Source organism: Podarcis muralis, chromosome 5 (genome assembly GCF_964188315.1).
Source record: "Podarcis muralis chromosome 5, rPodMur119.hap1.1, whole genome shotgun sequence".
Classification (NCBI taxonomy): Eukaryota; Metazoa; Chordata; class Lepidosauria; order Squamata; family Lacertidae; genus Podarcis; species Podarcis muralis.
In genome coordinates, this window is record NC_135659.1 from 59,017,435 (window position 1) to 59,161,613 (window position 144,179).

General features: G+C 43.0%; 5 protein-coding genes across 5 annotated transcripts in view; 1 reads left to right on the plus strand and 4 right to left on the minus strand.

The window, feature by feature from the left end:
* The window catches only part of LOC114598359 (acidic mammalian chitinase), a 9,250-nt gene extending 3,390 nt beyond the window's left edge, over positions 1-5,860 (minus strand). The window contains exons 1-7 of the mRNA XM_028732036.2: positions 4,931-5,860; positions 4,335-4,364; positions 3,682-3,883; positions 2,522-2,578; positions 1,574-1,739; positions 688-812; positions 169-292 (exon numbers count right to left, since the gene is read on the minus strand). Coding sequence (XP_028587869.1) covers positions 169-292; positions 688-812; positions 1,574-1,739; positions 2,522-2,578; positions 3,682-3,883; positions 4,335-4,364; positions 4,931-4,955 — 729 coding nt within the window. The 5' untranslated portion in view covers positions 4,956-5,860. The remainder of the gene's footprint in view (positions 1-168; positions 293-687; positions 813-1,573; positions 1,740-2,521; positions 2,579-3,681; positions 3,884-4,334; positions 4,365-4,930) is intronic.
* A 7,214-nt stretch (positions 5,861-13,074) lies between these two features.
* LOC114598360 (acidic mammalian chitinase-like) lies at positions 13,075-20,912 on the minus strand. The gene is made up of 11 exons (XM_077928125.1): positions 20,888-20,912; positions 20,024-20,053; positions 19,051-19,261; positions 18,587-18,643; positions 18,319-18,484; positions 17,268-17,392; positions 16,400-16,523; positions 15,700-15,885; positions 14,952-15,071; positions 14,644-14,785; positions 13,075-13,395 (listed from the first exon to the last, which is right to left on the minus strand). The coding sequence occupies exons 1-11, from the start codon at positions 20,910-20,912 to the stop codon at positions 13,127-13,129; spliced, it is 1,455 nt and encodes a 484-aa protein (XP_077784251.1). The 3' UTR covers positions 13,075-13,126.
* Positions 20,913-26,487: 5,575 nt separating this feature from the next.
* LOC114599273 (putative chitinase 10) lies at positions 26,488-75,010 on the minus strand. Its single transcript, XM_077928126.1, has 22 exons — positions 74,903-75,010; positions 72,930-72,959; positions 71,559-71,760; positions 70,934-70,990; positions 68,289-68,454; positions 66,419-66,543; positions 66,115-66,205; positions 65,410-65,592; positions 62,876-62,992; positions 61,370-61,505; positions 59,603-59,881; positions 36,626-36,658; positions 35,200-35,229; positions 34,877-35,078; positions 34,173-34,229; positions 32,709-32,874; positions 31,474-31,598; positions 29,922-30,045; positions 29,603-29,788; positions 28,900-29,019; positions 27,482-27,623; positions 26,488-26,850 (listed from the first exon to the last, which is right to left on the minus strand). The coding sequence occupies exons 1-22, from the start codon at positions 74,925-74,927 to the stop codon at positions 26,582-26,584; spliced, it is 2,865 nt and encodes a 954-aa protein (XP_077784252.1). The 5' UTR covers positions 74,928-75,010; the 3' UTR covers positions 26,488-26,581.
* LOC114599272 (chitinase-3-like protein 1) lies at positions 41,023-55,248 on the minus strand. The gene is made up of 10 exons (XM_028734173.2): positions 55,082-55,248; positions 54,615-54,647; positions 52,660-52,858; positions 51,235-51,291; positions 49,230-49,380; positions 48,396-48,508; positions 46,907-47,030; positions 45,132-45,314; positions 43,260-43,376; positions 41,023-41,582 (listed from the first exon to the last, which is right to left on the minus strand). The coding sequence occupies exons 1-10, from the start codon at positions 55,104-55,106 to the stop codon at positions 41,424-41,426; spliced, it is 1,161 nt and encodes a 386-aa protein (XP_028590006.2). The 5' UTR covers positions 55,107-55,248; the 3' UTR covers positions 41,023-41,423.
* Positions 75,011-128,386: 53,376 nt separating the features above from the next.
* Positions 128,387-133,298, plus strand: BTG2 (BTG anti-proliferation factor 2). The gene is made up of 2 exons (XM_028734176.2): positions 128,387-128,778; positions 130,444-133,298. The coding sequence occupies exons 1-2, from the start codon at positions 128,604-128,606 to the stop codon at positions 130,779-130,781; spliced, it is 513 nt and encodes a 170-aa protein (XP_028590009.1). The 5' UTR covers positions 128,387-128,603; the 3' UTR covers positions 130,782-133,298.
* The last annotated feature ends 10,881 nt before the right edge of the window (positions 133,299-144,179 follow it).

Sequence of the window (144,179 nt, forward strand, 5' to 3'; positions counted from 1 at the left end):
CCAAAGACATAGTTGGAAATTTCCTTGAGTGAAGTTCCTTATTTAAAGCCGATCTCTTTGTTTCTGGTTCCCTTGCCCTCTAATCAGAACATTTTGGGTCAGCTTTATTTCCTTTGTTGAGGAAAGCTGATTTAGCTATTAGTGACAAAGCTTCTGAAATATACTTACAACATTGAAGTAGATGTTGCCACCAGTGTCTGCAGGACCTCTGTACAGAGGGCTGTTCTCTCCAGTGTATCCCTCCCAGGAGCCATGGAAGTCATAGGTCATCACATGGAAATAGTCCAGGTACCTGTTGGGGAGGTAGGTGCATAGGTATTCAGAGATGGGTTCATTTGTGGCCAATTTGCTATCTTACCAGGTTGACAATTAGAATTGTGATATTGATAATCTATAGCTGGTCTTCTAAATTCTATGTAGAAAAAGCCCAAAATCCGTAAGTAGGGCAATACATTTATTAGGTTAGCCAAAATGTCACAAAATAGTGAGCAAGCTTTTGAGTTCTCTAGAACTCTTCATCAAGCTGAGAGCAAAGCAAAGATCTGTGTTAAGGAAGAGAGAGCAGACCTACCCAGCTACCCTTTTGCTTTATTGAGGCAGAAAAGGGTGATATCTCTTTATCCATTGCTCACTCAATAGGCACCTCTAAGCAGTAGCCCAAGTACATCTGCAGTACAGTATACTTACTGGCCCAGCTGAGGAATTTCATAGCCTGACTCAATGTTGGAAAGTCCACCAGCCACAGCAGCAGTGACCATGAGCCTGGGCTTGTTGGATTGTTGGGCTTCCTGCTCAAAGGCTTCCCGCATTTCCTATGAAAAAGAAGAAGAGCTATAGCAATTACTTCTGCATCATGTTGTATATTACTCTCCCACTCTAAGCAGGAAACTCCTGTTTCATATGATAAGCACAGACATTGAGAGAGTCAATAGTAAAGTGGCAGCTGGAACATCTGAGGGGCTGCAGGTAGGTAGTCACTACAACGTGGTGGGGCAGTACTCTTATTTTTCCTGCAACATAAAATAGGAAGCTAGAGTGCAGCAGTCCTGCGTCCCATGCAGTCATATTCATAACATTCCATTTATTCAGAGATTCTCTGGAATCTTTTCTGCCCATCTTCCTTGGTATACATAGAACTGAAAAATCGCAGGTACATATATGAATTTGATGCTAGCCCTTAGATATGTAAAATTTCCAGGTGTCCAGCCTTCTTCCTAGGTGACTTAAATATCTCATGCTTGTGTATGGGAATTGCTTAATTGTCCACAGTATCTTTGCAAGGGTGGGGGATAGAGAGAAAACCAGACTACATTGATTCCGCCTATAGTGACCTCCTGGCTCTGCCTCCCATTAATAATAATAATAATAATAATAATAATAATAATAATAATAATAAAAAATTTTATTTATATCCCGCCCTCCCCAGCCGAAGCCGGGCTCAGGGCGGCTAACAACAATAAAACAGTACAAAAGTACAGCATAAACAACATTCTAAAATCATTCATTATAAAATTAATTAATTAATTTTATTAATTAATTAGCTGCCCTACCCACAGCACCATCTCTAGCTTACCTTAACCAGAACAGTAAAGAGGGCCTTATCCTGAGCAGTGCTGCCTCGAGAGCCAGGGTACTCCCAGTCAAAGTCCAGCCCATCAAATTCATACTGGCGCAGGAATTTGATGACTGAGTTGATGAAAGTCTGACGAGTTGCGGAAGTGGCAACCATTGCATTGAATCTAGGCAAGAACCAGAGAAGTGGAGAATTAGGAGAAATAACTACAACCAGCACTCACTCCACTCAGCAAGAAAAGACTTGATAAAAAGTTGCAATGGACTACCCAATACAATGCCAAATCTCAAGATACAGCAACCCACCCACCCCAAAGCAGCTGTCACAATTGTGAAAGGTAAAGGTAAAGGTACCCCTGCCCGTACGGGCCAGTCTTGACAGACTCTAGGGTTGTGCGCCCATCTCACTCAAGAGGCCGGGGGCCAGCGCTGTCCGAAGACACTTCCGGGTCACGTGGCCAGTGTGACATCGCTGCTCTGGCGAGCCAGAGCCACACACGGAAACGTCGTTTACCTTCCCGCTAGTAAGCGGTCCCTATTTATCTACTTGCATCCGGGGGTGCTTTTCAACTGCTAGGTTGGCAGGCGCTGGGACCAAGCAACGGGAGCGCACCCCGCCGCGGGGATTCGAACCGCCGACCTTTCGATCGACAAGCCCTAGGCGCTGAGGCTTTTACCCACAGCGCCACCCGCGTCCCACAATTGTGAAAATGGTGCACCAAATTTATACACCAGGGATTCCATAGTCAGGTACCAAAAATCAAATAATTGTAAATGGTTCAAATAAGTGAGCCAAATCTAATCTGCAGGGGAGATAAAAACCTCCTGTATCATCAGTTGACTTGTGAGCCAATTCCTTTCAGATCTCAAATTAAGGTAATTCAGACTTCGAGTCCTTGAGTCAAACCCCATCACTGAATTGTCCCAAGAAAAATGTTATGGTGCTTACGGAGCTGTTCCAAAGTTCCAGCCTCCAATAGCCAGGAGAGTCTTGAGTTGTCCATTCCTTGAAAAAAAAGGAGTAAGAGAGATTAAGTTCAGTTCTGTATTTTTTTTATTCAGCATCCCCTGATGATTACTTTTCCTTGGGCAGAAGGGACACTATTGAGCTATAAAATATTGACTGTGACACATCTCATATAAGGCTATTCAAATAACCATTTTTGTTTGTTTGTTTGTTTGTTTCACTCTTTCCTGGAGCAGTGAGAAATCATTCTGATTTCAAGGGTGCTGATTATTTAGACCCATTTCAGTCTAGTTTCCACTGAAATAGCATTGGCCACCCTGTCTGATCATATTAGGAGACAGACAAGGAGAATTGCAACCCTATTGATTCTATGCGGCATTTGATATCATTGACTCCTAGATCAGTTCTGTTAATGTGTTGTCTAGTTCACAGGGTTCTACTCTGTCTCCCATGCTTTTTAACATCTATATGGGATTTGGAGGACAGTGTTATCGGCATGTTAACATAAACATAACAAAGAGTTAATCCTGATAAGATAGAGGTATTGATGGTGGGTGGTTTCTGGGTCTGGGAATTGTGTAGATGGCCTGTTCTGAATGAAGTTCCACTTCCCAAAGGAACAGGTGCATAGCTTGGGGGTGCTCCTAGAGCCATCATTTTGACTAGAGGCTCAAGTGGCCTCAGTGGCTAGGAGGACGTATTCCCAGCTGTGGTTGGTCTGCCAGATACAGCATTTCCTAGACCAGGATAGCTACCTGACTACAATAGTACACGTTGTGCTAACCTCACTTTTAGAATACTGCAATGTACTCCATGCAGAACTGCTCTATGTGGGTCTTTCAGATAACAAAGTTGCATTTCAAAAAAGAAAAGAAAAGGTATACAACAACTTTCACTGGAATTTGTATATAAATGCATTTGTACCTGAAAGAGGTCTGCTGCTGCTTGATACATTCTAGATTTGTCGTATCCTACTGCAACAACTTCACAAGAGAAGCCTTGTGGTTTCCTGCCTTATACTGTATAATATCAGGCATTTGCTACCAATCATGCAGATGTTTTCAGAGAGGCACTCTGCAGAAAATGATCTGCAGGCAATTTAAGAAAATAAACTAGAACCAACTTGTCATCAGGCAACTTACTGGTTTTTCAGCCCGTTGAAAGATTGGTAAAGGGTCACATCATTCCACTCAATGGTGGCGATCTCGTTGTTCTTCATGCCAGCAAATGCATAGATCAGCTGGGTACACAGGCATGGGTCAATGTTGTCAGGTTTGAATTTTCCCAGGCCTGGTCTGTACTGGGCCCAGTTGGTAAAGTAGCATGTCAGCTGGTAGGCAGAGCCTATGGTTAAGAGAAAAGTTGTGATAGTAGTAGGATATGTTCCACAATGAACCCAGAGTGGCTGGGGAAATCCAGGGGAATAATAATAATAATAATAATAATAATAATAATAATAATAATAATTTACAGGCCAGGATTTGGGACAGAGTCTTCGGCCTCATTCAGAAGAATAAGCAAGAACTCCTCACCCAAAAAACCCCAACAGGGTGTTTTGAAATAAATGAAGGAATGCACATTACCATGTAAAGGGAGAGGGCATGAATTCAACTCAGAAATTATCTCGTTATCTTAATGCTATTCCTTAGGAACAGGCAGATCCATTTTTTAAACATTTTATTTATTTGGTGTATTTTTGTTTATCTCCCAAAATAAGCTCCTGAAAGTGGCACTAGTGGTATAGGAGATACTCAACACAGCTCAATTGCTTTCCCTCTACCTGTTTATTACTTACCCAGCTGAGCATTCAGCAAAAGCGCCAGACCTATGAAGGAAATAAAGAGTAAAGAAATAAGCCATTGAGGTAGGTGTGTGTGTGTGTAAGAGAGCCCAATCATATGGACTTAAAAATAAAAGGCATTCAAATAAATGATGAGCCCAAGAATGTTTTGCATTAAATAATAATGGCTCTGAGATTTCCCCCCCTAAGGAAAAACAAGCAATTTCCCCTAATATGCAGTTTTGGATGTTAGTTTCACTAATATATGTGGTTTTATGCATATTTCCCCTTAATATATGCATTTTTGTTTTCTTGGCAAACTGCATCATAAAATTTGGAGAAGAGTGCATTTCGAAGCATAGCCGTGTTTCAGTTTGTATATTGGTTTGAGAAATTAGACTAGGTAGTCAATAAACTGCAAACAAAATCGAATTTCCCCTCCATCCCTACTCAGAAGTAGGTCTCATTATGTACAATGCAGCTTTCTCCCAACTAACTGTTGATAGGATAGCAGCCTCAGTCACATTTCAGACTGGCCCATTCATTATAGTGTTTAAGAATAAAACGCAATAACACAATGTATAGACATAAAATGGTCATTATAGACTTACCGGTAAGGAGAATCAACTTGGCCATGGTTGATCTGTGTACCACTTTTCCATAGTTCTCAACTGCCTTTTATAGACGACATCCTTATTTAATCACATGGCTCCTTATCAGAAAAGATAACCAAATCAGCTTTTTGACAAAGCTAATTGGTAGTTAATGGATTAATAAATAGATATTTCCATCTCACCTCTGCAGTTTGCCGTTATTTTCCTACAGCGGATTATGTAAACCTGCTGCCATTATGGAAATGACAGAGCTACAATAATAGCCTCATGGACATAAAGCCTGTTTGGGAACGTGTTTGCTCTAATCTGTATGGAGTTGATAGTGGCTATTAATGCTTCTAATTGTTATAACAATGTTTGGATTGCTGTGTAAACAACGTTTCAAGGAATATGACTGTGGAATGTTAGTGGAGAGAATGACGATAGATAAAATTATTTCAAAGTGAACTGTAAGGCAGGGAGACCCAACAAGGTTTTGTGTATCTATCTGGTTTGCTGGCACTGCCAGCTTTTGTGGAGTCACAGTTGTGCTGTCCTTGCTCTATACAGCCACTGATTTTCTTGTGGTCAGTTGGCCTTTGCCTCTACAAAGACTCAGAGCTTGGTTCCTCTGCTCTTAAGGGACGCAAACCTCTACAATGACTCTGGTTGAACTCTTTAAGGGAAAAGTTAATAGTGAAATGGCATTTACAATTAGTGGATGCATTTCAAGCACTTATTTTTACTATAATCAGTCTGGGGCCCTGTTGTAATAAAACATTTGGATTTATGTTCACTCATACTGAAATCCTAAATTTGGGTGGGATCCAGAGGACGTCATCATACTTAAGTCCAATTTATCTCAGTTAGCAATTAACAGCAATCAGTTTAAAGATACAAACTGGTATGATGGTATTTGGAAAGTTAGAAAACCAGTCTAGGTCATCTGCATAGAAATCTTTACTTTTATTTCTTGCACATATGCTACTGGAAATTATTCCAAAGTTAATTTTGGTTTATGTGAATCTTTAAGTGTTATTTCCTTGTAATATCATTTGACACACATGCAGAAAGTGTTCAGTGATTTGCTGTCTTTTATTTAAGAATATTTATGAATGTGGAGTCCTGGAAAACAATAAAAATTCCTGAATTTTAGGGTCATCCAGTGAAATCAATCCAATGTCCTGTATTCATTTGGTGCAATGTCATGACATTGCTGCACAGTGTTCTGTGCTGCTACAACAAAGCCACTATCAAAATGTCAACAAGACATTTATTAATAACCTTTATTGGAGATATCCACCAGCATCATAGCTTACATTTGAAACCCTTTTATCAAATTTGCACTTGTGACACCCCTAAGAAGGTTATCAGAGGCTCCAGCTTTTGGAGGCCCAATGGCTTCCAAGTGCAGGTGCACAGCTGCTGTGGTGCTTGCAGTTCTGTGGGCCAGGACCTTATGAAATCACAGACAAACAAATATATGTGGTACTAGTCATAAGTGACCAGTGAAATACCATTGTTTACACAGTGCTTCAATTCAGCCAAATATTGGTTCCTAGTCCCTTTTCTCCTTGTCATGTTACTGGCCTTTAACCTCTGGGCAGCACCAGTATTTTTCCGTATTGCAATTCCTATTGTACTCATTTTAGTTCTTTTATTGTCCGCATAAACTACAATTATTTTTTGCTGACTTAATAAAAAAAGCCCAGATAACATAGTTCTTTTTAGGGAACGGTCATGTGAAAGCACTGTAGTGAATGTGAACAATGTCTCTTTATAGGTGACTTTCATTTTGCATTTTAAGTATTCTTTAGCATTTGGAATATTAAAGATTATTAAAGATTATTAAATAAGAATATTAAAGATTAAAGCTTTGCGTCTTTAATATGAAATCTCTTTGTTATACAGTTGATGCACAATTCACGTGAGGGTTATGTTCTGGGGATGGTGCTTCAAGCCAAAATTGTGCCTAGTTAAATCAACCCTGGAACTGCCCCCAGGCAAGAAACCCTATGTTTTCTAAGCCATTGTGCCAAGCAGTGGCGTAGCGTGGGGGGTGCAGGGGGTGCCGGCTGCACCGGGCGCACCATCTGGGGTTAGGGCAAATCCACGGGTTAGGGGGCGCAAATCCACAGGTTAGGGGGCGCAAATCCACGGGTTAGGGGGCGCAAATTACTTGCCTTGCCCCGGGTGCTGACAACCCACGCTACGCCGCTGGTGCCAAGCAAGCCTTGCCCCCCCCCCAAGGCAGAGGGCCTCCCAGAGTGTCTTAAGCAAAGCAAAGAGCTTAAAGCTCTTTCTGCATCAGGTTTGCCCACTGCGGAAAGAACTTTTAAGTTCTTTGCCTTGTGTGCGTTTAATTTGTGCCATGTCAACTGGCTGGCAACCAAACGCTTAAAACTCCGATGATGCAAGTTAAATGCATGTAAGTTGTGAGTCGACTGTACTCTATGACAGTCTTCCCCAACCTGGTTCTAGATACAGGTAAGTAGAGACCAACTAAGTTTGTTCAGGGTATAAGCTTCCATGGTCACTCCATAGTTTTCAGTTTAGTAATAAATTGTAATTCAGCAACTTCTCTTTCAAGTCTATTTCTGAAATTCTTTTGTAGTAAGACAGCTGCTTTGAGATCCTGTATTGAATGTCCTGGGAGATTGAAGTGTTCTCCTACTGGCTTCTCTGTCCTTTGGTGTAGGGTTTGGCCTGTTTGTCCAATATAGAGAGCTGAAGGGCACTGTTGGCATTTGATGGCATACACAATGTTAGAAGATGAGCAATTAAATAGGCCTGAGATGGCATGTTTGATGTTGTTGGGTCCAGTGATGGTGTTGTCTGGGTGTATGTGGCAGCAAAGTTGGCATCTGGGTTTATTGCCAACTTGAAAGAGAAGTTGCTGAATTACAACTTATTACTAAACTGAAAATCCAATAGAGATATTGGATTCTTGACTCATTACATATGCTAAAGCTATTTTTGGTCATCTGCATACTATCCCTTGCTTTTTCCTGTAAGACTAATTGCAGTTGTTAACAGTCATCAACAGGTTTACCATACCATTGAGTCAATCACCCATCTCCTACTACCCTTCTGAGGAAAACCCCACCCCACCCTCCCAGTGTATATAAGGGTCTGGTGACCTCTGTTTCAGTGTATCCGAAGAAGTGTGCATGCACACGAAAGCTTATACCCAGAACAAACTTAGTTGGTCTCTAAGGTGCTACTGGATAATTTTTTAATTTATTTCCCCAACCTGGTGCCCTTCAGATGTTTCAGACTACAACTCCCACCGGCATGGCCAATGGCTAAGGATGCTAAGAGCTGTTTTCTGCAACTGGGCTTGTGATTAATCTCATCGCTGACCATGAGCTGCAGTCAAGAACAAACCCTGGCAACAGCTCATGGTTAGGAAGAAGCCTAGTGTCAGGGACTGGACTGAAGAGGAGGGCTGGGAATCGCTCCCTCCTTCTCCTCTGCTTCCCTCGGAGGAGGAGGGGGAGTGGGGGGATCACCCCCCCTCTCCAGTAGTTTCAAGAGAAGAAGGAGACAGGATTGAATTACAGTAGAACTCAGAGCTGCCAAGTTATGAGGTGTTAGGAGAAGGAGGGGGAGACCTGCCAGCAGAGACGTCATTGGAAAGCATAGAAGAGCCACCATCCCTGCATACTCGCCGCTCAATTAGAATTGAAGAGCAAAGGGCTCAACGCCATTTGTCTCCTGAGGCCTGTAGCCAAGGACTGTTGCTGGGGAAAGAAGGGGAGGAGCTCAGAGTGAGCAATGTCACTATAGAGTTAAGGACTGGATTTTTTGTCTTGTACCACGATGACTGAACAAAACCATAAACGTTGTCAGGAGTCTTGATAACAAACGAGCATAGTTAATTAAAAGGAAGATTTATTGCAAAAAAACAGATTTCACTGGAGCGGCGATCACAGCCTTCCATTCATAAAGATGTCCCTTCTAAGGAGGGTGTTTCCAGCGAGACCAGGAACAGCCGGACTTCCTTTTGTGACGTATTCTGTCTTGAAGACCCCCCATACGCCTAGACCCTGGGCTAAGGGGGTCAGCTCCCACCCCTTACTCATTCTCTGAGAGTGTACTTCCATGGTCTTTCCCTCTCTCTGAGCTGCTTTCGTTTCTAGTCCCTGCCATTCGCCCTTCACTGGCACGCTGTGGCTGACTCCGCAACTCTGCTATCAGTTGGCATTCCTAAGGGTGGGGGAGTTGGTTCTCGGCTATAATCCTTGTGTCTTGCAGTTAACCCTCTCTCTTCCTGGCTCCTTCCTTCACTGGGAGCTGGCTGCAAACTTCCCTTGGAGACTGGCTCATGCATGACAGATATGAACTTTCTGGTTTCTTCCCTGATCCTTGATGCTTCTGGGGGAGGAGAGAATCCCCCACACCTGACACCTAGATTCCCAATGACTCAGTAAGCTAAATTTTGACTTAGCTCAGCACAGGTGTAAAAAAGAATCTGGTATAGCAAAGTGAATGTGAGCTCCTCTGTGAGAGCCCACATATAGAATTATAGAGTTGGAAGGGACCACAATGACCATTTAGTCTAACCCCCTGCAATGCAGGAATCTTTTGCCCAATGTGGGGCTCTGTATGGTTCTGGTAAAGCATAGTTTGGCTTCCTGTGTTGTTCAAACCATCTCCCTCTCTCTTGCTTTCAGGATCACCCTAAAACGAATTACTTCTGGTAGGCAGGCCCGAAGTCAACAATGCCTATGCCAAACCTCTTACACCTGTAATCAATAAAAGTTGTGGTCTTATTTGACCCAAAGTACTGTTTTTTGCCTGGTTACTGTAGTCTATAAGACTGGGTGGGTGGTGGTGTGGTGCCTGGGCACGCAACACTCAGCTTTCTCTTGCCTCTGTGTCATGAAACTCAAGAGGATATGATCAGAGGCATAGGAAGGTCAGGTGGTACCCGGTGCGGAAACTTTCTTGTCACCCCCCCATTGATTTTTTATTTTTATTTTGCCTGCAAAAATGGTTTTACATTATTTCATATTTTCTTACAAAGGAATGTGGATTCTGGGCCTCTGATAACAAGTAAGCGACTATGAACAGATACTTAAATCTACAGGATTGATTGTGTTATGGCTTATGTTATTTTATTTATATTTATATTTATATTTATTGTTTGTTTATTTATTTAATATTTTTTCTTTAAAAACCCCCTGCAAAGTGGTTTACCAAAACAAAAAACAAAAAAACACCACAGCAGTAAAATCAAGAAAAATTAACACTCCTACTATAAAACATACAAAAGCTAAAATATTAAGATTAAAATTACTTCAACTTCCTAAGCACCTAGGTATGCTTTCCTAAAGTAGAATGCTTTTAGCAGGTGCCTGAAAAGAGTCTAGCAAAGGCATGTGCTTTGTTGCAATAGGTAGGCAGTTCCAACGTGCAGGTGCTGTCACAGTAAACAATGCAGTACAGATATTATGTGGAACCTGTAGTAGTGCTTGAAACTACTGAAGGGGAGGTTTTATTTATTGTGATTTCACCATGCTCTGTATTATCTGAAAAGGAAAACATTTATTTAAAAAAACAGGACTGCACAGCAGCAATCTAATTTCATCATGATCAGTGGGACTTATTCCCGAGCCGATGGTGCATAAGATGGGCTGCAATCCTATGCACCCTTGCATCCAACTTGTACCTAAAACTCTGCACAAGCCTGCCCCAGAGAATTGTAGAGTTGGAAGGGACCCCTGAGGGTCATCTAGCCAAACCCCTGGGGCAATGCAGGAGACCATCCCTGACCGATGGCCATCCTTCTTCTGTTTTTCCCCTCAGCCAGGACACACAATGGATAAAGATACAACAATGGAGACTGGAGGTGGGGGCGGGAAGCCCAGCGGAGGGTGGGGCAGTAGGGCGGTGCATAAAAAACTTTTTTTAAAAAATGCCTGCTCCAAAGGTCTTATCTTACTAAACTAGGGATTATATAGCTATATCTGAAATTTCATGCATATCAGTTAATATCTTGACCTTGCTCCACTGAACTGAAAATTCAGCCTTCACAACATAGGGAAATGGCCAAGTAAACAGCTATTTTTGTGGAGGAGGGTCAAGATATTAACTGATACGCATGAAATTTCATATATAGCCATATAATCCCTGGTGTAGTAAGATAAGACCTTTGGAGCAGGCATTTTTTTTTAAAAAAAGTTTTTTATGAACCACCCTAGTAGGGCAGTAATTGCTCCTTGATAATTTGTCAACCCCTCCATGATGGCACCTGGGTCAGACCACCGCCCCACCTCCCCTTCCTACGCCCCTGGATATGTTTACCTCCTTCCAAGGTTCCCAGTACTTCCACTTTGTGAATCAGTTCCTTCCTGTTGGTGAGGACCAGATCCAAGACAGATGATCCTCTTGTTGCTTCTTCCATCTTATGTGAAATGAAATTGTCAGAGAGGTAATGGAGGAATTTGTTGGACCTTTCATTCATGATAGAGTTGAGTTCCAACAGATATTGGGTAGTTGAAGTTTCCTATAACTACTGTATCTCTCCTTTTTGAATGTTTGGCAATCTGCTCTAGGAAGGCATCATCCAAGTCTTCAGTCTGGCTTGGAGGTCTAAAGTCAATGTTGTTTCCCTTTCGTACAATTTTAACTATCTTGGGCCAACTGAGTATGCCAGTTTGTGTAACACAGTTAAATTTGAGGTGGGGAATCTACATAACTCAAAAGTTTGCATATCTACAAAGCTTTGTCCAATAAAATAAATTGTCTGGGATCAAGCATATCTTTCTAAGAGGGATCTGCTCTGTGCTTTAGGATTTCATGGTCAGTCAGTAGGGGCTTTTGGATAGACAGGCTTGCCTTGTAGTGAAAGGCTGGGCTATCTTTTCTAACTTTGACACCACATTTTCTACTTTTGCATTCATTATTTTCTCTGGTAGCAACACCTCTGAGATGGCTACCAAGTGTAATGTTAGATCTAGATGCTATAAAATATAACGTGGTCGTGAAGATTAATTCATATTGATTCACCTACCAGTATATTAGGAACTTTGTATTAATTTCCAAGTGGTCAATGAGAAAAAGTTTGGGAACCACTGATTTATGCTATAGTTTAACATTGCTTTATGACAGACTGCATGAGTGCCCCCTCCCCCTGTTTTCAGTGGTGCCTGGCACCTCATTGTCAGTTTTTGGGTGCCAGACTATGACATTTTGATTTACCCAGCACTTTGGCAACTAAGTTAGGTTCTGACCTTTTGGTGGGATGGGGTAGGACTGGTCTTGTTGTGTTGCTGGTCGAACATTTTAGAGATTTTGTATTCTGGACTGTTTGTTAGATTTTTTTTTTTTTACTGTTAGTTGATTTTATCTTTTTGTGTTTTATCTTCTTAAGTTGCGTCAATACTTTTTGTATAAAATGCAGATAATGATAGTTTATGTGAAAGGTAAATTTCTTTGAAGGTTTGTTGTTGTTTTGCATTGCGGGGTCACCTGTTTTTGGATCCCCCTCTGATGGCTAAAGGGCTCCCAACAGGTCAGGTACATGCAGCTTCTGCAGGCCACATGATACTGGCCTAGATGGCAGGCTGTGAGTGTCATGGAGGCCACATGGGTGCCACCACCCACATGGGGCAATCTTGCAAGTAACCAAAAGCAAAGGCCGGATAACATAGTTTTATGGGTACTGGTTCAGCAGTCAACCAGGAAGCCAGTATCACAGGAAGCTCCCCTTGGATTATGAGCTATATTTCCTATGTAACTTTAAAGGTAAAGGAACCCCTGACTGTTAGGTCCAGTTGCGGACGACTCTGGGGTTGCAGCGCTCATCTTGCTTTACTGGCCGAGGGAGCCGGCGTACAGCTTCCGGGTCATGTGGCCAGCATAAGCCGCTTCTGGCGAACCAGAGCAGTGCACGGAAACACTGTTTACCTTCCCGCCAGAGCGGTACCTATTTATCTACTTGCACTTGATGTGCTTTCGAACTGCTAGGTTGGCAGGAGAGGGACCGAGCAATGGGAGCTCACCCCGTCGTGGGGATTCGAACTGCTGACCTTCTGATCGGCAAGCCCTAGCAGGAGATGCAGGTGAAAAGAATAGCAAAGCCTGCATGTCATGCAAGTAAATTGACACAGAGGAAAGAGCCATAGGTTTTGCTGAATTTTATTTCACTTTTACAGCTACATGGAATGTCGGATTGGGAAGGCTATGGAGTTAAAAAACCTGATCACTTCATGCCCAGTTGCAGCAGGAGCAGCTGGCATCAAACACAAGACCCGTCTGGCAATGCTGCAGGTAAGTCCTGCCGTTCACACAGTGGTAAAAGCTGTTCTTGTCTGTTGGGTCTGGGTACAGGCCTCCGGCTCTGCTAGCACAGAATCCACTGCCTCCAGTGCTGGGGCTGCCACCGGAGCCACTGCTTGGGCTGCCACCAGAGCTTCCTCCACCACCGCTGGGGGCTGGTGGGATTGGCTCAATGGGCTTGGAAGGGGCTTTGCAACCTGGAAGAGAAGCAGAGGGTAAGCCATCTCAGCTGATTCGTCTCTCAAATAACCACTACTGGCTCAAAATGTGAATTCTACATTATTCTGAACTCGATTTAAGGGATTCTGCCTACATGACATGTGTTTGGCTTTTTCCATAAAGAAAACCTGCCTTGTACTTTCTCCCTAGTGTGTGATCCACATCAGTGTGAATAGAGAAGGTGATCTCCTGAACTCCCATCAGCCCCAGCCAGCCTGGCTAATGGTCAGGGATTATGGGAATTGTAATCCTAAACATCTAGAGGGCACCAGCCAATCATGAGCACAAGGAAAAGGCTTTTAAAAATCTTATTTAAAAGACCTCTGATTTCTCATTCTACTCTAGATCTGCACAACTTGTAATCCATTGAGCTGAATGCAGGTCACCAGCTATAAACTGTGGCCTGGCAGTTTTTTGAGAACTTGTCTTTTTCTGTTTCCAGGCAGGTAGCAAGAACTGAAGGTTAATTCAACCTCTGCTTGGCTGTCATACACAGATGGTGAGTCATGAGTTGTACAGTCCAGCTCAAATCCTTCCAGAACTTGAGGGTCCCTGCGGCTGTAAATCTAAAGTACTTGGGTATCTGTGGAGTAGGTCAGGAACTACAGCTCAGTGGTAGAGTACATGCTTTTTATGCAGGAGGTCCCTGCTTCAACCTTTGGCATTTTTAGTTTAAAGGGTCCAGAACCTGGTGATGGGAAAGACCCTTGAGATCTGTGGTCTAGATGACACTGAGCTAGATGGGCTGATAGTCTGTCCTAGCATAAGGCAGCTTCCAACGTTCTTAATTTATGAATACATAGGTTCTGCATTCAGTGCCAGTGATATGATCTCCAAAATATACCTTCTCTTTCACTCTGGACTGCATCAGCCCTTTCTCCCTGAGTCTTATCGGTCCCTGATTCTATAGGTGTGGTGAATTCTTCTTGGTTGTTTTCCCCCCATCCTTTAATAATGCATTGTATTTTTTTGCCCTTCGAAACCTTCCAAATCCAACTGTTCTCATTCTCTATTTTGTTTTGTTTTTTTAAGTGCTACCATTGATATCGAAACATATTGAGCATGTTCTAAACAGGCCTAAAAGTGACTTAACTGACCTTGGTACCTCAAATTGGAGGTTAGTTCTAAAATAAGCAACAGTGACTTGTTTTTCAACATTATGAACTTTTGCTGGAACTTTGGCTTTCACAATCGTTTTGAGAGCTTTTCCTGCTGCTGCTACTTACTAGCACTCTGCAGTCCGAGAGCGTTCTTCAGGGTGGTGATCAAGGGGTATTTGCCTTGGTTGCAGAAAGTACCAGTGAAGTCATCCAAGTCAAGAGACCAAACCATAGCACCTGCAAAGTTGTTCTTCTTCAACCACTCAGCCTGTCAGATGCCAAGAAAGATGCCCAAGTCAATCTAGAAAAGCTGTACTTAGTGGCATGACATCAGCCATAGTCCTCATACCTTGATTTTGAAACTCTTGATGAACCTACCAAGACATTCTAATGCACCAGAATGAATGTATGCTTTTGTGAGATTGGTACCATACCTTGATCTGGAAGCTCTTAATGTTGTCATACCCCAGCCACTCATTTCCCTTGTAGGCATAAGGCACATCTTGAGGAGCATCCCAAGCTTGAGTGGCTCCATTCTTCAGGAAGGTGCAGATCTAACAGAGGAAACAAAAAAGGCACGTTGCAAATCATTGCAGGACTGTCTTGGTTGCTGTCTCATAATGCTATGCGCATAGTGCAGAGAAGTGAACTGAAAGTATCAATGCATAAATCTGCATAGGCTTCATAAAGTATTTCCTCCATGGCTTAAAAAGGAGGCACAATGTGTATCAAGAGTTGAGAATATCTTGCTGGCTGCACAGTGAAAAAAGTTATTATCTTGTCCTCAGTTACCTGAAATTCCTGCCTACCCCAAAAACCAGTGTGCATTAGCCACATTACTTCATCTCAGTATAATTTTGAGCAGAAATGCTAAAACCCAGGTGCCCTAGCTAGTGATATTCATACAAAAAATGGTCCCTTGGTCTCTATGGAGGAATTTTTTTCTCGCTTTCTCTCTGGCACTGAGAAAAATCTCACTGGCTACTAAGCTTTGGAAACATTTTTTGCACCACTGGTTTTGTGCAAACAGCATATTTTCCAAGCTATTAGGCCAAAATTTAGTTGTAGCATCTTTGTAGGATTTCTTATTTGATTGGCCTATCTTTAGAATTATATTCTTCATCTGTATAGTGTGATGCAAATAAATGTTTTAATGGATTGTGGTGGGAAAAGTGAACAAACCTCATAGTAAGCCCAGAAGCCAGCTTGTCTTGTGTATGGTCCAGCAGGCCCAGCGCCAGTTGTGGGAGCACCAACAGCTGTGTTGGATGGATCGCTGAGGATGAAGGTGTGTCCATAAGTTGGGAATCCAACAATGAGCTTCTCAGCTGGGGCACCATTCTTCTTCCAGTAGTTCATGGCATAGTCCTACAAAGGCAAATCATGTGTTACTCTCTGCTTGCAAAGTGGAATGTTAATTTCTTCATTTTTTTTAGGTTTAGTTCCTGGCAGGCTTTGAAGCACCCTGTAAAAATAGGCTTCCAGCTTGGGATGAGTGAATCTGCCAGTTGCAGGTTTTCTCTCTCAGTTTCTTATTTTTTCACCCTTAAATTTGGTTCTCCACATTTCCGTATCAGCGTATGATTTTCATTAAAGCAAGCACTTTTGCCTTATACACATTTTTTTTTGCAAAGCAATTTTCCCTAATACAATGCCTTTTTGTATGTTATGTTCACTAGCGTATTATTTTTTAATGCACATCTAATTCTAGTATATGTACTTTTGACACATTATTTTCCTGAAGAATTGCATTGCAGTATTCGGAAAAGTATGAATTTCCAGGGATGGCTATGTGTCAGTTCACATGTTGTTTCAAAAAGAGCAAATTAGGCAGATTGACCTTTAAATGTCTCCCCCAGCCCTACTTTCAACTTATACTTACAACATTGAAGTAGATGTTTCCACCAGTGTCTGCAGGACCTCTGTACAGAGGGCTGTTCTCTCCAGTGTATCTCTCCCAGGAGCCATGGAAGTCATAGGTCATCACATGGAAATAGTCCAGATACCTGTGAGGAGATTAAATGTATCTGTGTCCAGTTCTTCTTCTTCTTTGCAACTACAGTATTAGTAATATGTTGAATAAACCCTATGCTTCTAAGGCTTTTGCAGTCTCACCTTCCATAAACATTACCTCTCTAGCCCATAGCCCATTTTCTGCTATGCAGTAGCACCACCATTCTTTTTTCTGACTATATATGATAGCATTTGATGCATAATTAGACCCATAAATGCAGTTCCATAGTGTAAGCCCATCACAGGCCCAGTTTGCTCTTCAAAACGGATCATTATTGTGACTTTGACTGATTATATTTGGAATATTTGATCATTGTTGTTTTTTTTAGCCAACCTTCTTAGGTTTGTCCTTCAGGATGAATATCAACAGCACTATCAATGTTTTGGTGCTTTATTAAAGTAATCAACAGAGGAAATAGTATCTGTGGCTGCCTTGTCTCCTGAAGTAACTCTGTGTACTAGGATTGGCTGTAAGGTACACTGTTCTCTTAAAACCAGCCAGTATGCTAATACTGCAGCTGCCTCTATGCCAATGATGCTGGCATAGTGATTTTACCAATGACACATACTGGCTTGGTTTCACTTTAATGCACAGTGTGCAACTGATAAACAATATGACACACATCAGATGATTCAAAATAACATTAATTGTAAGGGTATCTTCACTTATGCATATACAAAAGACATAAGTTAAATTTAAAGAGAGAGAGAGAGAGAACCTAAAATACTGTACTTACTGGCCAAGCTCAGGAATCTGGTAGCCTGACTCAATATTGGAAAGACCAGCAGCAACAGCAGCAGTGACCATGAGTCTTGGTCTGTTCACTTGTTTGGCTTCCTTCTCAAAGGCTTCCAACATTTCCTACAAAGCAAACAGTAAGGTAAATGTGAATTTTCTGACAGAGCCCCACAATCTTGTTAATGTTCGGGTTTTGAGCCGATCCTATGAATTTTAGTCAACAAAATCATTAAAGTGGCAATTTCAGACTATAAAAAATGCCTATGAATAAAAATTTATTGACGAAAGTAAGAGGTGAGGAACCTGTGGCCCTGCAGATGTTGTTGGTCTACCACCATCCCTGACCACTGGCCATGCTAGCTTATGCTGATTGGAGCTGTAGTGAAACAACAACTGGAGGACCACAAGTTGCCCCACTCCTGTTTTAGGTGTTGTCACAGGAAGCACCATTTTAGAAGAGGCGCCCACTTCTGTGTGAGATAGATGAAAGCCTGTCTCTTCTAAAATGATGCTCACCACTTTTGGTTTTTGTAGATAATGATATTAAAAATAACACATCAATCTGAGGCAATTTTTAATTAATAACAATGTTTTAAATTGATTGATAAAACCTATTAACTGAGTAGTGGGATGGTCATACACATGCTAACTTAGAAACAGGCTCCACCATCTTTTGTAGGGCTTACACCCAGGTGGTTGTGTGTAGGATAGCAGCATAAATGTTGTAGCCCTATGTAGCATTATTGTTATGCTTCTATGGCAATGGGGACTGCTGCTCATCTCTGCTGGTGAGAGTAACTTCTTTCCTTGACTTTAGGGCAGCAGTAGGCAATATGGTGCCCTCTATTGTGGACTACAACTCCCATCAGCTCAGCCAGCAATGGTCAACAGTCAGGAGCAGTGGGCGTTGTGGTCCACAGTATTTGGTTTTGGCCACTCTAGGTTAGGAGAATAAAGGCAGAGATAAATTGATGCTAAACTATCCAATCTGGCTTCTCCATTTCTGGGTGGTGGTGGGGAAATAAGAACAACAAAATCAGTGGTTTTACCTTAACCAATAAAGTAAAGAGGGACTTATCCTGAGGGGTGCTGCCTCTAGAGCCAGGGTACTCCCAGTCAAAGTCCAGCCCATCAAACTCGTACTGGCGCAAGAAAGTGATGACAGAGTTGATGAAGGTCTGGCGGGTCTCAGGAGTGGCAACCATTGCAGTGAATCTGTAATGTGGCCATAAGAGGGTAGAAGATAATTACCTACTTATTATGTGCATTCTTTTCTCTATTACTAGGATGAAGTATGCAAGCGTTGCTTCAACTTACGGTGCTGTTCCAAAGTTCCAGCCTCCAATTGCCAGAAGAGTCTTCAGGTCCCCATTCCTGTCATGGAAGAGATTGCAGAGATTAAGTCTACCCTATTTCTGGAACAAGGAGTCCCGAGTTGGTGCCATCTTGCTATCTATTTTGTGTTTGTTTTTATAATCTTGAACCCCATTTTCTTATGTCAGACGATCTGTCAAGTAGTCTAGAATGAGTCACTTTTTATTATTGGTTTGCATCCCAACATCAGCTGACAACCTTGTAGTATCGTAGCTCCACATGTACTCAAACTTTCTTGCTTCTTTGTTCTATGTAGCGCTAGGTTCAGCTAGGTTACAACACTGCCCATTGGATCCCTCTGGGCAGGAAGGCATATGATAGTGCCTTCTGTTCCAGTTGAGCCTCATATAAACAAGGCAGAAGCAGAATGTGGGAAGGGCGGGTGACCATTATTCATGGATACTCACTGGTTTTTCAAGCCATTGAAAGATTTATAAAGAGTGACGTCATTCCATTCAATGGTTGCAATCTCATTGTTGCGCATCCCAGCAAAGGCATAGATCAGGTGAGTACACAGACAAGGGTCAATGTTGTCGGGCTTGTATTTCCCAAGGCCTGGTCTGTATTGGCCCCAGTTGGTGAAGTAGCATGATAGCACATAGGCAGAACCTATCAAGACAAATAGGACAGGTTATAATAAAAGTTTAAATGGAATTGAGCAAGACTGAAGGGTGAGGAGAAGAAAGACAAGTGTGTATTTTCTTCAGCAATAATAAAACATGTATATCTGCCAGGTCTTAGTATATATTGCAGATTTGGCATGTCATTATAGTAGGTGCAGAAGAGCATTCATTGCTGTGATATTTAGGAGGGATTGCTGCAATATTCTTAGAGATAGACACATGCAGCTTAGTGTAATGTAAATGCACTAATTTTCTAAACATATTTTCTTTCAAAATATGCATTTCAAAATCCCCTTTAATGGTTTTGAAAGCTGGGAACTGTGTTGCAACGTTTAGAGAAATGCAAAATACCACAAAAGGCTATGGGCTCCACTGAAAAGACCACAGCCTGCCACTGTGGAGACTGTGGTGTTTTTATAATATTGGGTTTATTTACACATATATGCAACCTGCACCTATGATGGAGGGGTCCACAGCATTGTTTCTCCCAAAATTACAGCCTTGGATTCAAATGGAAATCAAACATTGCTCTCAAGAGGTGCTTTACCTCTAGGTCACATCACTGCAACTCAACTCTAAACTCAGGCTTTGTCCTTCTAACTATCTATGAGTTGAGGGAAGGGCCGACCCATTTGCTGCCTCACACAGAGACCCTTTCCTTTGTTTTCCTTAATGGCCCATCACCCAGGCTGTCACTCCAATACAGGAAGCGACTAGGTGACACTTAGACATTAATTTAAAGAGCTGCTTTCCATACCTATTTGTGCATTCAGCAGGAGCACCAGACCTATAAAGAAAAAGGGAATAATTTGTAAGTTAAATATGTATAAACTTTTATGAGTTGTTTAGAAATCATAGTGTATAACTATTTAAAATTGAGAAGAGTGGCAAACAATTTCTGTTTTGATGAAAGACTTTGTTGTAGGCCTTATATTGACCACTATATTATATAGTTATTCAAACACAATTTTAAATAGAAGCACTTTAACTGCTTGAATTTTCAAATGAATTGTAATGGAGGTATAATTTACACTGTGCATGCTACTTGGAGGAGGAATAATTGATTTTCTTCCATAATTTGTACCTCAAAGGTATCCATGGACTTCATTGCTAAGTATTATGCAGGAATTTTCAAAAACTGAAATTAATAGTGGGAAAAGAAGGGGTTGATACAACTGAATAAAAATCTGCAAGATTTTCAGTTGTCAGTATTACAGGGAACATACTTGGGTCTCCAGGAATTTTCCCCAACCTTATCTGGAGACACAAGGGACTGAACCAGGGACTCTTTGCATGCAAAGCATGTGCTTTTCCACTGAGCTATGGTCATTCTCCAATGGAGGGAATTCCTGATTTCCAAATATCCCGAACAAAGAAAGCTTTCTCTCCACACTATGGAATGGAGGGAAGCAACACTTCTAGGAAATATGGTAGTGAATGAAATCTTTGCTATAAAATAGCAAGAATAAAATAAACTTGCTCAGTTATTTTGAAATCCATTCAGTTAATTAAAAGCTGTTCTCTTTTAAATAATAGAATAAAGAATGAGAATTACAGAATGAGCTTCCTCCACCAGCAGAGAAAAGTTACACCATTTTATGAATTTCAGATTTGTACTTACCGGTAAGAAGCATCAACTTGGCCATCTTGGTCTCTGTACTGATCTAACATTGTTTCTCTCTTCCTTTTATACCATACACTTGCCCTTCTACCTGTTCAGTGCCTTGTGACCAAAGCATCAGGTGATTGGGACATTCATCTAAAATTATTGGCATGCAACAAATTCCACTACTAGAACAAAGGCACAATTAAAAAACCAAACTTAAGAAAACATGGTTATCACTATTTTTTTATTTTACCAGTGCCATTGGGATCCTGGTGGAATTAGATTACAGTGTTTAAGTCTCTTTAATTGAATGATAACATATAGAAGTCAGGATTCTATATTTGCTGTACCAGTTTGCTTTTGATTACACTTATAAATTGAGAACAAACAGTTATATAACCTGTTTACCGAGGACTTCCAGCTGTTTGTCCCAGTTACCTGATTGTTCCCTTGCAAAACTGAACTGTGTGCATGTATTTTGTCTCTTTGAGGGGGCCAAACTAGGGTGAAGGGGAGAGAAGTGACTAGAGGAGAAGGTTCCCCCGGCATTTGCTCAAGAATCTAGATGTGTCCAGAAGCCTAGAAAGGTTTGCAACCATGGATATAAATGGACAACTGGTGATTCCTTAATTAGTGAGAAATTACAAGGATCTCCCAACCAGGAATACTCTCTGCTTCCCTGGTCTAGATTTAACAAAACCATGGTTAGAAAACTGGTTCTCAAGTCTTGTTAGGCTTTCCTGTGTCACAGGAGTAGAACCTGTGACCCTCCAAATAATACTGGACTACAGCTCCTATAAGGGACGTGGGTGGCGCTGTGGGTTAAACCACAGAGCCTAGGACTTGCCGATCAGAAGGTCGGCAGTTCGAATCCCCGCGACGGAGTGAGCTCCCATTGCTTGGTCCCTGCTCCTGCCAACCTAGCAGTTCGAAAGCACGTCAAAGTGCAAGTAGATCAATAGGGAAGGTAAACGGCGGGAAGGTAAACGGTGTTTCCGTGCGCTGCTCTGGTTCGCCAGAAGTGGCTTAGTCATGCTGGCCACATGACCCGGAAGCTGTATGCTGGCTCCCTCGACCAATAAAGCGAGATGAGCGCCACAACCCCAGAGTTGGTCACGACTGGACCTAAAGGTCAGGGGTCCCTTTAACTTTACCTTTTTACAGCTCCTATCACCATTGAAGAAGAAGAAGAAGAGGAGTTTGGATTTGATTTCCCACTTTATCACTACCTGAAGGAGTTTCAAAGCGGCTAACATTCTCCTTTCCCTTCCTCCCCCGCAACAAACACTCTGTGAGGTGAGAGAGGCTGAGAGACTTCAGAGAAGTGTGACTAGCCCAAGGTCACCCAGCAGCTGCATGTGGAGGAGCGGAGACACGAACCCGCTTCACCAGATTATGAGTCTACCGCTCTTAACCACTACACCACACTGATCATGCTGGCTGGAGTGTATGGGAGCAGAAGAATCTGCTGGATCAGGGCAAAGGTCCTTCTAATCCAGTATCCTGTTCTCACAGTGGCCAGTCAGATGCCCATAAGCAGGATCCGAGTGCAACAACACTCCACTTGTGATTCCCAGCAACTGGTATTCAGAGACATGTTGCCTCCAACAGTAGAGGTGGAATGTAATCCGTGTGGCTTGTACCCTCCATGAATTTATCTTACCCTCTTTTAAAGCCATTCACATTGGTGGCCATCACTGCTTCTTGTTGGAGCAAATTCTATAGTTTAATTATGTAGTGTGTGAAGAGGTCCCTGTGGTTTTTTTGTCTGTCCTAAATCTTCCAACATTCACCTTCATTGAATGACCCCAAGTTCTAATGTTCTGAGAGAGGGAGAAAAACTCTATCCACTTTCTCTACATGCATAATTTTATACACCTATATCATGTCACCACTTACATGACTTTTCTCTAAATTAATTAACATGGTATTGACCTTTTTCATAGCTGCCACACACTAGGTAAACATCTTCATCAAGCTACCCACTATGATGCCAAGGTCTCCTTCCTCACCAGTCAACTCCAGTTCAGACCCCATGAGTATGTGTATGAAATTAAGATTTTTTTTTGTCACAGTGTGCATCATTTTACACTTATGTACTCTGGGGAGATCCTTTTGGAGCTCTTCACAATCTCTTTTTGTTTTAACCATGCTGAACAATTTGACATTAGCAATCTTGGCTTCCTTGCTGCTCACCTCTAACTCCAGATTATTTACGAACAAGTTAAGAAGCATAGATCCAAATACTGACCCTTGGAGGACTCCACTCTATTTATCCCTCTATTGTCCATTTATTCCTACTCTCTCCTTCCTGTTTCTTAACCAGTTACCAGTCCACAAGAAGACCTCTTCTTTCATAACTGCTAAGCTTACTCAGAAGTGTTTGATGAAGCCTTTTATCAAAAGCATTTTTTGGGTGAGTTGGTGTCCAAGAACTTCTGAAGAGCACAGATTTCCTACCCCTGTCCTAAGTGAACCACTAACCTCTTCTCCATTGTGATGATTGAGAAAAAGTCATTTTTTAAAAAGGAACATATGGTGTCAACAAGTGTTGCATTACAGGATCTGCTGAGGAAGTCAGGAGTTCCTCTATTCTAGGGACTACAGAACTCAGTAAGCGTCACTTTCAGGTGACCTTTTTATTGACTTGTTCGCACAAAGTTTGTGAGGAGGTCATATGACATTTGTTCCTTGAACATTCATTCAGCTTTGTTGTGGAGGTTATTATATGATATCACATTAATAAATAATTATAACCACACTTTCCAATAACTTTTCCTGCCACAAAAGTCCATTTTTTAAAAAGTAAGCTTGTTGTGCAAGAGCACCAAATGCACTTTAATTGCGCTGCTTGAATTTACCCAGTATGCAACTGAATCCCACCCACAAAATAGTGACAGTCCGTAAGTGTTGTATCTGATGGATTTTCTACTTGGAATGCTATATCCCACTGGCAAATTATTTCAGCTACTTGCGCAAAACAGCTGTGTTTCAGGATCCATAACAAGAACGCAAGAATTAACATAAAGGTGAGGTTATGCAATGATCTAGCCATGCTGTGTGCCTGGTTTCACAGTGAAACTAACAACCAAGCATACCAATGAATTGAATGCTGGCTTGAGCTAACAGTTTTGCCTGTTTCCTGTTTTCCTTGTCAACATTTTGCAATTTGTAAATTATATGGTATAACAAATAATATTTTTGAGTTTCAAATTCAGATTGTTACTGAATAATTGCCTCAACACTAGAAATTCAAATGTTTCAGAGTTGTCAGCATGTCTTTGTCTTGATTTTGGTAGAAATCAAATGTGAAGCCTCATAATAATCTGTCAATCTTCAAATACCATCTACCTTTACACAAAAAAATGTCTAATAGCGTCAAGTATCAGTTATCAAATACTATTCTGTTTATTTCATACAGCTGCTGTAGTACCAGCCACTGGGTCAAGAGAGGGTGAGCAGGGCAGGATAAGATAGTGGGAAGATCCTTAAGAAGCAGGAGGCAGGCAGTTGAGGAGCACCAGTTGCCCCACCATTAATGTCTCAGGTTGGCTGTGGTCATGAGCTTTCTTTGCTCAAAAGCCTTGGTAATGAATATGAAATGGCTGGCATTGGTAGCCCATTAGGGAAAACAGCATGAATGCATGTTCCCAACTGTGCTGGGCATAACACTGCCACACCCTTCTGGCTAATGTGTCCACATTTGTGTGATCAAGTCCGTTGACAACGATGATGGCATTTTAACAACCAAAACCACAATTTCTTTGAGGAAGAATGTATATAATTGTAGGCAGTGCTTTCCCCCCTAAAAAAATGTTTAGGGGTACTCTCATTTTCCTACTCATATTGAAATACTGCCCCTCCCTCCCTCCCTCCCTCCCTCCCTCTCTCTCTCTCTCTCTTTCCCCTCTTAGATTCACAAAATGTTTAGGGATATGCGTACCTCCAGAAAAAAGCACTGGTTGTAGAGATGGGGGTGAAATTCTATTGTGCTTGCATTTAAAAATGAACCTAATGAATTTGCAGTTTCCAAAAAAAGATGAAAACTGAAAAACTGCCATCCTGCAAAATTCACACTTAGCTGAATTTTGTGCTTCAGTTATTCAACCAATGTTTCCAAGAGTGCACATACTAGGGGAAGATGGGCATAAAAATGCATTTCTTAGTGAAAGTAACATACAAAAATGCATTATATTAAGAGAAAAGTCTTGCAAAAATGTGTGCATTAGTCAAGGTTTACATGTTTATTAGGAGAAAGTGGAACAAAAATGCTGAAGAATTTTCTTGAGGATTTTTTTAAAACCACAAATTTCTGCAGAAAAGTGGAGGACTAAATTGAAGTTTGGGGAAAATGGGAAATGGAGAGATCCTTCCATTCCTAATGCTTGAAATGTTTCCATGTTGGATTTGGAAAGTGTTTGTAGATCCCCCCCCTTGTTGTTTCCCTGTGTGTTGGTGATGGCAATTGCTCTGCACTCCACACATTGCACCAAAGGACGAAATACATTATCAACAAAAAGGACAGAAGATTACACAGATCTGCATAAAACTAGCAAATGTTGATTTGTATGTATAGGTACATCTCAGTATAGTGCAGAAGAACATGACTGGGTGACCTGGGTCCCTGCTCAGTCCACTGTCCAGGTGCTGACTTCAAGGCCCCTGCTCTCCCTTCTTACTGTTCTTTGTCTTTAGACCAGACTTGGGTTGGAAGACCCTTCAGATGGAGGATATCTTGAAACAGAGGCTTGTCCTCTCTCTGACAGCCCTTCAAATAAAAGTCTGTCCTCTGGAAAGCAGGACACATGGCCACATTAGGCCTGAATTCATTAAAGGTTGCTGCTAATTGAGGTCTTTATATGTTGTAGTGGCAGTCAAGAAAAGCATTGAGGGTTGGGGGAAGTTAGAGGGAATAAACGATTTAATTGCATTGGGCCACCCGATTGCTACAATCCCAGAAATAGCATTCAAAGGGGTAGCTGTGTACATACTATGCCTTTAAAGCACATTTGAATAACATTCTTTCCCGCAAAGAATTCTGTGCATTGTAGATTAAGCGTTGCTGGGAGTTGTAGCTTTCTGAGGAGTAAACTGTACTTCCCATAATTCTTTAAGGAAAAGAATGTGCTTTTAAGATGTGGTACTGTATATACACAGCCTTACTATGCCTGTTGTAACAAAATCAAGAAAGAATGCTGTAGCACCTTTTATAGTTTGTGGAGTGTGTGAATAGAGGATTTTTCCTCACTGTAGGAAAATGGTGATCTTCAGACTCCAACAAGACCACTATGCTGCTACATTTATTTCCCTATATCTAACTAAATATTTACATGAGAGCTCCGTACATTGTCTCAGAATTGTAATCTTTGTCATGCTTTTCTCTTGCAGCATGTTTTATATTCCTATGTTGACAGTTTCCTTGCATGTTTCATTGGACACTTTTAGGATGGTAAAAATGATCAATATGTTTTCAAAGCAAACGAATAAATCAAATAAATCACACATTTGATCAAGTATGGGGTTGTTTTTTACAGCACTGCAAGAAAATGCAATTGAAGTACTCGATTTAACGGGAAGAGATACTGAATTTGTGCAAAAGAAACCACAGACTATGATTTGAATGCAATGCATCTTTATTTATCATGCTGAATTCTTTCCTTGCTGTTTACTCCAGTGGAAGGAGTGTGTACTACTCTGAGGCTGTTCTCTTCATGCCCAGTTGCAGCAGGAGCAGCTGGCATCAAATACAAGGCCACTCTGGCAATATTGTTGGTAGGTCTTCCCATTCACACAATGGTAGAAGCTATTCTTGTCAGTGGGATCTGGGTAGAGGCCACTGGCTTTTCCGTTGCAGAAGTTGCCACCAGAGCTTCCACTTCCACTTCCACCAGAGCTTCCGCCACCAGATGGGGCTGCTGTTGTAGCCTGGGCAGGCTGATTAGCATTAGTGCCAAGGGTTGTTGCAGGCACCTTACAGTCTGAAAGGAAGATGAGAATGGCGTTAGAACTTTAGGAACACGGAAGGCTGCCTTAAACTGAGTCAGACCTTTGGGAATATCTTTCAATATTGCCTGCACTAGGAGCGAGGAACAAAAGTCTCATAAACACAAACCTCATTCAAGGAGAATTTAAAATTTAACGTGGCAAAAGAAGCCCTGGCCTGGCCAGGCTAGACATGACATTAACCGCATCTTTGCAAAAATATAACCAGCAGAGAATGTATGCAGGATAATGACTGGGGCTGCAGCCCATGTAGAGGGGGGAAATGTAACCTTTCCCTCCACTGTGAAAATTCAGCTAGTATTTGCATTGAGAGGAAGGCGTCCAAAGTAAGTATGGACTTCAGAGGAGGGATTTCCTAAGAACCATAGCAGAAGAGGAAAGTGTTAAATTCCGCCTCCCATCTGCTGAAATCCAGATAATTATCATCACACCCAGTGGCTTTTTCAGTACTGGACCAGCCATACTGCCTCAAAAGAAATGAGCCAAAGAGGACAGAGATGAACACACAATAAGAGTCAGTAGCACTATTTCACATACAGCCAAACAAGGGTTTCTGGGCATGCCAGGCACTTTGTTCTATCCTGCCAACAGGAGTATGCTACTCACTTGGTGTGGTGACTCCCAATCCTGATTTCAAGGCATTCATCAGGGGGTATTTGCCTTCCCCGCAGAATGTGCCAGTGAAGTCATCCAAGTCAATAGCCCAGACCATGGCTCCTCCGAAGTTGTTCTCCAACAGCCACTTAGCCTGTGAGTTAGACGGTTAAGCATTATGTAATAAATGAGAACCAGAGCTATCTTTCCCTTGAGTTGCTAAGATAGAGAGAGAGCATAAACGGCCTGACTCTATACTCCAGAGTTGTGGTCTGTAACTTTTAAAACTGCAGTTACAGGAAATAGGTTAAGGAATTACAGTACATAAATCCTAAACAGATAGTCTGAAATCCTAACCATATTTGGAGAAAAAAAGCCAGCTGAACTATATGGAGTTTACTTTTTTTAAAAAACAACAACAACAAAACAGACTTGGATTTGCACTGTTAGATGCACGAAACTCAGTTAATCGTTATTTATTTACAGTATTTTTTTGCTCTCTAAGACTCACTTTTTCCCTCCTAAAAAGTAAGAGGAAATGTGTGTGCGTCTTATGGAGTGAATGCAGGCTGCGCAGCTATTCCAGAAGCCAGAACATCAAGAGGGATTGCTGCTTTCACTGTGCAACGATCCCTCTTGCTGTTCTGGCTTCTGAGATTCAGATTCCCACCCCCACCCCCGTTTTCCTCCTCCAAAAACTAGGTGCGTCTTGTGGTCTGGTGTGTCTTATAGAGCGAAAAATACGGTATTTAGGGGGGAAATACTAAATAATTGTTCCACTATCCCCAGTTTTCCTGGGTGTGTGTACTTGGGTGCAGTTTTCTTCCTACAGTGGTACCTCAGGTTACATATGCTTCAGGTTACATACTCTTCAGGTTACAGACTCTGCTAACCCAGAAATATTACCTCGGGTTAAGACCTTTGCTTCAGGATGAGAACAGAAATCATGCTCCGGCGGCGCAGCAGAAGCAGGAGGCCCCATTAGCTAAAGTGGTCCTTCAGGTTAAGAACAGTTTCAGGTTAAGAACAGACCTCCAGAATGAACTAGGTTCTTAACCCGAGGTACCACTGTATATGGTCATGGGAGACTTAAGATGTTGTGCAATATTTTCATATTCTTTACAAATATACAGGCAGAGCATAAATATACAGGTGGAACATAATGGATACTACCCCCCCATTAGGCTTCTAAAAGGGAGGGTGGGGGGAGTTTGTTCCTCTTGAGCTCCCTAGAAATCCTTCTGCTCTGACCTTTCAGACTCAACACAGTCTAAACCTGTGGTTTTTTCAAAGACAGCTTGATGGCATCACGCTCCACAGGAATGGGGAAGGTGGGAGAAGAAAGACAAGAAGCCTTCCAGGAGGAGCCTCTGGCCATTTTAGAAGAGTGCTGAATAAGGGCAGAATATGGAGACAATAAACAGGCTTACCTTGATACCAAAACTCTTAGGGTTATCATAGCCAATCCACTGATTTCCTTTATAGGCATAAGGGACTTCCTGGGGAGCATTCCACACAACAGTGGCACCCTCCTTCAAGAAGGTACAGACCTGTGGAGACAAATATCTTGGATTAAGCCAATGAAAGTGTTTGATCTAGTTACCCAAGGCTAGCTAAACTATGTTGGGTTATTTACACCCATTTCCAGAAATCATATGAGTGTTTGTTAGCTGTGAGCGGGAGAGAAATGTGGAAATCTTAGTTGGCCTTAGAATTTTATTAGGGTAACAAGGCAGATGCACAAAATTTCATTCCTTCCAACCACGTCAGCTCCAACAGTGCAAAGAGTGGCTTGCATGTTGCCGTAGTTCAAAGCAGGCTGATGGGCGTTTTAGTCAAAAACATCTGGAGGGCACCAGGATAGCAGATGCTGGCTTAAAAACAGCACACTTTCTGAATGCGAGAATTGGCCATTATGCTCCTTGGCACAGAAAGCAACAAATAAACACCCATTCAAAAACATGAAACTATACAGAAATAAACTGGATAACTATATTGGCTCACAAGTGCAATATCCAGATGCAAAACTGCATCAGTAGTACATAAAAAGCTATAATTAAAAAAAATGAAAATGCAGGACATCATGATAACTAACAAATGTTCAGGAAAGCTGCAACTATGCCAGAGTTTTACCTCAAAATAGGCCAGCGTCCCAGCTGCTTGGGTGTAGGCCCCACCTCTCCCTGGCCCAGAGGTTGGTGCATCCAGGCCATGGTTAGAAGGGTTGCTGAGGGTGAAGGTGCGAGCATAGGCTCCAAATCCCACCATCAGCTTCTCAGCTGGTGCACCATTCTTCTTCCAGTAGTTCATAGCATAGTCCTGGTGGAAAGAACATTGAGGAGGTAATCAGAAGGCAAATCTTGGGACAATTCTGAACTACATATTCAGCAGCTAAATATGTAGGATATGATTGATGATAAAGGAAACCCTTAATTTCTGTTCAGTCACTCACCACATTGAAGTAAATATAGGAGCCTTGGTCTTCAGGGCCTGCATACAGAGGGCTGTTCTCACCAGTGAAACCTTCCCAGGATCCTCTGAGGTCATAAGTCATTACATTGATCAGATCCATGTACCTTGGAGGGACGTGAGGGAAGCAAATAGGCAAATATATCAGTCCAGAAATTTATTTCCCTCTAAGGAAAACTTTGGACCCTTTCCTCATATGTGTTTACTCGGTTAACTAAGCATTGCCACTTCTATCAGAGAAAAGGGGAGAATCATGGCTGTTGCACATTTCTATATATCAATTTCAGTGTATTCAACATTACAACTCATTTAAATTTAGGCAAATTTAAAACTGGCCATTTGGCATGCATTGATGCTGTCGTTGTCCCCCCCCCCCCGAAAATGTATCAGATTTCAGTTGGTTAGGATTCTAACCAGGAGGCATTATTATATGATATCCTCAGCCATCTCTGGTGATTACCAGGTCCCTATCTCATTTGGTATCATGATTCAAATAGTTGATTAGTAAGAAGGCAAAGTGTCTTGCTTCTGCAATAGTGTTTAATTGTTAATATTAATACAATATAGATACAGTGGTACCTCGGGTTACATACGCTTCAGGTTACAGACTCCGTTAACCCAGAAATAGTACCTCGGGTTAAGAACTTTGCTTCAGGATGAGAACAGAAATCGTGCTTTGGCGGTGCAGCGGCAGCAGGAGGCCGCATTAGCTAAAGTGGTGATTCAGGTTAAGAACAGTTTCAGGTTAAGAATGGACCTCCGGAATGAATTTAGTACTTAACCCGAGGTACCACTGTATTGCCAAGTTCCCAATCACTGAGCACGGGGCAGCCTCTCAAGATTTGTGAGATTTGCAGGGTTTAGATGCAATACACACAAGATCCACACAGAGACTTTCATTAATCACTTCAGCATTACTGCTAATGTTTGTTTTTGTCACTGGTGAACACAGTAATATGCTCCAATGCACACATTAATGCATCTGTTATGCATCTACTTCAGACCATGCTAAAGGATGTAAAGAATTCTGTGCTGAAAACATAATTTGGCCTGTGCATGTCCTCTGCCACATAAGTCACATTCTTTCCTCTTTCCTGAACTGACAAGTATAGGCAAGATCACAGGCAGATATAGTAGATGGAGATAGCAGGTACTCTCTGTTTAATCTCTGCTGCTCTTGTTATTTCACATTTCACTGAAGTGCTGAGTCATAGACATCACCACTGCTTGCCTGATATGTGACCAGGAAACCAGCCATCATATTCTGGATTTTTTTTGTTAGTAGGCACCCACTCCAAACCAAGAAGCTCTCAGCTTTTACCATAGTGGGTGATCACTGCAGCAGAAGTCCTAAGCTATGGTGCAATTGCCATAATGACCAGTCTACCCCAATGCCAGTGTCTTTCCACTGTGTACGCCCATCTCCTCTTAGGAACATAGGAAACTGCCTTATACCAAATGAAACCATTGGGCCAGCTACCTCCGTATTGTCTATGCTAGCTCACAATGAGCCAAGCTATCCACATGCAACTTACTTAGACATCTCTGGGATCTGGTAAGCAGTCTCAATGGTGCCCACACCAGCAGACACAGCTGCAGAGATCAACAGTCGGGGCTTGTTGGTTTGAGAAGCCTCCTGTTCAAAAGCTTCATACATTTCCTGTTATTGGAAGAAGTGAATTGTCACAAGCTACTCCAGGTTTGGATCGAGGGTAGGGGGCAAGAGGGGGCAAGTACCCCAGGAGGTAGGTTGGAATGGGGGAAAAAACTACAGACTTGCTGTGTCTGCTCCTGTGTGCTTATGGATGTGTGGAATGGTGGTCAAGGAGGAAATAATTATTTATCCTTTTCAACCTCCCCCTGCTGCTGGAGTAAGCACACTAGGAGGGATAAAGGGAGCAGCAGTGCAGACATTTGCTCCTAAGAGAAAATTTGTAGCTCCAGCACTAAGCTACTCTTTTAAGAACACACACACACCCTTATCTGAGTTTTTAAAGTCTTCATTGTCTGGTTGGTAGAGGATGAGACTCTTAATCTCAGGGTCATGGTTTTTTAAAAAATGTTTAAAATGCTTGGCTTTGCGGACATAATGAAGTGATGCTCCAGAATGTAAGGCACAGGGTAACTAAGAAAATTGGGTTGTATTCAACGTAGCACTAAGTAGCTCCTTGCATAAGCAGAATGACTTCCGCTGGCTTGATGGAACTTTCTCCGCTTTCTGCATGCCCCTCCCCCCCAGATCTGTTCTGGGTCCCCCGTCTAACTTTCCTGAGTAGAGATGGGGATGGTGTTGGGCATGCACAGGGGGTGGGGGGAGTGGGCAGAGGCAAAAGTCATTCCACTCATGCAGTTATTTAATAAAAAACTGTCATCACAGTCTCACTTCCCTTCTATATCCACTTCTGAAGCTCTCTACCCACCATTTGCCTCAAACTATGAGCATCACAAATGCTGTTAATATTTCTGAGATGAAGATTATTGGAACACGAACAGGGTACTCAGCTGCATTAGTAAAGAAAAAGTATTTTATATTTCCAATAATAAAGTTCACAACTCAATTTCCCGAAACACGTTTTTGATGTGTCTAGATCCAGCCCAGGAAAGAACGAGAAAAAGGGTATCCTACCCTAAAGACATGGAGGTGTTATTATATCTGTTTTAGTGATTGCGTTGCCTTGACAAATAGCACTGGGTAAAATTCCAGAACAAACCTCCTTTCACTGCTATATTAGTCACCTAGATACAGAGAGAGCACATTGTCGAAGCCAACCTTGAGTAAGACTGTGAACAGTTGTTGGGTGTCAGCGGGGCTGCCTCTGTTGCCAGGGTACTCCCAGTCAATATCCAACCCATCAAAGCCGTACTTGCGCAGGAAGGAGATGGCAGACTGAATGAAAGTCTGGCGGTTCTGAGCAGAGGAAACCATGTCAGAAAACCTGCAAAGAGGAAGGTCGGAATGATCAGTTCCACAAATCTGAAACCATAGAGCTTAATTAGATCTGCTGCTGATGGTCTGAGCTAGCTTTCACCAACCTAGTGCTCTCCAGATACTTTGGATATTGAAAACAGCATAGCCTTTTGAGATTGTTAAGCTTTGAATTCCACAGACTTCAGGAGGGACGGGGAACCTTCAGCCCTCCAGATGTTGCTGGTCTCCACCTCTGGTCACCCCTGACTATTGCCCAAGCTGACTGTTGTTGATGGGAGTTTTGGAGTCCAACAGCAGCTGCAGGGTCATAGGTTTCCCTTCCTGAACTAGAGGTTTTGATTTCCTGCTCCATAATGCTATCCCTGGTTTAGATAGGAAGGGGATATCTTCAGTCACTTAACCTTAAAATCCAAATATTTATTCTTTCCTGATAATATTCCTCACATCTCTTAAGGCATGTTAATTTCCCACATGCATACAAGGTGTTAAGTGTGATATTAACTGTTATCCCATTTTATCTCCTCAACAACCCTGCAAGATAGGTTAGGCTGGGTAACAGTGACTTGCCCAAGGCCACCCAGTGAATTCCATAGCTGAGCAAGGATTTGAACCCAAGTGTATCCAGTCCAAGTTCAATCGCATTGGCTGTGAATCGGAGTTCCCTCCCGTTTGAGGAACAGCTTACATTAATCTTCATTGTTTGGACTTGAAGATACTTTCCTGTTGTTTCTGGCAACATATCCAGCCCCCTTCTTGTGGTAAAAATGTGTATCTATGGATTTAATCCAGTTTAGAAATGTGTATGTATCTTGTCAGATGAAAGTTGCCCCCTGCCCCTGGAAGTTGCTTTTTCTGACTACTTGGAAGCAGAAACATGGAATCTACTTCCAGATGCACACAAGGAGCTGGAAACAAAAAGAGAGACACAGGGAGCATCCTCACAATACACAACTCTCACACACATCTTGTTACATGTGACAAGATTTGCACATGTAAAAGTGGTCCTTGGCTTCTTTAATCTAGAACCATACTGCATTAATTAAGGAGCTGGAAGAAGGGAAAACAGTTCTCAGGTGTGCTAATTTATGGTCCAGGGAAATAGAACAGCTAATGTAGAGCAAGGTTGGAGATGGTGCTAAACAATATGTCCAGGTGGAACAGAGGACAGGGCGCCTGCACCAGTTGTGTAGAAGAGGAAATTTCAGCAGTTGTGGAGGTTCTCTCTTCTGGTCAGGGGCTCTGTCCTCTTTTTCTCCTGATCTTCCTAGTGCTAAGTATGGGAGGGGATCTCCTAGAGGACCTTACTTTTGGGTACCGAAGTTCCAGCCTCCAACAGACAGCAAGGTTTTCAGGTCAGGATTGCTGTAAACAAATTATTTGGAAGGTCATTAAAGAGACTCTGAACCATATGCAAACAGTTACAAGTCGGCTATCTTTAAAAAGAAAGAATTGAAATATCCACACAAACTTTAAAAGCAGGGATAGATCCAAAGAGAATTCCTGTACCCTTTAAGAACTGCATAGAAAGGGCGATTGTTAATATAAAAATGCAACAGATGGTGAGATCTAATTGAACATTTGCTTCTCATTCCTCTCTATACCCCCTCAGAATCTGGGGAGTTGCGAGAGTTTTGGAGCAAATTTAGGGGGGAGCCTGTCCAGGGATTCAAGAAACCAGAAAGCAAAAGTAAAAGTGTGCTTCTATTGTGAAAGTGGGCAGAAAGTTGCCTGGAGAAAGGAGCAGACACACCCATTTATTACTTTCTTTCACCTTCTGTATTATATATGTCTGATTTTTGATAATATGAAAGACAGGTACCGGTATATTATTGAAACGGAATAGGAAATGCAAAAATTAGGCGTAAGCCATAGAAAAACATGGAGCTAAAGTTGCATGGAAGTTCATGGGATTTAAACTTAATCCTCAATCCCCATTTATTTCACTGGAAATTAATTCTCTTGATTCTGCCCCTTGTGTTGAATGTTGTATGTTGAATGCTGAATCTTACTAGGTTTTGAGTCCATTGATGCCACCGTAGAGAGCCACATCATTGTACTCGATGGTCTGGATCTGGTTGTTTGCCATGCCCGCGAAAGCATAGATGACATGAGTACATAGGCATGGGTCAAGATCTTCGGGCATATAGCGTGCAATACCAGGTCTATACTGGCACCAGTTGGTGAAGTAGCAGACAATATTGGTAGATGCACCTGCAGTTTGAAAGGTTAAAGTCAACCAATGCATTCAAATTGCTTACTAGAGGAGAAGCTTCTTTTAGCTATTGCTTTTTATGGAATAAAATAAAATAAAGAGAAATTTGCTACAACTTACCCAGCTGCACATGCAGCAGGAGAGCCAGACCTATGAAAGAAAAATTCCATTGTTAATCAAACACAAAAGCTAGTCATGTATATTTCTTAGTTCACCCCAACTACAAGTCAGTGAACAGATCTACACTACAAACTTGCATTGTCTGCATCAGTGTCATGGCTTCCCCCAACAGAATCATGGGAAGTGTAGTTTGTTAAGGGCGCTGATCAATTGAGAATACTTTGTTATAGATCCCTAGGCTTTCTCACCCATGGTTCCTTTGAGAGACAGCATTACTCCTAAGCCTGTTTAAGTCAATGGAGTTCTCATCAGGTGGTTTTGCTGTAGATCTCTGAAGCTTTTGAAGCAAGCCATGGGTTTGTCCTGATATATTGCAAGCAATGGTTACTGGCTTGATGAGATGGACAGTTCAGTTTGTTATATGTTGTGGTCCTGTCTTAGATGTATGATAAATAAATACTTGGATTCTGGGATCCTCTTCATAATGGCATAGCTATAATGGGTGGAAATTCACATTTATGAGGAAAACATGGGGTTCCCCAAATCCTGTTTCCTAAATAAGGCAGTGATGGGGAACAATTCCAGACGTTGCTGGACTGCAGCTCCCATCAGTCCCAGCCATCATTGTCAATGGTCAGGGATGATGGGAGTTGTAGCCCAGCAATCTGCCCCACCAGTCCACCTCTGTCTCCTTCAAGTGTCCTCCACATTGACGTTATCTCAACAAATGCAGGATTGGGAATATGTGGTTGCTGAGATACTGTGTAGCTTTATCCTGACTCATTTGTTGCTGTAAAAATATATTGTGGATCACCTACCCAAGTTCCACACATTAAAAAAATTATTGAAACTTAAGCAACATCCTGAGAGATTTCCCTCAGTCTCTTAAAACTCTAGAGCAAGGAATTCCAAAACTTATTCTAATCTATGCCTGTTCTTATTGTTGGAGGCATTTCTTGTCATCCAGCCTAAAAACATCTGTTATAATTTGTTTTTATTCTTATGTTTTTAGTAAGAGGCCTATTTTTTCCTAAACCATCACAGTTCCTAGTCAATTTATGAACATTTTCTAGAATGGCCATCAAATTACTATAGCTAGGTAGTCTATAGATGTACGTGGACAGAAAGACTACCTGAAAGCAGTGGCGTAGCGTGGGTTGTCAGCACCCGGGGCAAGGCAAGTAATTTGCGCCCCCCTAACCCATGGATTTGCGCCCCCTAACCTGTGGATTTGCCCTAACCCCAGATGTTGTGCCTGGTGCGGCCGGCCCCCCCTGCACCCCCACGCTACGCCACTGCCTGAAAGTAAGCTAGGTCAGACTAGAATAGTGTGTTGACGAAGGCAGAGAACAACAAAAAGAGATAGACTGACAGAGAGATCGAAACTTTTGCCAGCTCAATGGTAAGTTGAGCCTGTCCTACTCACCAGTCAGAAGGAGTAGTTTGCCCATTTTGATACCTGTGTACTAGGTTGTTTCATCTTCTGTTTCCTTTTTATAAGAAACATTCAGTTCCCACCTCCTTCTGAACACATGTGACTTCAGATGCCCTCACCCCTCAAAATTAAATAGAAAGTTAATATGTAATCATTGGTAGTCACAGCTAAAGTAAATTACTATACCGACCGTCCTTTTCACCTTGGAATATTATCTTTCATCCCAATCTTCTGAAGTTTGGGATTAAGCAGGCATGCATTGAAAGAGGAAGGTTATTTTTGCATCCCAGATCCTAAATCAATGTTAAACCCTTCCACTCAAAATTTACCAAAGATATTGGGTATTGGATAAGGAAGGCAAACATATCTATCAGTAAGATTTGCTTATGCAATTACAGTGTTGAAAATGGACCATTTAATTGCAGAGAAATGACATTGGAAACAAACCCATGAGCCCTTAGTGAGGCATGAGAGATAACAGCTATTTGGGAAGCAAATTAATTATTGGTTCAGGCCAGTTTCTAATCAACTGCCACCAAGAATTAAAGTACTATGGCTGTGCATAGGCATGCATGTACAAATTCCGATCACCCCAAAAGCATATCATCCTCAGTAACACATATTTCCCCCAATTTTAATTAGAATATAAATTTAAAATAAGCATTTATACATTTTCTCCATACTCAAAATCAACTCCAAGCCATAAGATTTCCAAGTGGAATATTTTGATTTAATAACACATTACAATTGGATAAAAAAAGATTCCAACTTTCAATATCATTTAACCTAATCCTGTTTCTTCTTTCCTCCCAAATCTAACTAAGGGAATAAATTTCAACACATGCAGAGTAGTTTCAATTATCTCAGTCTATTTTTAAATCAAGGTTGTAATTCTCTACTTCCTTACCTGGGAGTAAGTCCCATTTAACCAATATGGGGTCTTATATCTGAGCCAATGTGTCAAGGGTTGCACTGTTTAGAACCATTTGATGCTTTCCATTTATATGTTACTTCAGTTCTTGCCATTATTAAATTAGCAGCCAACACTCCTCGTGGTGCAGTGCCTGCCGCGAAGAACCACTCTGGCAATTGTCATTCTGTGAGAGAAACAGGGTCTCCTAAGAGGGTCTCGGCATATTTAACAAACTATACAGTTATTTTGGCCCCTGAGACAGGGTATCTCATAACTTCCTCTCCCTCTTCCTAGCTGTAGAAATACAAATAAACAATGCATTAGCTAACAGTCCACTGCCCTTTCACAACACCCCAAATCAGCTGCCTGAGCTAGTGTGTTATTCTGCTTAATGGTAGGGCTTAGTACTGCTGCATTCACATTGACAGCGATGGAGTGTTTACTAGTGTTGCATCTCATATTTTATTTGCTGGTCTCTAATTTGTAGCTAAGCTGATGCTGTGAAGGGTCATAGCTCAGAGGCAGAGCATCTGCTCTTCGTGCAGAAGGTCCCAAGTTCAATCCCAGTCAGGTTTGATCCTTGGCTGGAAGAGACTCCTATCTGAAATCCTGGAGGACCACTTCCAGTCAATACAGACAATATTGAGTCAAATGGGCCAATGGTGTGATTTAGTATAAGGCAACTTTCTATGTTCTATTGCAGCACTTGAATAAGGTCTTGCATCCCCTGCCGTCAGAGGTTGCTTAAATAATGGGAGTTGTCAGAGAGAGGGCTAAAAAGGCTCCCTGAACATGCTGCTCACAGCCATCTGCTGCCATTGTGTCATTCTCCTTCCCCACCCCAACTCACCCTTCTTCCTGCCGTTACTACACCCTTCTGCAAATTAATTGAAACAAACAATGAATGTAGTAGTTTGTTGTACAAAACTCACATATACATGTACAAAACTCATATATACGTACATTAGTAATGGATATGACCTCCGCTATTTTTAAGCAGCATTTGAACATGGTTTGGCATGGAGTCTACTAGTTTCGAACAGCCACTGTTGATTTTCAGATCCCTGTACCACACTTGAATCAGCGCCTGAATGAGATTCTCCATAGTCGGAAAGTCTGCAGCACAGAGGAGACTTTTGCATATAGCCCACAAATTCTCAATGGGATTTACGTCTGGGGAATTCCCTGGCCAATCAAGTACCTGTATTTGCTGCTCTATCATGAATTTCTTCACCACTTTCGATGTGTGGCAGAGGGCTAGGTCCTGCTGCAATACCCCAGTACTGTCATGGTTATCTTTTCCAGCTCTGGAATAACTCTCTTTCGTAGAACCTCACTATATTGTGGCGAGTGCATCATTCCTTCCATTGGCTGCAGGCTTCTGACACCATAATGATCAACTGACTTTTTGTGTTTGTTTTGAGTACAGGATTACGAGTAAGATAGAAAACATGCTTTGTTTCAATTAATTTGCAGAAAGGGTGTATGTAGCCAATCAGATTTTTCTACACAATTACATCGCTGAAATTGAATGAAGTCAGTTCAAAGTGAGTGCAATGCTTCCTGAATTACACTGCTTTCACTCCGAATGTACGAACGCTTGTACTGCTTTGAACCCCATAAAACTGCTAACATGGACCAATTTTGCAGAGTATGGGAGAGTAAATAAGAAGCTAAACTGCATGATTGCTGACTACATGCCTTACAAATTGGGTCCACGTTTCTGATTCAGGGCAAACCTAGTACATTTAAAATGCCTCAAAGCTGTATGCCATTGCTCATCGTGTGCTTGATTATCTTTGCTAGAAACAACATCTGCTGTAAACATTACTTCATAGGTGCTTCTTTCAGAATCTGACATTAAAAAAAAATGCTTTGAAGCTAACAACAGCAACAAAGGCCAAAGAAAGACAAACAAACAAACAGACAGACAGACAGACAGACAGACAGACAGACAAACAAAAAATCCCTTACACCTGGACTGCTGAAATAGCTAAATGAAATATCAAGGGACAGTTGCCAAAAACACCCAGCTGCAAAAAAATCTACCAGTCAGCTTTGAAAAATGCTTTCATTCTATACAACAGACTTAATGCATATTGAAACAAGTCAAATAGCTTTTCTGATGGTCCTCAAACCAGGCTGGGGAACCTGTGATCCTCCAGATGTTGTTGACTTCCAGTTCACATCAGCCCCAGTCAGCATGTCCAGTGATTAGGGATGATGGGAGCTGCAATCCAGCAACATCTGCAAGACTACAGGCTCCCCATCTCTGCCTTGAAAGAAAGGGGCAAATGGAATTGACCAGGGCCTTTGAAGGAATCACACCTTAGAAAGCAAATGTAACATTAAGCATTTGTCCTTGGAATTCTCCTATAAAAACATTTACTGGGGGAAAATTAAGATAAGATATAATGTTGCTTAGGACCTTGGCAAGTTTTGGTAATTGCCCTAGTGCTGAAATAACCCCAACTTGTACAAAGGACATAAATATGATCTCAATTTAATAAGAATGGGATTGGAAAAATTATAATGATAATTGCTTAAACCCTTAACAAACTTCTGGATACAGAACTGCACTGGACTACAGTTGATTACTGAAGATAGCAACACATTCTCTCATCCAGATTACACACTTGGGAGAGAGGTTGCATGCACATCTTAAAGCACATCTAAAGCAACCCTGTCCCCAAGAATCCTGGGAAATATAACTACATTTCCCAGGATTCTTTGGGGTAAAATGTGCCTGAAATGTATGGTGTTGTCCTCTTGTTATGGTGTTGTCCTTTAAAATGTGCCTGAAATGTATGGTGTTGTCCTTTTGTTATGGTGTTGTCCTTCTTGGTAACAAACATAGCACTGTGTGGCATGGTTGCAATGCTATGCACTTACCTAAATGCAAATGTGGCACATTTGCAATAGATTAAGGCTTGCAGGAGTTTTGTGCAAATGATTTTGCTTGATTGTGTGGAATGGACCTGAGAGACAATTTCAGCCTCCATGGGTGGCATTCAACTAGATTTTACTCAGAATAGATCCATTGAAATCAATAGATATGACTCAGGTTGCTTAATTTCAATGGATCTACTCTGAGTAAATACTAGTTGAATACCACCCTATGTGTGCAAAATGCTTGTTTGTGTTTTTTAAAAAAAGCAATTACATTTACACATTGAACATATTTTAAACCAGATTAATGGCACAACTTTGATAGCTCAGTTGGTTAGAGTGCCATGCTGATAAAGCCAAGGTTGCAGGTTCGATCCCCATAAGGAACAGCTGAATATTCCTGCATTGCAAGGGGTTGGACCACATCCTCAGGGTCCCTTCCTACTCTATGTTTTTATGAATCTGTATGCCACACCTCCTCACCCAACACATCATTACAAGATATACATGCACAAACACAATTTCCGAGATAACTATTTTGCAGGATAAGAAAAGAAAGCTTTCCCTGAAAAAAGACAGGAGAGTGTTTTATTGAATGCATTATTTATATATTTGGAAACCAATGCAAGCGCCACCATTACAACGGTGAGTTCATTTTTAAGACAGCTAAGAACAGACTTAACCAGTAATGTCATAATCCTTCGTCCAGGAAGTTGGAAATAGTGATGAAAGACTGCAGAAGCACAGAGTGGGATGTGGAGAAACGATGTCTTCACTTCACAGCCGTACAGCAAATTAGGAAGTAACATTAACCAAGAAATAATAGAAAACTTGCTATGGCCGTCTACATTATAGCACTTTAACATGCTTTTAACAACCAAATAAACTTCCTGACATTTCCCACATAGTAAATGGATCATCTGCATTCATGTCTAGAAGAAACAGATAAGCTCCAGCATGCCTTCACAGTTCTCTTGATATTCATGATTATCCTGTTGCAGAAACTGGAGCTTTTTTATCCAGTTCTTTCTTAATAGCACCAATTAGAGGGTATTTTCCCTGGTTGCAGAAGGAACCCGAAAAATCATCCTGCTCAAGTGTCCAAACCATAATACCTCCCAATTGATTATCCTTCATGTATTGAACCTAAAGAAGATTTAAAAAGAAAGAAAGGGGGGAAAGAATTAAAAAACAAAAACAAATTCTATATCAAATGTAAAATTTTATGGAACTTTTTTGCATACCACACATGGATTTTGTTCACACATCATGGCACGCCATACAACATGACTTACCTTGCATGAACCAAACACGGCTGCTTTTTCCCCATCTTGCTAGTTTGGGGAAATACAAATTACCCCCTTTCTTAACATTACATCCAAACCAGTCTGTAGTACTTTGTGTTCTCCATACACAAAGCAGAGAAGAACAGAGCAACCCACAGCAAACCATTAATTATGGCTTACCATGGTTTGCAACCTGGGCTGTGGAAGCGTCTTAGTTTACGCTGTGGTCCAGATATGTAAAACAGGCTACTGCTGTCATTTCCTCAATATAGACACATTTGTCTGTCAAGCAGCTGGAAGGCCACCATACTGCACATGCACACCTTTGACAAACATATCTTCCAGGATGGTACCAGCAACCTCTATAGGTCTTCTGTTAGGGCTGGATTTCCACATGGCAGTCAAATGCACATGCATTCACACTCACAGCACAGAGCATTAACACCATATTCATGCACATTGCGTAACAAATTCCCATATGATCCCAAAGTGCACACATGTATTCTGTGACAGCTCATACATGTAAAGCAGCAAAGTGATATTTTGCTGGGATTTTTTTTATGGGCCTCTGTATTCTCTGATGTTGGCAGTCTGATAAGAGAATAGAATTGTGAGCAGGCCTGCACATTGCTTAGCCGTATAGCAAGCCAAGCTACAATCTCATACTTAACAGCCACACAGCTTTGTACAATGGCTTGCCACCTAGTTTGAGTATCATTGCTCAGTGAAATAGAAAATTAGATTGAAACCAAGCCAATAGTCAAATCTTTGTAAAAACCTGTACAGGCAGCCCCCCCCCCCCTTAGGCAGGAGTTACATTCCAGAGCCCCGTGTGCATAAATGAAATCTCGTAAAGTGGAGAGTACCCTCTAAATACCCTTTAAACACCCTCTCTGCTGCTCTCTCTTCACCCATACCAAAAATACTGTATCCAGAAATGCCTACAACTAGAATTGAAACTCGGGGGCTGGCAGGAGGCTGGAAAAGCGCCTGCTGCTGCACTATCAGCTGCTAGGTGGGGAGGCCCAGCAGCCTAAACAAATCCCTGTTGTGGCTCCAGTCTGTTTGGGGCTTCCTCCCCCATCACTGATATCCTCTTTGGGCTCTGGAAAGGGTCTCCTTATGAACCACAAGTGCTCTCCAGCTCTCTCCTGCCATTTCTGGGTTTGAATTGAATTATTGAATTGTTACTGAATTGATTATACATAAGTGGGGGACACCTGTACTGCCAGTCACAGTTTTTCTTTTATTCTACTTCTTGGCACTTAATTTGCTAGTTCTTGCAGATATGGTCTGTGTAGGCAGCTGGGATCATCCAGCTCTTATCCTGATGTACACCTTTGATGGAAACAAGATTTGCCCTCTAAATAAAATTGAGTGGTGGCATCTCTCTGTATGACATTCAGGTGCTCAGCCACTATGGCTTATTTTAAGAATAAGAGGACCTATCCTCACACAATTTCATAACTTTCCTTACCAATACCTGTAGATCATGCAACTTAATGGACAAAGGGAATAGACATTTGCCAGTACTTACCTTGATCTGAACACTTGTCACATCTTCATATCCAACCCACTGGTTCCCTTTATAGGAGTAGGGGACTTTTTGTTCCTGAATCCATTCCTTCTTGGCACCGGAATTAAAGCCACAGATCTGACAGGAATAAATCGAAAGTCATAAACATGAACGTCGATGTCAGCTGATTGTCTATTACTGAAGGACAGGACTGGCCACCATTTTGTCCTGACATCTCTCTTTTGCCTGCCAATGATGGAGAGGGTTTTCCCCGACAATGGAAGGTGCTGGAGTCACCTCCACAGCTGGTGACATATTGCTTGGGGAGTCTGATCTCATAGAAGTGGGTCTCTCCTCTAATAGGCCACTAGACCCTTCCCTTGTGTCCAGATCTCCACCTGCCAACCTGCTAGGACCTTCCCCCAGGTTAGTTCTCCAAGGTCCTCCCATTTATCCTTTGACTACTTTCTCCACAATGTTTCCATGATGCTATAACAATATATGTCAGCTATATGCAGTTATAAAAAGAAGGTGAAAGTTTGACCACAACACATGTTTTTGAAGAGAAAATCTGATATAGATTTAAAGTCCTCCCCCATACCATTGCTTTGAGGTCCATAAAGGGATTCCACAGGTAGTGGTACAGTTTGGACACATCACTCCCCCACTTTCCCAATTCTTGCCAGTTAAATTTGATTTTAGGGCAAATGCTTCATTTCAGATTGAGGACTTTAGCTTTCCCATTGCTTTGGGACTGGGAGTGCATACCCTCCAACAGTGCTTTTTTGTGGGGGTACACAGGGGTACGCATACCCCTAAACATTTTGTGAATCTAAATTTGGCCTCATTGAGGGGCAGTATTTCAATATGAGTAGGAAAATGAGAGTATCCCTAAACATTTTTTAAAGGGAAAAACACTGCCCTCCAACATTCCTCATGAAAATAAGAACATTGCTCACCCCCCCACACACCAATTGTCCTTAACCCCTTTTTTTTGGTCCCTGCCCCCACAGAGCATTTCCTATCAGAAGAATGGCGAGTGCCACCACCACAATACCAACTGACACAGCTTACACGCTAACGCCCTGAGAAAACCCCTTATTCCTTTTTTTATTTTGCTTTGGTAGATTTAAAAAGAAAAACACACACCAATAAATAAATTTTAGAAAGGGGCAAGATTAAATGTGGGTGAATAAAGCTTTAAAAAAATCTAGACTCTTTGCTCTCTGCTCTGCTTCCCCTTTTTTCCTGCCCAGGGCGGCCCTGTGCTCTGCCTGCTCCTCAGAGCCAGCACATCATGTGGGCCTGGGCCTCGGCAGCAGCAGCTTCTTCTCCTCACCTGCCCTCCAGCAGCCGCAATGAGCTGCCCAAGGGAGGAGGTAGGCAGCGGCAGCCATGGAGAGGCCATGGAGAGGCAACAGGATGCCCCCTCGTTTCCACTGCTGCTCAGGACAAGTGCTAGCTCCTCCTCGAGCTCAGCAGTGGCAGCACTGGTGGGGAAAATAGGGACATTCTGGGATCAAATCAGAAGCTAGGATGGCTTTCATAATTCCCCTTCTGTCCTTGGAAAATCAGGACACTCAGAGGGTATGGGAGTGAAGAAATGCTTCGACTGTATGACATAGTGGTGTGTGCATTCTCTCTCTCTCTCTCTCTCTCTCTCTCTCTCTCTCTCCACCCCCCCCCCCATGCAATGTCTGGGTTGTCTATGAGCCACACATATCTAATTATGTACCATTTCTAAGACAGAGCATGAGATAACTTCATGTTAAATTTCTCCTGCCTTCTTCCCATCCTAATTCTGATTTGAATCCATCTCCTTGAGACTGATGAGACAGAAGGGAATTGGGGTTTCTATAGGCTAAATGGGAACGTAAATGAAATCCTCCCTACCTCATAATAGGCCAGTATCCCCGCTTCTTTTGAGAAAGGACCAAGTGTCCCAGCACCAGATACTGGGGCTTCAACTCCAGTCAGCTTGGTAGAAAGGGTATAAGACCGGCCATAAGTGGGGATTCCCATGATGATCTTCTCAGCTGGGGCACCTATGCTGCGTAAATACTTCACAGCATAGTCCTGAAGAAGGAAGAGTAGACTAGTTACTGCATACATTAGGTAGGACACTGAATGTTATTTCTAAACTTCTTTATTTATTATTTCAATTTCTATCCCAGCCTTCATTCATGGTCCCAACATGGTTAACAACATAACACACCATTAAAACAATTAACAACTCAGATAAAATATACAAAATGACAATACGTCCTGCTCATAGCCAGACCCATGAGGACAATTGATTTGAATGTTATTTATTTATCAGCAAAGCACTCGGTTATGTCAGCTCCTAAGTTGCAAGGGATATACACACCACTCCCCGCTAACTAGCTCTCTAGGCAATCTATCTCTGTAGACCTGTGTTCCATCTTGGACATTTGAGCAACAACATAGCCATGCCTCTTCCTGATTTCTTAAATGCCCTTGTCTGACATGGCCAACACAAGCACCCAATAGCTCCTCCTCAGTGACAGCTCCAGCTTCTCCTGTCACTTCAAGGCCCTCCTTGTGTATGGAGACAGTGGTGGGGAAGGATGGAGGCGATTCCAAAGGCACCACTCTCTCTGGACCCATTACAGGCTCTTCAGCTTCCAATACCTCCTCCAGCTCCCCACACATCACCGACCCCTTCCCCTAGATCTTCCTCCTCACCGCTTGCCTCCTCTGCCCACACATTCTCTCAGCCCTCATGCTCCTGCCCATCCCTGACCCAAACGTAATGCAGCACCATGATCAGTTTCTTTGTGACCCAGTAAAGTATTCCCAGCAAACGCTTGGCTGAAGAAGTGTGTTTTTAGCTGCTGCTGAAAAAGAAGCATTGATGGCACCAACCACAGGGAGAACCAAAGTGTTATCACAGAACAGGCCCTATCTTAAACTTCACCAATTGACAGGGTAAGAAGGACCTGACTGAACCACTCAAGATTCTAGCAACTGTGTTTCCCCTTAGCTGGAGCTTCCAAGCTATCTTCAGGGGTAACCGCATGAAGACCATATTACAGTAATCTACCAAGAGGTTACCAGAGCATAGATCACTGTGTCGGGGCTCTTATGATCCAGAAATGGCCATAGCTTACCAGACATAGCTGGAGAAGGACACTTTGAGCCACTGATGTCATTTAGACCTCCAAAGACAATGCTGGATCAAGGAGTACTCCTTAAGCTATGAAATGTTTCGTTCAAGTGAGGTTCTCCCCATGCTGAACAGGTCACCTTTCTAATTCCTAGACCTGCCTGTTCAGCACATGTTGCAGATCTGTTGCTATTACAGGTCTATGGGTTGCATGTGCCTTGGAAAAATGCAGGATCCTGAATACTAGGGTGTTTTAATACCAGACTGTTTTATTTGGGAAATCTGTCCCCTATCCATCTGCTTGAGTTAATCATCTGTTTAATGGGGGTAGAGGTGAATCTATCTTGTGCCAGTCATTAAATCAATGGGTAGAGGGGGCAAAGTAAACAGAGCTCTACCACTGATATTTGGTTCAGAACCTCGTCCACCAGGCTAGCTTTACTATTGCTACAGTAAAGAAAACATGTGGCATTTTTTTTTAAAAAAGCTTATGGAAAAGCCCTTTGAAATATTTAACGAAGTCCTTGGACTGACAACTTACAACATTATAGTAGGATGCAGATCCACTGTCAGCTGTGCTCTTCTGAAGGGGGCTTAAATGGCCTGTGAAACTTTCCCAGGCGCCGTGAAAATCAAAGGTCATGAAGTTAATGAAATCAACATATCTGGAGAAAGAAGAACAAATGGTCACCCAAGATCCTTGGGGAATAACTACAGTTATCTTCAGTTTCTGTTAGGTTTAATAAATGTCATCCACACTTCCAGCCTTCCAGAATGGAAATCTATTTGTAGTTACTTACCATTTTGGAGCAAAACTGTGAGCTGACATTTTTTGGTCTCACCTCTACCTTACAACTGAAAAAAGGCACTTTATGTTGAGGATTTTAAATTTCTGTTATTTAATGTGGGGGGGGGGGCAGGGGGCGCTGGGTGCATTGCATTGCACTTCTTGGCCACTCTCCAAAGCTGTTGCCATGGGCAGCGGACACCTGTTTTTTAAGATAAAATTTGGACTTAATTATCAGGCATGCTCTGAACTAGGGAAGATAAAGTACTCTGCTAACTGATTCAGCCACTGGGTGCCAAGGATTCGACCTGGAGAAGGACCTGGAGAAGGTGAGCCTCCATTACTTCCTTTTGATATATTTATATATATTTGCTGGTTTTTTTGGCAAATCTCCCCCGAAATACGGTTTGAAATGAGCAAGCAGGACTGAAAGAGTATCTTGCTATCATTTTTGTTATGGTTTAACTACAAAATTGACTGTGTGAAATTTGGACTATGATTCTGGCAAAGACCTTTAATTGAATGATAAAAAGAATTTATGATGGGAGCTACGGTGTTTTTTACGGAAACATCAACTCATTAGCAGCTGGAAAAAGATTACAGGAGGGAATTTTAGATATCTGCCCAGCGCTAATGGCGAAGAGGCAACATCTCCTCTGGTCTTGGGTGTGACACAGTAAGAAATGCAGAAAGTGAAAGTGGATGAGAATGTTGGATTGCAGGACAATATTTCACACATAATTACAAAGGACTAATCCGCTTGTTTAAATGAACTCAGCGGATGTTAAAAATAAACAAAGGATCAACATTTGGAAATGTTTATCGGGATTATCTGACTAATTAAGGAATGCAGTAACAACATTAGATCATCACTCCCTGAACTTCAGAGCATGGGAAATCACCCAGAGATTTATAATTTGGAATTATTATTTGGCTGTTTTGTTGTATTATAATTTGGAATGTTTTTATGTGGTTTTTACTGGATTGTTAAATTGGAAAACTTAATAAATATTATTTATGAAAGTAAATTACTGTTATTTATTAAATTTGTATACCACCCTTCTCAGGGTACACAAAGAAAGTTGTGCAAATAAGCCCTAAATCATCATTATAGCATCTGTTTGTTGGCCTGAACCATTTAAACTGGAACTAAAGAAATGTACTACTTGCTCACTGTAACTGCCCCACCCAGTATGCTGTTCATTCTGTTTAATGTAGATTCTTTTTTTAAAAAAGTACTTACTCTGAGATTGTCTGAATATCATATCCTTTGTCAATGGCTTCCCTTCCAGCGGGTATTGCAACACTCAGTAAGAGTCTTTTCTGACCCCGCCTCCGAAATGCTACAGACAGATCCTAATGGGTGATGCAGAGGATTAATGCAGCTACTGCTACTATGAATCTTACCCCTCCTTCACCATAACATCCCAGGGCAATTTTGTTATTGTAACTTGCCCTGGGATGTTATGGTCAAGGAGGGGTAAGAAATAGAGCAGTACAACTTAAAACAGAATAGCCAACCATTCACACCCCCACCCCAATCAGGTTAATTCCTAGTTTTCAAGTAGGTCACAAACATAAATTTTGCCTGTCAAAAGCAAAGAGGTGCCTTTTCAGCTGAATAATGATGCTGTTAGATTGACTTGTGTAGGGAGGGAGTTTTACAATTGGGGGCTACCACAGAGAAGTCTCTCTCCTGGCCTGCCACTCCTCAGACATCTGAGGACTTATCCACAGTTATCTTCTACCCCACATTTTCAAGGCACCAATCCACATTTTCCCATTCTGTATCCAAGTGCTTTTCCCCCTTTGCCCCACATCTTTCCCCAGAAAAACCTAATCTTTAAAGCTGAATTGAAGCAAATGGCTTTTCATTTTTTCTGTAGATTGCTGTTTGTGCCAATTCAGTGGTAAAGAGCGGGGTTTTGCAGAGAAAGCGGTGGAGCAAAAACAAAACAAAGACATAGTCAAAACAGAAATCATAAGTTATTATTTGTAATTCCTTCCCATCACTGTCTTTTGAATCAATTTCTTTGTTAAATGTATTTGCCTAAGGATGATTTGTATTTTGCTTTACCTTAACCAGGTTAGTCAAACGGCTTTTATCAGACAGTTCTGCTAAGGGCCAAGCAAGATCAAAGCCATCAAAGTTATTTGTCCGAAGCAACTGCAACACAGACATCACAAATTCTGAGCGTGTGGCAGGAGATGCAGTTATTCTTCTAAAGCTATTACAGACAGGAGACAAAAACGTAGAGGGATTCTTGATTACTTCGTATTTTTCATAGAAATAAAATGAAGCCATTATTATTATTTTTTACAGTAGATGACTGAAGTATTCCACAATAACTGGAAAAAAGTTTCCATGGGCAGAGAAGTATTCATATTGAAAGTATCACTCCCTCCAATAGAAAACTTAGTATACCATACCAACAGAAATGGACCACTGGAAAACAAAAGGGAGCCAACAGAAGGGTTGGAAAAACTTGTTGATGACCAGGGCCATCTTTACCCAGTGGTGCAAGGGGTGCGGGGCACCCGGGCGCTGAATTCTGGGGGAGGGGGCGCCAAGTGTATACCTACTGTATGCCAGTCCCTCTCGATCGGCGGCAGTGAAAAGCAATGGAGCTGTCAGGTGGCTGTTGCGGTTGCTCAAGAGTAACCAGGCAGGACTCCGACCTGTGTTTTACAGGCTTTATTTTGGTGCAAAGTATTTACAGTGAAGAGCCCCAAAGCTCATGTCTGGCTCAATCGCTAGCAGAATCCGGGAGTGGTCTTTTTTTGGACCTCCCCCAACATAAGAGTTTCATTACCCCCAACTGTCTCCGCCCCTCTCTGAGCCTCAGACTACTGCGCAGGATGGGCGATGGCAAGGGCGTGTTTCCCTCCTGTCTGGCTTGCCCAGGAGCAGTGTTAAGGCTCCCACCAGCATCCTCTGTTCCTTGCACCTCTTCCCCACTGGAGGTGGGGCTTTCCTCCTCCCCAGAAGACGAACTGCTTCACAAGATTTTCAGAGGCTCCCTGTAACACAACTGCCCTTCTATTTCTCGCCTCTGAGTCAATGGCAGTTCCCTGACAGGAGCGAAAGTGTCTCTCCCCCCCCCCCCCCCATTGCTCTGCTACTCCATAGCATCAAATATCACCAGTGAGTCAGGAAACAAAAGCAATTTATTTCGCTGCGTCATTGTTGCAGGTGAGCGATTTCCCCCCTTAAAAAAGGTCAGCAACTTTGGCTTCCCCCCCAAAAAAAGCTCAATAAAAATTAATTTGGGGGTGCTGGGAGGATCTTTGCATCCCGGCAGTGCATATGCTAAAGACAGCCCTGGTGATGACTATAGAAAAACAAGAAAGCAAATTGGGAAGGTGAATTGGCCTGTGTTGGTCCTTTTACAGCTCACAGTATATATTGGAGGGCTTGACTGGCTGGAGCACTGGAAAGCAGCACTCTTGTTAAAGGAAGAAGATACACATTTTGTTGCAGGTCCCACTTGCTGAGATGAATTGTAATCTAAAATCCAAGAGAAGAATGGTTCACTGTGCAACTTTATACACCAGGGTTTGCCCATGCTCACCCTCCCACTGGAGGTGTCAAGAAGCATTAGGCTGTCTCACAGTTAGACAGGGAGAAATGTGGAAATAGCCAGGCTCTGACCATCACCGCACATGTTCAGAGAGAGAGTTTACAGCAAGGTGTCAACGCCACTTCTGGGAAGTATACTTGCTATACTGAAAGGACAGGCCACTTTGGAAGAGAAACCTTTGGCTTTTTTTCACTTATGATTTTTACTGGCATAAGCAAAAATTAAGTTCAGTGGTACCTCAGAAGTTGAACGGAATTCATTCCGAAAGTCTGTTCAACTTCCAAAATGTTTGGAAACCAAGGCATGGCTTCCGATTGGCTGCAGGAAGCTCCTGCAGCCAATCGGAAGCCGCAGAAGTCGTGTCCAATGTTTGGGTTCCAAAGAACGTTTGCAAACCAGAACACTCACTTCTGGGTTTGCGGCAGTCGGGATCCAAAACGTTCAACTCGCAAGGCATTCAGGATCCAAGGTACGACTGTAAACAGATAGCTCTAGACTTACGGTTCAGGTCCCATGAGAGCTCCACCAACAGAGAGAAGGGTCTTCAAGTTGCGATTTCTAAAGAAGAAAAGAGTGAATAAAATAAAGAGTATTAGGATATTTTTTAAAAATGATTTCAGCAAAGCAGAAGTCAACTTTGGGTTTTTTATAGCACAGAACATCATCCAGAGTGTTACATGTGCACAGTTAATTAATTTTCTCTGGATTGTGCAGAAGGGGAGGGGAGACTGGCACTAGGCCAAGCATTCTGAGTAATAGGCTGTATGGAATAATCAGAGCATTTGATACACTTGGAAGTAGCATATTTTTCACCATCCCTCATTTAGTACTACCAAAGCAGTGATGAGTACTTTAAATAATTGTTTCAGCTGATGAACAGCTGGAGAGGTTAGAGTAAAGTTGTGTCCCTTGATACACTCCTCTTCTGCTCAGAAACAACCTGCCAGAGACTGCTTCAAGGCTTTTGCTTTAAAAAAGTTTGAGAAAGAATAATGCAACTCAACACAATGTGATATTTGAACCCCAAATATCCATCAACCTGTGAAGTTACTTAACTAAATGAGGCCTCTCCTTCCACAGTGGTTTAATTATCAGCATTACTGATTCCATTGCTGGTGGAAAGTGCAGTGGCTTGCACTGAGGAAACAGTCAAGGCACTTGGTGTCTTGCAAGAGATAGAGTCTGGGGGTCCACACTGCATGCTACATAATACAGTGGTACCTCGGGTTACATGCACTTCAGGTTACATATGCTTCAGGTTACAAACTCCGCTAACCCAGAAATATTACCTCGGGTTAAGAACTTTGCTTCAGGATGAGAACAGAAATTGTGCTCTGGCAGTGCGGAAGCAGCAGGAGGCCCCATTAGCTAAAGTGGTGCTTCAGGTTAAGAACAGTTTCAGGTTAAGAACAGACCTCCGGAACGAATTAAGTGGTTAACCTGAGGTACCACCGTACTTGGGTTTTTACCCTTCAGTGAACACTAGCTACTGCTGGGGAGGCAATTAGGATTGGAATCATGGTGGATATGGTATAACCTACCTGCCATGGTTATACCAAGAACTGTCCCAAAGCATTCATTTTTGAAGATGAAATTTTCCATTGGCTCCAATGAGAGCTCAATTTTAGATACAAAATCAGGGGCTAATTATCACTGGGACCATGGTGGAGGGGAAGGGTTAAACAAGCCATGCCCAGGCACACACCATGTTTCTGATCACCATCCCCTGTGACTATTTATTATTGTAAAACATACATATGAGGTTAAGTTACATCTTCATATGTAGTTTGACCCAAGGCCCACTCACTCCCTGCAAGAGAAGTCCCAGCTAGGCTCAGCATGGGCTGTGTCAACAATAGAGGATGCTGTGGAGGTAGGGTCCCCTTTGTGTTTCATGTTTTGTATGTGCCTTCTTATGTTACCCACCTTTTAAGCTGATTGAGAGTCCCATACGTAGTGGCATCATTCCATTCACCGGGCTCGAGCTGGTTGCCACTTATTTTGGCAAAAGCATAAATGATGTGGGTGCAGAGATTTGGATCAATCTGATCAGCGACAAAACGCCCTGAAGTTTCCCGGTACTGGGACCAGCTGGTGAAATAGCAAACCAGCTTAGAGGTAGAAACTGTTAAGATAATTAGGAGAGATAATTAGGTTAAGATAATTAGGAGAGATAATTTTTAAAAAAGGAGTTAGTTCCCTTCCAGATAGAGATGTAAGAAAGCATCGCTTTCCGCTGCCACCTGTGTCCATTGCATGCAGTGCTCCTTCCATCCCTCTCTTCTTGGGCTTCTTCTGACGAAACTTACATTATTTGTCTTGCTGTCCACTGTGGTGGAATTTCACATCATTAATTACATTGTCATTGTTTTGATCCATACCATTCAACTCAATGGAAAGGCAGTGCAATACAAACTGGGGCGGGGAGTGATCAATTATGTATTGTTTGCAGACTGAGGTAAAGGTAAAGGTAAAGGTACCCCTGCCCGTACGGGCCAGTCTTGCCAGACTCTGGGGTTGTGCGCCCATCTCACTCAAGAGGCCGGGGGCCAGCGCTGTCCGAAGACACTTTCCGGGTCACGTGGCCAGCGTGACAAGCTGCATCTGGCGAGCCAGCGCAGCACACGGAACGCCGTTTACCTTCCCGCTAGTAAGCGGTCCCTATTTATCTACTTGCACCCGAAGGTGCTTTCGAACTGCTAGGTTGGCAGGCGCTGGGACCGAACGATGGGAGCACACCCCACCGCGGGGATTCAAACCGGCGACCTTTCGATCGGCAAATCCTAGGCGCTGAGGCTTTAACCCACAGCGCCACCCGCGTCCCACCTGTTTGCAGACTGAAGACAACAGCAAATACTGATTCTTTTCACTAGATCAGTTCTGTTCTGGACATGGGATGAACAAGCAAACATCAGCAATTTCCACTGGCATTTCCACCAGAATTCTCCAGCAGTCGTACTTCAAGATGACCTTTTCATTCACCCTGCCAGTACTGGACATTAGGTTCTCAAATCTCAGCAGCACCCTGTGTGACGCTAAAATTCAGTGCTCCCTGCCTCTCACTCTCCATTCTACAGCATTGTTGTGGCACCTCCTGCTGTGCCACTGCCCTGGTCACACCAACCCAAACCCGCCACTGATTCTGATTTGTTTGCATAAAGTTTGTGGGGAGGTTAGAGGATGTCAGCTCTTCCCTGAGCACCCATACTGATTTGTTTGCAGGGATATTATATGATGTTGCATCAAGCAATTGTTATCTCACAGTCTTTGGGGAATTTCCCTTTCACGGAGAGTCCATTTTTGAGGTGAAGTCAGTGCACCAAACCAACTTTAATTGTGCAACTTGCATTTGTCTGTATGCGCTTGAATCCCACCCATAATTAATGACCGTCTGGACACACCCTTAGTCAAATAATATGTGGGAACCTGCCACAAAAGGGCAAAATGCAGGACCTCCAATTGCTTGGGCAGTTGGTACATATGTAGACTCACTTCACACAGCCTGTATCTGTATCAGGAGTAGTGCTTACAGATATGCTCCTTCCACCCTAACCTCTCCCTGCCCCACTGCATACACTCTGGGTTGAAGGCAAGGACAGGAATTCTATCTCCATTTAGTAATTTTGCGCACATCACAAATAAAACATTGATTCAGACCCTTCCCGGGGAGGGGGAAAGTGTTGGGGCACTTTCAGACATCCTGGGATACCTGTTCTGTGGCCAAAGCCCCATCATGGAGAGCTTCCCTCATTACCAACCCTTATAGAATGATTGAATTGAGGGAATGTGAGCATATTAGAACCCTAGTAGAGACTGACAGAAGGGATTTCCACCCCCAGAGTGATTTCTGAAAGCCAAGAAAAGAGGAAAGAATAACTTACCAGACTGCAGAAAGATCAGCGCAGTGATGCTTACTGCAAAAAGTCAAGAGGAGAAAGTCATGTTATGACAAGACTAGACCTGCTATAAATACCATATTATCACTACCTTTTTCAAATTCTTGAATGTTCAAAGTCATGCACTTTGATTAATAAAGCTACTCAAATCATGAGGATGATTACCTTAGGCAGAGAGGGATTTAAAACTTGCTTAGATGGTTAGCTACATGGGATTTCCCCACACAGCAATACGGGCTTTTCTGTATTGCCCATGAAATTTTAAAAGGTACATAACCACAAACGTTCAAAATAGCATTCAGTTACCCTCTCCATATCTTGTACCCAATTAGCAACATCAACAACATGCAATCGGTCACTGCTGTCCTGCCAAAGCAAATCCTTGGAACTCCAGCTGGAGAAAGCCCAGGATAGTCTCCAATCCTAACCTTCAATCACATTGCCAAACTCACCAGCCCACACGGAAGCCTGGCCCATCCTGGCTGCTGTACCACAATGACAACGCTGCTTTCTTTACAATCGTGCTTCCACACCGCTGATCCCAACCTTTTAAAAATAAAATTAGAAGAGGAAGTGAAAGCATGTAACAAGTGTGTGGCTTTCACACACTTGAGTGAAAATGTCCTCATTTCTGTTCCTGGAATGATTGTGAAATTGTCTAGCCAGGAAGTGTTGCAATCAGGACTGTGGAATTTTTATTTTTCACGACATGCTGGTTGAAGCTGACATAATGGGAAAACCAAACCAAACAAGTTTAATATCCTTTCCTATCTGTTCCAGATTGCTTGATTAGCACATTTTAAATCTTGACACAGGACCAGGTTTATCCAAAATACCTCGGCCCTGTTCACTTGTTACAGTTCACATCAACGCATGGGTGGAAAGTGGACTGTGCCAGCTAGTCCCACTGCTACCACTCGCCTGACCAACCATGCCCCTGACACCTGCATGTTGACATGGACATCAGCAAAGGGGACACGTGTGCTATACATTGTTTAGCTCCATGTATGAAGGTTTTCAGGTCATGGGTTCCAAATTGTGTGGAAGCCTTTGCATACTCAACTGTACACATGAAGCTTTCCCCTTTGCAAATGTCTGTGGCTAACATATTGTTAGATGCCACCCCATATCTCCGAGCGATGCGAGATTCCAGGGGTTCCAGGTACTTACCCAAGTTTTGTGTCTCCTTCAGAAATTAGGCACAACAAAGACTGTGATGTCTTTATGGTATATGGTTTGTTGTTGTTGTTTTTTACATATATACAACCTGCACCTAGATGAAGGGATTGCAGAGCATCCTGGCTTCCCTCCTAAGGGCAGCATTGGATTCAAAGAACAGCAAAAAGCCACTCTCTGTGTCTCTTAGTACTAGCCTGTCAGCCCCAGCTCACATGGAGTTTTGCCCCTCCTTCTACTTCTTGCTGCTAACTGACTCCAAGGACCTCCTCACAGCCTGCTTCATTCAAAGCTGAAACCCTAAACCTGGCCTTTGCCTCTGCCCACTAGCACCCAGCATAGGAGGAGTCCCACTACTATTTGCCTGGCTGTCTTGCCCTCTGGTGGTTTCCTTGATGGGGCATCACCAGCTTTTGTCCCCTGCTAGGGGACCATCCAGCTAACTCTCCTGAGCTGGCTTGGCTTGTTAGCATAACTAAATCCAGGGGATTCTCTGTTTGGCAATGTTTAATCAAACCATTATTCAATCAAACTTTTACTAAATCCAGGCACAAACCCATAACATCATGGAGTTCAAGAAGGACAAAGCTGGGGGGGGGGGGAGTGCAGTGGCATGGGTGTCTCTAGGTGTAAGAAGAACCCACACTTGCATGGATTGAACATTTGAGCACTAATAAGTGAACTGGGGCTATAGTTACACATTGATTTATAGAGCATTCAGATATCGGTTTCCGGTGCTGATCAGCTTAACATCCCAAAAGCACTGATCAGGTACACTTGGATCTCATCACAAGAAAAAGAGCACACCAAATAGTTTTGAAGACTATCCTCCATTTTTGTTTGCTGTGATGTGTGAGCTAGGCATGTACTGTATATATGACCAACCTGTGCTGTTGTCATTCCTGGTATTCATAGCAGAACTGTACAGTAGTCTGGCAATATGGTACAACAATTATTTCCTAAAATGTATTTGCAGGTGCATGATGAGATCAAAGTATTAATTAGGGGCCCTTTTTATGACAGGATAAATAAGTTATTTGTTATAGGAATGATATTATATTGTTTTGATTGAATTGTTTTGATTGATTGAATTTGATTGAATTGTTTTGATTGAATATTGTTTTGATTGAATTGTTTTGATTGACCTTAATAGCAGGCCTTAGGATTGATTAATAGATAGATGATAGAGTATTGCCAGATATATCTTTGAAGAACCCAGCAATCTAATAAACTGATGGGAAATGGAGCCCAACAACAGCTGGAAGGGTTTAAAAACCTTCCTTCTCATAGATCTAATCCAGCCACCAAGAGATGTAAGGGAAGCGAATCAAATGTTGTGAAAGGAAGGAAATTTGTGTACTGAACTGTGTTTTCTCTCATTTTACTCTTTTCCCTTTAAGTGACTTGCAAGTACTGTAGAGATTTTCAGAGAGAAGCTGCTGTACTGGGTAATTAATCACTTTCCTACTTCTGCAAATTCAAGTACCAGAGTGATGAATAGTTGGTATGAGAGTCTACATTTCATTGTTTTTTGACGCAGAATCTAGCCTAGTGCGAAAGCTCTTTGCAGAAGCGAAAGTGATATAGCAAATGTTGTTCCTAATTCATACACAGCTTTCTAAGACTCTGTAACTAATTCAGCGAATATTAGCAGCAATTGAGGAATATTTTTTTTAGGTCAGAACATTTAAGATGGACTCAGCTTAAAAAGTGAGTCAGTATTGGTCCTATATACATATTTAGGGATCATTTTGAATGAAACTGATTTGACCTAAGATGTAGTTGCAGATGAAGTAATTGTAGTTTCAACATCAGACAAGGGGAATACAGGGCCTAATACTCACTCAATGCTGGATAAATACAACCAGAAAACCAGTGATGTTAGTTATGAATAAACAAATAATCCATCAAATAAAAATAATAGCAGAATAACTTGGTTAAATGACCAGGACAATAATTAGTCCATAGCGGCTTCTTTTAGTTAAGGAAATAAAGGAGCAAGAGGTCTTGAAGTCTATATCAATAGTCTTAGTAGAGTCACACAGTAAACTCAGTTGTAAAAGAATTTGAATCAAGTTAAACTGTATGTGTATATGCTTCACTGCTTCTTACTGATGATGGATGCTGAGCGCTTGCAACAGCTCTGATATTTGAGAAATTTTCTCTAAATCACTTACATGAAATCAGAATCAACTGCTTAGAATCCCAAAATTATAGCTGCAATCTTAAACATCCAAGGGAGCTAGCACCATTGAACTGAATGGTCTTATATCTAAGAGAGCCAGTGTGGTGTAGTGGTAAAGAGCGGTAGTCTCGTAATCTGGGGAACCGGGTTCGCGTCTCCGCTCCTCCACATGCAGCTGCTGGGTGACCTTGGGCCAGTCACACTTCTTTGAAGTCTCTCAGCCCCACTCACCTCACAGAGTGTTTGTTGTGGGGGAGGAAGGGAAAGGAGAATGTTAGCCGCTTTGAGACTCCTTAAAGGGAGTGAAAGGCGGGATATCAAATCCAAACTCTTCTTCTTCTTCTTCTTCTTCTAAGTAAACATCGCAAAGGATCGTTCATTGTCAAGAAAGATGAATCCTTGGAGATGATGAAGGTGGCTGGAACTGTAGCTTTGGCAAGAAAGGACAGCCAGCCTTCTGATCATGACTCCTTTCTAACCTGCCCTCTGTTCATGAGTCCATGAAGACCTCAGTGACTCAAACAGAATCTATTGTTTTCTAACCTTTCATCTCAGTTATACAGACTTAAGATGGATAGCTTTTTTTCTTCCTATGCTCCTAACTGTGATTAATTTATAGGCATTTAAAAACTGAAATGCCATCTCAAGAAAACCTGTATTTTCTCCCCTGCAGCTATGAAAGCAGACTCAAGGCTGTATTTCGGTTCAGAAATGAAATCAAACCATCTTTGGGAGGCTAATCACAGTTCTTCTGTGCCACATGTATATTTCAGCCCTAGTGGAAACAATAAATACAAAATAGCTGTAAGCTTAAATTCAAGAACATGGTTGAGCTACTCAGATAAAAGGAACAACCATTTGATAAAATATAGAACATTATTTGTTAGAGAAGTGTAGAGTGCCATCTATTGGCAGAAATGCTGGGCACAGCTACCAGAAATAAGTTTCCAATTTCTAGATTCAGGTAGGTAGTCGTGTTGGTCTGACGCAGTCAAAATAAAAATAAACAAAATAAAAAATTGCCCAGTAGCACCTTATAGACCACCTAAGTTTGTTCTTGTATAAGCTTTTGTGTGCATGCACATGTCATACATAGAGCCAAGAATTGCAAAGTTATTAGATACTAAAGCAAAAGCAGAAATGTCACTCTTTTGGATCCTAAATTTGTTCCTTGTGGGTTTTTTTTTTTTAAATGGACCAAACAGAGATAATGTTTTGAAATACATGTTTTAGTACCAGTTATTATTAAAATGAATTCACAGAGCTGGTTGCCTGCTAGGTATGCAACAAAACAAGCCTCTAACTACTTTTAGTTGAAATGAGTTTATTTTCTTTTGCTAAAATTATCAGAATTAGGGAGCAAGTGGCTACATATTGTATAAGCAAACTATTATGAAGTGCTCATATCTTGCTGGCTGGTGCGTTGTTCTTTAGTGCAAAGCAGAAGCAGATACTATAACCCTATTTGTTAAAGACTTGGAGAAATATGCAGATGAATATATTGGAAGTATAGGCAGTTTTACAGGGAAAGCAAAGCACTTAGCTCTGAAGCACTTAGCTCTGAAGACAACGGAATGTCATCTTTGGGGTTTGCCTATATTAGAAGCCCTTTATTGAGGATGATTGCAACATTTGCACTGGTTGTCAAAAGTTAGTCCTGTTGGGCAAGGCATGCTGAAAGTCTTTTTGTGGGCGCACATATAATACTTTGTGGCATCTTGCAAATCAGCATGGATCCCATCCTCCTTGTCAAGGCAAAAGGTGTCTGCTGTAGGTGCATCAGGTTGTGGTACATCAGGTTGTGGCACATCAGGTTGTGGCGCATCAGGTTGTGGCGCATCAGGTCTTGGAGGTTCAGCAGGAACTGGAGGTTTGGGGTTTGGTGCCAGGCCTGCCAGAAGAAGAATATAGATAGTTTAGCCTCATATATATATATATATATATATATATATATATATATATATATATAATACTTGCTTTCGTAGATTTTCACGGGTACAGGAATGCAGGTTTTGGTGTCCTCGGGTATCTTCCCGTGTAAAAGTTGGGGTGTCTAGGCGACGTTTCGACGAGGTCTCACTCGTCATCTTCAGGCTGGTGCTTTCGGCTTCTTGTTACTGGAACAGAGCAGGATCTCAGTGTTTGAGTTCCTATAAATTCCTCTCTGCCCAGAACATAGGAGGCCACACCTCCTCAACAGTATTTATAGGAACTCAAACACTGAGATCCTGCTCTGTTCCAGTAACAAGAAGCCGAAAGCACCAGCCTGAAGATGACGAGTGAGACCTCGTCGAAACGTCGCCTAGACACCCCAACTTTTACACGGGAAGATACCCGAGGACACCAAAACCTGCATATATAATACTGTATATATCTGGAGCTGGCGCTCATGAAAGGCTCCAACAATGCAGCTGCCTCTTCTGCCTCTTCCTCTGACTTCTTGTTTCTGGTACCACATGCAAGGCTTCTGTGCACATTGACTTTTAGGATGCTGTGGCAAATTTAAGCTTGTAGTGTGAGGTACGCCTTTGATTGCTCAATCAAGGAAAGGTGGTCTTCAGATGTTCCAGATTAATGAAAGAAATTAAATGGTGCTGAAATCTAACTTGAAATTTAATGGGGATGGGGTGAAATTAGTCACACACAAAGAGAACCTTTCAATATCAGTAGAAAAGGAACCAGGGAAAGTGCTGTTTGGTGCAGAGAAGTGGTGTGTGGGAAATGTTCATAAAACAGAAGGCATGGTGAAGAGTGGGAGATTCAGAAACGGTTAACTGGTTAAATGATGAGATTTCTTGCTTCCACAAGAAATGGCGCTGACCATATTAGATGGATTTCAAGGTAGGGATTAGATGAAATTATGGAAGCTAAGGCTGCTAGTCATGGGGAGAATATGCTGTCTCCAAGGTCAGAAGCAGCATCCCACAGTTTCTGGGGGTGGGGGATAGTAGGAGAGACCTAGTGCTTCACGTCCTGCTTGTGCGCTTCTCAGAAGCATGTGGTTGGCCACTGTGGGAAAGAGGATAGTGGAATAGGTAGGCTTTTGGGCTGACCCAACTGGGCTCTTACATGCTTACACAGCCTTCATCGTTCATTCCCTGGTGTGTTGCATGAAGAGGAGGAGAAATGTACAGCCTAAGAGAGCTGTTTTAGGTTAAACGAGTTTATTTAAGCACAGCCAGAGGCCTAAAGGGAGACAAGAAACTCCCCTTTTCACAGAGACCTTTCTTCTTCTTCTTCTTATATCATGGGTGCAACTACCTATTGCTATATAACAGGAAGCCAGAATGAAGTAAGAGTGTTGGGTAAATATTTAGTTCCCTACAGGCCTTGTGTCTGAGGATTTCAAGAAAAACAAATATAATAACAAAGGATTAACCTGTGGAGCCAAGTTCTCTCTTCAGAGTCTGGAGGAGTGGGTATGCTCCTTGGCCACAGAAAGAACCACTGAAGTCATCCAGATCCATGGCCCATACCATGGCACCTCCCAGCTTCTTTTGCTTCAGATAGTTGACCTGAGAGAAACAGAAAAGAGGAATTCAAAGGCTTATGGGAGTAATAATAATGGTGGGAACCATTCTAGGGCAATGAATATGGCTCCTGATTAAGAAGGAAGGTAGAATATTCAGAGGTCTGTAAGTATGCTGCCTTTAACAGTAAAGTCCAAGACAAAAGTAAATCATCATGACAACTGACAATTTCAATATGAGCAGTTGCTGGAGTGGTGGGACAGAGCTGACCTCCAGACACTAGCATCACTGCAGCTTATGGCCAGAGCCAATCCAGCACTTCTATCAGGACATCCATGCAGCCCAGTGCCTTGCCCCACCCTACCCATGTAAGCGGCAGTGATGTCAGTATTGGGAGAGCAGCTCTGCAACACCACCCCATCACTGGCTGCTATTGTTCAACATTAAGCATTTTGTCCTTGGAAAAGCATGGTGAACCATAGCTACCCACTGCATGTGTTTTGATTGATTGATTAGATTTATATCCCACCTTTCTTCCAAGAAACTCAAAGTGGTGTACATGGTTCTACTCTCCCACATTTTATTCTCACAACAGCACTGTGAGGAAGGTTGGGTTGAGAGATGGTGACTGGCCCAGGGTCACCCAGTGAGGCTTATCACTGAGTGGGAATTAGAACCATGGTCTCCCAGGTCCAACACCCTAATCACTATAGGCAGTGAAAACCTCAGCTTATGTCAGACTTCGGGGAATCAGATCTCTCCCCTGGTGGCAGTAATAAACAGATCAAATGAAAGGAGAGTTCTTACCAGTTAGTTTCTTTAATAATCACAGTGAAAGACAAAGTAATGCATATCTCTCTAGAAATGGTGATGCTCCCAGTAAAGGTTCAGCCCCTCTGTCCCCATTAATCTACGTCACTCCTATGTTGGGTAATCTGAGTTTGTTGCCGCTGTGCTTTCTGTTTTACCACTCTCAAAGCCCTTCTAGTCTTAGGCGAAGGGGGGGACAAGTGGGTCAGGAATGCTGTCCAATGACACTGAATCTGCCAGCTGTCTCTCTCTTGGTGTTTCCTCTTCTAGTTGTTCCTCACCCAGTATTTCCCAGCTTTCCCCCTCTGGACTATGCCCCTCTGCAAACCACTGTTCTAAATCAACACTGTCCTCCTGCCCTCAGGAAAAGTGTGTGAGGGGGAACTCCCACCATTCCTCCTCAGTCCAGCCCCTGACACCTTAATTCCTATTGGAAATTGCATTCTACATAGCAAAGTAGTCCTTAAACAACCTAGTATCTTTATTATCTAGTAATTATGTAGCTTGCTAGCATGTTTACCAGGTGATGATTTTGAAGCATAACATTGACTGAGCTCCACTAAATATTTTGTACGGATAAAAGCAAATATATGTATAATTGTTACCTTAGTTTTAATGCTGTCCACATTGTCATATCCTACCCACTGATTTCCCTTGAAGGAATAGGGAGCATTCCCCCCTGGAATCACTGCTGTGGTGGCACCTTTATTAAAGTTGCAGATCTGAAACAAAATAGATTGGAGCATGGCTGTGTTAACACATGGTTGAATTGAGACACTTGAGGTCAGACAACTTCCCCATTACGGAGGTGTAGAAATCAGAGCCTGTTGCAATTGCAAGAAGGGCAGTTAAAATGACCTAGGAGATAGAGCAAGCTTCCTCTTACGAGGAATGGTTTCAGCATTTGGGGGCATCTAGTTCAGAGAAAAGATGACATGATAGAAGTTTATAAAATTATGCATGGCACGGAGAAAGTGGATACAGAAAAGTTCCTCTCCCTTTCTCATGCAGTAGAATTCATGGAGATTCAATGAAGCTGAATGGTGAAAGATTTAGGACAGATTAAAGAAAGCACTTCTTTGCAAAGCACATAGTAAAACTATGGAACGTGATCCCTCACCAACCAGTGATGGCCACCAAATTGGATGGCTTTCAGAGAGACAAATTCATGGAGGACAAGTCTACCAATGGCTACTAGCCACAATAGCTATCTTGCACCTCCACTGTCAGAGGCATTGTGCCTCTGAATAATAGGTAGGTGCTGGAAATTGCAGGTGGCCAGAGTGCTGTTGTGCCATGCTCAGCTTGTAGGTCTCAAAGAGGCATCTTGGTGGCCACTATGAGAACAAGATGCTGGACTAGATGAGCCGTTGGCCTGATGCAGCAGGCTTCTCTTATGTTCTTAAAGCTGTCTGTATCAGGTGCCTTACCCTTAAAATAAGTAAAGCAAAATAGGGGTTTTAACGCTACTCCAGGAAGTTTTGGAAATATATTATACGACCGAGAATGGTTGCTGACCTGAGGAGAGACCATAGCTCAGTGGTAGGCCACCTGCACATGACAGGTGTTGGGAAAGACTTCTACTGGGGACCTTGAAGAGTCTCCACCAGCCACAGTACAGTGTTAGCACTGCCAAGTGTTGTTAGGAGACCCCTATTCCCCTCACAGAGCTAAAATTCCCAGAGCCCCTGGGAAAAGAAAATAACTGTTAAACCACTATGAGAATTGTGGCTCTGTGAGGGGAATAATAGTTTTCTAACAACTCTCAGCCCCCTTAATAACTACATTTCCCATCATTCTTTGGCAGGGAGGAAGCCATGATTGTTTAAAGAGGCATGATGCTTTAAATGTATAGTGCATATTATTATTATTGTTGTTGTTGTTGTTGTTGTTGTTGTTAATTATTGAATTTATACAGTGGTACGTTGGTTTACAACCATAATCTGTTCCAGAGGTCCAATTGTAAACCAAAACAGGTTGTAACCCAAGGCGCACTTTCACCAATGGGGCCTCCCCCCCCCATTGGTTTAAATCCAAAAAAGGGACACGCATTTCCAGGTTTGACGTGGTTGTAATCCAAAATGGTTGTAATCCAAAGCGGTTGCAAACCAAGGTACCACTGTATACCGTCCTATAACCGGGGGTCTCAGTGCGGTTCCCAGAATGAAATCAAGATATAAAACCACAAAATACCTAATAAAAACAGAAACAACAACCCAATAACCCCACTTTGAACCTTCTTGGATTGTATGTTCTCAGCCCTGTCCTGAAATTTGCCCACAACTTTCTCAACAAATCTGAGGATGTGTGTGGCATGAAAAGCAGAACAGAAAAGGGAAGTATGTGTCCATAAGCTTGAGGAAATTAGTTAATTGGGGTTGGGGAAAGTAAAGGCAGAGGGTTTGCCATGATCAAAACACAGTAGCAGATGCTCTTAATTCTAGATAAGAAAATGAATTTTTATTAAGACCTGCTCAGGAGGGGAGGCAGCTGGAAGTCTGGAGCCACACTGGAGCCAGAGGGGACCATGTGGTGGGAACGGAAGGGCTTCCATCTGTTCCAGCCTCACCCCCTCTATTTCTCCTCACTTTCCTCTGGATTCTGCCATCCCAGTGCCCAGCCCAACAGTGCAGAGGGAGACATGGCAATTAACTGATTTCACCCACAAGAAAGTAACTGGAAATAAAGTAACTGCAAATTGCGCTGCAAAAATATTAGGAATGGGATTTTTCAGTACAGCACTAGATGTGTCCCCATGACAACAAAATGTTGGACAGCTAGGTTTTTTTTTTAATATAGGACCACACTGGGGAAGGGGCATGTGTCACGAGGATGACATAACATAAGTCTGCAAGAAGAAAAGGTTGCCATTTTTGGAGAGTGAAATAGAGGTGAGTTTTGGGGGCTCTGGAAGTTAGCGGTATCAGGGGTGCCCTGTCTCTGGAGATCTGATGTGGCAGCTTTCTTCTGCAGTATTTAAGTGCCTCCACCTATACACAACCTGTATTTGTAAAACTAAAAACAAACCTCCCAGTATTGCAAAACACAAACTTTCGTAAGCACTCTACTCCTGGAACATCTCACCACTTAGAGAAGTGGGGCAAGCCTAACAAGATATATGTTTAAGCATCTTTCCTACCTCATAATAAGACAAGAATCCAGCCTCTTTGGTGAAAGTGCCAGCTGTTCCTGGTCCTGAGGCTGGAGCATTAACTCCATTTTGTGTGGAAGAAAGGGTAAAGGTTCGTCCATAGAGAGGAACTCCCAGGACAAGCTTTTCAGCTGGTGCTCCTTTGCCCATCCAGTACTTCACAGCATTGTCCTTGATGAGGCAATGAGATAGAAAACATGATAACAATGCACGTTGCCCAGTTTTTTTTGTTCAGATCTTTAGTTGCTCCACAGACCTGTAGTTTCCCAGCAGCCACGACTCAATGGACTATGGATGGAGACATGAGTCTTTTCCTAGTCTGTATCAAATTCTCATATATCCATTCATTAGTTTAGTCTACCCCATTTCCACATTATTCAATGATGAATATTTTTAAAATGATACGAAACCATAACAATGGCATTTAAGCATGCATTATATCACAATATATGTTGTATCTCAATGTATTTCATATACTGTATCTCAATACGTATTTGATCTGTTTTTGTACATTTTTTCAGCCAAGAACTTTATCCCAGTTCCATATTGGAAACCTTTCACAGGATGTAGAGCTTGGCAAAGACTGACCTAGAGGACCAAGAAATAGTGGGTTTGCTTTGTACCTTTGGACATTTTCTTTACTTTCAATTAAAATGAGAGGCTACAATTTGCTAGGAAATATTTAACACTTACGGTGTCAGGGTACAGAGGGCTGACATGTCCTGTAATGCGTTCCCAAGATCCATGAAAGTCATATGTCATCAGGTTGATGAAGTCCAGAGACCTGCAAGGGGAATTCAAATATGTTTATTCCATCTCTAGCATAAGAATCCTGAGTGGATGCATTGTGGGCAATTATGTGCCCACTGGCATGATTTGTCAACCATGATTTGAAATTATTGGACTAAACTGGTTCTCAAGTAGCAAATGCAAGCTGCCTGTGAGTTGCTACCATTAAATTTCCCTTCATGGTTCATAAGTGCCTCATCATACTCACTGGGAAATCTTGTCCACTTCATAACCATTGTCAATGGTTTCCTTCCCAGCTGCCACAGCAGCAGACAGCAGCAGCCTTTCCTTTCCTGTCCGTTGTGCTTCTGCCTGGAATTCTTTTGCCATTTCCTAAGGCAAATAGTTGAGTAGAACAATAATTAAATTTGCTTTTACCTTCTCTTAAAACTCAAGGACGTGGAAGAGATGGAAACATCCCCATTTCCACTCTCTAGCTTCTTGGCCCACCCCCACATCTCCTGCTTCACCCATGCTGGCCGATGACCTCTGCTTCATGCCTTGCATGGACACCAAGACAGATACACAGCTCTGAGTCATTGGATGCAAGTTCATCCAGGCCTCCAGGATCCTGCTGAGGCTCTCTCAGCATGTTAATCATGGCCTCTCCCTCCTGCCTGATGGACTCAACCAGCCACCCCCCTCATTCCCCTCAGCAGCCTCCTCCTTCCCTGCCACCAGGTTGGCCAAGATGCAGCTGAAGAAGCTGGAGCAGGGACAGGCTCCTCTCAGATTTCCTTATTACTGAGAGCAATGTGGGTGAGTTCCTCATCAACGGCACCTGGGCAGGCTACCTGGAGTCAATATCTACCTTACCACTGGCAGTAGGCCTGAGAGCCCCACTGTCTCCTCCATCATCCACTGCATGAGGACCCTAGCTAGTACAGCATCTGGTTGAGCTGATGTATATTATGTGTACTGTTTTAATGAACCAAATAGAGTGAAAGATTGTGAGTTATGAGAGTGGGCATGAACTTAACAGTGCTTAGCTTTTTCCCCCAGCTGCTATTTTGTTAAGTTGTTAATATTGTTTTATAGATTATAAATGCCGTATTGATTTGTTAATCATACAATATAACTTTTGTTGCAATTGTGATGTTCGGTTTATTTTTCAGCTGCTGTTTTATAGATTGTAATTGTTTCATTGATGATTTGTTAATTATTTTATACGATTTATACTATATTTGTGATGTTCTATTATGGTTTATCATGTTGTAATTTATTGTTTGTAAGCCGCTTTGGGATTCATTTGAATGAAAAGCGTCATAGAAATACAATAAATCAAATTAAAATCAATCAATAAAAAGGGAAATCTAAATTGAATCAAAGCAGAAGAGGTTTCCCAGTAAAGAGCGGAAGTGTAGGTAGAGACCTACTGATTCAATCACTTTCCCTCAGAACTAATTGAAAATTCCATATGCTTTGATTACATTTACATCCCATACCTTTCTTCTGTTCTGGAACCCAAGGAAAAGTACATGTAGTTGCCAGGTGGCTACCCATTCAGGCAGATGACCAGATCCAAACCTGTTTAGTTGCAGCAAGGTGGTGGCCTCGTGTACCTTCAGACCATACTGTAGGGCTAGCTTATGGAATATTTATACGTTATCTTACCTATATGTTATAGGTTCAACCTATTAGCTCACTACTTGAGGCACAAGAACCTATCTTTAAGCCCCTTGTTCCATATTGTCTCAAAAACCACTCCAGATGTGTCTGGTGATTTACACAAGCTTTCACATTTCACATAATTTAGTTTTGCTGGTCTAGGGCTCTATTTGTATACACAGTTCTGATATCTTGACTGGTGGTCAACTTCCCTTTCATAACCGACACAAAGGCAAATCTAGGGGTTGGTCTCTGGACAACACCTTGGCCCAGCCTGGGATTTGACACAAGTCTGAATCTTGTAACTTGATTCATCCGTTCACTGAGAAAACAATAATTCATATTGTCTCTTTGCAGCGCTCCCTGATATTCCTATTAAATTCATTGCCTGTTGTGCACAGAAGTTGCCCCTGGAATCTGCAGCCAGACAGTAGAATTGGTTGATGGTGATTTGCTGAGTTTTACTGTACCTGAACCAAGGAAGTGAAACGCATTTTATCAGCTGCAGGACTGCCTCTGGCTCCAGGATATTCCCAATCTAGGTCCAGGCCATTGAAACCATAATTTCGCACGAATTGTATCACAGAATCAATAAATGTCTTACGTGTGTCAGGAGTAGCTACCATAGCAGAGAACCTAGAAGGGAAGCAATTCAAGTCAAAAAGATACACATCATGGCTGTTTTGTTTGGCACCCAAGACAGTGATGGTGCTAAAAATACAAAATATCTTCCCTTTGGTTATCCACTGGACCCTTGTCTTTTAGTTTTCAGATGGTTGCTGAAGAAGACTTTGTCCATCCACAAGCTTTTACTGTTTGATTTTAGTTTTCCAACATGCTGCTGTTTGCTTCACTGCAAGGTCACCATGTCCTGGTGTCCTGGTTCAGTCCTGCTCAGACCTCAAACCTGGAGTCTCCTTAGAAGCAAATTAGGAAGAGCAGGGCCCACAGCAGATCTCTGTACTCCTAGTGACCCTGAGGAGCCATCAGATCTGGACATCCCCCCTCCATGACTGGAAGTTACATCACCCATCACCTGGGCTCATGGCTGGCTCTTGTAGGACCTCTCATCACTCCCAAAGCCACAAAGATGCTTGTGTGGGGTTAAATGATCAGCAGTACATGCTGGAGGTCTCGATTCCACCCCTAACAGCCCCCTGCCAATGCAAAAAACATATATGTCTAATTTTACAGCACCCATGATAGGTAGACAATCAAGTCATTAAAACCAAATTGTAGTCTTTGCCTATTTATTTCTTACAGTTCATGGCTGCGATAGTCCAATGCCATGGAAGATGTGGTCCAAAACATTCAGAAGGCACCAGAATGGTGAAGGCTACCATGCTGGCTGCATAAGCAAAAACACTCTGGTGTATTGCTAGTTGTTAATTTTGGGAAAGCATAACTGGTGCTTACAGTATTTCTGCTGCCAACCAACAATGCCATCTTATGAAGAACAGGTCTACAACTGGAGCGTTGGGGCAAATCAGGCAGTGTCCCTATAGAATACGTAACACAGGAACAGGCTTTCCTTTTATTCCATCAAGCCATGGGAGAAACTTCATTGCTCAATCTGTTTTTTCTTTGCTTCCATAAAGCATGCCCCTGACCTGATTTATCTCCAAAAAATGGATTTGGGAGTAGGGGGAAATGAGGTAAACCACAGTGTGTGATTATTCTGAGAACATATGCTTCTCAGAGTTGATGTTCCAACTGTAATGCCTTTGTTAGATGAATCTGAAGGACTGGCTTCAGTGGGCATTTTCAGCACTGTGGTTAACATGAGATAGAAGATTGGCACTAATAAGCATAGTTCTCAGTATTTCAATTTCATGGTCATGTGACCTTTAAATTATTCTGAAGCTATTTGCCTCAGTACAGGGGGGGGGGATGAGGAATGTTTACTTTCTTCCAGGTTTTTTTCAAAAGCATCTTAACATTGCCATCCAATTAAAAAAAAATTACCTTCATGAAAATTGGCAACTTAACTTTAAATAGCAGCTTAGGCTGGTGTGCCAACTATGAGCCTACATGGATGGAGTAGAATTTTTGGTTTCTGTTATTCAGGCCTTATTCAAATTACTGTGATTCAGAGGTAGCCAATGTGCTTCTTCCAGATGTTGCTGGAGTACAACTCCCATCATCTTTGATAACTGGCTGGGACTAATGGAAGTTGTAGTTCAATAATAGTTGGAGGGCACCGTGTTGGCTACTGTATCTGTGTAATGCATTGGAAATGGGGCTGTTTTTAAATACAGTCTAGAAACCAAGAGCAGGATGCAAAATTGCTGCAAATACTGGCTGGGACTCTGCCTCTAAGCGTATTATGGTAATACATCATCTTCCAGCCCAAATCACAAAGTGTTGATTTTGACCTTTAAAACCCCATCACAGTTTGATGCTACAGTATTGGTATGACTACCATTCCCTGTATGTACCTGCAAATGCTCAGAGATTTATGAAGACACTTCTCCAGAATATGATGGGTGGCTACTAAAGAAACGACCTTCTTATAAATGTTCGCCTAATGAACTTCACACCTTATGCTTCCTTTTGAATCTGATACTTTAACCTTCATTTGTTTTATGAAAACAAATGAAACTGAAAACATGCATCATTGCTACCAACTTTGATTCTTTTTTTAGCTTCCTTTTAGTGTTGTTATCATTTGCATTTTAGTTATCTGCCATTTTTATTTCTTTTGGAATTCCTTACACACTAGCCAGAACACACACATTATTGGGCATCTAGTAAATGCAATGCAATGCAAAAATGAATGAATGAAATAGAAAGATGGGATTCTAGGATTCCAACAGGAAACTTTCATGATGCATATTATTATTGAGAAGGGGGAGGGAATGGGATATGCTACAGAGCGGCACAGAACACAATATTTGGTCTGGACCTTGATTTGGGAATTTGGAAATGCCTGGTGCAATTTGAATCACTTCATAGGAACCTCACTTCACTGTGTACTTCTCCCAAATCTCTCTGAAGCAGCTACAGTATTTCAGTTCTGCATTCAGGATTTGACTAAAGCAAACACCCATCTTTATTACATATTGCCTACTCATGATGAAGTTCCTCTTTTAGAAACCCCATGCCCAAGTCTTACTTTTGACTTCCAAATGTCCATCCACCAATAGCTAAAAGTGTCTTCAGTCTTGGATTCCTAGATAGGAGGGGAAGAGAGGAACAGAGTTCAGGGTTTTTTTTCTTGCACAGCTGAGCTTACAAATATCTCTGATCATTCCCAGTGAAGTTCATTTGTGCTGCTCATGGAAGCTAGCTTTTCTGCATATATTTCCCAGCTGCATGGAAAACAGTGTACACAAACAGATCATGCATACTGTATGTAGTTTTCTTTTGAAGTCCCAACTTGGGTTTGAGGGTATGGAGCATAGGAAATTGCTTTTAAACCTTACTAGCAAGCATAGGGGTAGTTAGTACATGAAGGGGTTAAGATCACAGAGTTAGATTCTTAGACTCAACTAGGTGTCACCCCCTTTTACCTCCATGGGGAAGTAAAGCTTCTTCCTAAGAAACAGTGAATGACACAGCATTATATAAAGGTGTTGGCTTGACCAATTTTCCACCTTCAAATCTCATTAACCAAACTCTATACAATTCTTAAGCCCAGAATTCCCTATTATCAGAAAATGGGAGCACTCATACAAGTTTAGATCCTAGTTCTAGGAAATTCAAAAAAAGTCATCCTTCCTCCCCAGCCCTCTCCATACTTTTGTTTGAGATTCTGGAAATCCCTGTAGAGTGTTTCATCGTTCCATTCCAGTGTTTTGATCTTGTTCTCTGACATTCCCGCAAATGCATAAATGAGGTGAGTGCACAGGTTAGGATCAATGTTCTGAGGGAGGAATTTCCCTTCACCTTGTCTGTACTGAGCCCAGTTGGTGAAATAGCAAACCAGTTTGAAAGCAGAGCCTGCAAAGATGAAAGTGCATGTAAAAATTATCTGGAATTGTTGACAAAATAACTTACCCGGAGGTAATATTCTGTTAACTCTGCATTCCTACAGCTCCTGGGAGATTGTACTGATGCATACTATCTCCCCCACCTCAATCTCTCTCTCTCTCTCTCTCTCTCTCTCTCTCTCTCTCTCTCTCTCTCATTTGAGAATGAACCCCACTCTTGGTGAGGGAGTTCCAAGGTCAGATCTGCCCTCCCTGCTTCCACAGAAACATCCACCCATCCTGGCCTTACTGATGATACAGGTCCAATGTGGGGACATGACACCTTAAAGTTACAGCCTTGCTCTTCTCATATGGCTGGATTTGTTCCATTACTATATTTGCCCACCCATATTTGTAGAGAAGTGGAGAGGAAATAGATAAACAAGTTGTTAATGGTTTTAGAATTTCGATATGCCTTTCATATATGGGAGAGACAAAGTTTGAAACTGATCCTATTATTAAATAAATACATAAATTTCTTTACTGCCAAGGATCAGAAGGCAGTTTACAATATAAAAACACAAAAATCCACACCATAGCAGCAAACAATACCCCCCCTTTAAAAAGCCAGAGATTGTTTAATTAGCCCAAGGCCTGGGAGAAGAGGAATGTTTTTGCCTGGTGCCTAAAGATATGTGACAAAGACACCAGGTGAGCCACTGCAGAGGGAGCCACTACAGAAAAGGCCCATTCCAGGGGGGAGCCACTTCGGAAAAGGCTCATTCTGATGTTGCCACCCTCCAGTCTTCTGACGGAAGGGACACACAAAGAAGGGTCTCAGATGATAATTGTGGGGAGAAGGAGTCTTTAAGGCATTGTGTCCCTGAGCTGTTTAAGGCTTTATAGGTCAAAACCAGCACTTTGAATTGGGCCTGGAAACTATTTGGTAGCCAATGCTGTTGGGCCAGGATTGGCATGATATGTATGTTCAAACTATCATGCCCAGGTGAGCAATGCCAGGTGTTTGTGCTAGGTGCTGATACCTGGCGCTGTCTAACTGGCTCCATCATGCACAGCATGCGGTAGATTATTCTAAAGCAGGAAATGTCTTAACAAAGCCCAACAAACCTAAGCTTTACTCTGCCTGATTTTCACTTGGCTTGTTCTAAGCGAGTAACAACTCTGGGAAGGCTTACTTACTGCAGTGAAAAACCAGCAAGATGGCAAAACCTAGAGAAAAATGAAAATGGAAGATATTAGACAGGTAGCTGGATTCTTTGGAACCTCCCAGTAAGTTGATTCTGTTATGATAATTGTTAATAGCATTATTATTAGCACTAATAGCATTTTCCGTACATGAATTCAATATGGTTTATAGACTAAAACACCAAGTTGAATTGTCCTAATGATTAAAACACCAATATCAAATAACCACATGCCTGAACATCATAATGTGTTCCTCTACAATAGGTCCAGCCATGTATTATAAAATACTGTACCAATGGTATTTAATCCCTCAATAGAATATACAAAATGAAAGACAAATGATATCATTTTGGCTACATGTCCTGTAACCCATAAATCTCAAGCTTGCCCCTCTTCAATAACATTTAATTTCCTGTGCTATTGAAAGAGTTTCTCATCCATCCCGCTAACCCAATAACCAACAGCTAAAATGATTGTGAATGTTATGAAGGTTTTTGAGGTCATTCAGATAAAGGTTAGAATGTGATGGATGGTATATTTTCCCAAACAGAAAATGAAGTGTTAGGGTGTCTTTGCCTTTTCTCATACGACTAGAAGCAAAAGAAGGCACTGCTTCTGGTCTCAAGCTTTAATAGTTGGGATGAAGGAGAAATTTCAACCAGTGTGTGTTTCAACCTTTTGCACCATTAGCCGAAGTCCCCTTTTTGACACAATCTACTGGTGGTTTATTCTTAAAGTACCGTATTTTTCGCCCTATAGGACGCACTTTCCCCCCTCCAAAAATGAAGGGGAAATGTGTGTGCATCCTATGGGGTGAATGCAGGCTTTCGCTGAAGCCTGGAGAGCGAGAGGGGTCGGTGCGCACCGACTCCTCTCGCTCTCTAGGCTTCAGGAAGCTATCCGCAAGCCTTGGGAGCCCGCGGGAGTTCCCGCCGGGCTCCCAAGGCTTGCGGATAGCAGCCTGTTCTGGGGGCTGGGGTCGGGGGAAGCTCGGGCTTCCCCCGCCCCAGCCCCGTGCCTGGGGGGGGAAAATATTTTTTTTTCTTTATTCCCCCCCAAAAACTAGGTGCGCCCTATGGGCCGGTGGCCCTATAGGGCGAAAAATACGGTAATTCAGATTCTCTCTCTCTCTCTCATTCCCCCATCTGCTTTTCTTTCAGAATTCACTTAATACAAACTTTCTGCCACACCATGAGAAAGTTGTCTACAGCTGTGGAATAGTACCTTAGAATATAATTCAAATAATGGGGTCGAAACTTGAAGCCCAAATCAGTCAACACAAGCAAACTTAGGACCTGTAATTGAATCTTTTTAGATTCACTCAAAATCAGTTTGTGATTTTAAGTCCTTATGAAAACTCAACAGCATTTTAGCACAAATTTCTCCAACAACAACAACAACAACAACAACAACAATAATTTTTATTTATACCCCGCCCTCCCCAGCCAAGGCCGGGCTCAGAGCGGCTATACACATTCTTGCAAAGCAATTTCCCCAAGGATAATGCATATTTCCCCCCCCCACAAATATATGCATTTATGTGCACACTTTACCCAAAAATTTGCATGCTTTATACAACCTACTTTACTGGAGAACTGCATTGCAAAATTCAGATAGGTGCACATTTTGAAGGATGCTTGTGTTTTAGTACACCTATTGCAGGCATAGGCAAACTCGGCCCTCCAGATGTTTTGGGACTACAACTCCCATCATCGCTGACCACTGGTCCTGTTAGCTAGGGATGATGGGAGTTGTAGTCCCAAAACATCTGGAGGGCCGAGTTTGCCTATGCTTGGCCTATTGTTTTGAGAAGTGCAAATTACATATGCTTACTTTTTCAGTATGAACTGGATCAAAGTTCTCCTCCATTCCTAATAAGAGCACATTGCACAGTAGCATATCTTAATGAGTGAAATCTAGCAAAGCAACAACATCCAACATACACATGCTATTGAAGCCAAACTTACACGCCAAAATGAATGCTCGGCCCATGATGAGTACAGATTCAGCACAGCCCTCCTGTTCTTAAGAAAGCTGGTGGTTGCTCCTCAGAATTTGTCTCAGCTCACTTTGCCTGTGGCATTTATAGCTACTCGCACCCAAAAAGAGTGATTGTGAAATCAAAAGAGCATTTCCCCTATGTGTGTGTGGTCAAGGCGTGCTACAATCAGGTGGTGATGAGCACAAGGGCTGTGCCAACAACTATTCTGTCTCAGAAATTCTCTTCCTCTTGGAAATAGGCTTCTATTTTTCTTCCTCATTCTGAGGTCACATCAGAATTCCTTCAAAAGTTGAAATTTCCTTATTGATGGGAACAGAAAACTGAGGGTGGTATGTGGTTTTCTCTCTCTTTCCACTGTAGCATTTCTGCAGTGCTGTCTCTGCAGCCTCCCCAACTTGTCCACATTTACTGAACAGAAAAAGCCCCAGGGGAGAAGTTTTTTCTTTATTTTATTTAAAACATATATAGTTCCATTATCATTCAGTATCACAAGGCGGTTCACCACAAAACACACACATTAAAATATGACTAAAACATGTTTAGCTGCATAACAAGACAGGGGAAACATAACATTAATCATAACCACCTCAATCTGACATCAAAAGCCTCAGAGAGCAGATATCATGAACTGGCAGAACAATGGGGAAGAGGAAGAAATCCCCAGTGAGGGGTGTGGCTGGGACTGGGACACACTGGGGCCAAGCTGGGGATGGGGAAGGAGAGGTTGATGTAGGAAGTACTCATGGGGTGACGGAGGATGATGAGGGGATGGGGGTCAAGTGCACAGGAACCAAAGCAGCAGGACCCATCACCAGAGCCATAATGACCCTCACACGGTGGGCTCTGAGGCATAGGGAGCAACGGGTGGGGAGCTCCAGGAGGCTGAGGCAGGCAAGGGTCCACAGCCGAGCTCTCTAGCTCTGGCCAGGTGAGACATGCTAGCTCTGGGAGGAGGGGTGTGATTCCTCAGCTGGAGTAGGATTGGAACAGGTGAGGGTCACATGCCTCATCAAGCCCAGATGCTGCAGTCAACATGCAAAGTACAAAAGGGCAGCAGAGTTAAGATGCTGTGTCTCCTCAACTGCCCATGTTGATGGACCTCAGCTTGGATGCTCCAGGATCTCTGCCAGATGGTGCTTCAGTTTGGACTTTGGACACGTGGCTTGACCTTGGACTAAGGACTCTATGAGTGGCTTGTGATGCCTTATGAGGAATGGCTAAGGGAGCTGGGCATGTTTAGCCTGGAGAAGAGGAGGTTAAGGGGTGATATGATAGCCATGTTCAAATATATAAAAGGATGTCACAAAGAGGAGGGAGAAAGGCTGTTTTCTGCTGCTCCAGAGAAGCGGACACGGAGCAATGGATCCAAACTACAAGAAAGAAGATTCCACCTAAACATTAGGAAGAACTTCCTGACAGTAAGAGCTGTTCGACAGTGGAATTTGCTGCCAAGGAGTGTGGTGGAGTCTCCTTCTTTGGAGGTCTTTAAGCAGAGGCTTGACAACCATATGTCAGGAGTGCTCTGATGGTGTTTCCTGCTTGGCAGGGGGTTGGACTCGATGGCCCTTGTGGTCTCTTCCAACTCTATGATTCTATGATTCTATGATTCTAGGACTTGACATACTGACTTGCCGCCAGGTAGGTCTGGGGTTCAGGACAGCAGATGGGCCACTAAGAGAAATAAAGAAAATCTGAAATCCAGAACTTGCCACAATGCAAGAAAGTAGAGGTAAAAATGTATCACTAAAATGTAACCCTAACCCAAAGACTTCACTCCTGTGTTAATTAATAGCAAAAGTCAGATATAAGGATTGCAACTGGTAATGAGCCTACTCATGAGCACCAGAATTTGCATTGCCCAATTGTGGGGAAACAAGGAAACCCCCACAGTGAGGCTCCTTTGTCATGCCAAAATCATTCAAATATGTTGATTCATGGTGATTTCACTTCAGTGCATTGAATAACAGCCACAAGTTGTCGCTTCCTTCCAGTTTTGAGATTGTGGGCTTAAGTGTCAATGATTGGTTCATGAGATATATTGGAGGCAGATAGGTTTGAAGACTATCTTTGCTATTATTAGACTGGTGACACAGAAAAAGGGGACATTTATCCTCATGTGAATGTCCCAAGACTATATGTACTTGTGTACCAGCAAAAACAAAGAGATGCATTGTCAGAGAGTGTGAAAACAAAATGCCAGTTGAAGCCAGGGGAAGAAGCATCTATTTCCAGGAATGCTGTAAATGGTTTTTAAAGAAGCATGTGGAGCTTCAGTTAGAAGGTTGCTCTTGTTGCTTTCAGGCACCTGTCCCGAGACCACTCCATGCCAAGCAGAGCTATTTTTCTAGAAAAAGAGGTGCTGGAACTCACCATGAACGCTTCCCTTGTTCTCTTAGATGCCAATGGCGCCCACCTGAGAGGTGCCAGAACTGAGTTCTAGTGATTGCGGCTGAAAAACCCTGGTGCCAAGGATATGTGCGGGATACAAAATGTGACAATAGCTTCACTCATAGAAAAGAGCGGAGCTTGCGCGTTACAATTTCTGCTACTCAGTGTAATATCCTGGATTTGTTGCCAAAGACAACTTTTTGTTTGGTGATTAATGAATGGATGTTCTTGTCTTCAGGAAGTTTAAATACTACTTACGCAAAAACAGCCACCTTAATCTAAGGAGAAATTAAGACAATGAGCCAATACTGTTACCTTTAACATTGAATAATAAAGAAATTGTCTCAATGACAGCTTTTGAGGGATTAGCACCAATTTTAAACTTTGTATCACCCTATACTGAAGCCAAACAAAATGTTACTTTAGTTGCAAATTAGAAACCATTTCTGGGTTGTTGTTGTTTTTTTAAAAAAATGTATCACCACCAGATACCAGGGTCCTGGTTTTCACTGAGATTACAACACATCAGGAAGGGGAGGTTTGCTTCTTTGCTCCCTAGCTGCAATCTGGACAACCACCACCTCCAAAATGGCAGCCAGTGATATGGAGGGAAAGCTCCCACTGGCACCATTGGGCTTATAGTCCTTGGCATTTGGTATTCAATTAAGTTTACAAACATTAAGAATGTGTGTATGTAGTGTGTGAGAGAAATATGCACGTGTGCCTGTGGTCTGTATGTGTCTGGGGAGTGCATGTGTGTGCTGCATGTGCAAGAGCTGCTGTGTTACACCAGACAATAATTCGTTGATTTTAGGATTATAGTAAGAAATAAAGTAGATAATGTAACCCTGCTCCTTGGATAGGCAATGGGTGGATCCATAACATGACTCCATGGAAGATGCTTCCAATGTTCTTAAGCTGTGTTCACACCCCATTTACTCTGCACTCACTGCATATACAGTGCTGGGTTTTTAATCTGTGTTCACACGACCTTCTCCAAGATGAATATGCATCCTGTACATCCCTACCCCCATTAATTCCCCCTGGTATGTACACAAACCTCAAGCAGGGCCAGGACCTTTTCAGCACTGGCTCCGGCCTGCTGGAACGCTCTGTCTCATGAGACCAGGGCCCTGCGGGATCTGATTTCTTTCTGCAGGGCCTGTAAGACAGAATTGTTCTGTCTGGCCTTTGGCTTGGAATCAGCCTGATCCCCTCCCCCTCTTTCATTTTCCTTCTGTGATGGAACCCCTATTTGGGGACTTCCCTGGCTCTTTTCTGGCCCACGTAGGACCAGTCTGGATAGTTGGCCTTGGTGAAGATTTGACGTTTTCTCCCCCCAAACAGTTTTTTGATCTGGGCTTCCACTGAAATGAGGCTGAATTTTAAGTTGTAGTTTAATCATGTTTTTAAGTTGTATTTTAATCAATTGTTTTTATACTTGATGTTACCCGCCCTGAGCCCGGTCTTGGCCGGGGAGGGCAGGGTATAAATAATAAATAAATAAATAAATAATAAACAGAAACCAATTGAAACTATGTGGGTGGCTAGGGGTGAAAGAGCTGTGAAATGCACAGGGAGGAGAGGAAACAACTTCACTTTGCTCTAAGGTGGTAATGTAAACACACACACACACACACACACACACAGTTGTGTGACTTAGCATTCTGGAATAAGTGTGACGCAAATCCCATGAAACTATGCCACAGCAGATGAAGACAAAGAGAACGACCAGTGTAGATGAGTCCCAGATCTGTAGTTAAGGTAAAATGGCCAAGAAAAGAAAATGATTGAAGGGAAAAAGAAAAACAGATAATAATCTTTTCTTGCTTGCTTTCTTGCTTGCTTTCTTTCTCATAATGCAATGGTGCTATCTATTGGTCTCAACAACAGAAGAAGTACTGTGCTTTTAAAAAATACGTTTGATTTTTGAAAATACAGCTGTAAAAAGTCCATAGGATATACAGAACAATAAGAGATTTTTTTTTTTTTTTAAAGACCACCTGTAACTGTGACAGAGTGAAGTACCGAGGTTGTTTACAAGATGGTCAATATTAAGAAGTAAATATGGAGCGATGTGAGGGAGGTGCCATCTAGAGGCTGGGAGAGTGTGCAGCAGCTAAGGCTTTCCATGGGGTTTCTTTGAGGTTTTGCATGTTTTGAGATGGGGCTCTTCCAGATGACGTATTGAGCATTCATCCTGGTCACAGGTCTCTCTTCTGGCTGGTGTTTATTTGTGGGTGAGTTCTGTAACAAGTCACTGATGCAATAATAGTGTATTAGTGGTGAGTTTACATAACATTTGTGGACCTAGAAGAAAACCATGATAGTGAATACTGCTCGCACTTGCTTGTGTGATCTCTATTCCTGACCTCTGTAGAACATGCAAGTTGCAGCAATTTCCACTCCTGTTTCAAGTTTTGATGAATTCTCCAACATCTCTACTCACACCACTCATCTATGCAGATGCAACAGTGGCACAGAAGTGTGTGTTTTTTTAAAGGTTTTTTTTTTTTATTTTTATCTACCACAACTGGTATAGAGTAGGTTCTAAAAATGAACTCTAGCTTCTGCTTGGTTGGATCCACCATGTTTTTCTCCACCGTTGCTCAAGATGCTGTGTTTCTGCCATTCATAGGTGTCGACACCCTGGGTGCCCAAGCACCCACAAAATTCCCCATGAAGGGGCTTGGCACCCACAAATTTCAGTGTCGGGACCATATATGCTGCATGGCACCCACAGCCCCAGGCACTCACGGTCATGGGTCCAAATTGGCACTCCTGCTGCCATTTCACAACCCTTGGGTCTGTAGAAAACCAAGTTGTTGATTGGGCTGCTACTGGCATTGGAGAGTTCTTGGAGTAATTGTGTCAATGACACACTTCCCTGTTTTTAAGAGATCGTTCAGTGCTTTGACAGAACTTCCAGTCATGGCCATGGGGAACCTCCCAGTGAGTCAGCAGCACCCTCCAGTCTTTTTCTAGGACAATATCAAAGGAAGGATACAAACCTTCTCTCTCCACTATGTCATGTACAGTTTTCAAGCTTCAAAAGCATGGACAGCACACGGAGCCCTTTGCTAGAAAGATGTGTGTGTCATCGTCCCCCCCCCTTAACATGCATTGCAGGGAGTTGGACTAGATAGCCCTTGGGGGTCCCTTCCAACTCTACAATTCTATGGTTCTAACGGCAAAGGTATAAATCACTCCTGTAGCACCACCAGTGTCCACATATGAAGATAAAGAACTATTTCATTTAGTTCGGCAATGAGAAAGCCTGAACATACTTTGTTCTTTTCTTTGAAAGAAGAAGAAGAGTTTGGATCTGATATCCTGCTTTATCACTACCCGAAGGAGTCTCAAAGTGGCTAACATTCTCCTTTCCCTTCCTCCCCCACAACAAACACTCTGTGAGGTGAGTGGGGCTGAGAGACTTCAGAGAAGTGTGACTGGCCCAAGGTCACCCAGCAGCTGCAGATTAGGAGTCTACCGCTCTTAACCACTACACCACACTGGCTCTCAGTGTTGTGATGGCTTGTGGTATTACAGATCCCACCCCACCCCCCCAATAAACTGGTTTTGTAATTCTCTAAAACCCTACAAAACTATTTGACCAGAAGTGACACTGGGATAGAAGAAAAAAAGCATGTATATACCCAAAGCCTGTAAGCCTCTTGTCATACCCTTTCCAACTGCCTTTAAAATTATTATCTTTCTCCAGCAAAGACAGGAGGGTCACAGAAGGTTAACAATAGTACACCATGGATGGCTTAGTTGCTTTCATTATTTTGAGCAGAAACTTCAGTTTTCACAAGTAGAGGGTGTGTTTGCTATTGAAACAAATGAAGGGGTGCTTGAGAACACTTGAGCTTAGTGCATCATGGGAACTGAACTCTTCAACACTCTTGTTCTGGACATGGACCAAACAAATGCAGAACAAGATGCCATGAATGCATATTCCATCACCATGAATTGTCAAGTTATTCATTTTAAATCTGCCTGAGAGATGGCCATGAGTGGGTGTGTTGTTACTGGGGGTGGGGCACCAAGATCCACATATGTGAAAGAGACAGTCTCTGTGCTTTAGTTAATTTCAAATATAACAGATCTCAGGTGAAAAGTTAACCAGGAATGGAGCAGCCCTTTCCGCCGCTGTTCATCCATTTGAACGATGTTGCTATAGTTACTCACTGCAAACATAAACTTATTTGTTCAACCTCCACTGTGAGAGTAAGTGACCTTGGAACTGCTAGGAGCAGGGCGTTGGTGCTTCAAAGACACCCATTTGAGGGAGATAAAAGGAGCAGCTATATCAGGAGGCTTGCCATTTTGGAATGCAGAGGTGCTTCTCTTCCCCTTCTTCCACTTTGTTAAAGGAGCTTTTAGGTAGAGCTTTTTGCCAGAGAATGTATTGAACCTGTGTACCTGTGACGCACCCAAGAACTGACCTGATCCCTGTGCTCAGAACTGTGATTCAAAGGGAATGACAGGAGCTCATTGTCCTCAGTCTATATAGCAGCTTTCCTCTTCTTGCCATCCACAGACCTGTGAATTGAATCTGTCAATTTATTTGCTCTTGGGCAGTAAAACATAATGCACAGAGCTAGCAACATATTGCAGCCACAGTGATCAGTAGTCCAGTCACCTGCCCTCTTTTTGCAGGTGCAGTGCAGCAAAACTAGAATCTGGCTCCCCATATGTTGTTGGACTGTAGCTCCCATCAGCCCTGACTGGTATGGTCCAATGATCAGGGATGGGCCATAGCTCAGTGGCACATGACATCTGACTTGCATGTAGATGGACTGAGGTTTGATCCCTGGCATCTCCAGGTAGGGCTGGGAAACCCTGAAACCCTGGAGAATTGTTGCCAATCAGTGTAGACAGCATTGAACTAGATGGACCATTGGTCTGACTCCATATCAACAGTTCCCTTTATTCCCTACGATGATGGAAACTGTAGTCCGACAAAATCTGGGGACCCAAGCTTGAGAAAGGCTGAACTAGACTATGTGTTTGGTGTGGGCTGAGATAAGGAGGCTCCCTCCCGCTGCTGGTTACTCTCCTCGCTTGCTTGCAAGGGACAGAAAGGTGGCAAACCCATTTGCATTTTTCAGGCATTCCTTTCAAGCAAGCACTTTGAAGGAATGCTGACAAATCCTATCTGGGCTTGTGAGTTGTGTGTGATGGTGTTCAGCCATCCCTAATTTGTTGAGGAAATCTCTGGATGGTCTCTGGTTCCATTCTGCTCCAAGCAAGGCAACAAGAATGATTCCCGGCATTTTATGAAAGCAATCTCAACCCCACTTGACCTTCAAACTAAGTGCTTTACTCTAGTGCTCAAGAGACCAAAGGCGTGCCCCTGGTGCCTACTCTTAGAAGTGATTACACTTCAATGATTACTAATATGTGCGTAGAGTACCTTTCTGCAATCTGGTGTCCTCCAGATATTGTGGACTACAACTCCTATCATCCCTGACCATGCTGGCTGGGACTTTTGGGAGATGTAGCCCACAGCATATTGGAGGTACCAGGCTTGTGAAGATTGGCACAGAGGTGCAGTCTCAGTTGTTGCATGGTGTTCATCTCAGCTAAACTGGATTTCCCCCCTTGAAATATTCAACTTTGGATGCTTTGGTGTGGGGTGGGTCAATGGAAGAGGCAGGTGACAACAAGCAGCCAGTGAGCAGCACGGAGCTGCCCTCCCAACAGCTTTGTTGCTGCCATGGCAAAGTCAAGGCTTTGCAAACTCAATGGCAGAACCTGTCTAGTGCCCCCACTCAGTGGCGTAGCGTGGGGGGTGCAGGGGGGGCCGGCCGCACCGGCCGCAACATCTGGGGTTAGGGCAAATCCACAGGTTAGGGGGCGCAAATCCATGGGTTAGGGGGCGCAAATCCACGGGTTAGGGGGCGCAAATTACTTGCCTTGCCCCGGGTGCTGACAACCCACGCTATGCCACTGCCCCCACTAATGTGTCTATGCAGTCCTGACCTCCGTGTCACCTTGTCCTACTTCACTGACCTCAACGCCACCAGTTGCTCCAATGACAGAAAAGGACATTGCTTCCCACCAAGGTTATCTTCTTTCTTCTCTCCACATTTTGTCCCAGCTGCTGCCTGGACTTAATAAAAGGAGAAACTGGAAGTTCTCCCTTGCAGGGTTCATGCCTGGATGTTTTGGCCCTCTCTACCCTGGAGCAGAAAGAGGGCTTTGCTGTACTTGCAGGTGGATCAGCAGATGAGGCAGCCAGTAGAGCAAAACACCAAATCCTGCCAAGATCATATCCCGTCTCCTCTCCAGAATAACAGCAATTTCTGACACTGTAATAGTATACACTGCGTGGGATGGTGACAGCTGAAACTCCCATCCAGCTGCCCAACAACTGCATGACAGAGGCACTAGTTCAGTTCTCTTCTGAGTCTCATATTTACTCTTAAAACAGGATCACCATAGTGAACAATGCACAAACTTGAGAATGTGTGCATCACCAGCACCTACTATGGCACTTGCAGATTAATGAGCTCTGAAGAGAGCTATTAACTCAGTGAAGGTGCAAAGGAGACAGGGGAACTGGGGGAGATTAGCAGCCAAACTTAACAAATGCATATTCTTGCCTGTTAGCACGAGAAGGAACTAAGTCCACAGAGCTATGTTGCTGCTAGGCAGATACTCAGATCATAGATATACAATTGGGAGAGAGGGCTCTGTGTGATGTCATTTCCCCTCCTCGCCTGGAGAGGAAGGAGAACATAATACTTCCTGTTCCCCTCCCTCTTCCTTTGATTAGCAATGGCAAGCCTCCGCTTGCTTCAGCTTTAGGTACATGCTTGAAGCTGGTTATACTGTAAATATAAGTATTTTGCCTACTTAGCTTTTACTGCTGCCGTTGCTGTGAACCAGTGCAAGATTATAAGTAATTAAATGATATTTTATAACTTCTCAAGCTGTTGCCTGATTCTGAAAAGGAGAACCAGCTTGGTTTGCAGCTGGATTTGCTCAAAACAATGATTTACAGTCTAATTCCTATGCTTTTGTTGCCAAGGATGGAATTTAGAAACTCTGTTATTTATTATTATTTATTAAATCTGTATAGCACCATTCATCCATAGATCTCAAGTAGTTCATCCCACACATGTGGGTACCCAGAGTGATAAATTGCAAATAATATAGCCTCTCCTACTCATTAAAACCCATCTCACAGGAACTTGTATCATCACTACCTTGACCTGATGCTCTGCTGAGCCAGGAGATCCTTTCCCCAAGTAGACCTTTTCCCTGAGTATATTCTTGCCAAACAGGTGCTCTTCTTGTGACTTTGGGCTTCCATTCTGGTCTGCCACCACCTTTGCTCTTGAGTCTTGGAGAGTGATGGGGAAGAACTGGGGATCAATATGGGGTTGAGGATGGGGTGACTGGGATAATAAGGCAAGATGTCTCTAAAATGGGGCACTTCAGGCTACCTTTTGACAGGTTTATCCATGCCTTCAGTGGGAGCAGAATGCTTCCTGGGGCCCCAACCTCTTTCTCCTATGAGATCTCTCCACCACTTGGCTTGGTTTTGGAGAGTGTGCTTGTTTGGGTAGGTGAAGGCAACATTTTTTAGTCTAGCCATCCTTTTGCCAGTATCGTTTTGGTGTACACGGTTTCTTTTTAGCAAGGCATTTGGTTTTTGAGGAATCTAATCTTTAGGCTTGGAATAGGAGTGGTAGAATTCAAGGAAGAGGCAAAGAAGAGTAAGGGAGAGGGAAGCATCAGTAGTAGAAGTGGGGCCTACAACAAAATGTTGCCGTGTCGAGTGCGTCCTAGGATACCAACCATTCATATTGCATTTGAATCCGTTTTCTATTCCCTCCCAATCAGTCAGTATTATGTGGCTACTAAGTACACCCAGTTCTCTTGGGACTATTTTGGAGCCACCCCATTCTTTTAAATAAATAAACAAATTTCTTCAAACCTCAGGGTTCCTTGAAATCTGCTAATATCTCCCTCATGTGCCTGGGTAGTGTGTTGGTGTTCGGTATATAAGCAACAGCACTCACAGCCTGAACATACGAAGTAGAAGGAATGATTAGGAGGCTGCCTGGCATTTTGATAAATAGAAGCTCTGCAGAAAGCTTTCACTGGTTCCTGGGCCTTCAATGGATACATTTTCGAGAGTTTGCCTGCGATTGTGTGCAGGGCAGAAACCTGCTTTTTGAATTAGAAAAGGTGGTGGCTCAGGAACAGGAAGCCAAATTCCTCAACAAATTCCAGATGTTGTGCAGCAAAATTCATGGAATAGTCTGGCAAAGCCATTTGTTTTCTTTCATAATGCTTAATAGCACACAGTGGCAGGGAATTGCTTGGAGCAGGCAGTAGGGGGATGTGACCTTCCAAATGTTGTTGGATTCAACTCCCACCAGTTCTAGTTAGCCAGCCTAGGAGGAGTTGTGCAAGGGAAGGGAAGGAAAAGGAGGGCCACAGATTCCCCATCCCTGACTTAAGAGGGATTCTGCAGTTAAAGTTCATTTCCGCAACACCAATCTGCAGGGACAAGAGAGAGCTCATTTCTCTTCTTGGAATCTGGTATTTTATAACAGACTAGAGCTAACTAACAATGTTTCCACCAGATATTTCCATCACATGCCCCCATGGAAACCTTGCCTTAAACCCTCCCCCCTCACCTTCTCATAAATGTGCCATGTAATTCCTTTCAGTTTCTTCTGCTTGGGTGCCTTCAGAAGGTACAAATGTGGTGGGCTTTATGAGGTGACACACGGGAAAGCTTCCCATGTGCAGAACCACATGCACTGTAACAAACTCAGTGGGGAAGGTAACTTGTTGCAAAGCTCAATGAGGTATATAATCACATCCTTATTTCTATGCTCGGTGGGGCGTTGATCTTCTCCCCTCCCTAGAGTGAGCAGCTATAATTAGGGCCTGGTAAATGCAGACGGCAGTTTCCTCCCCCTATTGCAAAACGCTCTGGCCTCTTTTGCCAGGGTACAATTCTCCATATAAATCTGGCTCCTCTGTGACAGGCAACGCAATGGGCATTCCTAGGAGATCACAACTGCCATGTGGTCTCTGCTGTGCCTGTGACCACAGTGACCCCAATGTCATGGGTTTTTGTGAACTCTGTACCCTCTCCTCTTGTCTGCCTCTGACATTTTCTCTCTTTGCAGGACTTAAAGCCATGATTTCATTGCCTGGGTTCCTCCTTATTCTCCCCCCCCCTCTTTAGGTTGTGTATCCATTAGCAGCTGGAACACTATAGAAGACAGAGTAGGGAGCAGGAAGAGGCAGTGGCCATTGTAGAAGCAGCAGCTTCCCATTAGGAAAACTTAACTGCTGCCATCTCCACTAACTTAATACAAATCAGTAACCTGATGGACCCTGCTAGAGGCCAAGCAGCATCTGGTCTCACCCCTGCCACCTAACATTACTTGAGTAATGCAACTCTACTACTTCTTTTTAAACACATCCAAACACCAAAACATAGGTATCTATGATGTGTTTGTTCATTACTTGTATACGGTATCTCACCTGTCTTCCAAAGAGCTCAAGGTGACAAGCATAGTTCTCCTGCCTCCATTTTACCCTTACAGCAACCCTGTGAGGTGGGTTAGGCTGAAAGACCATGAATGGCCCATGGTTACCTAGTGAACCTCATGGCCAAGTGGGACTAGAATCTTGGTCTCCCAAGTCCTAGTCTGACACTGCACCACATTGGCTCTCTAGGAGTGAGTTTGGACCATTATGAATTACTCTATATGATACCACTCTAAATAGACATGGCTTCCCCAAATGATTTTGGGGCTGTAGTTTGTGAAGGATAACGAGAGCTTTTAGGAGACCTCACCCCACCCCCCAAGCTAAAGTCTCCAGAGTTCCCTGAGAAGAGGGGTCGATTGCTGAAGTACTTTGATACCTGTAGCTCATTGAAGGGAATAGTGGGTTTCCTCAGCACCGTTAACAACTACACTTCCCATGGTCCTTTGGGGGAAGCCACTACTTTTTAAAGTAGTATCATAGCGCTTTAAATGTATGGTGTGAATGTGGTTTTAATGGAGATTTGTATAATGGGCATTGAGACAGCTGTGTTATATTCTCTCCACTCCACCCACTCAAGTCTCTGAATAACGAAAAATCAATTCAAATCTCCCCCCTCCCTCCCCCCCCTCTCTCTCTCTGTGTGTGTGTGTGTGTGTGAGAGAGAGAGAGAGAGAGAGAGAGAGAGAATACTTTTTCTCCAGGACTGTACTCCCTCAAAAAGTACATGGCAAATTGTTTTGATAGTGCCCGTGAGTTAATTCCTTCTGTGGATGGAAAACTGACATGTTAGGGAGAAGTATTGGGGGGTGGGGTGGGGATTCGTCGTGTAAACTTTAACCCTGGGCTTAGATTCTGCTGCTAAGAAATCCAGTCACCCACACAACCTGTAAAACTCTGGGCCTCTGAAAGAGCAGCTCTGTCAACTTTGCCCCTTGTGCTGAATTCTAAGCACGTCAGCAAGAGGGAATGAGGAGAGAGGGTGATAAACAACAGACTTATATGTTGTGTTTGGACCTCATAAGCCAAAGGAAGAGGGATGTGGAGAAATTTTTGGCTTGGGGAAAGATTCCAGTTCTGAATAAAGTATCCAGAGATAGAACTTTTCCAAATCTTCTTATTAGTCACTAGTGGCCCTCCCTTTCTGAACTGAAATAACACTCTTCTGATCCTTCCATTATCGCACCATATCTAATTACTTACTTATTAAGCTCTTATCCCACATGGCACCACGGTGCAGCCGGCCAACATCTGCCAGCTTCTAATTAATTCTTGCAGACAAGCTTGGAAACCTTAACCGCCTCTTGAGATAACACATAACAGCTGCCTCCCATCAAACATTTATGACCCGTAAAAAAGAAATGGGTTGCAGCCACAGTGGCTGAAGACACCAGGCTGACCGGGCAGAGTCAGAAAACGCCTCTCTGGCCAAGTATAACTCAAGGGGGTGGATTTACCCAGGGATCAGTTAAAGGTATTCATAGCAGGAAATTTGCCCAGCACTGGAGCATACAATATTAGAAATTATTTTATTTTCTATCACAAATGAGTGTGTGTGTTTGTGTATATACATACAGTAGTTAAAGGAAAGTATCTTTAGAAAGTTGTCAAAGATCAGGTGTCACTTAATGTAGTGAGGGCAATTCTTGCGTGGGCTGTGGTAAAAAATTCATTTTTTGCAGTCTTGTCTCTCAGTATTCCTGACTGTGGCAAAGCCTCTGGAGTCCCTAAAAAGAAACAGCTGTCCATTTTAGCAGTCTATTATTTCTGGATGCAACACCCCCCCCCTCGCAAAGAACTCTCAGAGAATCAAGAAATACAACATGACACATGACACAGATCACATACTTTGAAATCCCCCTCTTATTATAACATGATGTGCTTGTTTTAACGTCTCTGGCATCTGGCATGGCCTCTCTATGATCACCATGACATGCAACCGGCAGCCCCATTTTGTGTCATGAAGGGAAACTCCAGATTCCACAGTCATATTATATGTCAGCCTTGAGGTGGAAAGGGAGGGACAGATTGCTTCTAGTAAGTATCACTTTACACTGACAAATAAATGAGATCTTATTTCTTCAGCCGTAAGGGCTAAATACATTTATGAGTAACTAAAAGAGTGACAACTGGGGAAGAAGTGGAACTCCAAGGGAGCTGAGATTCTCCTTCTGTGTGAGACACTGATCTGGACAGCATTTAGTTTATTGATTACATCTGTATTATACACCTCTTCAAGGTGCAGAAAGTGTCATATGGGAGATTATCCTCAAGTTGAGTCAAGAGTGATTGATCTTTATTGTTGAACGGGGATTTGAACAAAGATCCTCCCAGTCCAAGAGCAGGGATGGGCAAATCTGTCAATTTCAGACCTCTCATTTCTCTTTTTAAATCTTAAATTCAGTTCTCCACATTTCTGCAGCAATTTGCATTTAAAAAAAATATAAAATCCTTATGAAAATTTGTCGGCATCATAGTGTGAATTTCTGTTGATAAACATTTTGTGCGTGCAGTTTTGACAATATAATGCAAGCAGCTTCCCCGATATAATGCATGCTTATATATCATTTTCACTAATATGTGTTTTATGCATGTTTCCCCTAATATACACAATTTGTACATATTGTTTGGTTGGGGAACTGCATTGCAAAATTCAGAATTTTGAAGGATAGCAGTGTTTTGGTTCCCACATTGGTTTGAGAAGTACGAATTGGTTTCTCATTAAAATGTAAACCAAATGGAATTTCTCCTCCCCTTCCAGTAGGCTACTGTCATTCATATTATCATATTATAGATATGGGGGGGGGCGGGCGGAAGAGACCTGAGGGAGACAATGGGTTACTTAAAGCAGGGGTAGGCAAGGCAACCTAAGACCCAATTGCCTTCTCAATCCGGCCCATGGACGGTCCGGGAATCAGCGTGTTTTTACATGAGTAGATTGTGTCCTTTTATTTAAAATGCATCTCTGGGTTGTTTGTGGGGCATAGGAATTTGTTCATTTCTTTTTTCAAAATATAGTCCGGCCCACCACATGGTCTGAGGGACAGTGAACCGTCCCACGGCTGAAAAAGGTTGCTGACCTCTGGCCTTAAAGCTACCTACAAGAGCTTGTGCCTGTAGTGAGGTTTGTACCATGGACTTAATTTTTAGCTCCCTGCTCACTCTCTTAACCATTATGTTGCACTAGTTTAGTGAACTGCAACCTGTTTTCCTATAGCAGGGATGGGAATCTGTAGCCCTCTAGAAGTTTGTAGACTACAATTCCTATCATCCCTTATTGGCCATGTTGATGGGGATTGGAGATCAGCATCTGGAGGGCCAATTGGAATGTCTGGGTATCTTACGTAACCAAACAATGAGTTGTGGAATCTGCTTCCTAGAGAAGTTTAGGGTCAGCAACCATGCAGGAAAACAATAATTTTGCTTTGAGGCCGGTTGCCCAAAAGCCAAGCTTGTTTCTCCACTCCCATGTCCACATTTTTAAAGCAGTGTCTATCAGGGGTGGGGAACCTGAGGCCTGTGGACTGAATGCAACCCACCCATCTCCTCTGGATAACCCCTTGGCCACACTCACTGGTGGAGGAAGGGGGTGTGGTGGGTGGGGTTCACCCCGGGTGTCATCGCTGAGGGGGGTGACATCGCCGCCCTGCCCCCATGGACGCTCGCCCAGCCCCCGCAGGCACCGCTCCGGGTGTCGGAGCAGCTAGCTCGGCCTCTGGCCACACTCCCTCCCCAGCAACCCCCCTCACTGGCCCTGCATCACATCCTTGAGTGTTGAAGGTATCCCTGACCAATGGCCATGCTAGCTGGGACTGATAGAATTTGTAGTCCAACAGCATCTGGGTGGGTGCGGGGTACAACTCTTGTCAAGAGTTACCTACTTTTATTTTAGGGCAACAGCTTTTGTGCTGCTCTCAATTTCTGAAGCTCTCTAAATTTGCTGAGCTCTTTCCCCAGGCCTTTTGGAAGCAGGAAGCTGCGTCATACCAAGTGAGACCATTGGGCAACCTAGCCCAGTATTCTCTTCACAGACTGGCAGCAGATCTTCAGGGGAATGCCAGGGATTGAAACAGATACCTTCTGCATGCAAAGCAGATGCTTTACTACTGAGCTACAGCTCTCCCCAAAACCACTGAGCTCCACACTCTTGGCTCCACACACCCCCAACACCAACACCCCCTACTTCCAATAGCAGAATGTGTTATTTCAAGAGATGATTTAGAAACCAGAAAAAAAGCTTTTGCAGGCAAGCTCTGTCTTTATTTTGCTTAAAGAGGATTCTTACGACTTTGATTCTTAAATAGGCTTTAACTTTGATTGATGTTCTGGGTGGTTTTATAAAATGGTTGGTTTCCACATTTTCAATTGGTATGTTCCATGGTATTTATCTCTTATTTTAATATGGCTTTATCCTGCTTCTCCTCCAAGTAGCTGGAGCTAATGTAGATGATGTCTCCCCCCCCCCCTTTTTTATCCTAAAAGCACCTCGTGAAGTAGGTTACACTGAGAACTGGAGACTGGACCACCGTCTGCCAGTGAGCTTCAGGACCAAGTCCAAGCCAACACACTAACCACTTCACCACAGTGGCTGTTCATGGCTTGAATTAAAAGTCTCTGCTGTAAGGAGGCTACACTTCTTTTCTTTTTAAGCAGCAACTCAGCAGACATACAGCAGCGGTGAAACCAAGGCTTCTCCTGTTGATAGAATAGATAACAGGCTTCAGGTTGCTTCACTGATCAGCCACAAGGAGCCGCTGGTGACTAACACTCAGGCACTTCAGTCTAGTTTAAGAACTATTGTTCAGTCTATAATCCCTGTTTACAGAACAGAAATTTGTGAGCTTTTGATTACTAATATACCCTATAGTGAAGAAACTACCACCACAATTTGTGCTGAGTTGTTGTGAATGGTTAAAAATCTATTCTGAACAATACTATCCTGAGGTAGAAGGACAGAATGGCCTTTTCTTTGTAGTAAGAACTATTGGATTAAAACAACACGTGGATACAATACATTCAATGTCTGTAGGAATTATTAGGGATCTTGCATATTGCTCATATGTTTTAAGCTGAAGTGTGTGTTCTTTATGATTCTTCTGCCCCGGAAAGATTGTTTTAATGAAGTCATGTTGTCAGAATATCCTAGAGTTCTGTTTTCCTTTCAAGAGGGAAGTAATATTCCACTTGGTGAAGACGGGAACCCTAGAAAATAGGATCCTACGCAGTTAACGTTGTCATGAACACCCCATCCCAATTTGGATCCAGAGAGCCCTTTTTAAAACAATAAACATAAAGCAATACATATTTTGCACAATAGGAAACTTGCTATTTCCGATGAGGGATTTCAAAATATAGAAGAGCAGTACACATTATCTAGAAGGCATTCAAAAGTTCTTAGACAAGCTCATCTTTCCAGAAAGACAAAAGGAACATGGAGGTCAGATGTCAGACCCTTCTGTGTTTACGTAAGCTATAAATGGAAACTGCAATCCAGTGAAGTACTGTGTCATTCCTCTAATATATTATTACGTCTGAATTCTTCAGCTAAGGTGGTGTTCCAGATTCTTGTCTGTCAGCCCTGCAGTGAAAACCCCAATGAAGTATTCCAGCCCTCAACAAGCGCTATCCTGGCTGCCACCAATATAAACATTACCAGGTCTTTGTTTGGAATGTTTGTTTGTAGCTGTGAATATGGATAGTAATGCTGTTAAAGCACCTTCAAGTTATTTTGCTGCGTTACTTCAGAGATCTTCCAGAATCATATCCCAGAAGTTTGCTAGATAGCGGTATGACCACATATGCATTAGTGTGTCCCTACTCACATCCCCTCCAACACTTAGGTGGGAAGGTATTGTTCACACAGTGTAATTTCACAAGGGTAAGGTGCAAGCAATGTATCAGTCTGAGGTTGAGATGGTTTTAAGTGACATCATCAGACAACCAGTGAGAATCAAGTGCATTTATGCAGGACTAGCTCTACAATTTGGTGGAGTTAGTTAGTATCCTGGCTCGGATGCAGTTCTTGATTTGCAGAAACCCCAAAACTTTATTCAAGAAATCAGTACATGGCCTTGGAGTTGGATCAAAGTATGGGATACAGGATACATACATATACAACAGAACTTTAGGGTTCACAACAAGGTGATAGCTAAAATGTTGTCACAACACTTGACACATCCCTCCCATTCTACTTTTAAAGAACAGGCTGGGTCCAGTCATTTTCATGGTTCTCATCCCAAGTGAGAAGACTGAGCTTGCAAGTGTGTGCTCCTGTGGATGGGCTGTGGATGCCAAGCATCCTTGGCAACAGGACCTCGGTCAGTCCCTCCAAGTCCCCTTCTGCCTCTGGTTCAGCCAATTGGCCACCTACCTCTTTGGCTACAGTGGAAGCCTCACTCTCCAAAGGCAGGGCAAAAACTGGCCCGCATGGTTCTCCATCCCCTTCTATGATATCTGGCAATAATGTCTGACCCACCCACCTGTCAAAGTTGGTCCACAAGGTGGGGCTGGATAAAGCTATGGCCCCTGGATGAATGCTCAAGGTAGCATAACCCCCCTCATCAACAAGACAAGACAGAAGGAATGCTCTATAAAGACAGGACACTGATTAACTTCTGAAAGTATTGTACAGGTAACTCAGGATGTGAAAGTATTGTACAGGTAACTCAGGATGAGGGTCAGTAAGAAGGTCATCTGGAGGAGCTCATGACGTTGTTTTTGAAGAAATATCCTAAAATTTGAGTGTGTTTCTTATGTTCTACAGAACCTCTGTCCATTCTGGAAAAATAACAAAATGATCAAGAGAAACTGAAGCCCCTGCCCATGTGATTCTGCAAATTAAATTTTTATTGATTTTCAGTACACATACATACATTCATAAATTACATATATATAGGTTACATATTTAACTTAGGCTCTATCATGCCTCTGACTTCCCTCCATTTCTTTGGTAAGTATCAAATAAAGTTCTAATATCATGTACTCTATATATCTTATTATCAACTACACGCTGTAAGAGTTATTCCAACCCTACCAGTGTCTTCAAAGATTTACAATTGTTTCTTATATACATCAAATATTTACTCCAATTTTCTTGAAACTTCTGCTCGTCCTGATCTCTTAATTTTCCTGATAGTCTGGCCAGTTCTGCGTAGTCCATCATTTTAACCTGCCAGTCCATTATATTCGGTATCATGTCTGTTTTCCAATTCTGAGCTAACATATTTCTGGCTGCCTGCCCATGTGATTCTAGACCAAAGATTTCTCCAAATGAAAATACAGTCAACACAACAGAGGTTGTCAGTGTCACACACCCCATTTAAGATGCGAACTGGCAGCATTGGAATGACACAACTTGTTTACCTGCTTGCTCTTACCATACAAAGAGCCTCATTTTTATCGCCTTTTCAAAACAAAATATTCTAGCAGTTTAGAAGACTGACATAGGAATGAAAGGTGTCGTGTGTGGGCAGGGACGGATTAACCGTTCTTTGGGCCCTGCTCCCAAAGAACGCTGGCCTTCCCATGCCTCCAGACAAAAATGGCTTTTACTTTTAAATATCTATAAATATCACAAGACTGCTTTCGTTCCACTGCAATTAAGAGGAACATTTTTTACTAGCCCATATTTCCCAAATGCTATTAAATTGAATTACTGAAGGAGGGGTGTGTTTGGCATCAACGGGAGATCCTGGGATGGGACTTTGGGGTGTGTGTATGTGTGTATACACCTGAAGCCAATAGAAAAGCAAATCAAACCTGGGATATGATAAGACAAACTCTCTGGAATTAGCCAGTGCACAAACTGCTGATGTGCTGGGAAAATAGCTATGAACTGATTCACTTGTGAAGCAGATTTAATTTTAGCACATCTGATAACTTCACTTATACTCAGTAGTACATTTCTCAGTAGAACAGGAGATGGCTAAATTCCCTGCGGGCAGTTCACAGTGGCAAACACTGCAAGAGGGAAATGCAAATTATGGAGTACAGCATCATTCTTAAAAAGAAAAGATTAAGATGATGGCATAAAACAACACAGGCCTGTTCAATGGTTCTTGAGTTTGGCAGTTATAAATGCTGGCAAACTGCAGCAGGTCCACTTTCAGGCACCAGCACTGGTGCCACCTTCTCCCTTTCCCAGGTCCAGTATTTAACACTGACCATCCTTGGGCAGGTGGCAGGGCTTCAGTTCACTCTGACACCTGCCCTATCCCCCTTAAAAATGATCTCCACCAGCTCAGTTTTCCAGGCAACACTAGGAAGATGGATCTAGGCACCATATTCATTCACCACTATGCCTCCAATACAACATCACTCTGGGGCCAGGGATGTCACCATCCAAGCTCATGTTCAATGAAGCCATCATCTGTGCATGTGCAGCAGCCATGTCAAATGCACACACCTCAACTCAACTACGAAGTGAGTTTTCAAATCTGATGGAAGCTAGTTTAAGGGAAAATGCACCAAAGAGCAGTATTTCTCAAGAAACTGCAGGATAGATAAAGATTGTGGCTAACATCCTGAGTACACAGCTTCAAACACCAGTGAGGGCCGCACACTGGGGACAGAGTAAACAGTAATGTGTACACAGCCTAAGAGTGTTTATGACAGGCAGGGCAGAGCAGGACATCTCCCCATCACTGGCCAATTTCAAAATATTGTTTTCGCTGCTATAGTGCAAAAGCAAATGGTCCAGAGACTCCCAACAAATATAGCCTGAAGGCAAAACAAAAAAAAATCCTTCCAGTAGCACCTTAAAGACCAACTAAGTTAGTTCTTGGTATGAGCTTTCGTGTGCATGCACACTTCTTCAGATACCGCACACGACTATGGCAGACCAACACGGCTACCTATCTGTAACTGTACATAGCCTGAAGGGATGCACATAAACCATTTGCAACAAGGCCATCACAAGGAATTGTGGGTGTTGAATGCATGTGACTTCCTAAAACCTATTAATTGGATTAACTTTTTTTACCTCTCCCTTTGTTGCCCAACCCAGGGTTATTCTGCTTGCTTTTCCCATAATGAACTCCTTAGCCTTAGAGAAAAAACACCCACATAAGCGCCAGAGCCAATAATGTGCAGATTTACAATATTACATTGTTAAACTACTTCCTTGCTGCTTCCTTTTAGCTGCTTGGAAGTGGAATGGTACCGTATTTTTTGCTCTATAAGACTCACTTTTTCCCTCCTAAAAAGTAAGGGGAAATGTCAGTGCCTCTTATGGAGCGAATGCAGGCTGTGTAGCTATCACAGAAGCCAGAACAGCAAGAGGGATTGCTGCTTTCACTGCGCAGCGATCCCTCTTGCTGTTCTGGCTTCTGAGATTCAGAATATTTTTTTCTTGTTTTCCTCCTCCAAAAACTAGGTGCGTCTTGTGGTCTGGTGCATCTTATAGAGCGAAAAATACGGTATATTGAAAGTAGAGCTGTGCTGAAAATTTCAAGCATTTCAGTTCTGATCATCTGTGGGGTGGGTTTGGGGCAAAATGAAACACCCCTTCTCGAATATTGGGGGGGGGGGGCATTTTCCCAAGCATTTTCAGGAGGGTGTTGCCACTTTTCTTACATATCTTTATCAGGTGACCAAGGGTTTTCCATTTTTTCTTGTTTTCAAACTTTCCCCCCCAAAGCTCCACACTGCTCATAGTAACAAAATGCCCTCTCCAAAGCAACCCACCAACACCCTTCCCAGCATGCCCTGGGAATGATGTCAGTTCATATCACATTGTATTTCTCCCAAGGCATTTTGGGAAGAGTGGCTGGAGAGAAGTGGCGTGAGGCTTTCTCTACCGTTCCTACCTGGCTGTACTCCTTGTTGAGACCCATTAAGGGTGAGGAACCTGTGACCCTCTAGACATTGATGGACTCCCAATTCCTATCAGACACAACCAATGGAGAAATTTTGAATAAATTTCTCCCCCTCAATAAAACAGCAGAAAAGAGCCCTCATTTTCACACAGAGAGAATATTTTTTGGGAAAGGAGCAGGGATGGATTTCAGTAGCCTTAATAGAAAGTCTCTATCGATAGCAGTGCGTGTGGTTGAGCATGCTGATCAGGTTCTGTACTATATATATATATATATATATATATATATATATATATATATGAGAAGTATTTCCTAATCGAACGTGTGCTGTCTTCCACATTAGCTTATTCATATTTTTTTTCCTTTCAGTCCTGGGAAAAGATTCTACCTGCTACTGATAAGGAGTGGGAGGCTGCTGCTGTGCTGGTGCTGTTTTGTTTACATGATTAAAGGTTACAGCACTTTACTATTCATTCATTCGTCTCCTCCCAGTTAAATTGTGGGTGTGCATGCCTGAGAGTGTACTTGCAAGCGAAGAGGCAGGCCTTAATGTGATCCAGGTTTCATCTTGGGTTCAGGTGAATAAAAAAGAATTGAGGGTTTTTCTGAGCTTATGTAGAGTTGTTCTCTCCCCCTGCCCCCAAATCAATGAGGAATTGGATCCCTGTGGAATAAGTTTGGAACTAGGTTGGCAAAAGAGAAAAAGAGGGTTCCTTCACCTTCAGTAGCTGAAGAGGGAATATCCGCAGGTATAGTTTGCATGACAAGTTGCCCTTGCTGAAATCCAATCTTCTACCCAATTATTAATAGTGCAAGAACCCCCTGTCCTCTTTTGCACCTGACCACTCTGAGAATAAATTTGAGGTCTACGTCAATCCCTGCTCCTGTGCCTTGAGCAGCAGCATGATTTACAGACATAGGTAAGAAGAAATGCTTATTTCTGTCCTCTGAAGGCATCACCTGATGATTTCTGCAAATCCAACTGCTGTTAAAGTCAGAGAAGCAGGCCAGGCTGTTTACTCCTTGTAAGTTGGCAACTATCATGAATGCAGGCTTGAGAACTGCAACTCCGATTTTAGCAATTAAACATCAAGGAGGTGGGATGACCAGTGGATAAACCACCTCCTCCTTGTTGTGGAATTTAACCACTGTACAGTATGTTATTGTTCACATAGTTATCTTGCGAATAAATCAAGGAATGTAACAAGTGGCCTTGGGTGTTCTTTCTCTCTTTTTAACCCCTTCATCAGGGATGCATAGAGATTATTTGGAGCAAGTGGTTTCCAGGATTCAACCCCAAAACTTGTTTTCAAATTACAGGCTCAGCCTTTCCACACATGAAGTCGTGACAAAGAAGATACCACAGTCTTAGGAACATGTGCAGAATGGCAGTTCTGTCTCAGAGATGTTATAAGCACAGCTTTCCGCTTAGGGTAGCAAGCCCTGGTATCTTTCAATATGAAAGTTAAAAGCGGTTATGAGACTTAAAACAGGAGCCAGGCTGGAATAAGTATGTTCTGTGGTTTTATAGTTTTAAAACTGATTTTTATTTTCATTGTATTGAGTTGCTTGTATGCTGCTGAGAGATGTTTGTAATTAAGCAACATACAAAGTTTCATAATAAAGAAATACTACTGAACATGTAGATCACCACACTACAAAGACAAGAGCAGCTGGAAAACAAAGCAAAAACTTTGGAGGAAAAAGCCATGGTTTCTTTGACTGTGGGACAACTTAATTTGTTGTTTATTAAACCAAACAAGGCATAGTGTTATATCACAGTTCAACTATAGCGCATCTCTTGAGACAGCGCTATACATTCACATTCAGGTCTGAATCTAATGTCATTAGGTATATGAGGGGGGGGGGGGGCTTAGATATTTTGGCATCTGAGAACCGCAAAAGTTCCCACCAGGGGCTTAATTAATTTGAGTATGCACAAACCATCATCCAACACTTCTTCAGCCTGCTCAGCAGACTAGAAGCTTATTATGAGTAATAATAGCATTGTCCCTCAGTCCCCAGGTGTGTCTGTGACTCAGGGAACTTCCAGACTACCGGTTTATTCAGCATTTATCCAGATTTGTTTGCTGGGAGGTAAGACAACACTGCACCAATTAAATGTCATCACACACTTTCCTGGGCATTTTCCCAGCACTTTCCTTATCACAGAAAGTCCAGGGTTTGGGGTTTTTTGGGGGGGAGGGGGCGTAAACAGGTTTGTTGCACAACAGATCCAAATCAACTCCAACTGCAAAACCTGAATCTGTTGGTATGTGGCATTGGAAAAGAACAATTGTCCAAAAGTGTCCTCGGTTAAGAACATGACCGTAAGAAGAGCCAGTTGGATCAGGCCAATGGCCCATCTGGTCTAACTTCCTGCTCTCATAGTGAACTACCAGATACCTGTGGGAAACCAGCAAGCACAGGATCCAAGCCAGGGCCAGATTTAGGTTTGATGAGGCCCTACGCTGCTGAAGATAATGGGGCCCTTTATATGTCCAGCTGTCCTTTGTCAACAAATTGTCACTGTTTTTTGTGTTGAATATACTGTATATACTCGAGTATAAGCCGAGTTTTTCAGCATATTTTTTATGCTGAAAAAGCCCCCCATGGCTTATACTTGAGTGAGGTGGTCGGCGGAGGGACGAGTGGCGATTAAGGAGCCCTTTCTCGCTGATCGTCCCACCGCCGCCCGCCTCTCACAAGGGCAGGCACAGGAGCCACGGTTGGGAGAGGCGCTGCGCTGCGCCTCTCCCAACTGGGCTCCTATGCCTGCTCTTGCGAGCGACAGAGGCAGCAGTGGAGGGACGAGCAGCAAGAAAGGAGCCCTTTTGGGCTGCTTGTTCTTCCTCTTCCACTGCCGCCACCACCAGGTTTGTGGTGTGGTGAACTGGCTTATACTCAAGTCAATAAGTTTTCCCAGTTTTTTGTCCTAAGATTAGGTGCCTCAGTTTATATTCTGGTCGGCTTATATTCGAGTATATACGGTATGCTATATGGTAATTTATGGACCTAATAGGTCCGTACACAACACAAAACACTGTTGCTGTATGTAGGTTTTATTTTATTTGTCTTTTATAATATATTTTGGAAATGTACATTCAGTTTTTCCCTTTAAATTTTTTGGGGGGCCCCAAGAGAGTGGGGCCCTAAGCTATAGCTTGTTAGCTTATACAGTATGTAGATCTGGCACTGATCTGAGCACAGCCCTTTCTCCTGCAATTTCCATCCAATGGTTGAGTTCCATATGTCTCATATATCCTAAATCATGGACAGGCAAACTAAGGCCCGGGGGCCAGATCCGGCCCAATCACCTTCTAAATCCGGCCCGCGGACAGTCTGGGAATCAGCGTGTTTTTACATGAGTAGAATGTGTCCTTTTATTTAAAATGCATCTCTGGGTTATTTGTGGGGCTTAGGAATTCATTCATATATGTTTTTTTCAAAATATAGTCCGGCCCCCCACAAGGTCTGAGGGACAGTGGACCGGCCCCTTGCTGAAAAAGTTTGCTGACCCCTGCCCTAAATTCTTCACTCTATACTTGATCTAACATTTTTAATTTTTTTATGCCCAAGAAAATCTCTATTTCTAAAGGTTTTAGAGGCGAGCTCCCCTCTCCCTCAAAGGATTCCCCTCCCACACCCACATCTGATGTGCCCTGAAGGGAAGTCGCTGTCCCTTGATCAGTTCCACCCCCCCATCCAGCTGTTTCCCACGGACCGAAAGGGTTAAGCAGCCGAGAGCCTTGCTGTTTGCGTCCTACGTCACATGTTTTTCAGAAGCGCTTACCAACCACCTACAGCGAAGCTGCTGTTGCTGACGCTCGAGAGTCCACCACGTCAGAAGCCGCCTAAGCAGGAAGGGAAACGCATTCCTTATTTGGGCGCAGAGAGCGGCGGAGCGGATTGGCTGGGAGGGCGGGGAGGGGCAAGCGAGGGGAACAGCTGCTTACTGTCAGTTACTGAATGCTAATCCCCGAGACAATGGGCTGCGTAAACATTTCCCAGGACTGGAAAAATCCCTTTGCCTGAGCTCAGCACAATTTGAGCCTTTGGCGATCGCTGCCGATAAACCATTTGATCTCGGAGCGCTTCCCGGCGTCCTTAATATATATATACACATATAAATCTCTCTCTCTCTGATTATTTGCCTCCCTCTTCCCCCACGCAACGTGTTCACAAGTGGTCAACTGAGAAAAGAACTGAAAAAACCTCACTGAAAGTACTAAAAGTGCTGAGGCACAAGAAAGAAACGTAGCAGCTATTGTTTCCTTACAGATCTGTATAAGTTCAGATCTGATTCCCACTCCAGCGTTGCTCTATCCATCTAAATATATATGTATATCCCATACTATGACTCAACATTAAGGGATAATTAGTATTTTTTAAAATAATATACAGTCTCTCACATTCCCTTTTGCCTTGGCAAATTAAGAGCTTAAGTCGAACCAATGCCTTTTTTCGGGGGGGGGGGCGTATTCAGGGCATGCAGCACCGGCACATCTATTTTTTTTCTTTGGGGCACTTTCTGGAACAACTTCATGGTGGGTACTGGCACCTATTTGTCTAGAAAAAAAGCACTGAGTAAAACCCTGCTGGGACAGAGCAAAGGCCCATCATGTCCTGCCTGCACTGGATTTAGGTGGTCCCAGCACAGGGCTGAGGAGGCGCAAAATAAGAACCAGCAGCCACCTATATACGGGTACCTACCCGCGATGGGGTGAGCTCCCGTTGCTCGGTCCCTGCTCCTGCCAACCTAGCTGTTCGAAAACACGTCAAAGTGCAAGTAGATAAATAGGTACCGCTCCGGCGGGAAGGTAAACGGCGTTCTGGTTTGCCAGAAGTGGCTTAGTCATGCTGGCCACATGACCCAGAAGCTGTCTGTGGACAAACACTGGCTCCCTTGGCCAGTAAAGCGAGATGAGCGCCGGAATGGACCTAATGGTCAGGGGTACCTTTACCTTTACAGAGAAGATTCATAAAAAGCAACTGTACCAAAAGGTATTAAAGGAGGGACAAAATTTGTCCTCGGAGAGCCATGTTTCCAAAGTCAGTCCTAATCCTGTTCTCACAATGGACAACCCAATGCCCGTGGGAAGTCCACCAACAGGACCTGAATGCAATACCAGTTTCCCCATTTGTGATTTCCCAAAAAGTGTTATTCGGAAGCCTTAGGAAGTGGAGGTGGAACACAGCCATCTTGGCTAGTAGCCATTCATGGCTTGATCCTCTCTTCATTTGTTTAATCTCCTTTTAAAGCCTTCCAAGTTGGTAGCTCTTACTCGCTACATTTTTTGCTAGAGGATTGCCTTGCAGTAGTGAATTGTTTCTGTTCATAAATACCAGGCTTCTCTATTTTAGTATTTCAACTTTTAAAAGCAGTACAAATATAGAACATTTCTTAAGGAGCTAAGAGACAAATGCTCCTCGCAGTTTGGGGATACACATTGTTTTTCAAATGTGATTGAATGATGGGAGAAGACCTTGGAGTTTTTTTTGTGTTGTTTTTTTTAAAGACACTTGAAACACATTATTGCATGATTCACGCAAAATTTAGATTTTTTTGCTTCGTTCCCCAAACCTATTTTAAAGCTGGACATGCATCTAGAAGCATAAGTAATTGAATTGGTTAATGTACCTTATTTTTTATACTGTTGAATGTTTACCTGCTGTACGTACGGGTAAAGTAAAGGGACCCCTGACCATTAGGTCCAGTTGTGACCGACTCTGGGGTTGCGGCGCTCATCTCACTTTATTGGCCGAGGGAGCCGGCGTACAGCTTCCAGGTCATTTGGCCAGCATGACTAAGCCACTTCTGGTGAACCAGAGCAGCACACGGAAATGCTGTTTACCTTCCTGCCGGAGCGGTACCTATTTATCTACTTGCACTTTGACGTGCTTTCAAATTGCTAGGTTGGCAGGAGCTGGGACCGAGCAACGGGCGCTCACCCCATCGTGGGGATTCGAACCATGGACCTTCTGATCAGCAAGTCCTAGGCTCCACCCGCGCCACCCGCGTCCCGCTGTATGTATGGTAAGTGGTAAAAAGCAGGTTTCCAGAAGGTCCACTTTTGCATTTCTGAAACTATAGTAGACCAACTGTGGAGGCGGAGTATGGTTAGTCCTGCCTGTATAACAGGGATTAGGAATCTTATTCAGCCAAAAGGCTGCATTGCCTCTAGGCAACCTTTTGAGGGCTACATGCCAGTGGTGAACGGGGCCAGAGGCACATGTGGGCAATGATTGTAAATTTCCTCTTTGCCCAGTAGGCTAGTTCCTGCACATGCTTTCTCACATCCCTCCCTATCTTCCATCCTGGCAAACAGGAGGCTCATTCCAGCCAGATAAAAACTTTCAATGAGGGTGTGGCATGTGGAGTCTCTTGAGGGCCAGACAGAAAGACTTGGAAGGACAAACTAGAAGTGACTTGTGAGACCCATGAACAAGTTCCTGCATATATTTAAAAGTGTTGACTGTGGCTTTGAGGGGGCGGGAATTTACCTCGGCACTGGAGAAGGGATGTTTAATCATTTCCTCCGTTTCGTTTTCTTAATTAAAATTTTCCCTCCTTGAAGCTGTTATTTGCTCCATGGGGTGGGGGAATGCTGCTACCGTACAGGGAGATGACGTTTTCAGCTTTAATCTCCAATCTCATGCTCAGGTACTTGGGAGCATGAACACAGTAGGCCTTACTTATGAGTAAACATCATAGTATCAGGCTGTATACCATAGAACCCTTATGTGGCCTTCTTGCAGAAACTCAGTTTCTTTAGTGTACCAAATTTCACTGTGCTTTTCTGATTTAAATTGGTGGAATGAAAAAGAAGTATTTTTCAAGCTTGGAAGAATCACTGTGATGATGATGGGAATCAACTACATATCTACTAGTAAAAGCAACATAAAAATAAAATTGAGTGTCCAAATATTGTAATGACATAACACAATGTTTAAAAGTTGTCTTAATCTTTTACAACCTTTGAGAACTCAGCAACTGGTTTCCTATTGATGTGCTCTGCACTATCTATCTATAAGGTCTTTAATCATTCCCTAAAGCAATAATTTGCTGCCACTGTCTCTACAGCAATTCTGGCTCAGTAATGTTTTTCATCTTTGTGGTTGTTTTCTTGCTGATCTCTGTAGATGCATAAATGTGAAAACTTTTGTTTTTCTCAGGTTAGCCATATTGATTGTTCATGGATTATTCATAAACTATGGTGGATCCCTGAATGGTTCCATTTCACAGAACTATCTTGAAGAAATCTGTGTGGGTAAACTAATTCTTTCTGATGAAATAGTTTCAAATAGCTAAATAGAAGGAAACGACTCCATGTTCCTCATCTACAATATGTTATACCAGAATTAATCTAGTATCAAGATACTTCCATCTTCAGTAACTGGCATTATAAAACTGCACATATTGTCTATAGAATGAATCCTGGAGAAAGCAATTGTTTTCCCTGAACAATAATATTTACAGCATAAGCATATAATAGCTTTAGTAACATCAAAGGTTTCAATCTTCTTTAGACACAAGGGGGAAAGGCTGTATCTTATTTTGGTTATTGTTTTATGAACCATATAAGTTTAGCTACACATGTGGATTGAAATGAGATTTATTCATTTGGACTGCAGGAGGAATGCATATTTTCTAAAAATTAATCCCCACCAAACACATCTGATTCATGTAGGCCCAATGTTGTGATAAAGCCCTGATTTTGTGAGATGTATAAGGAAATGTAAGAGTTTTCAATAAACAAAATAGATCAAAATGCAAATTTCTGTACACAGGTTACAAGGAATGCAATCTTGCACTGAGATTATGAATGGGGAAATCCTATTTTCTACAAGGGTGCTTATGCAGGTATAGCTAGGCACAGAACTGCAATATAGAAAATTAATTAAACGCAAACGACTCCAAGGGGATCAAGGAGACACATGCAGGATGGATGAATACAAATGGAAAGACGTGTCTGAGAATTTAAAAATGAGTCTTTGCAAAATCAAACGCCCTTTTTGTTTTACCTCCAGGTTTCTGAGTGGGCACCCTTAATGTGGATTATTAACAGGGTTAAACTAATTTGGTATAAATGAATTTAAATCCAAATTAAATTACTGCATTCCATAGGAGGACTTTAGGTGTGTGCATGAAGTAGCAATTGCACATAGATAAAGCTCTGTTGCAACTGTTCCAAGAGACAGCCAGGCTGGTGTAGCACTGGGATTTCTTACTGGCTGAACAGGAAGTATATCCATGCCCGTCTCCTTCTTCTCCGCCATTACAACCTTGAGGCTAGTCTGTAATTTTATCTGACTTCTTTGTAATGAATATTATGTCATCATCACACCCAGGATTCGAATCTCATGGGAGCTACCAGTCGCAACCTGTGGCAAAGGCCAATGAGGCTATTGCAGAGGATGCTCATTGGTGGAAAAAAATTCAGCCATGAATTAAGCTTTTATGCTCTATGCGCTATTTCTCATCAGTTGTCATTATGAAGCTCTGCATAATTACAGAGAGTAGCCATTATGATGTGTAACCCTGGCCAAATCAGTACATTTCTAAATGCTGTTATAAATCCTCAGGAAGATGATTGAATGACCACAAACGCTTCAGAGGTGTGTGGTTTAAATAGAGAGTTAACTATTTTCATTATACTAGTACCAACTTGTGCATTGAGGATTAAGTATAAACTGTATAGTTCCTGACTATATGTTGCTGTGTGTTCTCTCTCCTAAAAGGAATGATCCTGCTTAGAGTTTCAGCCAGCCATTCTCTCCATACGGGGTATTCTACCTCTGCCTCCTTTCTCCCATTCTGTTTCTCTACTCTACACTCTGTGGCTGCAGAATATGAAGCTTTCTTTGTGTTGAAGTCTCCAATTACCTCACAGGATTCTTAGGAGAATGGAATGAAGTAAGAACGTAAGCTACTTTGTGAAATGAAAAGGATTTAACAGATAGGATAATAGCAGACCAACTTCTTCAATGCATTAATTGTCAAGGGATAGTGATAAAAAGTAGCAGGATGAAGACAGCGATGGGGATTCTGTTAGGAAAGCAAAAACTCTTTCTACTTGCTTGGATAAGAGCGAAAAGCCTGCCTGCATTTATTTTTGATCCATGACTAAACAGGGCTCCTACCGAATGATGATATCACACCTTCTAAATTCTTGACTCCTGTTCAGTATTCACTCTGGACACATTTCATATCATGCTGTTTGTGGTTTGTCCCTTTTCAAGGGACATTCTTTTGAGTCTCTGCCAGACTTGCATAATGGACCAGAGGCTTCTAGACAAATCTGTCAAACATGTTCTGTCTACAAAAGAACATATCCTCCTGCCACTGAATTTAGGGGATAGGAGCCAATAATACTTGGGCCAGGGTCCAAAGAACTATATGACCAGTTCATTGCAGTCAAGGGAGCTGTGGACCTGGGTTTCGAAAGCAGATTGCGATATGGGTGGATGGCTGCTGTTCAAGAGCAGGAGTCATGGAGCTTCTAAAAATGCTACTAGGCATGCCAAGTTATTGGGCATACTTCAATTACTCCTTGGATCTCGGCCAAAGTCAAAAATCTCCGTTGGCCCATATATAATTCTTGTGCAGGGCAGAACAAGCCTGATCTAATCTCATAGATCATCTTGCTTGTCGCACTATTCTGGGCTTGCACTTTCTCTCCTCTTCTTAAATGCTTGGCAGAGTTCATTTCCTCCACCCAAGCACCTGGCCTCATTTAAGAAAAAGACATGCTTGATGCTGATTATCATTGATCTGTAGCAATGAATGTCTTGTAAAATGACTGTGGTTGGGGGGGGGGGGATATAGAACAAGGTGGGAAATGAGGTCCGCGATCCTGTTTGCTCACCAAGACCTGAAATATATCGTTTCACTGAAGTCTAATGAAAAGTTAGTAGCTGCATGGTAGGGATTGCCAGCCTTTAGAGGGCCAGTGGGCACATTTGGAATTTTGAGGAAATGTCATGGGCACCAGTCATAAAATGGCTGGCACTTCTAATGGAGCAGGAAGAAACAAAATGTTGCACAGATGCTAACCAATACACAGAAAAGGGGACCTACGTCAGCCACTGCCACTCTTGGTCACAGAGAGAAGCTCTCTGCGCCAATCTACTTTCTAGAATGGATGTAAGACTGGGTGTCCAATGCAGACATCCAGTTGAAATATGGCCACATTTAAGGATGTGTGTTAAGTGTAGGTGAAGCCAAGTCAGTGCAAACAGGAATGGAGCCGGAAGAGCAAACAATCTCTCATTGATTTCTACGGGGATGCATACTGAGACTTTTGTGGGTGTCATAGGAAGTACTTGTGGACATACTGGCACCGGTATATTACATGGGGTAGGGCTTTCTAGGCTGCTTCACACCTAGACTCTGGAATCCTTCCTTTGGGTGGCCTGCCTCTCCCCATCCCATTCACTTTTCCAGAGGCTTCCTTCGACAGGCCTTCGGTTTGGAGTAATTTGTACCCATTAATCAGATGTTTATCTGGCTCTTTTACCTTTGCTCTGCTGCTCTTCTTCATTGTCTTCGTTTTTTAAGCAGCTGCTTTTTGCACTGTACTTGATATTCTATTACACATTGCTTTGTGGGCTCTGGCAAAGAGCAACTGCTAAATGACAATTAATGGATATAATTTACCAACTATTTGTGAATGGCACTCTTGAAGGCTTTGTACACAGAAACTGAAATCATGTTTCCCACTTGCCTTGCCTTTCCTGAAGATGGAAAAAGCTGGGGTGGGGATAAGGCTTTGTATGGACAATACCATAGAAACCAGTTACCAATTCTGAATTCGAGTTCATGTGAATCACTACTTCATCAACGACAGCAGCATCTCTTGACATTTCAGAGGGCAATGCAGAAATCTAAATGACAGTGAAGAATGGATGCAAAGGTAATGGTGGGAAATATGTGAACAGCTCATTCTGATCTGCGTTTCCATGCATTCAATGGAAAATATCACAATGCTTTGTTCCATCAAGTCTTTTCTATCCAGATTGCATTGTATATACTCCTACAGAAGGAAATAAAGTAGGTTAGTTACCACCCTAGACCAACTGATTACTGTTTTATATCATTAGCATCAGCAAGGTCAGGCTGATGCCTAGAACTTATAGTTATATTTGAAAACGTTGGCAGCATTAAGATCAATTCAACTGTGTAAATATGTTTTGATGGATATAATAATGGAATACTGAATAGTTTAGTTTATGTAAAATATGCAGGGATTTATGTTATGCAAAATGAGCCATGGAAAGAGAAGAAGGGAAGTCAGTGATATTTTAAGGTTGTTTAAATGAATACTCTAAAGCAGGCTTCCTCAAACTCGGCCCTCCAGATGTTTTGAGACTACCATTCCCATCATCCTTGACCACTGGTCCTGCTAGCTAGGGATCATGGGAGTTGTAGGCCAAAAGTATCTGGGGGGCCGAGTTTGAGGAAGCCTGCTCTAAAGTGTAAAACAGAAAATGTAATTAAAAATATATTTTAAAAAAGAAGAACTTACAGCTATTTGAAGGGTCCACTGTGCCAAGCCCCAGATCCAGTGTGATCCCTAATCTAACCTCAAACACAGTTGTTCTGGTGCCCGGATGATCAAGAAATGGGAAGTGGATTAGGGATAGTGGTATAAGTGGTACACTCTCACTGGGGCAGGGGATCTACTGTCAGGACACAATGCTACCCCAATGAGAGAAATGGATCCTTCACCCCGAGATAGGGCACCACTTGTATCACTTTGGGCTAAAGCAGTAGCTCAGTGGTAGAGCACATGTTTTGCATGTAATTAGTCCTACATTCAGTCCTAACATCTCCAGGTAGGACCGGGAACCCTGCACTGCCAGTCAGAGTGTACTGTAGACAATACTGAGCTAGTATCGGATCAGTGGTCTGAGTCACTATAAGGTAGCTTCTTATCCCCATTGCTCTTCCTACGTTGGGAGCCCTAGGAGACATTTCTGCTCTGGGCTGTGTGTAGATGAGAGTGGATGGTTCTTTTGCAGTGTGTCTACTTACATGTTGCTTTAAAAAGCTTTTGTGCACACTTGCAGAAGCACCGTGGGCATATATCTGAGCAGATTCCAGGCTAGTAAAATCTGATATGGGCTAGAACATCCATTGTTCCTTCCAGGTATTTAAGAAATTTGATACTGCTGATGACAAAATATTTCAAATATCTAATTCATGCTAGAAAATATTTGTTAAGCATTTACCATGGTAGGCAAAAGCAAATTCTAATGCATATACATGTAATTGCTTGTTCTTTTGGCTTACATTCTGGTCACCCTGCATCACACAAATGTTAAAACAACAACAACCAACAGATTGTCCATGAATCAAATCTGGTGACCCAGACAACCACCCTTGGCTGATCCTCCACTTTGGCTGATACTCCTGAAAAATAATAATATAGGTGTTTGATCCACAGCCCCCCTGCTCACAGCTGGCTTCAGAAGAAAGAGAAGGTAGTTGAATAACAACAGTGAATAAGTGCTGGGGAAAACAAGGTTTTGTAATGCTTGTCTACGACCTTTTACTTTGAAATGTTCACTGTACTCAGCTAATATACAAATGTGAGCATAGGCTCAGATCTCTGCTTCTGAGCGTGTTTTCCAGTTGGCCTTGTGCTTCCAGAGTTGTTAGCATTAAGGATTGCATCAGATCCTATGGGAATGGGGGCCATGTAAATGTTAGCTGGTTTAATTGTGCCCTTGTAGCCTTTAATACCCAAAATGTCTGCACACCGTACATAACTGCTTTGTTATGAACCCATCAGCCTGAGGTGTGTCCCTTCATGATGCTGCATACATGTTATTCCAAGTCTGATTTAACACTGGGCAAAACACCACCAATGACATGTAATTAGTTTGTACCATTTGTCTAATGACTCCTATTTCCACGTGTTAAATATGGTGAAGGAAAATAGTCCTTCATTAATGGGAGTGCACTGCTCATGCACTGCTGGTACTTACCGGTGTGCAAGAGCTGTAACTCTAAAAGCTGGCATATTGCCTGACTCCGCTGCCCATTAGAGCCCTTCCTGCAGAGTGACATTCCAGATAAAGGCCAGTGCAGGACTACTGGCCTGCACAGCTCCAATGGGCCTTCCAGGTACAAAACATACTTTAAAAAACACCTAAATAGCACTGTAAATAGCCCAGCGGAGAGATGGATGCAGGCAGGTATGGACAAGGGCAAATATACCCTTGCAGTAGACGCAGTGTTTCCCAACCTTGGGCCTCCAGCTGTTTTTGAACTACAATTCCCATCATCCCTGACCACTAGTCTTGCTAGCTAGGGATGATGGGAGTTGTAGTCCAAAAACAGCTGGAGGCCCAAGGTTGGGAAACACTGCAGTAGAGAGAATTGCATGCTGCCATTTATTTTTTAAGTTGAGCTGGAATTGTACCAGGCAGCAACAGTGAAGGCATTGGGCACATGATTTCCATAGTATTCAAACTGCAATACAAGAAAAATACAGTGCAAGACCCCAAACTTGTTTCGCTTTTTAAGGAAAACACAAAAGATGTTGAGCCTTTTCCCCCACAAAAATGCCAAAAAAAACCCCATGGGTTTTTTGATTGACTTGCTGGAGGTTCAGGACAAAGCGCTGCCTTTCGGACTCCCCCCCCCCCCCGATGTCAATTCTACCTTTGAAATCCCATTAACATTTGGGAAAATCCAGGTGTATGGCAGCCCTACGATATAAGAATCAAAAGAAGCAATAGAAATACAATTAAAAAGCAATATGCATATTTAGTGCAATGGATCTCTTCTATTCAGGCACAAATTAGCAGACATGCTGTGGACCACCTAAATGAAGTTCAGCCCATGGATCACAATTTGGGACCCCCTGTTTTAGGGGACTGGTGCTATTTCAGGATTAGAAGTCCCTGCCTGTGTTATTTGCTTGCTTACCTCCTGGTTAACCTAGATATGTTTGTAAATACAGTGGTACCTCTGGTTACATACTTAATTTGTTCTGGAGGTCCGTTCTTAACCTGAAACTGTTCTTAACCTGAAGCACCACTTTAGCTAATGGGGCCTCCCGCTGCTGCTGCGCCGCCACCACGCGATTTCTGTTCTTATCCTGAAGCAAAATTCTTAACCTGAGGTACTATTTCTGGGTTAGCGGAGTCTGTAACCTGAAGTGTATGTAACCTGAAGCATATGTAACCCGAGGTACCACTGTAAGCAGCTATTACACCCCCGACCAAAGTATCCAAAACTCTTCTTGAAGAAATTGACTGACCTTGTAATTCTGCCCTGGGAATTTCCTGCCACTTGGGGAAACGGCATGAAACAGCTCATTGAGTTACCCTGCTTACAGCCAGTCAGGATTCTTGTGGGCGTCTCCACAATGGCTTATCTATTAGCTGAATGGATGAGATTTAACTGCCCTGCCCATTTCTAACTAGCTGGGCAAGTTCCACTTTAGAATTAAAGTTGGGCAGTTACCATTGGTAATTGACCCTCCCTGTGATACTTTTAAACTCCCTGTAATAACTTTGCAAAAATGAAAGACATGCATGATTTGTTTTGGATGTAAGTATTAGTCTCAAATACTGCAGTTATGAAGTCCCAAATGTACAATGATTTGTGAGTGTGAGTGTGTTTGTGTGTGTGTTGATGTATTCAGTGACCCTGATGTAATTCAGCTTGGGCCAAGAAAATGCTGGAAAGTATCTCTGACCCTGCTGCCTTTGTTGACATCACAGAATGTTCTGACACAAGGCAGGAAGCTATTTTTCCTATCTTTTACGCACAAACTGAAATAATGGGGTTGTCGTTCCCTGGCAGAACTTTGCATGTAGCAGATCCAAGGTCTAGTCCACAGCATCTAAGATTTAAAGACTCTCAAGTAAAAGCGCTGCTCAAATTTCTGGTGGTCTGTTGCTGCTCTGCATAGTAGGAAACTATAGTGTGCTGGATGGGCATCAGACAAATCCATATAAAAAGAAGAGGGCATTGCAGGGGATCATGAGAGCTGAGGCTATGACCAGGGCCAAGTCCTGGGAAGGATGGGGCAGGAGGTAGTTCCTGAATACAGCAGACACAAAGAGCTAGGCCTTAACTTTGTAGAGAACTCTTTGTGATTGTATAAATGGTTAAGGGTCAGAAATATTCATTGGCTTTAAAAGCTCTGCCTCCAGTTTAAGCCAAAACTAAGCAGTAAGTTGGTATTCCCATTCACATTATGGGTATATTATTATTATTTTATTGCTCAACCATCCAAGTAGGGTGATTCTACTACTTCCCTGGGCCACTGTTTTTCATTTAGAACCCTTTCCTTCTTGCTTGTTCTGAAATTTTGTGTGGATCTACATACCTGCAATTTAAACTCTCCCCAGATGTGCTTCACCCATTGCAAAAAAAAAAAAAAAAAAATTATAGGAAAAGGACTTCCTATAAGGCAGCTTCATGTTTCTGAGCCAGACCACTGGCCCATCTAGTTCAGTATTGTCTACACCAGGGGTCGTCAACCTGGTCCCTACGTTTCAGGATTCTAGGTGGGCGGCAGGGGGTTCTACAGCACAAGCTGAATCCTCCTTCCATCAAGCACTGGTGGGTGGTAAGGAAATGTTACCATCAAGAAAGATGCATTAGTGGGCGGTAGGTATGACTACACCTGGTCTCCACTAACTGGCAGTAGCTTTCCAGAGAACCTTTCCCCCAGTCCTATCTGAAAATACTGTGAGTTGAACTTAGGGCCTTCTACATACCAAGCAGATGCTGCACCCCTGAGCTATAGCCCTTCCTCAAACCTCCACATGCAACCAGTGTGTAGCTTTGAAACACGCAATGATTGCACATATGATCTCAGGCTCATTTCCAACTGGACATGGATAGGGTCAAGCCGATACATGTATGAGAAGAAACGTAGTCTAATATTTCAGGAAGTCGAGGGGTTGAGGGGGGTCTGCTATGCTACTTATCTGCTACTATGCTGAAGCTGGTTGCTTCAAGGAGTAGAATTTAGGGAGATACAGTGGTGCCTCGCAAGACGAAATTAATTCATTCCGCAAGTTTTTTCTTCTTGTGAGTTTTTCGTCTTGTGAAGCACAGTTTCCCATAGGAATGCATTGAAAATCAATTAATGCGTTCCTATGGAAACCGCTTGCCAGGCTAGCGGTGCGGAGAAGGACTTTTCTCCCCACCGGAAGCCTTCAGGACAGGTACGGGAACAGAGGGGAAGGCGCGCAGCGCTTCTCCTCTGTTCCCGGGCTTGCGGTGGGAGGAGGGTTTTTCCTCCCCACCGCCAACATTCAGAACAGCCTTCCGAAGCCTGGCGGCGGGGCGGAGAGACCTCCACCCCGCCGCCAGGCTTCGGAGCATCCATCCGAAGCCTGGAGGGGGGCGGAGAGACCTCCGCCCTGCCGCCAGGCTTCGGAGCAGCCTTCCGAAGCCTGGTGGTGGTAGGAGGTCTCTCTGCCCCGCTGCCAGCCTTCGGAGGAGGTCCAAGGACAGTGGGGAAGATGCGCTGCGCTTCCCCGCTGTCCCGGAGATTTCCCTATGGGCTTTTGTCTTGCGACGGAAGCCCATAGGGAAATTCGTTTTGCGAAGCGCCTCCAAAATGGAAAACCCTTTCGTCTAGCAGGTTTTCCGTCTTGCGAGGCATTCGTCTTGCGGGGCACCACTGTAAGTAAAAGCTGCTAGATTTTTTTTTTTTTTTGTACAGTTAGACATTTTTTGACATGTTGGCCCTATCAGTGGGGAGTGCCATTGGATGCTCCATTTCAAGCAGCAAAATGTCTTGAGCTGGCACTTGAGGCTCTCTTTTAATCGGGCTTGCATATATATCCAAAGTACATTTCACATTGCTCATGTTGAAATGATGAGAAGAGAGATGCAAGGCAAACTCTGCCTAATGATGTCCTGTTGGTGAAGTGAACCGAGAGACTGAACTACAAATCAGACTCCCCCTCTGCCATGAATTCATTTAGATAGCCTTAGGCAAGCCATTCTCTCTCTATATCAGACCCCCGGCGCACCATCATCTGTAACAAGAGAGGGAATAACAACTTACTTTACAACCAGATAATGCTTAGAAGCACACTTGGAAATATATTAAAATGCCCTGCTGGGTGAGGTTAAAGCCCTATCAAGTCCAGCATCCCATTCTCACAGTGGAGAACCAGATACCTATGGGAAGCCCATAAGAAAGATCTCAGTCCAACTAGTCTTGAGAAGCAGGCTGCCTCTGCCAGTGGAAGGAGAACATAGGTATTGTGGCTAGTATCTATGGTCATGTCTCATTTTCCCTTTAGAGGATACTGCTGTTACCTCAGCTAATGGCAGTCTTGGCTCTGTCTTGCTGGCTGCCACGATGCCTTCATAGCTGAGCTTTCCTTGAAAAGCCTCCAGCAAGATCTGCCACAGGCAATTTGTGTGCTCCCCTCTATCCCAAAGTATCCTTTGTTGCCGTGGGTCCGTTGTGTGTGTGTGTTTAAGAAGTGAAATTGCTGTCAAGTTGCTTGGAGGTAGTTGCCATGAAGAATGAGGCCTATTTCAGGATTCTTGAGTGAACGGCATGTTTGTCTGAGTTATAATAGGCAGGCTGGAAAGAGAACAAAAGCAAAGGGGAATATGAGGCACAGAACCCTAAACAGCCCTCTGAGGTGATCATTAAGGCCATTGCACACAAATGTAGAGAAGAAAGGTATTCTGGTGCAACCCAGCTCTTGTAAGTGCAATAAAAAAGCCCAGATGTCCAGCCTATTGCTGCTTTCAGTTCCCCTCTTATTCTTTGGCCTGGAAAGGTTACTTCCCACCCCCATGTTTCCACACCAAACCCTATTCTCACATCCAGCCTGGCTATTTTGATTGCTCCCCCACAACCCCCCCCCCCCTGATCATGCTTGCCTTTCCTTCATCTTCTAGGGAGCCTGATTTTCTTATGGTACTGCCATCTCTCACTTCCAATTTAGTTCTATAAGTAGATTTTCCCGTAGTATCAAGTCTCCAGCTGACTGCCATTGTATTCTATTTCAGTCTGAGATTATTGCGATCCAGCTCTTTCTTTCTTTCTTTCTTTCTTTCTTTCTTTCTTTCTTTCTTTCTTTCTTTCTTTCCCTATCCTGTCTAAGGCTGAGATGCTGATCCCTTGAGAGGAGGGTCCAATTGCTGCCCGTTGTTTCCCATAAAAATGTGAGAAATAATGATTACAGGAGCAAAATATGTGTCTTTCCTGACAGAACCAGACACTCCCTCAAGGGCATCTGGAACAACAACACAGGAAAGGCAATCCAGTGGGCATGAAGCTGATACCAACCCCAGGAGCACTGGGTGATGGGGAAGTTGACATGTTGCTGGATGCAATATATATTTCTGTGCTCTGATGTTGCAAAAGCTGACAGGTGTCCACATATAGATAGTGGAAAAACAGTGCACTCATTTGAACTTTGGACTGGGAGGAAATGCTTAGCTTTGAGAAATGAAGCTCTCTGTGTGTATAGTCACATGCACACAATAGAAAAAAAGTGTACTGTAACTCCCTTTATCATTACAGCTCCCTGCTAGGGAAACGTGCACCTTTTGAACTTCAGCTGTTAAAGAGATGGACCTTTTTTTCAAGGAAAAAATGGGCAACCTCAGCCACAAGAACATAAAGCAGCTTATAAGCTGTTTTGTCTGTATCACCTCATGTGTTGGTACATCTTGCAGATGACTATTGGTGGTCCATGGAACACAGTTTGGGAACTCCTACTCTAGATCTGTCTTGCTTAATTGCAATTACAGTCGTATCTTGTTGAACGAAATCCGTTCCAGAAGTCCATTCGACTTCCAAAACATTCAAAAACCAAAGCGTGGCTTCTGATTGGCTGCAGGAAGCTCCTACAGCCAATTGGAAGCCACGGAAGCTAAATCCACCTCTGTATCCCTGACAGAGGTCTTAGAGCACATGGATTCTCTTATATTATTAAAGGTAAGCACAGTTTAGCCTAATCTGTGCCTGGAAAAATGATGGCCTGGGAATCACATATAAACTGCTATGAAGGGTGCAATTTAAGCATAATAAAGAAATGAATAAATATGCAGTATTGTGGTCAGAAGGGCTAAAAGAGGTGTTGGATACAGATCAGGGCAGAGGAATGGCTTAGAATACACATCACCGCTATCATTTTGTGATTTAATATATATCAGGACTTCTAGAGTTGGTGAGTCTTGCTCCTTATTCAATATGGTGTCCAAAGGATTTGCACTGAACCAGCTGCTAAAATGAAGGGGGGGGGGGGAGAGAAAACATTCCTTTTATCAGTGCCTTGCTACCTACAACGTGCTTTTAATTCCCAAATCATGTCATTTGTGATTTCAGGTGACCTACAGTATGAAGCACAAGGTTTTTTTTGTTGTTGTTTTGTTTTTTGCACTACCATCCACACTAAGTCATTGTCATCAAAATGCCAGCTTGTCCCCCATCCCCATTTAATCCAGTTTTTCCTCTTTTTTTGTATAATACCTTAAAAACAACGACACACCATTCCTAATGACCCGTCCGTGATATCTCAGCAACCCATTTGCAATACGAAGCCACCATCTGGAAGCAACCTTAGCTCAACGATAAAAATAGAGTGGGAGAGAATGCAAGTAAGTGGCATGATATGACGTGTGGCATTACGTGACACAGTCTCTCTTCCCATGAGAGCTGTCTTGCTAGATTCAAGCACTGCCTCTTTCTAGTACTCCACTGTTTATTCAATCCAAAATGTGCTTAGCAGCCCACTTCTTCAGTGCAGCTCACAAATCCTGCCTCTCTAAGTGGAGGCCACTTGTTATGGCCACCACCTCCTTCTCTGCCACATGCTCTCGTAAACAATTAATAATTGTGAAAGGTCTAGTTGCAAGGTCTGGTGCAGACAATAGAAGTATTCAGAGTCACCTGGCAACACCCGCCCAGGTGTGGTACCTCCAGTACTGCCTAAGCAATCCCAGGGTGGTGTTAGGAACTGTCAGGTGTTCTCAGTACCCATTCAGACTTCTCTGTGTCTCCACCCCTCAGTTAACTAGATAGCATCACTTAAGGTGGAATTAAATTCTCTGTCACACACTGTTCTGGATTCTAGAGTACACAATTGTTTTGTGAACTGCAGCGATCAAGTGTGAGGCAACATAGACATTTCTTCATTATTGGCTCTGGGTTAATGTTTAGCGTACACAGAAGGTTATTCAAATAATGATTCTTTGACCTTTTTTATCCACCTCTTTCCTTGATCTTTATTGTACTTTCCCTGGAATTATAGTTGAGGTTGCCAGTTAAAATTGCCTAAAATGAGGATTTGCATCACCAAAAAGGAGATACCAATTTGCATAAAATTTGCATGTGGTAGTATATCTACAGCTGTGCAAATTTAGAAATAATATGCCTTTCTTGTCTGAATGGAGGATAGTGAGAGCCATGTGAGTATGACTGTGCAAAGGTAAAACTTGTGTTCATTGCTGCCCCTACTTTTGCTTCTGGCCTTGCCCACTATCCAGATTAAAACTAGCATGCAACAACTTCCTCACACTTCAGAGGAATATGCCAAAGAATTGGGTATTCGAGGAAGTTTGCCAATTGCAAAACAGGCCCATCTTACTGCTACTACTAGAGGCAAGTCATCTTATCTCTGTCCTTCCAGCTTTGCCTTGCCTCCTGATTTGCTGACAACAGCTGCTGAAAGCTAAATGCTACCTACAAGGCAGATGTGGGAAGAAAACAACAAAACAAAACTCAAAATAACCAGATGCAGAAAGAAACCACCTACAGCAAGCACAAACATGTGAGCCCTGCACCTCGCTGAGCAGAGAATCTGCAAGGGCTTTGCATTGTCTGGGGCCTGCTTAACCCCAATAACCACCATCCCCAGGGTGGCTAGTTGTTAAGAAAGGATATTGTAAAAGATGGGTCACGTCGAGGGCAAGATTGAAGGCAGGGGTGGAGGAACACATAATCATCAAAATATTCTGGGATGCTCAACGAAGCTCAACTAGGGTGGGCAGATTCTAACAAGGAGAGGGTGCCAGCACATTGCAAGGCAAACAAACAAACAAAACCACCTGCTAAAATTCTCTTTTCCATGCAACCATTAAAATGGCAGGACACAGGGTCTCTGTTTCACCTAACTGACCACCCTAACTGATGTGCTGTGTGCCACCCTGAGCCAAACACATGAACAATCTCTTATAGGAATCAAATCAACCTGCAGTTTTTAGGGTCCTGAATGTGTCTGTGTATGCTTGTGCACGCACACACACACGCCCCTCCAGAGCACTGTTTCTCACCCTTGCTTGTTTCTATGACATTTCCTGGTTACATGCATTGTCTTCCTTCACATGCTGGCTGAACGTGGACGACAGGAGGGCTTGACTCCTCTGCTGATTGGCGACAGTGAGCAGGACTGGCTTATTCTGCCTTGCATCTTCTTGCATGGGTTATTTATGTGCCTAGGGCTGGGTTGTTTGAACCTCCCTAATAATATGTGTTAAGTTAAGTGATGTACATATGCATATGTGAACTAGGGCAGAGAGACACAGGGAGACAGAGAGATCTGAAATTCATGAGGGGCCAGGGTTTTCGCTCAGTAGTTTCATGGAGGAATGGGACTTCTCACTTCTATCTTCTTCAGGCAGACCTTTGCTATTTGTGTCGAAATGGTGGGATGTTCATCCCTAATAACAAACATCAGTGTCAACATCAATCAGGAGCAGGGTGTGATTATTGCAATTCCTTCTGCCTGTAATCAATCAATAAATACCTTATGAAGGGCTGGGCTGCACTATGTATTGAATGGATGTTTTCTTTGATTATTGAGATTAAGGTTGTTATAATGTCTGTACCATTTGCTGCCTTTAATGCGGAACAAATGGGCACATTGCAAAAGCAGAAAATATACATCATGAAGGCCAGTATAGTTGACACACTCCTATTAGTGCTGGAACACTCATCTAGGACAATGCTGTCATTATTATACGTTGCCCTTATTCACCCCATTTTTACGGGAGGAAAATGAAGAGTCCTTTCCTGGTAGCAAAGGTCAAGTAAAGTTCCCTCTTTAAAAACACACCACTGCAACCAAACGCACCCCCATCCCTTGTATGTACAAAACAACACATACAAAACCATTGCTAGGGTTGCTTTTTTGACTGTGCCTCTGCCTGTAGCCTGAGACAAAGCATGTTTTCTTGCCATGCAGAAGAAAGTGATAGGGAAAGCATGGCTTGTTTAATTTCTCTATATTGGGCTGTTTTAAAAAGGCACAGGAGCAGTTAAATGGTTTGATCTGTGGCAGGGATGGAGAATCTTTCTGACCCTCCAGATGTTGCTGCACTCCTGACTCCCATGAGTCAAGTCAGTATGGCTGATACTAGGAGTTGTGGTCAGAGGCGGAGCTAGCCGCTCCGGCACCCGGAGTGGCATACATGCTGTGCACCCAGGAGCGGGCCCATGGGGGCGGGGTGAGCGTCCCAGGGGGGCGCCACGGTGAGCGTCCCATGTGGGGTGGAGCGAGCCATCCATTGCGGGCTGCTTACTGGATGGCGGCGGCGGGGGGGGGGGAGGGAGCTATGCCACTTTGCCAGCAGCCTTCCTCCCTTCCCCCTGACAGTCCGGGGGAGGCTCCCCCCCCCCCAGGAAGCAGCCCAGGAGTGGGGGGAAACAGCACGCCACCTGCCCACGACTCCCAATCCTCCCCTGAGCTGTCAAAATGAAGGGGGAAGGTGGGAAGGCCGCCAACAAGGCGGCGCAGCTCTGCCCCTTCCCCTGACGGCTCGGGGTAGGCTTGGGAGTCGCGGGCAGGTGGCGTGCCGAATGTCACCCCCTCAGTGATGACACATGGGGCAGACCGCGCCCACCCTCCTTCCTCTGCCCCTGGTTGTAGTCCAGCAACATCTGGAGGGCAACAGGTCCTGATCACTGAGTACAGTGGTACCTCGGGTTACAGACGCTTCAGGTTACAGATTCCGCTAACCCAGAAATAGTATCTCGGGTTAAGAACTTTACCTCAGGATGAGAACAGAAATCGCTTGCCAGTGGCACGGCGGCAGCGGGAGGCCCATTAGCTAAAGTGGTGTCTCAGGTTAAGAACAGTTTCAGGTTAAGAAGGGACCTCCGGAACGAATTAAGTTCTTAACCCGAGGTACCACTGTAGTTTAAATTGGCTTTCTTTTAGGTGTCACCCAAATCCTTTCTTAAAAATTCCACCCAGACATTTAAAAGCATTTTTACTATCTCTAGATTTTAAGTGTACTTTTGTCTGTTGGTTGTCTTGAGCAAAGATACAAGAGCTAGGCAGATCAGCCTCAAAAGCCTGTCAGATCCAGCATCCTGTTCTCACAGTGGCCAATCAAATGCCTGCGAGAAGCCTGCAAGCCATACTGAGTGCAATAGCACTCTTCTCACTTGTCACATCCAGCAACAGGTATTCAGAACAGAAGCGTACCTTGGCGTTGGCAAAACTGGACCCTGCTGGGGGTGCAAACTCAGCTGTGTGTGAAAAAATTGCCTATCAGACTGTCGAGTGTATGACATGTATATGTGTGGCAATGTGCCACTGCTGTTGCTATGAGATCAGTCAGATGGATGGGGCACAAATAATAAAATCACTACTACTAATGCTACTAAATCTTGTGGAAACAAATTTCATAATTTAGCTATGAGCTGCAAGAAGTACTTCTTTCTGTCTGTCCTGAGTCTTTCAATGTTCACTTTCATTAGAGGTCCTGGCTTTTATTTTTATGAGGGAGAAAAACTTCCGCTTTTTTCTCTTCTCACTTGCATCTTTCTCTAAACTAACAGAGGAATCCTCTGTAGACCTGCATAAAAGTAAGTCCCACTGACCTCAGTGTGGCTTAACTTTCACATGAACCTGCATAAGATTGTAGGCTTTAAAAATCCCAAATGTCGTACTCTTTCTTTGTAGGGGAATTTGTTCCAGCCCCTTGTTTGTGAGTGTATTTTATTGGTTTAAGGCTACAGTGCCATACGCACTTACCTGCCAGAAAGTCCTGTTGAACTCTATGGGACCTGCATCTGTGTAGACTTCATAGGATTTTGCTGTAATATTTGTAAATCACACTGAAATCACTGATAAAAGGCAGTATATAAATGTTTTAAACATTTCAAATGACTGCTTCCAGGCAGTGATCCTACAGAAGATGCACAATCTCTTTAACATTTTTTCTGCCACTCCCCCCCCCCCTTTACACTATAATCCTATGCATGACTACTCAAAAGTAAGGCTTATTTACATAGTTCACCAGAGCTAACTGCCAAGTTAAAGGATTGCAACCTTATTTCTTACCATCCTGATGACCTGACCTGTTATTGCCACTGTGTTCTGACCCTGGTCTGAAAGCCAAATATTATCTTTGATATTTATACACAGTTCCAGCTAAGCAAGCTTCAGACCTGGTTTGGCCAGTAAGCACAACTGAAATCACACAGCCTTGAAACCCAAGTCTGAACACAACTGCAATGAGATTCCCTCCCCCCACAGCTTTCAGAGTTAGTTTGCTTTGTCTGTGCAAACAGATAGTTAACAGATTTTTCTGAGGGTAAAAAAACTCCCTACAGCAACTCAATCCAGTGAGCAGGCAATTTCAAGCAGAAGCTGCTTTTGATAATAATAATAATAATAATAATAATAATAATAATAATAATAATAATAATAATTTAAAACAACAACTTTCCTTTACTTTGAAATTTAATAAACACTTCAACACATTCCCCTGCAAGCAGAGTTTTGCTGATCAGTTCTAGGCATGTCTACTCAGAAGTAACCCTAAGGCTGCATACACACCATATCTTTAAAGCACATTCAAATCAAACCCCACCCCCCAATTATGGGAAATGTTCTTAAGGGTGTTGGGAATTTTAGTTCTGTGAGGGGAAAACATTAGTTTCCAGGATTCTTGAGGGTGGGGAGGGGGAAATGAGCTTTGAATATACTATAAACGTACAGTGTATACAAAGCCTAAGGCTGTTTACCTGAAGGTAAGCCACACTGAATTCTATGCTACTTACTTCTGAGTAAACATGCATAGGTTGCCCCATAAACAATGTTACAATTCAGTCAGAGGCATACTTACAGTCCCACTGAGTTTAATCTGATTTAATATTGTTTCAATTAGAAGGAGAGGGGAAACCTTCAAATAAATAGGCGCTGCCTCCTGCATATGAGGGTGGGGTGGTTTGTTCAAAAAGCCAAGTAAAGTGAATTCCTGGGAGATTCCCAGTTGAAGACTGATATTAATTGAGGACAGTAGTGATTCCCAGCAACTGGTATCCAGAGGCAAGTAAGTCTCAGAAAGAAGGAACCAAAAAAACCAAACAAACAGCAAGCTACTAATTATCTTACTGGTAAGGCCACATGTGCAATGCAAGCTTATGCATACTTGCTCAGAAGTAAATCCCACTTATTTGCATGGGGTTTCTTCTCAGGGTTAGGGTTGCAGCCACAGGCATTTCAAATTCTTGTTTCATGTTGAAATCCTAAAGATGTTTAGCAGGGAGTAATTTCCACAGCGGGGCTTTCTTCTGGGTAAACATCCATAGGATTGTGATATAAGTGACCTAGAGAAATGTCTTGTTCCACCGCCTCACATCTCTGAGCTGACTCCTTGCAGCCCACCTGAGCCTGAGGTGTGTTGAGAACTGCACCTCATACACACAAACAAACAAACAAACAAACAAACAAACAAACAAACAAACAAACACAGAGACTGTGTGTGTTTTCCCATGACAATGCAAGTCTGCCTCTTCCTTCCCTCCTGTTATTAGTGACTTTCAGGGCCTCTGGGCCCTGTTACAATACTGCAATTTTCCCTTTCACAACTTTTCCCCTAAGGCAAATATTAAACTCAGAAGAAAGATTTTCCTCAAGACCACAGCAGGAAAGTAGAGAGTTACATTACACATCAAACCACCCCCTCCACCTCACTGCTAATGCAACTGCCCAGTTTTCAGGTAAGAGTCAGTTCACGGTCCCGCAGACGTCGCGGTGGGCCGGAGTGTCTGTGCGTGAACACTATTTCCGGCACTCCTTCCGGCGCGAGTAGGCATGCACAGCTTTCCATTGGCTGCAGGAGCTTCCTGCAACCAATGGGAAGCCAGCCAGCATCGTGGAAGGCGGTCCCTGCTCTGCTCCACTCCGGTTTAGCATGGTGCATGGGAGCCGACCAAGAGGGCAGCGGGGGTCCATGGGCTGGTTAAACGACCCCCATGGGCTGCTTGTGGTCCATGGGCCTTAGGTTGCTGACCCCTGGTCAAAACTATGGCTTAGCCCAAGTGCAAACTTGTAGAGAGGAGACTGCAGCTGCTTTGTTCTTCCTCCTCCAGTCCTGCCATAGGGCAAACCTTGGTGAGAGCTTGCGGTTTGCCTCAAATGAGACAAACCATGAGCCTGGGTTCAGATGACATACTAAGGCAACCTTTGCTCAGTGAAAGCAGAACTGGAGGAAGAGCAAAATCAATACACTCACCGCTATGGGAACCCCCACACTGGCATGTTCATGTTAAGCTGTGCTTTGGCTTAATGTTGCTTGCAAACCAAATTAATCTGCATTTTTTAAAAAGCCCACACCAAACAACAAACTAGACTTTTAATGCAAAGACCCATTTAGTGCCATGTGTAACTAGACCCCCAGAGAGGAAATTGCCATAGATAAGAAAGGGCACCTTGGAGTAAGCCACATTTAATACAATAGATCTTCCTTCCAAGCCAACATGCATAGGGTTTATTGCACATGTCCTCAAGAAACTTTATCAGGGCATGATGAAGATCTCGAAGCCCAATGTGAGGATGTCACCGGCAGAGATATAACCTAAATAGCAGCAACCCTCGACCTGTGACGGCTGATGTTCTTATTTCAGCTGCGTCTCTGTATGTCTCTCCATGTGTGCCAATGCTTTAAAAATAAGAAAAGCCCTTGCATGACTTTAATCCAGTGGTTTATTGCAAAGCCCACAGAGACAAAGCTGGCTATAGTGAGAGATTTGCTTGGATCCTTCAGTCCAATGATGCAGATACTTTGCCATGGCAGATGGATGGGGGAAGGGAAAACACAGCTACCACATTGCCCTGTCTTTTCATGAACTTGATCCACAGTTGACTGACATGGGTATTTTTGCACCATCTGAAGCAACCTGGAATGTATAGCTTTGTAGAGACTTTGAGAAAAGAAGACCAGCTCATTCCAAAACCTTCTGAAAACCTGAACCACTGCCTGTCCAAAATTACAACTTGTAGGTGTGGCCGCTGTGTTCTACTCCAGATGAACTTAAGCAATTGCATATTCACAGCGATCCTCCTGGGTTTTTCATGATCTCATTGTGAAAACAAACAAGAATCTCACTGAGGATCTATTGGAAACTGGGCCAGCCTTATCACGAGGCAGGGGGTATTCTCCAGAGTAGCCAGATGCGAAAGAGGAGATAGCCCCCCCCCATCACCGCACCTCTAATAGTTGTGTAGAAGATGGAATTTCATGACAAGCTACCTATGATGAACATACGTCTTTGACACAATTCAGTGGTTTGTCTGGAGTGAGACAAACCATTAGCTTTGCTCACCTCAACTCAAAAAAGGTATTGTAGAGTTGGAAAAGGTTGGCAACCAAAATGATCAAGGGGCTGGAACAACTCCGCTATAAGGAAAGGTTGCAGGATTTGGGGATTTTTAGTTTAGAGAAAATGCAAGCAACCCCATACATTGTGCTGTTTTTCTTTTTTATATGCACTACACTGCAATACTGAAAACCTTAATAAAAATTATTACCAACCTCTCCCTTAAGCGTGCTTTAAATGTATGGTGTGTACACAGCCTTGATCTTTGTTCCACTTCACTAAAACATACTAAAACCACATAAGGTTTGTTAGCACAGCGATGTTAGACATCCCATTAGATGTCCCATCACAAATATGACAAGATCAAGTGATCATTTAATGGCTAAAACCAGAAACTCTTGCTTCTAAACCCAGTTAAGTCCCATACTGAAAGTCTCTATGAATACCTGTTGAGGATCAAAATGCCTATATATTATTTTCATTAGAGTTAGATGTGATGGCAGAAAAAGTTTCAGCAGTAAGTCAAGGCAGGAGAATCTTGGACTATGCATGCACTGTCATTTACTCTGGCTCCAGTGCACTCCCACCACTGGTGTTTGAAGCTGCGTGCGCATGTTGTTAGTCACAATCCAGATCTGTCCTGCAGTTTCTTGAGAAATACTGCCGTTTAATGTGTCTCCCCCCCCCCCCTCAAGGCAGCTTCTATCTGATTTGAAAACGTAAGCCACGTTCACTTCACAGTTAAGCCGAGGTGTGCACCTTTGAGACAGCCATTGTGCATGCTCATATGACAGCACATGAATAGGATTTGGAGGGGGTTGCAGGCACCGGAAAAGCAAGTGAGTGATGTGCAGTGGGTAAAGACAGCCCTGCCACCTCTCTGGTGTGCACCACAACGTGCAAATGCAATTCTGAAATGAAGCAGGGGAAACAACATTGCCGCATTTTAAACTGCTAATGTGTACATAGCCCTTTAGAAGTGTGTCTCTTCTCTTCTCTCTCAGCTGAAGGAAACCATGCAAGGTTTCACAATGCAAGGTGGTTTTGTTTATTATGCCTATTTATATCAAGTGGACTTTTGTGCAGTCTATCAAGCCAAAGTAAAAAGGTAAAGGTAAAGGGACCCCTGACCATTAGGTCCAGTCGTGGCCGACTCTGGGGTTGCAGTGCTCATCTCGCTTTATTGGCTGAGGGAGCCAGCGTACAGCTTCCGGGTCATGTGGCCAGCATGACTAAGCTGCTTCTGGCGAACCAGAGCAGCGCACGGAAACGCCGTTTACCTTCCCACTGGAGCAGTACCTGTTTATCTACTTGCACTTTTGATGTGCTTTCAAACTGCTAGGTGGGCAGTACATCCCTGCAAATAAAGGCCTGGAAGGCTGGGGGTTGAGTTGGTCTGCGGCCTTCATTGTGTTCCCCTCTTAAGTGGTACAGCTTAGAAACACTGCCTGGACTGAACTTTTTTAAAGCATTAAAATTACAAGAGGGGTAAAAGAAGGGGGGAACCCCTTTAAAAAGCCAAAAATATGATGAGCAGGGGTTCAGGAATGTATCCCATGACACCGATGAAATATTTGGATAAAAGGCAGCATACAAATGTGAAACATAAATAAATAATCATCTGTGCAGAACAACAACAGAAAAATCACACAAAGAGCAAATATAAAGACAGATGGGGATGTGGCTAACAAATAGAGGCGGTATTTGGAATTCCCTCGGCTGTGCTAAAGAGAGCTGTTGGGCTGGAGTCTGGAGAGAATCAAGCTCACATCCTCACTCAGCCATGAAACTCCCTGAATGGTTTTGGGCCTTGCAGCCTAATTTACCATACCTTACAAAGTTGTTGCGATGATAACATTAGGAAAATGGGAGAACCATGTACTCAAGAGTCCCTTGGAGAAAAAGCAGGAATACACATGTAATAAAGATAAATCAATAGAACCCATTAATGCCAATAATGGCTTTAATCAGGAGTGCTGCTAGGTACTTAAAGGACTCAAGGCACAGGTCCAGACACCAATTTGCATACCCTAATTTATATGTTATGGAGGCCTCTGGGAAATTAAGGCGGTGGGTGTCTGTGGGGTTTCATCAGCACTGCGCTTTGCAGACTGTCCAGCTGCCTTATAAGCAAATTATTTTTTAAAAGTTTAATTGGGGGAATGGGGGGAGGCAGGAGATCTGAGGTCTGCAACAAAAGACCCAGGGCTTGGGCCCCTGGACCACCTCCTAACAATGCCTCTGGTTTTATTACCCTAAACTGTGTTATTCCTTGATTTGAACAGACTGGAGGGGCTAGCTATCCATGTGCAGGGAGGTGTTGTTGTTGTTTTTTATGTGGGGAAGTGTTCGGCCCAGCAACCCTTCTTCCAGGCTAAGTACGGTAGGTATAATCTTAGAAGGACAATATCGCGTAGCATTTTTTTCAAAGCTTTGACTCCCTTTCACTTTCAAGGCAATGTTCCTAGAGAACAGGCATCACACAGGGAACATTGCGTCCATCAAGCTTGTCATTTGAAACAGCAAGCTTGGGGATTCCCTTTAGGAATAGGAGAGAAATTTGATTCCGTTCACATTTAAAGCTGAACTTATCCAATTCACAATTTCCAAAACAATACGAGAACCAACACACACCCATCCTTCAAAGTTTGCTGTTCTCCAACCAACCCATGTGTACAAAAAATGATATATTGGGGGAAAGTGTCCCTAAACATGAATATATTAGTGAAGACTACACACAAAAACACATTATAATGGGCGAAATTACTTGCAAAAACAGAGGAAGAATGACTGCTTAGAGAAGAGCAGAGAGAAGAAACACCATCGAATACCGTCCAACATTTCTCCAATGAAAATAGGGGCCACAGATCCTAGGGCTTGCCGATCAGAAGGTCGGTGGTTCGAATCCCCACAATGGGGTGAACTCCCATTGTTCAGTCCCTGCTCCTGCCAACCTAGCAGTTTGAAAGCATGTCAAAGTGCAAAGAGATAAATAGGTACCACTCTGGCGGGAAGGTAAACGGCATTTCCGTGTGCTGCTCTGGTTTGCCAGAAGCGGCTTAGTCATGCTGGCCACATAGCCTGTCTGCGGACAAACACCAGCTCCCTTGGCCAGTAAAGCGAGAGGCACGCTGCAACCCCAGAGCTGTCCGCAACTGGACTTAACAGTCAGGGGTCTCTTTACCTTTACCATTCCATCTAACATTTCTCCAGTGAAAATAGGGGCATCCTAAGGAAAAGTGGGATGTTCTGGGATCAATTCAGAAACCTGGGTGGCTGCTCTAAATCAGGGATGTCCCTGGAAAATAGGGACACTTGGAGGGTCTGCCATGGTACACCTGCATCAGCGCAACCAGATGCCTTCATCTGACACAAGTCCAATAAAACATGTCTCTCCCATGCCCTGCCACAGCAGGCACTGTAACTCTCAAGTGCTTTGACTTCGCTCCTAGGCACACTATTGACTCTTGAGACAGACAAATGGCAACAATACAAAAATGTGTTTATTAGGAGAAATTAACACAAAAATGCTGCAAATTTTTCGTGAGGTTTTTTGTTTTAAAGAAACATCGCAGAAATGTGGAGAACTGAATTTAAGCTTGCAAAATGAGAAAGTGAGAAAACTGAAATGGGCAGATCCTTTCATCCATAGTTTCCTCCCGAGTAGATCCCCTCACAGATAATCGTATCCTGGATGGAACAAACAGCAGCAGCCTAAATCTGACTTCTGAGTAAACACGCACAGGATGTACTGTTAAGTCCGTTTATGTGTATCTGGGATACAGATCTGATTTTAAAAGCCAGACTTCCCTGGGCTTTTGGGGGGTGGGGGACTAGCTGCTCCCTCTTCCTTGTGTTTCCGATTTGCTTGGCAAGCTGCAATCTCTTTCCCTTAATCCTACAGCTCCCCTACTAGGCAAAGCCCTATAAATAGCCTCCCAGCACACGCCTCCCCCTCCAAACGAAGCCCAGCTGCCGCCGCCGCCATGTTCTCGGGGCTTGGCTTTCCCGGTTCACTCGCGTCAAAACTTCCACCCTGCTGAGGTCACAGCTTCATTTGCATTCCGGAGGGGGGGGGAGAGCTCGGCCAATCGGGAGCGTGCGGGCTGGTGACGTCTCGGTTTCCAAGCGTATTAAGAGCCCTGCGCTCAGCCCGAGCCCGACGAAGCCAACCAGCGGGCTGGGGAGAGCGGCGGACGCGAAGGGAGCCTCCACCAAAGACCATCGTTAAGCAGCAGCAGCCGCGGCGGCTTCCGCGGGGAACGGACTGAGCCCAGGCTGCGCTGCCATTGCCTCTTGCCGACCCGCACGTTCTCTTAAAAACAGCCCGGAGCCTTAAAGGGACCGCCCCGACCTCGCCACAAAGCCAGCCATGAGCCAAATCCAGCGCTGGAATGGGAGCTGCGTTAGCAACTGCAGCCGGGCGGACATGGTGCCGGAGATCGCCGCCGCCGTGGGCTTCGTGTCCAGCCTCCTCCGCACCCGCGGCTGCGTTAGCGAGCAGCAGCTTCAGGTTTTCAGCGGGGCCCTGGAAGCGGCGCTCACAGGTGAGAGGACGGAGCCCCCTCCGAAGGATAAGCGGGGATGTCTTTCTCTCTTGGACTCATGGCGGGGTCAGTTTCCTGGGCCAGGTTACTTTTCCCCGTCGCTGAACAAGTGAGGGACACCCACCGGTCTGCTGCGATCTCCTCTTGTCTTTCCTCCCCACCCCCGTCAGTTTTCTAGATGTCAGCATCCCTAGGAAAAGTATTGGGTCACTTAGTTCAGCTTGTGTCTCTCTTCTCCCTACCCCACCTCCCAAAGCCAAACGCAAAACTTTTTTTTTTTTTTTTAATCCTCACCTATAGCTGCGTAAAGATGCAGTGGTTGGAAAGAATTACCTCCGCTTCGGTGGGAGACTTTTTTGTTTCTAGCAAAGCATTCTCTAACTGGGTATATCATTGCTGTAATAATAAAAAATTCAGACTGGAAAGCATCAACACAATCTGTTGGCTGTGCTTTCTCCCTTCTCTCTTCCTCTCCCCCTTCCCACGTTAATGTTATGACATCAGACAAAAACTTTTTTGAGCTACAAGGGTGTGGGAGAGGAGAGCTCTTTGTTCTTGTCAAAGAGGAAGCTTGATAGTGGCAGAAGCCACTAGGAAGTTCATTTTGTGCAATCTTTGCCCCAAAGAACTGGGAGGATCAGAAGGGCATGCTAGTTAATGGGTTCTGTGGAGGAGATCTGAACCCCTTTGCTGAGCTCCTGGGAACTACATGGCTTTGTCTGAAGCAACTAGTGTCAATAGTTGTAGAGAATCTTGTCTTATAGTTAAGTTTTTTTCTACAGCTGCTTGAAGCAGAGGTGTAATTCTTCTGCCATAAACTTAATAGCCATGGTGTTTGTGCTTTTTGGATAATTTACTCTCCTGAAGTGCAATCCCAGACACCTTTACTCAGAAGTGTATCTCCACTGAGTTTAATGGCACTAACACTCAGGAGCTGCTAGCAACTGAGTAGCCTCTATTGAGAAGGCTATCTTAATCACTGCCCCTCTATTGTGTTACTGGATATATAATGCAATTAGAAGGGTTTTCCTAACAAATTAATTATGGGATAGAGCTGTACTGTCAGTTTGGGGTACAGAGTTGAGGATTGCCAGGGATGCATGCTAATGACATTGTCTGCCAAGGAGCTTTAAGTGATTAGTAAAGTACTCTGGCTAATGCATCAGTTAAACCTCCTGGAAACTTCAGTGCTTGGCTTTTAGGTTCCTGGTACTCCTGACAAAACACACACACACACACACACACACACACACACACACACACACTTCCTTACTGCCAAGCCTCAGAACTTGTCCACAACTATTCCTGTAACTCCTTTTTTATATTCCTCATGGGAAATGATGGTTGAGTTGTCAATGGGGGGGAAAAAGCCCATCTGAACTCAAAGCAGCTTATTGGAACAAACCTTTTATGGTGCTAGGACTTGGTCTGTGTAAAAGGTTTGCCTTAATGAATTTTTGAAAAGATTGAGAGCATATGGAAGTTGAAGTCAGGATGATTGATTGATGTCAAAGTCTGTATCAAACTGAAGGCATAGGATGGGAGCCCAAATAAAACTCCAAGCTAGCAGCTGTGCATTGCTTTGTGTAAAATGTCTCTTGTGTTTCAGCAACTATTCACTGTGATCACTTACCATTGTTGGTGTTTCTTTTTGTGCCCTTGCAGAGCATTATAAACATCACTGGTTTCCTGAGAAACCCTTCAAAGGTTCTGGCTATCGCTGCATCCGTATCAACCATAAAATGGACCCTATCATCAACAAGGCAGCTAGCCAGATTGGACTCAACCTCCAGCAGCTATATCAGCTCCTGCCCAGTGAACTCACACTCTGGGTGGACCCTTATGAGGTATCCTACCGGATTGGTGAGGATGGATCCATCTGTGTTCTATATGAAGCACCTGCAGCACCTGTGAGCTCCTATGGGATGCTCACCTGCAAAAATCAGATGATGCTGGGGCGCACCAGCCCTTCCAAAAGCTACATGATGACAGTCTCCAGCTAAGCACTCCCCGTTGTCCTTACACTGCCAAGACATGGGCTACTGTATACCTCACCTGAGGATGTATTTTTTTAAAAATGAAGAGCTATTTATATTTTTTTTTAAAAGAGAAAATCCAAAATGAAATCAAATAGTAGGCACCACTCTTCCGTGGAGTGGTGTTGAGGTGCCTTTTTAAAAGCTGTTGCAAGCTTGTGAGTCTATTAAAAAAAAAAAAGCCAATATCTACCTAATTGGTGTTGGATGACAATTCTGGAGGGTTGACCTACCTACCTGGGAAATGCAGGGTTGGAAACAAAAGGGGGGTGGGGCAGGGCACAGCACTTTTCAGCAGTGACTAACTATGGGGTAAGTGCTACAACAACTGTGAATCTAAAGGCCAGGATGGTAGTACTTAAGTCATGAACCCTACATGTTGAGATCAGGGTGTCATGGCCTCATTCTAGCTGTGACAGTTTTCCTTAAAAGTCCATTCATTTTTATTAAACTGATATACAAGTTCTGCTTCACCACCAACTTCACCCACTATCCTAATCTGAGCAATTCCTTCTGCTTTTTCATGGCTTAAAAACATTTTGCTAAAACACAGTCTCAATAATAGCCACTTTCTTTGGTCTATTGGGTGTTGAGTTTCTTAAGTGCCAGCCCATCTTTTTGCACAAAACTTGATTTCTTTCTTTCTGCACCGCATCCTGTACCTCATGCTCATGCAAAATTCCAGTTGGCACACAAATGTGTGGTTTCTAAAATCATAGGATTTGCTTGGGCAGGATCTGGGCTGAATCACTGGCTGGTTACTCTAGCAGTCAACTCCCATAAAACAAAAAAGGGCAATGGCCAGGCCAATGTGAACTAACCTACCTACTGGGAGATGGCCTTGATCAGGGTTTTATCTGTTCTGATGCCTTTATCTTGACCTTGTAAAATTCCTGACTATGCTGCCAATAACTGCTGAGAGGTGATTTCAAAACCAGGGCACTTAACTTTTCTTTTTTTTTAAAGACCAACATCTTCAGAGCACAAGGTGTTCTTGGTTTTTCTCTTGCTTTGAAGGGATGACCGCTTTGCCATCCCCAGAGCTTTTCCTCCTCTGCCTTTCGTGAATTGAGTTCTCAAGACACTGTGCAATATATTTTCCTAAAATTTGGGCACTCTGGAGGAGGGGAGGCTTCTGAGGGACATTTTTCTCGAAGCAGCTGTTAACTTTTCAAAACATTTTCTCACACAACTCTTAAGATGTTTTGTGCTCAAGTGTATGAATGTTTGAACAGGGAAATCTCAGCACCGCAGTGGCATACCATTGAAGGGGCATTGTACAGAATAGGTTTTTTTTTTTAAGACCACCTTTTTAAAAAGCTGGAACCTGCCAGGAAGTTCTCCTGGGTAACCTCTATTGAGATGGATAGAAGTTTAACAAGAATGTTAACTACACAGTTCCTATTCACTTCAGTTGGGTTTGCATGGGGGGAACTTCCTTGCACCCCAAATTTTCTAGCAGGTGCATCAGCCCATCTGTGAAATCATTTTAATTTCTTCAAGCTCAATATGTGAAGCTTCTAGTGTTTGAGCATCAGACCCTCCAGCCAATAAATGCAAAGGTTGTAAAGCACTAAGGGTCCCCTATAAGCTTAAAAGATGTGCTGCCACTCCGTTAGCATACTTGTGCAATATTTGGTAGCATGACAAGGGGAACACTTTCTGCACTGTAGCTTTCCCCCCTCCGAGGAAAGATTCTGTTCAAAAGTCTACCTGGGAGGTTTGTTCCTTATCTGGTGCATTGAAAACATGATACGAATGGGAACTGTAACATGTCCAGGGAAAAATAAGTTTGTTTTGCTACACTCCCTGCCTCTACATGGAATTTCCCTAATGCCAGTACTACTTTGGCTTGCCAGGTTGGCATGATCAATGCAACTCTGTTTAGATGTATCTTAGTATTTCTACTTATTCCTTCTTTACCAACGAAGGGTGCTTCTGAAAAAACAAGCTCTTATTCCATCTCCTTTGTTCCCCCCCCTCCCCAACATCTTTGAAGGATTGATTGAGGGAACAGAAAAGGTTACCAAATATCATGCTATTGTACCAGGCATGGAATCTAGTATTAATATTTTTGTTGTTGTTAGCATTAAGCCAACCAAATTTGGCCAAAATCTGTTTTGTAATGTGCATGTAAAAGCTGTGAATTGATGTATGCTCTTTGTTGCCTTCTGACTACAAGCCTGACACAAACTGTTGCAGTGCTGACTAGCTGTGATTTAGGAACAGCTTATGGGTGTGAGTGTGTGCCCTTTCCTCCCTTTCTTTTCAAAAACGTTTGCAAAACTTGAGCTGGACTGTTGAGCGGGACCTACTTTTCATAATTGGTGAAAATAATACAAAGTTTGTAAGCTATTTTGTGTTGGGGGGGATGATTATTGTACAATAGTGTTTTTATATGCAAAATGTACAGATATATTGAAAAATGTACACTTTTGTTACTTTAATAAAAATGTAGCAATTTAAATACGTTGCTGGAAATAATCCGAGGCACTGGCTCATTCTTTGCAATAAGGGGTCCAACCTATCTGGCTCTTAAATAAAGAGCATTGCAACAATGCTGTTCCTACTCAGAGTAGGCCCATTATAGTCAACAGGCATAACTAACTTGGGCTTGTTAGTTGCAATGGGCTAGGATCCTACTGTGAGTAGGGCTTAGTTGATTGACTGCAACACTATGTCTAGAATCTGATCATTTTGTGTTTGAAATATTGGTGATTAAGGTAATATTGTAGAAAAAGGATGGGGATCTTCTGGCCCTTCAGATGATGATGATGGTGGTGATAGACCTGCCAATTTCCATCAGCTCTAGCAGAGATGTTGCGAGTGGTAGACCAACAATAGATTCCCCACCCCTGTTATAGAGCTGTCATAGTTTGCTGGTTATATCTCCCATTTTTTCCTCCATCCTCCTATGGGCCTCTGGTCAAGCTGTTTTTTCAAGACACTGTACCCATATCTCAAACAGTTCTTGGGACCACCAGAAATGCACAGAAGCAGCTCTAACAGGGATTTATGATGGATTTGTAGTTACTGTGTGCCTTCAAGGCAAGGCCAGGGGTGGGGAGGGGAGGTCCAGGGCTCTACTTGGCCAATGAGCAGGACAGCCCCTTCTCACCTCCCCACAGCAGGGCTAACCTGCCACATTTTGAAGTGAAGTAATACATGTGGCTATTGAAAGAAGCGTTTATGTGTCGCCTAACTGTGCCAGTGGATAACATTTTAGGTGGATTATTTGTAGTAAGTACGAAGATGCAATAACGGGATTACTTTAAGGAGATAGTACATCTGAATCATACACCTCATTCCAAGTGTCCTAAAAACTCTAGGGCTGCTTGTGGATGGTGTCGTCCGAATACCTTGTGCTTTGCGAGGGGAAGAGGCAGCAGGGATGTGGGTAGCAGGTGAATGGGTTGCATTTAGCCAGCTGTGCTTGAGGGTATGCTGTGATGGCTCCCAGGATTAAAGGCACTGCAGAGCCCTTCCAGGTACCAAGGGGACAAGTGATGCTGGCAAGGAAACAGCTCTGCAAGGTTGTGTGCTCAAATGCAGAACAGGTGCTGATTGCTTCCCATAAGTAATGATGATGGTGATGATGATGATAAATGAAATGTGCCAGTTGTTACACTAGACATGATCTCAAAAGACAGTTGCTTTCCAAGTGATCTGACTTCCGCCTTGCAAGGACTGCCAGTATTGCTATCTGTCCCCAGTTTGCCAAGTCTTAAAGGGTTTCATGGAGGTCCCTGGAGTTTGGTTCCCCATCCCTTGGCCAAGCTACTATGATCTCTACCTTTTTAATAATTTCTTTTTTATTAATTTCCATTTTTCCACATGTTAAAACAACATAACTTGCAACAAACACGTCAACCTCATTGCTTAAAAATACCACTTTTTTACAGTTCACTCCAAATTAATCTTTCCACATATTATCTTTACATTTTACCGGTAACTTGTACTGATATTTTTTTTTTTAAAAGCACAGTGCTCCAATGGAGTGTTTTGAAGGGACAGATTGGACTTTTTAACAAAACAAAACAAAACAGTTGGGAGAAGCTGCATTTCCCTAATCAGTTGTCAAGGAAATGACAGGCAGGAGTCTATGTTTAATGCCATCCTTCATGACTCTGACTTCCTTGCCAAGGTTATGCAATTTCAAAGTAATTGGCTGAGAAAAGGCTGGGACATCGTTCTCCAGAAATAGCAATTCCAAGAACACAGTATGAAATGAAAAGAATATTGGATGCCCAGTTCTAGTAGCATAAAAGAAAGCAAAGCCTTTGTCCCACTTTAATAAGGATCTTATTCTTTCAGGTCATATTTCTCTTGTGCATTAGATTATTCAACTAAGTGAGTTCTGGCACATTCAGGGTGTTCTGAATTTGATCCAGAAGAGCAAAGGCAAGTTGGACTTACCTCAGAATCTAATTGCACCCTTAAAGCAAAAGTAATCTCAATCTCTGGACTTTGGATAATAAAATTGAACCAAAATAAAATCATATTAACAGTTGCACCTGTCTTGGGACAAAAGATAACAGTGTGTGATTGTAAAATGGCAAATGCATTACAAGATTAAAGCAGGCATGAGCAGAAGAATCTAAATGTGTGTATGTGTGCTTCAATATTTATACCTTTATTAAAATATGACCATACAGTATTGAAAATAAACATTTATCTAGATCTGTCATTACTATATTAGATATATACATTCTAGCCTCTTGTAAAAGTCAATTTGATCACAGCAATGATATCTTATAGTCCTTACAACATGACCAGTCTTCAGCCACTGCTGGATTTGGATTTTTTCATTTGTATGCTAATTCTTTTCTTGCAGCCATGAAGAAGGTTTGCTGTCTGGATCCTATATCAGTAATCTGTGTGATTCCTTTCAGATAGCACAATAATAGCACCAAAGGATCTATTTAACGTGAATTTAGTGCAATATCCAATCAGTAGCATTTGTACAATGCTGAGTCCTGAGATACTGTGTTTAAACCACTTTGCCTGGGAAAGTTTGTGCCAACTCACCTTCATTTTATAATGTACAAACATGCGAGTAAACAAAAATCACCTATTAACACTAGCAACCTGGCATGATGCCTAGGGGGAGCCTGTTGTCCTCTGTTTTTGCCCTCTCTTTCTGACTTGTTCAGTTAATTTTTGCCATGATTTGTTGTGGTACAAATAACACATTGCTTGGTGAAAGTTTGGGGTTTTGATCCAGGTTGCTGTTTTATTATTAGGGTTGTATTTGCCCCAGAAAATGAAGGCCCATTGTACCATAAGGTAAAGGTAAAGGGACCCCTGACCATTAGGTCCAGTCGTGGCCGACTCTGGGGTTGCAGCGCTCATCTCACTTTATTGGCCGAGGGAGCTTCCGGGTCATGTGGCCAGCATGACTAAGCCGTTGCTGGCAAACCAGAGCAGTGCACGGAAATGCCGTTTACCTTCCCGCCAGAGCAGTACCTATTTATCTACTTGCACTTTGACGTGCTTTCAAGCTGCTAGGTTGGCAGGAGCAGGGACCGAGCAACAGGAGCTCACCCCATCGCGGGGATTCGAATCACCGACCTTCTGATCGGCAAGTCCTAGGATCTGTGGTTTAACCCACAGCGCCACCCATGTCCCATAAACTTGAGCTAATCGCTCTCACACAAACCATGTTGGCACAGTACTGTTAGCATCATGCATATTTGCAGCAATTTAGCTCTTCAAAGGGGGGTGGGGGAAATAAAAGCTCTTTTTAACACTCTCCACTACTACATATGCAGGTATTTGAAAGATCCTGAGCTTGTAAGAGAGCTTTTAAAATAGTGGCTGATTACCAAGCAATCATGTAGATTCCAGAACTCTACTTAGAATGAGATGCACACCCTCCAATTGACCCAAGTGCCTGATATAAAAGCTATGTTTGGGAGAAGTTTCTCAGGTGATGAGATGATTCACCATCATTTACATTGAGTCACTGGCAATCAAGATGACAAAAAAGATTGCAGCTGTATTATTATTGCTGTTGGTGCATGGTTAATTGCGTCTGCACAACAATCACCATGATACAACGACTCTTTAATAAATAACAACATTTAATTCGCCAGTGGTTGTGTTTCAGCTGGCATAAGAGTCTTTATCTTTGGATGGAACTTTGAAACTCTGCATTTGTGAGCATTTTAAGGATAATTGGTTGTTGTTTTGCTATTGCTCTTCTAAGTGCACCCCAATGCTAAACCAATTGCAGTGCTCTGGGGATGTCAGTGGCAGAAGGCCTTCTCAGCAGTGGTGCGCTCTCATCAGAAGTCAAGGAGATAAAGAACTACGCAACCTTTAGAACACATCTGAAGGTAGCCCTGTATTGGGAAATTTTTAAGATTTGACGTTTTACTATGTTTTTATATGTGATGTAAGCCGCCCAGAGTGGCTGGGGAAACCCAGCCAGATGGGTGAGGTATTATTATTACAGTCGTACCTTGGAAGTTGAACAGCTTAGTTCCTGAACGTTTTGGCTCCTGAATGTCGCAAACCTGGAAGTGTCTGTTCCGGTTTGCGAACGTTCTTTGGAACCTGAATGTCCAATGGGGCTTCCATGGCTTCCGATTGGCTGCAGGAGTTTCCTTCAGCCAATCAGAAGCCATGCTTTGGTTTTTGAACGTTTTGCAAGTCAAACGGACTTCCGGAATGGATTCCATTCGACTTCCAAGGTATGACTGTATTATTATTATTATTATTGAAATCAAAGCAGTGCCACTCAGTTTGATTTCTTTTTCCCTGCATTGCTGTGTACGTAAAGTCCACTGGGATTCTCAGAACCTGTTCGGGTTAGCTCATACTGTATGAGCGCAATCCAGAGCCACTGATTCAGTGGGAGTTTTCCAGTTGACTTTAATGAGGTGTGGATTGCATCCTGAATTTATCTCCCCACCCGCAAACCTGAATCAATGGCTTAACCTGGAATAAATGGGAGTTGTCTCCCAGAGCTCCTCCCAGCAGCGAGGTAACCTACTTCCATGGAGCCTGGCAAACAGGCTTAGCATTATGTTAAGCGCCAGCCCTCAATCTTTACTTACTACTCAGGATTTTCCTGGTCATCTTGATAGCCAGTCTCTTCCTCCACAAGGCCTTTATTCTGTGTGCAGCTTACTTCTACCATGTGTTGAAAGCCAAAGTATTCCTTTCCCATCCTTTTTTCAGTGAAGGAGCTAGCGGAAGATGCTAGCTAGCTCTTTTATGGTCAAGATGCAACATCAGTTTCCTGGTCCAGCAGACTTCCTGTGTGACCTGCAAAAGTAGTTATCACACTATTGGTATCCCTGCCTGTGTCGCAGACTCCTTTCAGGTATGTTTATATGACCAAGCACTATGGTAGTTAATGTAGGTAATAAAATAATTACAGTGCTAAATGGGTCTGTGTCCCCAGTACCAAAAGGTATTTGTAGGTAGCTAGTAGCAAGCATATGCCACAACCAACACCGCTTCCCAGCCAGTGGGCTTTTAAATGAGAGCCAATATGGTGTAGTGGTTAGAATGTCAGCCTAGGCCTGAGGAAACGAGAATTAAAATCTCTATTAAGCCAAGAAGCTCCTTGAGTAACCTTGGGCCAGTCATTGCCATCACTCATTACAGACTGTACTGCCCTAGATGGGCCAATGATCTGACCTGGAATAAAGCAGCTTCCTAAGTTCAAATAATAGAAAGAGGCAGGGTGACCCACTCATGTTGCTCTGAATTCCGTGGAGGAAGGACAGGATGTGCATGCAACAAATAAACGATTATTATTTATCTGTTTGAAAATGGGAAATAAAAGTTATTAACAATGCCAACAAACAAGAAGAAAACATGCCATCAGCAATTACTACGAGGGAAGTTTTGTTAAGTGCTTGAGCCTTGGAAAAACTCAGGTCCTGTAATGAGATCTGTACAAAACTAAAATAAAAAAGTTATAATGTGTATTGAAATATGAAAATGGATATTTAGGGTTATTTAAACTCTCAATTCTTTTCTTCTTCTTTTTAAATGTATCTCTTTTGCTAATCAGTTTTTTTTTTAATTCTGTGATTAGGAATATTGCACATTCCTTCCTGTCAGGATTCATTTTGAATGGCCTTAGAAGGAAAGCACCATAGTACAAATGAAATTGCTATGTGAAATGTGTGTCATGCGATGGCTGTCATGTCATGTGGAGTATTTTAGTCCAGATACAGGTGGTGTTTCAGGGTTGCGTCATACATGTTTGTTTGTTAAACTTGCCTCCTACGCTTCTACCAATCGTTGCTCAAGATGACACAGAGCAAGAATGCAAATGCAATAAAATAAAATAAAATATACATAGGCATACAATGGAATGGGTGAGGGGAAGCCACCCTTGTATTTTGGTTAACAGAGAATACACACAAGATGTCGCATGTTCACCCAATGCATGGTCAAGTTGTGTACACCTGCTGCCCTTGACTTGTCTGTTGGTCACACACTCCACTATCCATGTGTTTGCTCTCAGCTCTCTGAAAGGCATGCATGTACAGCTCTTCTGTGTGTGGGATGTATGTGTGAGGCGACCCTGTTTAGACAATCCATATCTAGGAGTTCTATGTGTGCAAGACCCTTGCATGTGGCCATTGGGGACACTTACCTCACCAGCAAGAACCTGGGCTATTCTGTACAACTCTGCAAGCTCCTTACATGTTCTTTCAATGTGTGAGGGGTATTGTGTGAAAGAAAAAGCCCAAACACCATTGTAATGTGGGAATTCATGCCCAAATACATTTTAGTGGATACACAAAACAGTTTCCTGGGTGTATGCATAGTAATATAGATATATGCCTGCAGTTCATGAGGGACTTCCCCTTTCTATCTGTGCAGCTCCAGACATGTAGATAAGGATAAGATGTCTCTCTGTGTGAAATAGGTGTGGGTGAATATGCCCATTTTGGTTTATCCCAGTTTCTTGTTTTCCCAGTTTTAAGTTCACTTCTCCACATTTTCACATGTTTGCAAATGTCTTTTTTCAAATGTTCTCATGAAATTTCTTCAGCATTTTTGTGCATATTTCTCCTACTATACATGTTTTTTAATGCATTTTCCCTAATATGCACATTATTGCAAGAAATTTTACTTAATATACTGCATTTTTGCCTGTTACTTTCATTAATACATGCACACTTTAGTATATGTTTTTGTACACACTACTTGCTACACTCCAAAATTTGGAGAAGCGTGAATTTTTAAGGATGGTTGGATTTTGGTTTGCATATTGTTTTGGAAACTGAATTAGTTAAGATCACCTTGAAAGTTTGCCTTTGAACTGACTGGGATTTCTCCTGCACGCTCCTGGCCCTTTCAACAACTCTCTACAGAGTTTTAGATTATATAAGATTTTTCATGAGAAAACAGGGCTTTTTTCCAACTCAGTTCTGGGACCATGCAGGAGGGTGCCCTTGCCATTATAAGATAACAAGGGAGGTGTTCATTGTGAGTTCTGGCACCTCTTTTTCTAGAAAAATAGCACTGGGTAGGAGCAAAAGAAAATAGCAAGAGCTGAGAATGAGGGTGGTTCTTGCTGACCAGCTTGCCCATCTTTCACAAAATTCTACAGTTTTTGTTTGTGTGTTGGGAAGCTCCCTGTTTCCTCATAAATGGAGACAGATGCACAATGCTCAGGCACCAAAAAAACCCCAGATGACTCAAGAAAGGGCTGGGAGTTATGTGGTGCGGAACTTATCGCAGCTGCCAAGGCTTTATTTTGCATGTTTTACAGCAGCACCAAGTTCCTTGTTCCCAGCTGCCTCCTCTCTAACTAGACACAGAAAACAGCCTATATAATGATTTTAGATATACAAGAATGCCCCAGGTAAAAGGAGGTAGCCTTTCCTTCAAATCCATTTCCACTGGTTGTTTTAGCGTATTTTAAATATCTGTACTCTTTTAATTGAAGGTGGTATAGAAACTTAATAAATAAAAACAGTGTTATTTTTCTAGAAAAAGAGGTGCTGGAACTTACCATGAACGTCTCCCTCATTTTCTTAGAATGGCAATGGCACCCACCTGAGAGGTGCTGGAACTGAATTTCTTCGAGTTCCAGCAAGGGGGGGGGGGAGGAAGCCCTGAATAAAAATATAAAAAGAATAAGATTCGAGTGGAATCTCAGTGTTGGTGCTTTAACACATAGCCTTGTGCTGCTGGCTGAAGTCTGCACGATGTTGATGGCCCTATTTATTAATCGATTTGCAATACAGTGGTACCTCAGGTTAAGTACTTACCGTAATTCGTTCCGGAGGTCCGTTCTTAACCTGAAACTGTTCTTAACCTGAAGTACCACTTTAGCTAATGGGGACTCCCACTGCCGCCCTGCCGCCGGAGCACAATTTCTGTTCTCATCCTGAAGCAAAGTTCTTAACCCGAGGTACTATTTCTGGGTTAGCGGAGTCTGTAACCTGAAGCGTATGTAACCCGAGGTACCACTGTATTTCTATGGCCACCCAATGTCTCGTGTCCTCTGGGCATCTCCCAAAGAATGAAAAGAAGAAAATGCAATATTTTAAAAAAAACACATGATGCAGAAACTCTGCAGAAAGGGAGCATTCTGGAGCTGGGAAACACGTTTCAGCTTGTGCTCATGTCAGGGAGGTAAACATTTCAGGGCCCCTGGGTGGGGCACCGATGAATGATTCAGCTTTTATTTTTAAGCAGCTGGCGGAGAGCGAAGCAAGCTGAAGAGCCCTTCTCCAGTGTGGCAGCACTTGGCCTCCAGGTGTTTCCTGAGCTCTTTTTGTTTTCTGATGTGGGGGAGGAGGAGACATTGCGCCAGGCTCTGTTAAAGACCTGTCAGGCAACAGTGTAAGCAAAACGACAAGCTCTTGTATCTGGGGAAATCAGTCTGTAGCCTACAGCCCAGTTTCAACACCTGCCTGCCTGAAACCTACAAGGGGGAGGAGGGGGGAGGGAGGGAGGGAGGGAGGAGAGAGAATTAATTCAAGTTGTGGCTTCAGCGCTTCTCTTTCGTTTCAGCTGCCGAGGACACCAAAGTTCAATTTACCACAAATCCGGTCTCATTAATGTGTCAGGGAGGAGAGACGCATAGGCCAAACACATCATCATGCGCACTGTATAAATTAAAGCAGTAATGGTTAAACTGTGATCATCCCCGGACCACCAATGTCCCCCCAGAATCACAGTGAAAATGACAATAGGGAAATGCTGAAGAGCAGGTTTCTTTGAAGTTTGAACCACATGCTCCCTTCTCAGTCTGTTAAAGACAAAGCCATCTTTTTTTATTTATACTTTTCAGATATACATTTCAATGATTTTACAATCATTTTGACATTTTAAAACTTGACTTCCTTCCCCCTCTTTCTGCAGTTCCTTCAATTTATTTTTAATATCCAAATTAACTTAACTTACTCATTTATTTATCTTCTTTAAATATGTGCTCTTGTGTAACTGCAGGTTATTACAATAATCCTACCAGTGTTTTTACCTGTTTACAATGTATCTGTAAATATTCAATAAACCATATAAAAAGTTTGTTATCTTGATTTCTTATTCTTCCGGTAAGTTTTGCCATTTCTGCATATTCCATAAGTTTTTGAATCCATTCTTCCTTTGCTGGGACTTCTTCTTTCCATTTTTGGGCAAGTAGCATTCTTGCCGCTGTAGTCACATACATGAATAAGTTTCTATACAATTTAGGTAGTCCTATCGTTATAATTCCCAAGAGAAAGGCTTCTGGTTTGTTTTGCAAACATTATTTTAAACATCCTTTTCATTTCATTGTATATCATTTCCCAGTAAGCTTTAGCCTTACTACAAGACCACCAAAAACAGAAAGCCATCTTGCCCCTTTAGTGTTGCAAACCCCCAGCTGGGGGTGGGGTGGTGCATGCATGACTTTTAATTTGGAATCCTTTGGGGCATTCTTCTTCATGGTAGATGCAATGCTAGGAAAAATGGTGTTGCACAAAAAAAAGCAACCAACCCCAGACAATGATATTTTACCTAGATGCAGGAAAGATTAAGGCTGGAAAGATACCGTGCATTTAAAGCACATTTCCCCCAAATAATCCTGGGAACCACGAGGGGTTAATTACACTTCCTATGACTGTTTGAGGGTAACTCTGTGCATTTTGAGGGAAATACGCGGTGTGTGTGTGCAGCCTAAGAATCAAGCCCATAATTCAAATGATGGAGCCAAGGACATAATGCCATCCAATGGACTTGGATGTGTAATCAGGACTGATTCTATCATTAGATAGAGTGAGGTTGTTGCCTCAGGTGGCAGATGCTGGAGGGAAAGGGGTAGTGGTAAGATGCTGGAGGACAGAGATATGACCCAGACACAGCTTGCCAGGGCCGTCTTTAGCATATGTGCCACCAGGGTGCAAAGATCTGCCCAGCGCCCCCAAATTTAGTTTAGCTCCCAAATTAACTTTTATTATGCTTATGTCAGACACCATGCTTACGCCTTAGGGCAGGGGGCAGAGGAGTTCGCCAAAACGAAAAAACGCACATTTTTTTGCCACATTGGTGAGCAGAAGCGACCCTCAACCCACCAGCCCCAAAGCCAGCCAAGAGGCAGCCTGTCCCGCTCCGTCTTGGGGTCCAGGAACGGCAGGCAGCTATGCACGTTTCCCCTTCCCCAGTGCGGCTCTCTATTGGCACTCAAGCTGGCTTGTCAGAGCGCGGCATCGGGGGAGCGAGAGAAGGAGGGTCCCGCGCTGGGAGGGAGGCGTCTCGAGGAGCTTCTCACCTTTGCAGGTCTGGGTGCCCTGGAGTGCCACCTGGAGCAGGACCAGGAGGGGACAAGGAGAGGGGTGTCGGGACCACAGAGGCTGCCTGCGGCGTGTCTTTGGTAAATGAGTGCACAAAGTCAAAAGTCCTTTAGTGAAACAGTAGGTATACATTTTGGTAATACCTAGGTATATATGTATTTTGTTTTTCTAGCTTGATCAAATTTATTTATTATTTCACAACAGGTAGATAGTTAAGAGCTTAGGCGGCTTCAGTGGTGGGCGCCTGGCGCCCCCCAGAATTTGGCACCTGGGTGCCCTGCATCCCTTGCACCCCCCGGGTAAAGACGGCCCTGCAGCTTGCCTTACACCACCTAAACTAGTCTGCTGCCTTCAAATGTGGTGCAGGATGATGTCCTGTTGCCTTTGTTGAAGAAAGAATCAACTGCCATTGTGCCTGGCTTCTGTGTATGGAATTGAGAGGGTAAGCCATCTTGACCTTTACTTCAGGGAGCAAAATGCCCTGGGCCTTCCCTGTGTGCCATGTTCTTACAGTCTGCATTTGCAATGTGGTGAGGCTGTGGGGAAATGTTTAGCTTGTGTTAAGTTCCAGTTGTCACTGCCCACGACATGCTGGCGTGTGTATGGCAGC

Coding starts and splice junctions, on each gene's coding strand:
- LOC114598360 (XM_077928125.1), bottom strand. CDS start 20,912: ATGGCCAAGTTGATGCTTCTTACCG. Junction 18,485..18,586: donor TGGAACTTTGGAACAGCACC/GTAAGTTGAAGC, acceptor GCCACATTACAG/ATTCACTGCAATGGTTGCCA. Junction 13,396..14,643: donor TCTCGGACTGCAGAGTGCTA/GTAAGTAGCAGC, acceptor CTTCTCTTCCAG/GTTGCAAAGCCCCTTCCAAG.
- LOC114599273 (XM_077928126.1), bottom strand. CDS start 74,927: ATGGGCCGAGCATTCATTTTGGCGT. Junction 66,544..68,288: donor GTTTCACTTCCTTGGTTCAG/GTACAGTAAAAC, acceptor TATTTGCCTTAG/GAAATGGCAAAAGAATTCCA. Junction 32,875..34,172: donor TGGAACTTCGGTACCCAAAA/GTAAGGTCCTCT, acceptor TCCTCTTTGCAG/GTTTTCTGACATGGTTTCCT.
- LOC114599272 (XM_028734173.2), bottom strand. CDS start 55,106: ATGGGCCAGGCTTCCGTGTGGGCTG. Junction 54,648..55,081: donor CCAGGCTTCCGTGTGGGCTG/GTGAGTTTGGCA, acceptor GACTTTTTGCAG/TAAGCATCACTGCGCTGATC. Junction 45,315..46,906: donor CTGCATCCTACTATAATGTT/GTAAGTTGTCAG, acceptor TTCCTTCTTCAG/GACTATGCTGTGAAGTATTT.
- BTG2 (XM_028734176.2), top strand. CDS start 128,604: ATGAGCCAAATCCAGCGCTGGAATGGGAGCTGCGTTAGCAACTGCAGC. Junction 128,779..130,443: donor CCTGGAAGCGGCGCTCACAG/GTGAGAGGACGG, acceptor GTGCCCTTGCAG/AGCATTATAAACATCACTGG.